Below are 144,179 nucleotides of genomic sequence, written 5' to 3' on the forward strand. Positions count from 1 at the left end.
GCAAACATAAGAGATAGGTATTTGAACCACAACTCATACACAAATGTGCAACTGCACAGTCCATCCCCCATGATTTTTTTAAAGATCACCCAAAACTGCAACATTGACTGAGAAGATTGTAATGATTTGATGTACTGGACAGGTTTCTTAGTTGAAACAGATAACTTTATCACAGAGCCCTTTCAGAAGCTACATGCTTGAAACATACTAGAAATAGGTCCATACTAGAAAGCTCCACGTCCCCCACCCCACCCCTTAGGGCTCATTTGTCAAAATAATCACGTGACCCCTAACAGGCAGTAGGAAAGGTTATACCTTCAATCACTATTTCGTCCCCCTTTAGACATCAAGTGCAACTGTTGAAAAGCTGGGCCAATGTTTTCATATACATGGTCTACTGGAAGTCATTGTTTTGGATAACGTTACAGTTTTTACTAGTACAGAATTTCAGGGATTCATGATTTTAAATGGAATTAAATGTATTAAAACAGCACCATCATCTCTCATCAAATAGGTTAACTGAAAAAGCAATGAAAACTTTCAAATCAGGAATGAAGAGGTTATCTGAAGATACTCTAGAAATGCGACTTACATTTACATTTACATATTTACATTTCCTGTTTACAAAGAATATTTTAATCCACAACATCTACAGATATACAGGTCAGGTGATTAAAGATTAGGTCTCTGAGGTGTTTTACTAATTCGGCTAGAGCTCGTAGCTCCAACACTTGAGGTTCTCCCACTGGATCGACATGATCAGGACCTGCAGTATCGGGTATATCTTTAGAAAGCAGCAGTTCAGGAGACAGCCATGGTACAGAAACATCAGGCAATCTAATCTAGGTCAATCTGTCACCTCGGGATTAAAGGTTTGACATCAATTACAGACGGAATAGATGGTTGTTGGGATGTCTCTGAACTCCTTAGATGATCCACATGTTTTTGAACAATCAGTCTTCCACTTCCACTTGGAATGACAAAAGTCCAGTTTCTGAGACAATTATACTAGGAACCCAACTAGGCCCATTTCTAAAATTCTGCACGAAACTGTATCTCCTATAGAAGATGCACAAGCTTTGTTATGAATATCGTGATTCAATTTTTAATTATTCTGATTCTTCTCTGCCTTTCCCTCTAAGTTTGGAAACACCAGACTTGACCTTGTACATAGGTGGCATTTCATCAAGGATTCAGATGGCATTGAAGCCGTGGTTGCATGAGCAATCGTACAATAATTGAGAAGAAAACATGAAAGTTGAGTTTCTAGAGTACCTTTGGATAACTTCTTCATTCCTGATTTGAAAGTTTTCATTGCTTTTTCAGTTAACCTTTTTGATGAGAGATTATATGGTGCTGTTTTAATATGTTTAATTCCATTTAAAATCATGAATCTCTGAAATTCTGTACTAGTAAAAACTGTACTGTTATCCAAAACAATGACTTCTGGTGGACCATGTGTACTAAAACGTTGGCCCAGCTTTTCAGTAGTTGCACTTGATGCCAGTGATCTAACTTCATACACATCCATTCACTTAGAATGCACATCGATGATCAATAAAAATATGGTACTTAAAAATGAACCTACATAATCAATATATAGTCTCACCCAGGGTCAACCCAGGCCACTCCCACGGATGCAGTGAAGCTGAAATAGGCAACTTTTGTTGTTGCTGACACTGGTGACAGTGCTTGACCATGCTTCCAATGTCACTGTCTATATCTGGCCACCAGACATAGCTTTGTGCAAGCATCTTCAACTTCGACATGCCTGGATGTGCACTGTGAAGCTCCATCAAGAGTGGTTCTCTTTCTTGCAAAGGGACGACAAATCTTGATCCTCACAACAAGATTCCATCTTGACAACTTAACTCTGTTTTACGGGCATGGACTGGTCACATCTCTTCAGACACTCGTGAATTCGACCACCTTTGCAATACAAGGTCTCAGACTTTGGACAAAATTGGATCCCTGTTTGTCCAATTCCTTATTTGCTTCACACATACAGGTGAAGAGTCCAAGGAATTCAGCACAAGCACAACTTCTTGTAGCAGTGGAACATGTACAATACTATCTGGCAATGGGAGATGACCGAGTGCGTCCACATTTGTGATATGCATGCCAGGACAGTGCATAAATGTACACTCATACACAGATAATATCAAAGCCCAAGGTTGAATTCTCGCTGAGGCTCTTGGTAGCATGGCTTTATACTCAATTAATAAACCCATTAGTGGTTTATTGTCTGACACAATGGTGTCAGTTAGATCGCTGACTCCAAATATTACTGGTAAACCTTCCTTTTCTAGTTGTGTATAATGCCTCTCGGCTGCAGAGAGGAGACATAGCCGATTGGTCTTTCAGAACCATTTCTATCGCATGTGATAACACAGCTCCCAGACCATAAGGAGATGCATCACAGGCTAATATTAATTTTTTGAGGGGTCATAATGTACTAGGAGACATAATGAATGTAGCTTCATGGCTTCTTCACTTTTACAAAGGCTTCTTCTTGTTCTGAATTCCATGACTAACAATGATTCTTTTTCAATAATAAGTGTAAAGGGGCTAACACTGTTGACAAGTTTGGCAAGAAGCACCTATAATAATTAATCATGCCCAAAAAAGAATTGAGTTGAGTGATGCTGGAAGGAAAGAGCGCCTCTTTGATTGCAGCCCCATGGCACCCACTCGGTGACCCAGGTAAGTGACCTCTGGCGCTTGGAATGTACATTTCCCTTTTTTAAAAATCATACACCATCTTCCAAAAATCTTCTTAAAACCTCCTCTAGGTTGGCCAAATGTTTGGCTTCCGTTGACCCTGTGATCAGGACACCATCTAGGTATATTATTACTCAGGGAAGTCTTTGCAATAGACTTTCCATGGCCCTTTGGATGATTGCACATGCAGATGATACTCCAAAGGGTAGGCACGAATATTGACATGGACCCGTGCGCGTGTTGATGGTTACATACCCTCTAGACACTCTATCCAGCTCTAGCTGTTGGTAAGCATGGCTCATGTCCAGTTTGGTGGAGGATTTGCTTCAAGCTAGCTTTGTGTACAAGTCTTCTACCCTCGGGATAGGATATTTATTTAGTTTAAAACAAAAACAGAATTACCTGGAAAAACTCAGCAGGTCTGGCAGCATCGGCGGAGAAGAAAAGAGTTGACGTTTTGAGTCCTCATGACCCTTCAACAGAACTGAGTAATATTAGGAGAGGGGTGAAATATAAGCTGATTTAAGGTTGGTAGGGGGTGCGTTGTAGGGACAAGCAAGCAGTGATAGGAGCAGATAATCAAAAGATGTCACAGACAAAAGAACAAAGAGGTGTTGAAGGTGGTGATATTATCTATTTATTTTGTTTAGCTGCCTTGTTCACGGTTAATTTGTTATCCCCACAAATGTGAATAGTTTGATCAGGTTTCATCACAGGGATTTTGGGCATTGCCCATTTCAAAAATTGGACTGGTTGGATGATACCCAGCTTTTCTAAGTGGCACAACTCTGCATGCACCTTCTCCTTTACGGCATAAGGCACAGGTTTGGCCTTAAAGAAACAGGGTGTCGCCTCTGAATCTACATATATTTTTTCTTGTGAGTCTTGTACCTTTCCCAATTCATCATGAAATACAGTTGTATTTCCGTAACAGCTCAGGCATTCCTCCTGTTCTCACATCAAATATTTCAGACCAGTTCAGCTTAATTTTTTTTGTAACCAGTCGCAGCCCAGAAGACTAGGTCCTTCACCTGAATCTATGATCACTGGAAGCTGGGCTGTCTGTTGCCTATAGGACACAGGTATTGTGGTGATGCCTTTTACCTGTATGGACACTCCAGTGTATGTCTTCAGTTGAGCCATAGTTTGCTCCAAATACAGTGGCTGAGTACCTTCATTTAGATATTTTAAATGTGTTTGAGGCTCCCCTATTTACCTCCATGACTAATTGCCTCCCATTCACTTGAATAGTAATGGTTACTGGTTCAACTTTTACTGCTTTGACATTGTACCGGGAATAGATTATCAGTATTGGCAGCTTCAGGTTCTGTTATTTTATTCACTTCATTCACCTTGCTCTGCTGTCTTAAAGGCTGTCTCAATTTCGCTCTGCACTGCCTTATTATGTGTCCTTTCTTGTGGCAGTGATGGCATTCTGCCTCCTTGAACCTGCAGGTTTCTGGTATATGTGGTTACCCGCCACATCTGTAACAGATTAACTTCGTTGACGCTACTGAAATGTTGCCATTAGACCTTTTTGTTTTTTGAGCAGCAGAGGCTGTCTCTCACTTCACTGCTGTCTCTTTGTTTCTCGCACCACGTCTAGCAGTAGGTTTCAACCCCAACTGAAGAATGGCGCCATGTTGCACCTTCTGTAAAGCCTGCGAGTCTTTTGCAGCACTTTCCATGGCTAACGCTATTTCCGTGGCATGCTCCAAATCAGTATTAACTTCGGCAAGTAAACGGCGCTGAATCACGTTGTCGTGAACACTTCAAACTAACCGGTCTTTCAACATGTCCGTGACTGTTGTTGGGGAAGGAAACAGTTATCTCACAAGGAGTTCAATTGCTAACCCGACTACACATTTGGGTGTATGAAAGGGAAAACAGGTGAGACAAGTTCTCTCTGTAGGGAGTTTTATGCACCAGAAATAATGCTATATCTGAAGGAGTCTGTCGTACCAAACAGCTATTGGAGCTTAACAAGTGTGTCTCTTAAGTTGCAGTGTTCAACTGCTTGAACTTTGCTACAAAAGTTGTGATGGACTTTGCTGGGGCCCTTACTCTGGAGTTAAACTTAAACCTCTGCATTATTACCGATAGCTTTGTCTGAAAATGCGTCTTCATGAGGTCTACCAGTTTGTTAAAAGATTTGGAATTGGGTGCATTCTGGCCATTAGGCTGCAGATGAGGTTATATGTTTTGCCATCACAAACACTCAAAAGAATTGCTTTCTGCTTCTCCCCTGCGGTTATTTTGTTTGCCACGAAATAAAAACCAGGGCGATCTACATACTGGGTCCAGTCTTCCATGGACACATCATAAGGGTTGATTCTGTCAAAGAGTGGCATGACTGGTGAGTACACTTTTCTTTCCTTTTTTAAGAACTGATGTACTCACATTCACAAGGTGAGATGCAGTGTCACAGCTACCCCATCCTCTTGCCAAATGTAATGACTTGATGTACCGGACAGGTTTCTTTTTTGAAACGGATAACTTTATTACAGAGTGCTTTTGGAAGCGACATGCACTCCACCCCCCCCTCAAATTATCCAAGCTTAGGGCTCATTCATTAGGACAATCACGTGACCTGTAATAGGTAGTAGGAAAGGATATACCTTCAGTCATTACAAAGGTGCAAAGCAATTCAGAACATACTTTCAAAACAAATTGGGATTTTGAAATTGTTTAATGCAACAAAAATTCAACAGATGGTTACCAACCTTTGCATTCAGAATGAAACTGGTCATAATTACAAGAGCAATTGATTATTGTAGGTTACCGTTAGACTACAAGGAAAAAGTATTTGCCTGGGTGATTGATGGCAAGAAGAATCCTTTGACAGTGATACAGAAGTTTTCTATCCATGAATCAGGCACAGTCCATAATCTTAACGAAAACATGTTTTATAATGCTTGGTGGCTGAGCACAAATATCACACTGACACACATGCTAACTGGACACAGTCACACTTTTTCTCCTAGTTTGAAAACATTTGTGAAATCATACATAGAGTAACATTGGAAAAGAGAACTACTGAAGGCAGAGATGTATGCTGACAATGAATTATGGATTGAGCCCCATAAAACATCATTATGGTGGTGTCAACCAAGTATAACTAACTGCAGAATTGGGGTGGGCATGGGAGGATAGCCAAAGCATTTACCAAAACAATGCACCTGAAAAGTGACGTGTTTGAAACAATGATCATCTGCTTTCAGTTTATCTGCTTTAAATTCAGTGTAGTTAGTACATCCCTATAAACCTCTACCATATGATTAGACCCGAAGTTCCTCTGAAAACTTGAAATATCTGCTGAAAAGTTCTGCCAAAAAAAAGTTGAATGCTTTAATTTTTGGCCTAAGACAACCTTATGCTTTTTGCAAAAAGCCATTTTTATTTTGTTTGGCAAAATGTAAATTCAAGATTTTCTTAAATAAAAGCAGTTGCACTGCCACAGCATGTGCATGATCACCAGCTTAGTAGATTGATTCCATAATGGCTATCTTTGCAAAGTTTTGAGGGATAGTATTTAAAAGATTTAGTGATTTTAATTAAGGTGCACATTCTCTTACAAATGCCACACTTACGAGCCTTATTCATTGTGTCCTAGTGTCCAATGTGCTTTATGCACTGGGCAGCATCTCCCGGTCGGCGAGTGGGGTCAGGGCCCGCTTGCTGACACGCAAAATGATGCAGGAATACGTCGGGTGTGCATCCTGAAGTCACCCCGCGTCATTTAATTTGCAGTTTGGCGGGCATGCAGAACTTTCAATGGCCTATTAGGGCCATTATAAACTAATTACAATGAATGGACCTGCCCGCCCAACCTTAAGGTTGGTGGGCAGGCTGGGAGCCCTGGGGGGCTTTGGAAAAAACATGAAACCTCATCCACGGGCGGGATGAGGTTTCATGAGGGTATTAAAATATTTATGAAATGTTTCAATAAAAGTTATGGGCATGTCCCAACTCATGTGACAATCATGTGCCATGAGGGAACATGGCAGGGAAATTTTTTTATTACCTTTATTTGAAGTTTTCAGTTGGAGCCGATCTCCGAGGCAGCACTTTGCCTCAGGGAGATCTGTGCGCCGCACTCCCGGCTGAGGGAATCCCCACCTCCCCCCCTGCCCGCACAGTGCTTCCTGGCGGACGCCACGCTGGGTGGGCCTTAACTGACCCGCCCACATTGGAAGACTGCCTACCCTCACCCACTCCAACATTCCCCTCCAACCCCGGACAGGGGGAAAATGTTGCCCTCTATTCCTAAATCATCAGGGTTATCAACCAAACATCAAGGCAGTGCTGTTCTTGAGCAAGAAGGCAAATGCAAAACTGCTTCTGGGGTGACATGCTGTCTGTCTTTTCAGTTCCATGCCTTTGCTGCACATTACCCTTCCACCAGAGGTGACTCCAAGAAGCATTAAATTTGAATGAGTTAAAGTCCAATTGATATAATACCCCTTTTTACTTGGCTCAAGCAACTAATTTTTAGTTTGTGGATAATATGTTACAGGATTTCAATGGGTGCTGTTACGATCTTCCAGAGATGCCTGCTTGACTTGTTGGGCTTGATGCATTCTCAGGAAGACAAGTTGCTAATGGTCACAGCCTGAGCTGTTGCAGATGAGTTATGGCACAAATGCCCTAAATTGCTGACGCATTTTAATAAGGGTCCAGGCAGTTGATGGGTCTGCCCAACCCATTAATGTTGCCGAAACTCTTTAACCATTGATTCCTAACCAGGTAGAATAGAAGCTACTGGGATTTCCCAATTAAATCTCACATATAAATAAAATAATGAGAAATATCAAAAAACTGGAAGGCTGCTCAGCTCCATTAAGTTATAAATTAAAATGAGGCATTGCTGTGTGTGGCCTTTTAGGTATCCGGCATATCAGAAACAGGCTGTGTGTGACTCACCAAAAACCTGCCATGAAAGTTAGCCTGCCGTGAATTTTGATGTTCACTAAGGGCAGGATTTTACGCGTTGAAAGTTAGCCTGTCGTGAATTTTGATGTTCATTAAGGGCAGGATTTTACGCGTTGAAAGTTAGCCTGCCGTGAATTTTGATGTTCACTAAGGGCAGGATTTTACGCGTTGAAAGTTAGCCTGCCGTGAATTTTGATGTTCACTAAGGGCAGGATTTTACGCGTTGGTGAACGGGGGCGGGGCCCACTCGCCGACGTATAAAATGACTCATGGTGATGTCGGGGGGGGGGAAGTCCTGATGTCATCTCGCCCTTTTTAAATTTTCAGGAAGACAAGTTGCTAATGGTCACAGCCTGAGCTGTTGCAGATGAGTTATGGCACAAATGCCCTAAATCAGCTGTGCGCCCGCCGACCTGTCAATGGCCAATTAAAGGTTGGCGGGCAGGCCAGAAGCCCCGGCAGGCTTTGGAAAAAGCATGAAACCTCATCCACCAGCGGGATTAGGTTTCATGTAGCTTTGTAAAAATTTTAATAAAGTTTTTCTGAAAATTATGGACATGTCCCAACTCATGTGACATTGTCACATGAGGGGACATGTTAGGGAAATTTTATTTTTCTATTTGTACCTTTTTGACATTCACAGCCGACCTTCCTGAGCCAGCACTTAGCCTCAAGGAGATGAGTGCGCTCTTTCGTGTGCACGTGTGAAAGAGCACACTCTCGATTTTGGGAACCTCCCACCTGCAGAGGGAGCGCATAGCGCCTGTGCGCGCCCACCATTCAACTCCCCCCCCCCCCCCCCCCCACCCCCCCCCACCCCCCAACAGGGGGAAAATTCAGCCCTAAAAGTGAAGTTATATGTGGCCAACTGACAACTTCTAAAATGAACATGCTTATTTTAATCACCGTTTCTTCAGGATTGCCCTACAGCACTTGGAAATTTGAGGGACACAATTTTATTTTTAAAACTGAATTTCCCTTCAGCTTAACTGTAAAATGTTATAAAAGTACCTGGCTGCTGTCTTGAATTGGCCCATTTCAAAAAGCAGGCAAACCCAAACCAGCTCCTTTGCTGCAGTTCTTAGTTCTATTCTTTTGGCATGACCTAAGTGCAAGGGAATTAATAACTATAAATCTTCAGGCCCATATAGTTTTATCTGCAAGAGGATAATCTGGCTCGGAATCACTGGCACCAAACAACACCTGGTCAAGCAAGAAATGAAAGAAATGTGCAATGGTCTAGACATGAAGGAAGCAAGCATCAGCAGTCTGCACACACTCTCACTGCCCAAATTCCAATATTTGCATGTTCAGATTTTATTGCTTCTTCTATATTTGAGATTTTGGTAATGATAGAATGGTAGGGCCACTGCCCATTACAACCTGCTTCACATTCCTGAGGTTGCCATTTCGAGTCCTGACATTCAAATCTATCAGCTCTGCACATGCAAAGCATGTTCAGATCTTAGCTGGGCATGTAAGTGCATCTCTGTTTGACTGTGTGGGTGTTAAAATACAGAAAAATAAATTTTATCCTGCATTCAAATGACTAACCTTGGCTAAATCAGTGATGATGGATCCTGTTTGCCTTGTCCTTTCTATAGGAGGACGGGTGAATTTTACTTTATCATGTTAAATGGGTATTAGCGAGTCGATTGCTCCTTTTTCCATTCCCCTGATTTTCATTTCATGGGCTTCAATGGGGAAAGAGATGCAATCTAGGCTGCCAATTCGCCATCACTGGTTTACACTATTGCCCAGTTAAAATGACCCCTCATTTCTCAAGTTTAAAGAGGAAAATGGGATTGCATTGCTCTATAAATAACCATTTAATTGGTACAAGTGCAGAGACTACATGGGTTAGTACTGTGGCCATACCCAGAACGTAATATAAAGATGCCAAATACTGGGCAATTTCAATACAAATGGAGCTCACTGATACAGTCTCTGCATTCAGTAATGCATTTCACAACAGTATTAAACCCTTACTGCGGAATTAAAATACTTTATTAGCAGACTTAAACTGCAAGTATCACAAATGAACCAGGCTATAAATACTCCAGCTTGCCAATCATTGGGAAAATCCATGGACATAACCCGAACCATACCCCGGTCTTATATGTGTCTAAGCCAAATTTTTAAGCCGATATTTTCATCTGTTCAGGCGTTTGATTTTGGCTGAAATCTGCAAGGAGTTGCTAAATGGTAGTTTGTGATTACTTGGTTGTACGCAAACCCCCAAACCCCCGACTCCTCCTTCCTAAGGAAAGTTTATTCAGACAATCTGTTTGCAGCCGGAAAGCTCATGAGCAGCAGGTCCCAGATGTTACAGATTCAAAATGCAGATGCTCACGTTTGATATAAAGTGTACGGTTTATCACCAACTCTGCCCACAGCAACAGAAAGCCTCCGTAAACATCCAGCAAAATGTAGTTCATAGGTTCAGTGTAGAAGAGGGGCAGAAACTACCAGCTCCCCATGGGAAGTTGTGAAGAGTAAATTCACAGAGAAATACAAGACGTTAAGGGAAAACGAGGAGAAATTACTCTCTCTGACTCTCTCTTCCTTTCTTTACTTTATCTTTCCAGTGCAAACAAACTTGCCACAAGAGCACACGTTAGTTAAAATAGAATCAAGTTTGGATCTCCCAGTTGATAGTGTGTCACTGTAACTTTTCACCAACTGGGCTGACTACCCTCCTGAGTTTATTTAACTGAGTTACACAATGTGCTGAGACATTTTGGAGCTATTTTCAGTTACAGACTATGCCTGAGCCTTAAAAAGAGATACAGAACAGTATGAAGACAAGGCCCTCCAATCAGTAAATTAAAAATGACTCTGGAGAAACAAACGAAACAATCCAAGGAATGCTTAGATGAAGTAAATGTTTGTCCAATCCATTGCGCAAGCACTGAAACAGCAGGCACGAATCATGATGAAAACCCAATTTAGGGACTGCAAAAGCTCTTTTCTAGATTCACTCCTTCTTCAAGAAATTGATCAATGTCCATTTCCAGAAAGGCAGCAGTAAAGATTTAGGAACTGCAATGACATAATTAAGGAATGCAGAGTCTGAATTCCATTTTCCGCAACAGCTGGATGGTCACAGCACACATCTGTGTTTCAGATTGTTCAACAGCGTTTTAGTGACAAACGTATACAGGGGACTTCACTACACCTCAGGAATGTAAAAACGGTTCAAATTTTAATACATTCCTTATCACCAGTGTATCACGGAGACCCATTGGCTGTGGTAGGTTGTGCTGGGCCTTCTGTTGTTTCGAGTTTCAGTTGCCAGACAAACAGAGCCCGGCTGTGCAGTTAACCTATCAGATCCAGTAGGAATGAAAAGTACTGATGGAAATGTAATGAGCAGCCAAAAACACAACCTTGCTGCTCTTCTTGAGCGTTCAATCTCCAACATAGCTTCCTGACTTTATGAAGTAATGAAGGTACAGCGAGGACGATGGCAAGCTAAGCTGTTTACAAGCAGGCACTTTCACCCAAAACAAAAATTAATCGAGTCACTAATCCCAGACAGAACAAACAATAGAAAAGGCAAGTTTACTGTCATTAAACATCCGTTGTTCGGATGCCATCATCATCTATGTTGTATTGGAATTTTTGCTCATTTCTGGGTGCTGGCTGTGACCTGTGTCTGCGGCGCTTCCCTTGACCAGTCACATCTTCCTTCATTGGCAGCTGCGTGTTCGGTACTTCAGATGGTGCTTTCAGGACACTCTCGTGCCTGCCCACCTCCTCTACCGGGGATAAAGGTGGCTCGTCAGCAGCTGGCACAGGAGTCCATGGCTGCCACGATGACACCACGGAGGTAGACTTGGAGAGAGGTCGTTTCTCTTCTCCTTGTGGCTTGGAGCTAGATTGAGGCCACACCAACGCCGAGGAGGAAGGGTTGGACGCGGTCAGGGAATCTTGCAGCTGTGAAGAAGAAGTTCTGCTGACGAAGGCGGATTGAACTGGAACTGCCTGTGAAATGGGGAAGAGGAAACATAATGTAACCGAGATTTAACTTCCAAATACCTAGCTACCTGTAATCCTACCGACAATGATGGATAGGAAAAGACCCTCTAATCCTTGCAGCTTGCCCCAGAAAATTCTGATACCTTGTATATATCACAGAACATACACTCTTCGCCCCACCCAAAGAACCATGCAATTATTCTGTACAGCCATGTTCACGTGAAACACGATGACACTGCAGAGAACTGTTGATGCTTTCATGGTATATAAGTGGCTTTCTATAAAATATCCACATACGTTTTGAATGTAGTGAGGTTTCACTGCAAAAACTTGCATTTAAGGAAGTGCCTGGCACAATGCTTTAAAGGTTACACAGCCCCCTGGAGCTGCCTTTCCAACGTTACCCTAGTTGTGAGCTTGCATCAGCTGTTTGAAAGTAATTGCTATGTGACCTTGTTTGATTACCTTTTGAGGTAGGAGAGAGTTAATCCTATTCCGTTGAGCTGCAAAGCCACAGCTTGAAATAATGAACAACCATCTGCATTCTGACTCATTTCCTTGGCACTTAAGTTAGTGGGTAACTCACTACTCAACAATTGCCGTTGCTTCTTTTCTCTTTCAACTTGATTCAATATGTAAGACTCTATCCAGTACTTGTCAAAATCAACTGACAACCAGCCCAAAGGTTAATGTACTATTAGCAGATAGTATAAATAAGAATAGAAAATGGCAAATGACTTTGTTGTTCTCATGATGTTCCTATTCATATGGGGGCATGGGCAACTTTGGGTTAAATTTACCCCCTTTCCTTTTTTCATTTATTTCTGTTCACTCCATTTGAATGCCCAGATTTTACACCAAGAATAAAGGTGAGGCTAATAGTGCTCATTGTTATTATGGAGAAAATTTTACAGCAGCTTCTGGGATCTGCGCATGTTCGATTAAATGCGGGAACCCACATGTTGTAGTCCCATTTGCCCTGCTCCTCCAGAGGCTACCCATACTTGTACCTGATAGGATCAGCATTGGAAACCTCAAAAAGGCATGAAGTTACGGTACTCACATTTAGCCCATGCCCCCATATGAACAGTAATACCATGAGAGCAAGAAAGTAATTTCCCATTTTCTATTCTTATTTGTGGTACTTACCAACTAAAGAAAAAGCTACTGCTGGGGCATTCAGGCGTAAGTGAATTTTTAATGGTGTGATAAGCCTTATTTACTACCGAGCAACATCGCTGGCACTAAAAATTTAATATTACATGAGTGGAGTCTCATTCCTTCAACATTTAATTATTGTTGGAGACACTTTAAAAACATGAAATTTTCCTTCACTTTTTGTACCTCTTTTATGTCTCTTATCCCGTCTTTCTTTCCCTCTCTTAATTTCATTTTTGTGCTATACATGATTTTGCAATGAACTAAATAATATAATTTATTAGATTTATCAGACTCTGCATGTGTCTTTAGTGATTCTTCAACCTGATTGTTTGAAGAGATATGCTGTTACATTGGAGCTGGGAGTAACTCAAGATGATTTGACCTCTAATTTCTCCCCCATGACTGGGAACTTGCAGTGCAAAGGATCAGAATCTGTAAGCAGACACTTGTACAAATTCTCTCTTAGAAAAATAGAGACTCAATGAACCCATGCAAAAATATTCAATTCGGAATGTAACAAATAGCAAATAGGAAGGAGCCATGAAATTTTTTTCTGCATTTGTTCATGGCATGTAAGCATCTCTTGTAAGGCCAGCATTTAATGCCCACCCCTAATTTCCCTTGAGATGGTGGTGGTGAGCCACTCTCTTGAACGGCTGCAGCCCGTGTGGTGTAGGTACATCCACAGCGCTGTTAAAAAGGAAGTTCCAGGATTTTAATCCAGCGACACTTAAAGTGTGGCGATTTCTTCCTAAGTCGGGGTGGTGTATTTTACTTGAAGCAGCAGAAATGTGATTTTTAATCACTTTTAAATGAAGTTAGAAAAAGTTGCTTTGGCTCAATTAATGGACAGAATTTTGCCCTCGTCAGGTGGGCTCGGCGAGGGCAAGCCGGAGCGGTCGGGAAGCTGCCAGCAATCGGGCCGTGGCCATGATGCAGCGCTGCCTGTGTTGGGGAAGGTGGGGAGGAGGGCAAGCGCGCAAGTTTGCGCATATGTGCGAGTGCATGCAATGAAAGCTCCCTGAGGCAGTGTTAAAACTTTCATTTAATTTTTAATTTCTGTTGGAAACCTCCTCCCGCCTGTGGATGGGGTTTCCTACGAAATCCAAAGACCGCTTGGCCTTTTGGGCCTGCTCGCCAACTGTAAGGTTGGATGGGCAGTGAAAAATGTCATTTAATTGGTACTTTAATGGAATTAATAGGCCTGTTAATTGTCAGTGGACGCGCTGCTGACTCCCACACTGACCAAAACATCGCACGTCATTTTACACTCGTTCAGGTCGGGTACACGTCCCCCTTGATGAGTGAAAAATTCTAGCCAATAAGTATCCAACGTTAGGGGGCACAAAATTGGAAGTTAATGCCTCAAATTTCCAATTCTTCTCTTTGTCTTTAAATCTTTCACAGCCTCACCTTTCTCTATCTCTGTAATCCTCTCCAGCCCAACAACCAATTCCAAACTCTGTTCCTCTGACTCAAACTTCATCTGCTCCCTTCACACCATCACTGACGCTTTCAGCAACCTATGTCCTCTGGGCTTCTCATGCTGAATTCCAGCATTTCAGTCTCCTCCTGTGACCCTCCTTCACACCTACTTCTTTGAGAAAAGCTTTTGGTCACCCCTGTTAATCTCTACTGCCTTGCTCAGCTTCCTTTCTCCTCTGGTCTCTGTGAGGTGCTTTGGGATATGTTTCTGCAATCAACATGCCAAATGAATGAAAATTGTATTTGCTTCTTACTACAACTCGGCAAACCCTGCCTGTGTGAACATCAGGTGATTGGGGTCAGCTTCAACATCTCCTCGTCCCATCACCACTTCTCCCCACCCAACCCGAACATATACCCAGTCAAACAGCTTGCTAGCCCTCACACATGAATAATGGCCAGTTAGTTAAGGTGCACAATGGCCAGCATTGCTCCTCAACTGCTCCCCAGTCACTGTGTCCAGGAAAGGAAAAAGCGGAGGATGAGTGATGAGAAAAATAATTTTAAAAAATAGATACTGCCATGGATTTGGTATTGCTTTTCTTAAAATCTTCATCCACAATTTCATCACTACATTTGAAAAACTGCATGGCTAATTTTCCTAGAAGATGCTGTTTTGAGTGTTGTTTATTTAGCAGTGTTCTCGCATGGTACCTACCAAAAATGACATAACCATTGGCTTTTCAACTTAGCCTTAGTGTGTTTTCAAGTCAAAATGCTATTTTAAACTGTGATTTTCATAAGCAGTGGACTCTAACAAATCAAATATTTAACGTGTAGGAGGGGACATACTGCATTATTGCTCGAACACTTCAGTGCCTTGATGGCTTGATTGATGGCTTTCATCCAGCTTTCCATCTCCGCAGGACTATCTGCCTGTTTACAGAAAACAAAATACAAAGACCAAATTATTTCATCTTCAATTGCACACTCAAAGAAAGAGCTCACAAACTGACTTAATTCAATAACCCTTTTGGTTCCGTGGATCAACACACTTTGCACAGTTACACTTAGTTTTCACCTTTGGTCAATTTCTGAGTTATGATGACCAATATTGCCTATAAAGCACTTCATGATGTCCTGAGATCATGAAAGGTGCTGTATAAATGCAAGTTCCTTCTTTTTCAGAGCTATCTTTGTGATAAACCTCTCTGTGACATACAATCACTTTCAATTCTGATGGATTTATAGGAACAGACATGGCCATTTAGTAGGCCTGTTCCACACAGTGAGTTTTAATATAAGTGAGGAACATCTATGTGCTATTTTTAGAGTGGGAAAAACTGAATAAGCCAGAAGTCTGAATTAATATATTTTCATAGAACATCACAATCGTCATTTTAGTTTATATGATTTCAAGTTTAACAAGAAAATACTAAATGAAATAATTTGAAATTAAGAGCAGTGAACAGTCTGACACATTATTTATTCTCAATGTTCCAATGTATTTAAGGGACCAAAAAGAAATCTGCATCAATAGCGTTCTGCTCTGTGAATTAATGTATTTTATCTCTTGTACAGTTACATTCATTTTACAGCATTAATTAACCTAATTTCACAGCCTCATCAAACTTCCAGTTGTCTCGACTAATATTTATCTCTCAATCAACATCACAACAACAGATTATCACAGGGTTTTGTAAATATTGGTTTGGTACTTCTGTGTATTTGGCATTTGTGCATTTTAGTTGAATTGCAGATCAGCTGGACACATCAGTGTTACCACTGGAACATTAAAAGTGTTAGATTCCTCAAGTGTGATCAAGAGAATAATATCTCGTATTGACAATGAAAAAATTCTTAATATTGAAAGACACAGAATGAGTTAATTGTAGTCATGCTGCTAGAAATTTCTGGCCATGTGGTGTTCTGTGCCTGCCAGGAAATGGCATTGCTGATCTTTGGAAATCAAGCTTTAAATAGAGTGACTGCTGCTGAATGTGGTCTCCCTCAGGAACTTTCATTTAGGATACACCCACCCACACTATTCCGGTCACTAGAATTGGCCTTTTTTTGCACTGAAATTCAACAGCCCTGTCCAAGGCTCTTGAAGATGCAGTTTCTGAAAAAAAAAAGTCATGAGGTTTTTAGAGTGAAGCACAGGTACAATGATACAATTATAGTGCAGAACTGCATCCTGAAGAGCTTCAGCAAACCCAGCTGCTTCTCCTGTGCTGCAGGACCAGCGCTATTTGCATGATGGTTTTGACTACAGCTGGACCCACTTGAAAATAATGTGCGAGCAGTGACTGTTCTGCTCGGGCTGGTGTCTTCCCCAGTGAAGAGCACAAGCATTTCAACTAACCGGCAGCTAAGTTCTGGGCCATCTCTACCTTCAACCACAGGCTACTTAGCATTTGTGGTGCAGTTGGAGGCAGAGCCGGCGATATAGATATGGACTGAAGCCATCCATCTGGATAGTGGGCATTACCTTTACTGGCAGGAATGCTGCTGACTTTTGATATATATGAACCATAAATAATTGGCTGGTATGTAGATTAAGGCCCAGAATTGAACCCGGAACACTGTTCAAAGCAAGCTCTACTAGCTCTTGTCTCCTAGATTCTGCTTCCTTGTGCAGCTTTGTTCCTGGCTGTTTTATATCTTGGCTGTTTAAATCTAGTTCGGTCAAACAATCGGGAATGGGAATGGGGCCACCAAAAACGTTGCTTTCCCTGCAGGCCCCACCAGAAGCAGCATCCAGTTGTTGGTGACTCCTATTCACAACAGAACATCCAACAGCTGTCACCCAAAAAAAGGTCCAAGAATGAAGCAAAAAGCAAAAGGAGTTAGGGAAAAGGAAGAGCGACAGAGACTAAGATGACTCATTTTTCAGTTACGAAGCATTTTGGAACATGCAGAAGCATAGAAACTAAAGGCAATCAGGTGCATGTGGTGGGAGAACACATGGGGCAGAATTTTCCTCCCTTGGGGGGGGAGGAGGGGGGGGGGGGAAGGAGTGGAGTTTAGGAGCGGGTGTCAAGGCGCGCCTCCAATGCCGCCATTTTACATGGGCGGGCCAATTAAAGCCCGCCCAGTGTGACATCCGCAAGGAAGCACTATGCGCTCCTTGTGCGGTGGGGGGTTGTGGTGGGGAAGGATCCCTAAGCGAAAGAGCGCACTCATCCCCCTGAGGCTAAGTGCTGCCTCAGGGAGATCAGCGCCAAATTTAAAAGTGTTAACAACAGAAAAAAAAAATCCCCAGACATGTCCCCTCATGTGATACTGTCATTAACACTTTTATTAAAAATTGAAGCACCTACATGAAACCTCATCCCGCCCGTGGGTGAAGTTTCATGCTTTTCTCAATGCCCACCAGAGCTCACTGACCTTGAGGTTGGACGGGCATGGTCCACTAAGTAGTGTAATTACTTTGTCAATGGCCTCAAGTGGCTGTTGACAGGTCGGCGGGTGCACAGCTGATTCTGCTGTGCCCCCCGCCTTCCTGAAAATTGAAATGAGGCGGGATGACGTTGGGAGTTCTGCCAGATGTCATCCCGCATCGGCAAGCGGGCCCCACCCCCTGCTCGCTGACCGGGAAATCCTGGCCATGGATTCTATGGTTAGCAAGATTGCCCTGTGCTGCTGCTGCCGCCCCCCCCCCCCCCACAATTTCAGTAACCATGGTAATCATCTACTTTGATATAGTTAAAAGGATTTTTTACATGAATTTTGCTTAAGGCATTTGGATTTATTTTATGAAATCATTAAGAGAAAAATGACAATACAGTTAAGGGAGAGACCATTTTTTTCTGATTTATGTCAAGGAAGATTAACTAGCAATTTACAAAAAAAAATGTGAAAAACACCCTTTATGACGTTCAACTTCCTCATTCTATTGTACAACAGTGCAACTTGGTGGTAGCAAAAGGATGTACAGCACAAGGAGAGATTTGTGGCATGTTCATGCAGTTCGCTTCTCTACCATCACATGGTGCTGTTGCACTTTGTGGACCAGATCTTCTGAGGACTAGTGTAATAGTTACAAAGCAGCATCTTTTAATATCAAACAAAGTGGGGGATTTACTTCTGGCTGTCAAATATCTGCTGAAAACACTTTCGGTTGCTTCATGCTTATAAAACACAAAGAAACGTAACAGTGGAGCAGTGAGTGAGTGTTGTTTTATTGGAGATACTAGAATTTGGATAAGATGTAATATTGGAGGAGGCCCTGTCTGCCCCTTCAGGTGGATTGTTCAAAGAACAGCCCAGAACTCTTGAGGGGGGTGACATGATAAAGGTCTTCAAGATTATAAAAGGGTAGATGTTTCCACTTGCGGGAGCAACCAGAACTTGGGCCATGAATAGAAGAGTCACTCATAAATCCACCAGGAATTTCAGGAGAAATTTCTTGACCCAGAGAGTGGCAAGGATGTGCCACTAGCTACCACAGGGAATACTTGAGGTGAATAGCATTGATGCATTTAAGGGGAAGCCAGATAAGCATATGAGGGAGAAAGGAATAAAAGGTTATATTGATGGGGTTTAATGAAAAAGGGCAGGTGGAGGCTAATGTGGAGCATAAACACTGGCATGGACCAGCTGGGCTGAACAGCCTGTTTGTGTGATATAAATACCATGTCGTGCTATGTAGCACTTAAGAGCAGGGGAGATTTCCCAGTGCTCCAGTCAGCACTCACCCCTTAATCAAGACCAAAAGAGAGATAAACTGATGTCTTGTTCATTTTCCCTTTGTGGAACTTAGCAAAAATTGGCTGTTTGAGTTTGCTTACATAACAACATATGGTCCTCCTTGACTGTAATTCCTTGGCATTTTGGGATTTGTTGAGGATGTAGAAAGTGCTATGTCACTGCTAACTTCTTTAACAGCTATATTGGAACTGCAGCTGGGTCATTCTGACATTTTTTCTGTTCAGGGCCATTGAACGTGAGAAGGGAACTCGGGCGCGCCTTCCTCAATTAAAGGATGAGATACTAGGAGTGAAGGCCTCAGAAGCTGACAGTATAAATGGGTTAAAAAGATGTACTTATGGAAAGGGAAGTGAGAGACAGGTAGGATTGTTTCCTCAAACAAGGATCAATTTATCATGGCTCTGAAAGAATTTCACTCAATACCATTATTTTGGCATATTGTATATTATCAAGCAGTGCGTTAAGTTACAATTCAATGCACATTATTTAACAACAATACAACTTATCTTTACACGAGTCCACAAATGGGACCATTTAGTGAAAGAGATAAAAACATTAGTTAAAGGACAGCCCCCCATTTACTTGGATATAGTAGAAGGAAATGTGTTTAATTTAACTAATTTTGCATAAGGTATTGGGAATAAATGTATAGACTTATTTCATCAACCCACTGAACTCTAGCAGACGGCACTTAGAAAGGAATACATGGGATAGTCTGTGCACACAGGAACAATGCAATGTGCAGGGGTAATTTGGCATTGGCTCCTGGGTCAAGGGATATCAAGAATCTTTTGACTATGGTGATGGGGGTTGTAGTTTTGGGGCACTGCATTTCATTGTGTCTAAGTGCAGGACTGGTCATATCCAGTTCCATGGGTGATGTCATACGGACTCGAAACGTTAACTGTGTTCTTCTCCGCAGAAGCTGTCAGACCTGCTGAGTTTTTCCAGGTATTTTTATTTTTGTTCTGAATCAGGCTGCTTAGGTTCCGTGGGCCTCCAGGAATTATCTCGAGACTACCCAGTACTTCCCAAGCTTCAGGGAATGTATTGGAGACAAAAGTCCAGCAATCACACTTTTAAATTGCCATATGCCAGAAATAGTCCACCCCAGTCTCTTTTAGGGAGGCTTCTGTCCATCACAGAGGGGTGGCTGGAACACCAGCACATTGCCACCAACGGTGCTGGTTGTACCAGCCTGCATACTATGGGGAAATATTGAAGCTGGACTTAGGTATCTAGTATATAGGGTTAGGTCACAGATCAGCCACAATCTCATGGAACGACAGAGGAGGGGCTAAAATCCCCTACTCCTGCTCTCTAATGTACTGCTAAATGGCTGATAGGAGCTCATCACATAGGACACGATATCATGTGCACAGCCTGCAGCCATTCTGCCTTTTGTCTCTCAGGGGGAGTGGTGTTTTTGGGCCAGATTGTAGTCTGTTTTATCTTGGACCTCACACACTCTGCCTAGTAGAGAGTCTGGGTGACGTTTTGTCTGATGGGTGTCGAAAGAGCAACACTGGTTCTCTGTTAAAGAGTTGAGCCAGATTGGTGTTGCCTTTGTTGTGCTTGGAATCCACCTATGATGAATACAACTGGAAACCCCCTGTTGTCAAAGTTTGCGGAATGGACCAGAAAGTTCTGAGGGAATTTTGAGGGGATACAGGACCTTGTGAGGTGGGTTGTATTACTCCTTATCATGTGATATTCTTGTGCACCTATCTGTCATTTCTGGGGGGCAGGGAATTGGCTGGGAAGCCCATTTGGGACAAGTCAGGTTCCAGCCTGTAATTTTATGGGTTTGGGCTGCTGATCAGATGGGTTTAAGATTGAGAATGGGTAGCCCTGGTTTTTTTTTGCTTGCTCTAAGCTGCAGGCACCGAGATCTCAGGATGGCTGCAAACAGCAAATTACTCTCAGAACATTTTAGTGTCTTGGTGTCATTTAGAAGCAGACTCAGAGATTCTGTCTTACGTCAGACCTCTCAACAGAAGCTAGCAACTGGAAATGAATTTGATCTGGCCGATTAAGTACATAACTGTGGAGTGCATATAAACTTACTTAAACGCATAAATTGACCAACCACTTCCCTTGAACTAGTGTTTTCGTTTTAAGCCACAAGACTACTGTTCAGCTGACAAAAAAATACATCATCAAAAGGCTTTGCATATAGACAGGAGTGACGGAGCATCTGGCGTTAGGTAACTGACCAGCTAAAATTATAAGAAGTTTTATGGTCCTTTCAATAACTTGCAACTGTGCAGCGAGAACAACTTTACATTTTCCAACTAAACAGATTCACGCTCTGATCACAGAGTGCAGCACAGGAACAGTGGGCCAAGTAACTTCCGTCTGTGCTGTGATATTTTCTGATTCTCTTAACTCAGATCACAGCAGGGTGCAGCTGTGAATTGTTGATGCTGTCAGTCAGAGCATGGGTTCTCTCACCTTATGGATTGGTGTTAGAAATGATCATGGAAGCTGACTCTAAACTTTGCTGAAAAAGCACTGATCTCATTAAGTTTGATCGCTCAATACTTTGAGTTCATTCCTGTCTCATTTTTGTTGTTTTCATACATGGATTGCCTTGTGTTTTCAGTTGGTCTCAGTCAGAGTTAAATGCACTCAGGTGTTAATTCCAATAGTTGCATGTTGAGGAAGAATGAGTCTGAAGCTAGCCTGTACATTAATGCGGGTTTATTTCCAAGATAGCAAAGTGAGGTCACAGACTCCCAGTTCCTCCCAGACACCCAGAATGATCTGGCTGAGAAACTCTTGCAATGATTCCCTAATCCTTTCCCAATTGGGGACAGCTGTGCTTCATTACCAACTTAAAGCATGAATTCAACTGCAGCACAAATTCAACAGAAACATCAGGTACCCAGGTAGAACAATATTTTTGAAAGATTTACCTGAATGTAGAAAGTTCGAGACGTTGTGACTATTTCAAACAAATTATCCCTCATCAGTGCTTGACTGTGGGGAAAAAAAAGACAAAATAAGTTAAGATGAAGAGTGAGAGAGTGTGTTTTACTTTCATCAAAGCAAAGCCAGAAAATGTTGAGTTCTGGAATAGTGTAATAATTGGATAAGATTAATTTATAGAACTTCTCCAACAAGGAATTTCATTTACCTGCAGCTACAGTTTTGGGCTTTTTGTATATCCTTAAGCGGTATTGCTCGAAGTGGTTCTTTTTCCTGAAAAGGCATTATTTAAATATCAGTTCTGAATGTAACAATAAGATGTCCTTTTTCAAATACATGCCTAAATCCTTTTTGTTTGCAGTAAATGCATGGCATTTTTAGGGGTAGGGTAATGTAATAGTTATGCTACTGGGCAAGTAAATCCAGAGGGGAGGACTGTTAGCCCAGAAATATGCACTGGAACATTATGTCTGGGACATAAAATAGGTTATGTGTCTAGCCCAAAACAAAAACAGAATTACCTGGAAAAACTCAGCAGGTCTGGCAGCATCGGCGGAGAAGAAAAGAGTTGACGTTTCGAGTCCTCATGACCCTTCGACAGAACTTGAGTTCGAGTCCATCAAAAGATGATCTGCTTCTATCACTGCTTGTTTGTCGCTACAACCACACCAACCCCCTCCACCTCTCTGTCTCTCTATCTCTCCGCCCCCCACACACACACCTTAAACCAGCTTATATTTCAGCTCTTTCCTGGACTCGAACTCAAGTTCTGTCGAAGGGTCATGAGGACTCGAAACGTCAACTCTTTTCTTCTCCGCCGATGCTGCCAGACCTGCTGAGTTTTTCCAGGTAATTCTGTTTTTGTTTTGGATTTCCAGCATCCGCAGTTTTTTTGTTTTTATCTATGTGTCTAGCCCACCACCCGAGCTGACCCCAATAGTAGCATGGCAAATCCCCCACCCAACCATGGCCTTCAAGCCAGGGGATCAACCCAGGTTCAACAAAAAGTGCAGGAGAGTTGCCTAGAGCAGCACCAGGCATACCTAAAAGGTGATGTCACCCTTGTGAAGCTACAGTGCAGGACTACTTGCATGGCAAAAGGTAGAAGTCACGCTCAATAGACAGAGCTAAACGATCCTATTACCAATGGATCAGACCTAAGCTCTGTAGTCCTGCCACATCCAGTTGTGAATGGCGATGGACAATTAAACAACTAAATGGAGGAGAAGGCACCACAAATATCCCTGTCCTCCATGATGGGTGAGCCAACATACCAGTGCAAAAGATAAGGCTGAAGCATTTGCCACAATCTTCAGCCAGAAGTGCCAGTCTTCAGCCAATTCAATTCACTCCACATGATATCAGGAAATGGCTGAAGGCACTGGATACTGCAAAGACTATGGGCCCTGACAATATTCCAGTAATAGTACTGAAGACATGCACTCCAGAACTAGCTGTGCTCTTAGCCAAGCTGTTCCAGTACAGCCACAACATTGGCATCTACCCGGCAATATGGAAAATTGCCCAGGTATGTCCTGTTCACAAAAAGCGGGACATATCCAACCCAGCCAATTATCACCCCATCAGTCTAATCTCAATCATCAGCAAAGTGATGGAAGGTGTGGTCGACAGTGCTATGAGGGGGCACTTACTCAACAACAATCTGCTCACTGACATTCAGATTGAATTCCACCAGGACCATTCAGCGCCAGACCTGATTACAACCTTGGTCCAAACATGATAAAAAGAGCTAAACTCAAGCGATGAGGTGAGCGTGACTGCCTCTGACATCAAGGTCACACTTGGCATCAACTTGGCAAAACTGAAGTCGATGGGCCTCAGGGGGGAAAACTCTCCACTGGTTGGAGTCAGACCTAACACAAAGGAAGATGGCTCTGGTGAAGATCAATCAGCTTAGCCCTAGGACATCATTGAAGGAGGTCCCCAGGGTAGCATCCTAGCCCAAACGTCTTCAGCTACCCTCCCCACTCCCTTTCTCCTTAGGCTCCAGGATCCCTCCACACTCTCAAACCTGGGACTTAGGTTCCTGGGCCAGCCATCCATCTTCTTAATGTTCCTTCTTGCAGTCCTGGCAGTGCCTGATGCTGAGCTCTGGCACTGCCATGATTGCTGGAGCTGCCTACCAATCAGATTGGTCAGCAGCTCTCCAGTGCAGGACTGCCTCCCACTCAGGGGTGGAAGTCCCAATCTTAACACACTTCGGACAGGCTAAAGTGGTTATGGCATCAGGGCAGGCTTCTCCCAGGTGTGTCAGCTTCCAGCCAACTTTCCTTTTGGGGGCAGGGAGGGAGGGGTGGTGGTGAGCAGTCCGTCCCCGCTCTTCTGCTCCCCCTTCCGTAAAATGCCCATGAGTTCAAATCCCAGCATGACAGCTGGGGAATTTAAATTCTGTTTATTAAATAAAGCTTGAATAAGAAGCTAGTATTAGTAATTTGACCATGCAACAATCAGATCACAGTAAAACTCAACCGGTTAACTAATGTCCTTGAAGGAAGGCACTCTGTCATATTTACCTGGTCTGGCCTATATATTACTCCAGACCCACAGCAGTGTGGTTGCCTCGTGACTGCTCTTGGAAACAGCTGAGCAAGCTCACTGCCACCTTCTAAAAGATAGTTAGGGATGGGCAATAAATGCCATGAACAAATTTTTTTAAAAATCCCCACCAAGTTAGCAGAGCGTCAACACTTCCAGCAGAACGAAAGATACAACGAGCATTCCTGCTTCTACCTGCTATCCAGTGATCCTATTGGAAAGTCGCCATGCTAGGAATTGGGTGGAGGGCAACTGGACTCAGCTTTAAAGTCTCGTCGTGAGGACATTCGCTCTCTAAGCTCACAATGGGCATTTGAGTATTGGGGTATTGTTTGCGCCCATGGAACCACACCCTGATTTAATTCGCTCCACTCGGACGGGCAAAAGGAGGAAAGGACAAAATCAAAATGACTAATGTCATATCTAGAATTCATCAAAAACAAAAACTAATGCTTAATTAATAGAAGTCTGTGACGAGCCATTCCACGGGCTCTATTTTTGAACACATGCTGTGAAACTATTTATATTTAGAAAGACATTTCAGTCAAGCACAGTACGAAGGCAAAAAGAATGCTTTCAGGAACTAGCTTCATCAGGTGGACATGACAAAGCCTTCCTCTTTCTCGTGGCACGATGTTGTCACTAAAACTAAAACTCCTGTCCTGAAGCAGGATTAACCGCAGCTTCGAAAATCCTTTTTTGAAATCATTTATGAGTGGTTTACAGAGGGGTGATTCATACAGGGATCGTCCTTTAACAATAAAAGAAAGAGTTTCAAGAATTAAAATAATTTTCCTTGTTGCTTTGTTTACTTCAGTTGATCTTCAATTGTTACAGATTTTTTGATTTAATCAGTGAGTCCTGAAGATATATAACAGGACAGGGGGTAATGACATTGAAGGGAAGCTGCAGTGGCCTTTCAGGAAGTTGAATTAATTGAGATGAAGGAGATGAGCCAAGCATCAACCATTTGGTTTTGTATTTCATTCCCTCACAGTAACACTCAGGAACTATTTGATACTACTGCTCTCAATCTTATCAATCATTCACTGTGTCTTCTTCTCTTCCAGCTTCATTGGAACGGAAAGAGACCATTTAGCTGCTGCACCACCCCCTCCACTTCTGAACCTGTTCTGCCACTCAGTGGGATTATGGCTAATCTGTGTGCTAACTCTTTCATTCCAGAAAAGGCAGTGGGCCCTGCTGGAGTGTTCCTTGGACACTGCCAGCCCTCCTGTAACTCTTCCAATTCACTGAGTGTCATTAGGTTATTTGACTTAAGGAGCAGTGCAGCAAACTCCAATCCTTTGAATAAATCTCCAAGTGTGCAGCTTGGAGCATTTTACAAATCACGGTCTAACAGCAATGCCAAAACTCTCAATGTGGTTTATTGTGATGTCCTAACATTTGCGGTTCACAGAGATGGAGAGCACAGGAAGATAAAAACTGGTCTTCGATGATTGTTTACAAAGTCAGGTGAGACCTCTGTGATGACACAACATAGTGATCAGTGCAGTGTCAGGGTTTGAGAGCTCAATGTACTCATATTTTACGTTATATCTGTATCCCACTCTGATGGCACAACTGAATGCAACTCGAGAAAACAGTCATTATTTAAAAATGATGAAACTCAAATAAAAATTAAATGTGCACTTAAGTAGACGCCGGTTCAAAAACACCAAACGGTTCTATGTTAAACATCACCCAATTTAAACTTACCAATTCACACTTGAAGTAACTGAAAAAACTTTCATCCAGTGTGAAGTATCTCCTCTTCCAGCTTTTTCTCTGCAACATTAATTATAAGCTCATCAGCTGACGGTGTGGTGTATAAGAATATTAGAAACAAAGGGTAACTGAGAACTCAAATCAACATGGCAATGAACTGAAAACTCGAGTCAGCTTGTCCATTCTATCATTCATAACTGAATTATGGGGCTCAGGCATCATTTCAATTAAGTCTAAGCCCATGTCAGTCAAATTCACACGCTACCGGCAATCCAAGTAGGCTCCACATTATAATAGGATTGAGGCTCATTTTCAGAAGCAAACAGTAAAATTTACCCTTGCAAAAGCACTCACCACAATGCCCTGTTTCACACAGAACCCACTCTTCAAAACCTGAGGTCCTAATGTTTGCTTGCTTCCAGACACCGGAATGTGACTTAAGGAACGTTTCAAAACGCTGTGTGTAGCAGATTCAGTAGCTTCTTGACTTTCGCCCCCATTCACCTTGAGACCAAAGCAAAGAAGAGACAGTGAGCTCCTTGTCATAAACTACCCCAGAATGCACTACGAATCACAAGATTATCTGGTCATTGTCACATTGCTGTTTGTGGACATTTGCTGAACGCATATCAGCTGCACTTCATTGGCTGTAAGGCATTTTGAGACATCCAATGCTCGTGAAAAGTGCTATATAAAGACAAGTCTTTCTTTCCTTCCACCTCTAAGACATTCATTGAAACCTAACTCTTTGACCAAGCTTTTGGTCATCTGTCCTAATAGCCACTTCTGTGGCTGAGTGTCAAAATTGCTTTTTGTAAAGCACCTTGGGACGGTTTACTATATTAAAGGCACTAAAGAAATCAAAATTGTTGTTAATAAAATGGGAAGGTGAAAAGCAGAGTGTGTTTAATTAGCACAGTTAATGAACAGTGGTAGATCTTTATGAAGTAAATTTATGCACATGAAGTACATTCACCATGTATTGTAGGTGTGTGTGTGTGCACAGCTTTTTCTATTAAAAATAGTGTGGGCAGCTGTCAGCATGGCCTCACCTGTTGTAAGTTAGCAATTTCTATTTGACGATAGTGCCATTATAAATCCATTGATGTGAATAATGGTGCTTGGGGGAGGGGAGACAAATAATGAGAACAAATTGGTACAAAGAATTGGGTGTCAGTCGTGTATATAAAAAACGAATTCCAAAATGCCTAAAGTGCACCTATCTTAATATACTGCATCCTCTCCATGATCGCCTGAATACTTACCGTCTCCTAGTATCTCTGAGCATCCATTTCACAAGGATGTGACTTCAAATGGATGCCTTACACAACCAAACATCAGGAAATAGCATGCAGGACCACCTATTCTCCAAATTCACATGCAAATGACTCTTCTAACCCATTTCAGCCAGAAACTTCTTCGACACAAAGTGGCCTGAGATTGGGGCCTGAATTTTTGCCAAGTCGGAAGGGCCCCGTGCCTCAGGCAAAATGGCATGAAAGCCCCGATTCCGAAAGTCCCGCCCCTTGCACCTTGCACCTACCATTTTCCTCAGGGGGACAGGGGTGAGAGCGGTTTCTCACACATCCTCAGGTTACAGAGGCAGCAGCACATTCAAAAGTACAGCTGCTTTGACTCAGAACCAATTTTCAGCACCCAGGCTTCTGAAATATGGCTCGTGGGCTTTGGATGTTGAGGAAAAGGTCTAATCCTCCCAGAGTTCTTTGGAGAGGTCAGGTACCCTTTTGGAAAGGTAGGGTACTTTTTTTGGAGAGATTCAGGTACCCATTTGGGTTTGTTAACAGTGGACATTAATGTGGGTTAAAGATGGATACACACTATGGAACTGTCAAACTGTCAAGTCATTTCAATCACCTACCCTATAAATTTTGAAATAAAATAGCCTGTTGTGACTCTCAGTTGAAAAATATTGAAGCTTGCAATTTCAGTAGATGTTTGTTGACGTAATCCATTATATGATTAGTGCTGCTTGATTGCTTCCATGACTCATCATAGAAGTGGGGGGGGGGGGGCTGCTAAAAGGATTAACTATCTTTGATCTGGGGCTTTGAACACAAATGCTTGTTTTCATAAGGGTTTAAGTACTTGAAGGAAATTGTTTTATGAGGGATTAAGTACTTGGAGGAATTTAAATTTATTGAATGGGCTTTTATCGATCAGAGTTCTTATAATAAAGTGAAGTCTGCAATAGATACTTAGAAGTTTACTTTCTTCCATCTCAACATGGCTCCTGAGATCTGCCCATTGTGGATACTGGGTGAGTTGGCATGGAGGGTCTAAGGGCAAAGAGTGTGGGGGCATGGGTGAGCATGACTTGACACTAGTGTAGGGGCTATAAAGGGCGAGTGGGAGATCATGGGGTGGCATGAGTTGGCACTGTTGGTGTGGAGGATATGAGGGGCCATGGAGGTGGGTCGAGGGGTATATGTTGGTAAGGGACTTGAGGGGCCATGGGGAAGTGGGGGCACAAGTTGGCATGGATGGGGCAAGGGGAATGTGTGGGGGGGATTAGGGCTAGAGGGCTGTTTCATTTGTTGTTGTTTTATTACAACTAGAATGAAGTTTCGCAGTCCCTGTAGCTGTCTCCACAATGTTTCCAGGGGCAGCCTGCTGATTTCAGTTAGCACCTGCTCCCCCAGAATCTTATAGGGAAGTTTCTCCGGAGCCAGGCTTGTGGAGTTGGAATATTTCCCCACTCTGCATACCTGACTTGGGAGCGAAAATTTTTCCCTGGGTTCAGCCATTTGCTTCCATAGTGTCAGCTGATCTCTAGCTTCAAGTGCCAATTCAGTACTTGAGCACAAAAAATCTAGCTGACACTCCAGTGCAGCACTGAGGGACTGCTGTACAGTTGGAAGTTGCTGTCTTTCAATTGCAATGTTAAACCGAGGCTCTTCTGCCTTCTCGGGTGGACATAAAAGTTCCCACAGTATTTCAAAGAGCAAGGGGATTATCCCTGGTGTCCCAGTCAATATTTAACCCTCAATCAACATCACTAAAACACATATTTCTCTCTCCACAGATGCTGCCAGACCTGCTGAGTTTTTCCAGCATTTTTTGCCTTTATTTCACCAATGTTTGCTTCATTACAACAGTGATTCTGCTTCAAAGGTACTTCATTGGCTGTAAAGCTCTTTGGTACATGTTGAAGTTGTGAAAGGTGCCATGGAAGTGTACTCATAAATGTAACTGTAGAACTCTGTAAGACATCACACCGTCCAACTCAAGCGCACAGTTCAAGGTTTCTCATCCCACCTATACAGGAAGGTAGTGCGGTTTTTACATTGCTGGGGCATACAGCTGTGCCTCCCCCAAACTGATGTCAACAGTTGTTTTGTTGGTGGTACCAGCTCTCTCAATCTGTCCCTGCAGCGTGAAGTCAGCACCTTCAGCCTCACCACAGTGCATAACCACACGAGGAACACACCACAACAGTCTCTCGACATCTGGCCTCTGCCCCAGTATACTTCCCTACCCTATGATGTGTTAGTAAGCTATGCAGGCCAGAGGGTCCCAGGTTTGATTTTCTAGTTTGTCTTTTATTTATTCATTCACAGGACATCAGTGTCGCTGGCTGGGCCAGCATTTATTGCCCATCCCTTATTGACCTTGAGAAGGTACTGGGTGAGCCGCCTTCTTGAACCGCTGCAGTCCATGTGGTGTAGGTACATCCACAGAGCTGTTGGGAAGGGAGTTCCTGGATTTTGACAGTGAAGCAATGGCATCATAGTTCCAAGTCAGGAAGCTGTGTGACTTGGAGAGGAACTTGCAGATGGTTTCTATGCACCTGCTGCCCTTGTCCTTCTAGGTGGCAGGGTTTGCGGCTTTGGGAAATACTGTTGAAGAAGCTTTGGATGAGTTGTGCAGTGCCTCTTGTAGGTGGTACACACTATCCCAAGCTGTATAGGTTTTAGACGTGGAGTCGATCAAGCAGGCTGCTTAACCCTGGATACTCCTTGTGGTCAGCTGAGCAGGGGCAATAACAGACCTGCTACTCTTAGTCTCAGCAGCCCTGGCCTGCAGGGGTTGTGGTGGTGGGGGGCTGGGGTCTGGTGGGTTAGAGAGAAACAGCCAGAGAGTTCCCATCTCTGATCCTTATCTCATGACTCCAGCATGTGTGGGGATGTCGAAATGCAGGATGAGCCTCAGTTACTGCTGCTCTTTTATGCGTTCTCCTATTCTCACTGGCCTGCGTGCACACATGAGAGAGGCAACAGTTGTCAGTAACCTCTGCTGGGAGTCGGGTGGGGTGGGAGGTGGGGGAAAGAGGCAGAAAGCGGGAGTGTGTGGAAAAAAGAACTTATTGTGCACTCTGTTTCATTTCTTCTGAAAATGTTTATGGGTTGATTTCGAATGCAGCTCTCCCACGGGGAAGTTGCTCTTATAGGAATCATACCTTCCATGGACAAAGCTGCACTCAAAACTTCCCATGGTCCAATCCCTAAGAACCACTCCTCACTGGGAGTGTCTAATCACAGAATGAGTCCTGCCAAATTATTCTAAAGGCAGGGCATCTAACAGTATCTGCACTTGCCCTTGCATGTTCAGATTTTTACAATGTGTGTGTGGCACATGGCTGAAAGTGCAAGCTAATAAGGTTGCAGTGAGAGAAACTGGGCATCTGAGACCTGAGTGAACAGGACAAGCAACTGTGCATCTACTTAACCAGTCAGATGGAAGGAGAGTGAAGTTAACAGATTGTGAAGAAGATGTAAATTAGAGTGCATAAATTTAATGTCAAATCAGGTACCAAAAGTGAAGTAAAGAGAGGGAGAGAAATATTGGATTAAGAAAGAGAAGGAGGCAGAAGGGAAAGGTAATTTATCAACAATTGTTTTAAACTTTAACATTTTAAAAATCTCCAATGATTAAAATCTACAGAAATGAGACTCTATACTGGTAACAGTCAATTTTCAGTGTCAGAGAGGTTGTCTGGTAGTAATTAACACATCACGTCGTTAAAAGAGCATTTAGACTGAAATGGACAAGAATTAACATTCTCTGGTGAGTTGCATCTGCATCTATCCAAGAATCGGGGATTCATGCCACTCAACATAAGCCAGATAATGAAATGCCATTTGAGAAGCTGCTGACAGATCATAGGATAGCAACTTCTGGATATTTACATTACATGCCCATCTGTGCATCAACTGAACTTGTGCACAATTAACAGCAGGTGCAATTAGCCTCGCCATTATTTTGACAGTAAGTTAGGGACCGGCATTTTTAAACCATTGCCAGGACCCTAGATCAGAGCACCAGTCCTCAAGGGACAAATTATTCTAACGGCAGGCCATCTAACAGTATCTGCACTTGCCCTTGCATGTTCAGATTTTTAAAATGTGTGTGTGGCACATGGCTGAAAGTGCAAGCTGATAATGTTGCAGTGAGAGAAACTGGGCATCTGAGACCTGAGTGAACAGGACAAGCAACTGTGCATCTACTTAACCAGTCAGATGGTAGGAGAGTGAAGTTAACAGATTGTGAAGAAGATGTAAATTAGAGTGCATAAATTCAATGTCAAATCAGGTACCAAAAGTGAAGTAAAGAGAGGGAGAGAAATATTGGATTAAGAAAGAGGAGGCAGAATCTCACGCTGCCAGTAAGGAAACTGAGTTTGAGGGGCATGTGAGTCAGAGGTCAGGCTGCAACTTTGCAGCACAAATTCCCTGACCTGTCCTCCCTGGAACCTGGTTTCCTGCTGTGATTGAACACTGACTTGATTATATGCAGAACATTACAACAGCATGAGTCCTACAACAAAGTGAAGAAACAAAACACCTGACACAACGTCTTTGTGCCTTCAAGTACAGTTCCCAGTGTTTGAAAGCTGAAGTGGTTTTTGTTCAGTTCAGATCGGAATTGAGCTAAGCAACTGCACCGATGTGATTGGCCAAATAAGGCAAAGATAATTCTCACGGTTGGTTAGAATGTGATTGATGAAGCAGTGAAGCAGAAGTTTTCCACTACATTCTGCACAGCGCTTGGCCTAAATAGCCAAGTAGTTATGGTACTGGGTTTGTAACCCTAAGATCAAGAGTTCAAATCTCACAATGGCAAACTATGAAACAATGTAACTTCATCTGAAACAGATGGAAACGTGTTTGTACTCGAAAGAGTTACATTCTGCACAGCAGCTCCTTGATTGAAACTACTCAATTTTTAAACAAGTTTAACTTTAAAAAGAAACATTTGTTGACTGATTTTAAATAAAACGGCACTATAAGTTTTAATTTTAAAAGTGATGGTGTTTGATAATCTTATATAGCTCACCCCTTGTACATGTGGGTGTCAAGAGAATTTTCTTAGCTTCATTCCTGAAAATAGGGACTCTCCCTGGTGTTCAATTACCGGAGAGGCAGTAGCCTTCTGAAACCACACCATCTTGCATTGGGGACCCTTGCTACTCGGTACTAGTCACTAATTCAATTATTGGCCCGGGCATCTTGCTTCAGGTACCATGCCCTAAGAAGGCACTGGCAACCATGGACTTCCACGTTATAGTCTGCAGGCTCTGGCTAACCAGGAGCCTCTCCCACCATTACCACCATCCATAGCTATATTGGAAGGATTTAATGCTTGATAATCAATTTGTTCAGCCACGTTATGAACTCACCTTCCGCGGCCAACAAATGCCAGAATGGGACTTGAACCTGGAGTTTCTGGCTTAGAGGTAAGGACGCTACCACTGCACCACAAGACACCCCTGTATAAACCATCAGGCCATAACTAGAGTACCGCATACAGTTCTGGTCACTGCAATACAGGAAGGATGTGATCACACTATAGAGAGTACAAAGGGATTTACAGGGCTGCTGCCAGAACTGGAGAATTTCAACTATGAGGAAAGAGCGGATAGACTGGGGTTGTGTTGTTTGGAACAGAGGAGGCCGAGGGGAGACCTGAGTGAAGTATATATAATTTTGAGGGGCCTAGATAGGAAAGGGTCCATTTCTGTTAGCAGAGAGGTCAATACTCAGGATCCAACAGATGTCAAGTAATTGGTGGAAAGGTTAGAAGGGAGTTGAGGAGAAACGTGTTCAACCAGAGGGTGGCAGAGGTCTGGATGTCACTGCCCGAAAGAGGCAGAAACTCTCCTCTCATTTAAAAAAATACTTGGATATGCACTTGAAGCGCTGTAGCCTGCAGGGGTATTTACGAAGTGCTGCAAGGTGGGATTGAGCTAGAAAGCTTGCATTCTGCTGGCAGAGACAAGAAGGGCCGAATCGCCTCCATCTCTGTCGCAAATATATTTCCATATTGGGATACCTCGGAGATGCCTACACACAAGCACTGTTCATCAGGAATAACTGATTAACAATTGGGAATCTGGCTGGAATTCCTCCGGATCCTCAGGCACTGAGGCCAATAGTGGTACTCCTCACTGCTGTCCCAGGAGTAATAGCCTCGCCTGTCACAGGTCAGCGATTCCCCTGGTTGGGAGAAGTTGAAATCATCACAGGAAGTTCAGAATACGTTTATTAATATGTATGCAGGAAGGTTAATTTAAAGTTTGTATGTTTTGAAGGATCAGGTGATACCTTATAACCTAAATCCTTTTGTGAAATGTTTGTTTGCAGATGCCTGTTCCTCAATGTATTGTCTCTTGTATATTCAGGTAACGTAACAATTCATGATGGCTTCCGTAGTTCTGTACATAACCCTAAGCCATCATTCGTCATTTAACTTTCAGCCCTGGCTCAACAATAGCGGTCATATGTGAATTCCAGGTCATGGGCTCAGATTCCAATCCTGAGACTTGGGGCAAAATTTTGCCCTGGCCAGATTTTATGGTGCTGCCGAAGTCACTGGACTTTTGAATAGCTCGCCGCATTTTGCCGGCCCACCCCCACCACAATGGGGTAAACTTCTCATCTTGAGCGTGAAACATAGACTGACACTTCCAGTGAAGTGCTGAGGGAATCCTGCACCGCTGAGGGTGCTGCCTTTTGCACAAGATGTTAAACCCATCCTGGCAGGTGAATGCAAAGATCCTGTGGGTCAGCGGTGAAGGTAGCCAAACGCCAGTGTGGGTCATGTATTTCAGGAAGGAGGCAGTGAAAACTCTTTCCCCTGGCACAACAGCGTCAGCGTACTCAAGGTCATCACTTACCCCACCCCCCAACCAACAGCAAAAACTGATTAACTGGTCACTTGCTACAATTCAGAATTCATTCACTGACTGGAGAATCCTTTGGGGATGTCCTGAAGATTTGAAAGATGCTACATAAATGCAGATTCCTTTCAACATCTCATCACAGAAAATCGGGAGGGAGTTTTCACTCTCCCAAGTCATGTCAGGGAATTGTACCCAATTATATTGATTATTCCATCTGTTAAATAGGGCCACAATTTCACATCATGTGCCCTTGGAATGCGCTATAAGTTCCAAAGTGCAAACAGTCCCACTTTATTGATTGCATTATTCTAAAGCATAACCTTTACTTGGACATGAATTTACTTTCTGTTTGTCAATCCCTACACTGGGTTCTGATTAGCTGAAAAACCAAACACTGGGACTGTTTTCAGTATGGTCACTAGCTCTTTTGGGCAATTGTGCTATCTCCAAAATGAACAACAGTAAAAAGAACATATAAATAATAAAACTTTTTAAAATGTTCTGAGGGGCCGGGAAATAGAGCAGAAAAAGATTATGGTCAAGTATAATAACTGGGAAAAGAACCAGAGTGGAGATAAGGAGATTCTTCCTTTGACACACCAGTTGTTCTGAGATAATTCAATAGTAATTTGATAGGTTTCAAAAGAGAATTGGATAAATACTTGAAAGTGGGAAAAACTGTAGCACTGTGCGGAAAGAGCAATGGACTGAGACTAATTAGACAAGTCTTTCAGGTATAGGTCTGATGGGTCAAATAGCCCCCTTTCCGTGCTGTATGATTGCATGAAAATAGCCTGATTTGTAACAAGGAGATAACCAGGCAGGATGGAGGAGGCAGGCAGAAACTGTTACATTTCAAAAACCTCTATTAAAATTACATTTTGAGTGCGTATGCCTGCAGCTTAGATTTATTGTTTCATTAATTAAACGATCCCTGGCATTTGGGGAGCTTTATATTGTTGCAGTCACAATGTGAGTGAGCTAACAACTTAAAAAACTAAATAAAGCCTCCCATGCCTTTGGATCTTTTGGCAGTGAAAGGGCCAGTAACTGCCAACAGTCTGCAAAATCACTGTGCATCAAATTAAATGTATGCGAGTATTCCAGTAATACTAAATAATTAGGAAATATTCTATAGGCGGGAGAAGTGTGCTAGTTTATTGCAGAATGCTACAGAAGGAGAGGTGTTCAGTAAGTTTTTGCAGACATCTTGTGGGAGATTAACGTTGACGTGTATTTCTAAAACTGTCAAATGTATTCTGATACTCAAACGGTTAAAGATTTTTTTTTAAAATGAGGAAGAGTAGCACAGATGTGGGTTTAATGTAAATGCAATTTCTAAATTAGTAATTTTAGTGCTGTGGTGGCCACAAGTGACTGACTTGGCTGATGAGATAACTGAACCAGAAGTTAACCAGCAACGGCCAACCACTTTATCAACTAACCCACGTCATATGATGGCAACCTGAGTTCAACCACATCAGTAGTTTGAGCACTGAATTAAAAGTTTGCAGATCCTCACTGAATGTCTGTCTGGTACAGAAGTTACATGTGAAATTTGCACTTCAGTTTTTATTTGACTTGGATGGTGTATTTTAGTATCTGTGGAAAACTTCTGATCACAATTTTTTTGGTCTTTATATGAACAAAAATGTTTCAGGAAATGGGTTGGGGGCAAGGGCTGGACTGGTTGACCCACCAAAGCCCCCACCGGCCCCTAACTCCCCAGAAGTGTGTAGGATTCTAAAGGAATGCTGGTGAATGACAATAAAATCATATGAAATCTCCCACTCAGTCCATAAAGGGGAGCAGAAACTCTCAGACCTTCCAACCGCAGTCAACCTCAGTGGGAGGAGGAAAAATATCATGTGGAGCCAAATTCAAGGAAAACTCAGGGGAATTCCTCCTGGGCTACTCAAAATCCAGAAGACTGAGGCTTCCCATGATTCATCAACGGACTAACTCAACTAACCACGTGCTCCTCCCACACTGAAACGTCCGTGTTCTGTCTGGCCTCTGTTTCTAGACTGAGCAACTCCCGATCTCAAACTTGCCTCTTCTCTGTTTCTCTCTCTACGGTGATTCCCCAGTTGTACCATATGGCTACTTCCCCAATCTCGTAAGCGCACGAGGGCAAGATCTCTATCTGCAGCAGAGCTCTCTCAAACCGCCGTTATTTCCTTCCTTATTAAACATGTCTTTGCTTTCACTTTTTGTCCTTGGAAGGAATTACCTCTCAACTCCATAGCGTTCTTTACAAATCCAACCTTCCCTTTCTCTGGCCTTCCACCTTTACAGATATTTAATCCTTTGCTGCCCTTGTGCATCCCTGCTTCAGCTCCACCCTTCGATGACGTTGTTACCACTAAATCTCAAGACAGCCCCCCCCCGCATTTTTGTCACTCCCCAGAAACAGTAGTTACCACTGAGGCCTCAAATCCATGCGTCAAAAGCTTGCATGCAACCTGTCTAGTCATTCACCTCCAGGTCTTCTGCAACAACTTAGATTTGTATACAGCCTTTTCTACATGGTGTATTCTGACAAAAATGGACTTACTGGAAGGGGTGATAAGTAGCTGGTGAAAGAGGGAGGTTTGAAAAGGGAAGGAAGGTAGAGAGGAGGAAGAGTTTTGGGATTTCATCTACTCCTAGTTATTTGCAGTTCCTCCCAGTTTCATACCATCTACAGATTTGGAACATTCATTTCTAAGCCTACTATCAAGTGATGATGCAGACAACAAAGTCCCACCATTGAGGTGCACCTTCCTTCTCCTGCCAAGCCAACCCATCTCTTCAGCCAATGTTTTATTCTTTTCAGAAGCACCTCAGCTGTGCTGTGGCTTCCAACTTTGTAGAACAGTCTCTTATTTGACTTTGTTATGAGGGAGTACAGCTGCATTCAGGTCAAACTAAGATAAAGTCAAAAAGTTACAAATCAGAGAGTAATACGCTCTGCCACTGGTTTGGGAAATGGGTGAGTTAAGGACCTCATCCTGCTTTTATGTTCATGGAGCGTAGATGGTGTCAAATACCTTACGTGTAAGTGATCCGAGCGACAGAAGGATTTTAAACCTGCAGGTGGATCAGGCCTCTGGTTGCAGGTCACTAAACCTGGGTCTTAGCATGGGAAATCGGCGACACCAATTATAAACAATAATTAAGCTGTTCCTGCAGATTTCCTGAAGAACGGAACAATCTGAATTACCATCCCACCATGCTCATCCCCATCCCCATGCCTGCTCAGCTGATCTGGCAGCCAAGTTGTGCTGACTTCTTTCTGGTGAGTTACCCAGCAGAGCAGGTTGAGTGCTGTAGAATTTGCCCTATCATGGGCTCATTACCATTTGAAGGTTTCCCCGATGGTCAAACAATCTGACAATCTCCATCACTGAACAGAGACGGATTGACAGTTCCATTTTCCCAGCATCTCTGAGACAAATAGTTTCCCATAGCTTACTGAAACATAGAATTATAGAGAGTCTATAGCAAGGAAATGGACCAATCAGCCCAACTAGTCTACGGTGGTGTTTATGCTCATTCCTCTCACCCTGACTCATCTAGTGCTTTCAACATAACCTTCTATTCCTTTCTCCCTCATGTCCTTGAATGCATTTATACTATTGACCTCAACTAATCCTGATGGTAGCAGCAAGTTCCGCATTCTCACCACTCTGTACAGCGCCTTGCTTAGGCCACATCTGAAGTACTGTGTACAGTTTTGGTCTCCTTACTTAAGAAAGGATTCAATTGCATCAGAAGCAGTTCTTGTTCACTCTCTGGCTAAATTAGTTTCTCCTGAGTTCCTACTGGATTTATTTTTAGGAGGTCTTGTGGCACAGTGGTAGCATCCCTACATCTGGACCAAAAGTTCCAGATTCAAGTTCCGTACCAGTTGTTGGCCATGGAAGTAGCATTCCTAACACCATTCAATGCGCTGATAATCAGCGTGGGAATCCTTCCACCACCTCCCCACTATTCCCTGAAAAGGGAGAAAAAGTGTGTGAAGAGATGCTAAAAAAAAAATCCTAATTTTTATGGACCCTAGTTTTGGCCTCCTTACTTTTTTCATGCCTATCCTATCAAACCTTGACATAATGTGAAAGACCTGGTAACCCATCAGTCTTCTCTTTTCTGGAGATAAGAACACCAGCCTGTTCAGGATTACAACAATAACAGGATTAGGTTGTTCAACCCCTCAAGCCTATTCTGCCGTACACTTGGACCTTGATTGACCTGCATCTTAACTCAATTTACCAGTATTGGTTCCGTAATATTCCTCCCTTTACCAAATAAAAAAAATTATCAATCCCAATTTTGAATTATTTCGTCATCTGTGGCACTGAAGGTTGTAAGGATAAGCATAGGCGATTAAAATGTTTGAATAAATATGATCTATTTGCTGTGGTTGTTCCACAAACTCATTGAATTGTGTGAAAAATACTAGAGTTGCCTTACTTTGTCCTATTTCAGCTTTTACATTAAAAAAGCAATCTTAATGTTGGCCAATGCACACTGCAAAAAATCTGCTCACACCTTTGGCTTTCTAAGTTTATCATCCTGAATAAATTACCCTCCCTCTGTCACTTTCTATCACTGTAGAAAAAAAATCCCTCACTTTCTGCCTTTCAATAAATGAGTTATTTTTCCTGTCTTGCTCTTTGTACTGCCAAATATTCCAATGTTTCTTCCTGTCATCTGATGCTGATGCAGTGTGAACTACTCTGTGAAACACTCTTTAAAAAGTCAAGTTCTAGCTCTCCACCTGTGAATAACACAATCCAAGCCAGATGTTGCTGCATTTCAACAACAACAATAGCTTGTATTTATATAGCATCTTTCATGTAATAAAGCATCCCTAAGATGCTTGACAGGAACATTATAAACCAAAAGATGAAAACAAGGCTACTGAGGAGATATGAGGGAAGATGAGCAAAAGCTTGGTTGGAGTAGTAAGTTGTAAGGAGCAACTTAAAGCAGAAAAGAGAGGTAGAGAGGAGGAGATTTGTAGAAGGGAATTCCAGATCTTGCAGTCCGGGAAACTGAAGGCACTGCTAACTATGGTGGACGATTAAAATCAGGGATGCTCAGGAGCCAGAATTAGAAGTGCGCAGATATCTCGGTGAGCAGTGAGGCTGGAGAATATTACAGAAATAAGGAGGTGAAACAGTGGAGGGATCTGAAAACGAGAATGAAAATTTTAAAATCAACACACTGCTTATCTGGGAGCCAGTTGAGGTCTACACGTAGAGGGGTAATATGCAATGGGACTTGGTGCAAGTATTTCAAAGTATGAACTGCCCATTCCATATTGCTAAACAGTTTTTTTTTAAGAAATGGACTTCACAAGCTAGTTAAAAGGATGCTTTGGTGAAAGGAACATTTTCTTCCACATTCCAGTGGCAAAATTGCCAACTTGCCCACTCAGTTAAACCTGAAGTCTTTAGAGACACAAAATTTGGAAGGGTTTTGTGGGAATACAGCAAAGCTGATAAATATTTGAGTAAGTTTTGCATAAACTTCAGTTACAGATCTCAGACACACATTTTACACTCTCTTATCACCATACACAGATTAGCTGAATCAGTGACCAGGTCCAAGACACTGATGAAGCACACAATTACCAGCTGTGAAGAGTGCATGCACTCTTAATGGTGGCTTAAGGAAAGTTTTCATTGCAGACTGATGAGCGAAAGGTCTCTTCACTAAAAGCACTGCAATTGTCCCCAAGTGTGGGTCAAAAAATAAAACCACTCAGTTTGGCAGTAAAATGACAATTCCATTCAGAGGTGCTATGGGAAATGGAAAAATCCTGCTCTAGTGCAGTGCGGTTTGTTCAGTTATTAGGCTAATGTTAAGTCAGAGTGGTGGAAGAGAATGGAAGGTGCACTGCAGAATGGGAGGCTATGCTGTACCTCCCTTTTGAAAATTTAAATCCCACCATGGCCTTGCTGTCTTTATAGCTTCTGCAAGTACTGCATCCCACTCCAAGAACTTTCCCTTTCACCAAATGGACCTCTTCTACTTAACCCCCTTCTCTTTGACCCACCTTGGATGCTTACCTTAAGCCCCACTTTGAGGGATTCGATCACCTCCCTCTCCTCCTTTAAGACCCTCCTTAAAACTCATCTCCGGCAAAGGCAGGGATTTCCCGGCCCCACCAGGGTGGGATCCACCCTGGGGGATGTGGTGGGCCAGCTTTCAGATTTTAGCTTGAGGTCTTCTTCAAGCAAGTGGCACAGTTCCATCATTGTCTTCCTCCTTAACCATCTCCTAAGTCACCTCTCCTCATTCAATCCTGGGTAATCACACCTGAAATAATTCCTATGAATGTTGGAAGAAGGGTCATACAGGCTTTCTGCCGTTGTCTTTTGGAGGGACCGGACAATCCTGGCAGCAGGCAGGGCCGGAGAATCCCGCCCAAAGCTTCTGGATACTATTTCTAACCTTTCCTCCTTTGGCTCACACTGTGCAATGCCTGGGAACATTTTTCTTGGTTAAAAGCTGTAAATGCCAAATGCTGAGAACAATGTTCAATTCCAGGAAAAGAATATGAAAATGAGTGCATTCTAAAATTTCAAAGCAGAAGTGGCAAATAAATGTTGTGGGGAGTCAGTTCTCACCTGAGTGATGGGTGTTTGCACTACAACTCCGCCAATGATTTCAGTCTTGTATGGAATCTGCTGCTTCTGGGCTTCTGTTGTAGGCCTTTTTAGTTCAGCACTGGGCTGTGGGTCATTCACATTGCCCTTTGGCACCTGTCAAAGTAAAAAAAAATGTTAAATGTCAAGAAAACAAAAGTACTGCCATATATACACCATCTAATGTCATATTTTGTCGGTAATTCTTTCTATTAGCTACAGAATAAGGAGTAGATTCATCACTCATTGATGCAATTTCAGAAATGTCAGCTTTGTAGTCTCAGGTGGTCTCAAGGAGCCTTTTCCTGTGCCACCATACATCTCAATTCTGAAGCAAATTAGTGCCCTTCCCTCCTCAAACATTTGAGGATGTCCCAGAGCTATCGTTGTTGCTTGCACAAACTATTATTTTGTTCACAGAATGATCACAAGAAGTGCAAGCCATTGGATTCTTGTCCCTGTGAAAGACATCCTGAAATTCCTATGACCTTGGAAAAATGTTCAGTTTAGCAGTTGCCAGAAAGGAAAAATGACAAGACCCCCATAAGATGTTACAGCATCATGTGACCACAGACCACCACCCTGCCCCCAAATCCTCCAAACTCCAGATAACAGCCACAAAACATGAAGCAGAGTGTGGTCCACCCAATCAGTCCTAATTATATTTAAAGCTTCAGAAATTCTCCGCTCTTTTTCCGGGGACAATGAAAATGTGTGTGGAACAAAAGAAAACATGGCAATGGTGCGATGTGTAACCAGCTTTGATTCAGTTGGGAGAAGGGCCTTATTTTTCACCAGTACCTCATGCTATCCTCTGATAGCGGAGCAATATATCCCTCTCAGTATGGTACTATATACTTAATTGTCCGCTGGTGGCTTATTCTCAAACCTAATCACCTATAAATGCTCAGTTAATTTTCGCAAAAATACAACAGCACCCCCACTCCACGCTGTCAAAGTGCAGGGCCACTCCTCAAGCATCCCAGAATCCCACCTCAATGCATCCAATCACCACACTCCATCCCCCGCAGGCTTGAAAATGGAAGGTGGCGGGGACACAAGTGGGGCTTGGTAATAAATAAAAGGGAGAAAAATAATTTTGAAATCAGAAGTAAAATCTGCAAGATCATGAGGTTACATTCAGATCAGCCACGATCTTATTGAACTGCGGAGCAGGCTCGAGGGGCTGCGTGGCTACTCCTGCTCCCAATTCACATGTTCGTATGTCTATAGCATGTCAAGAACCTACCCATATCTTGTTGCAAACTGCTATTGTGCTCAGTGTATCAATTATGCGATTGACCAATAATGTCTAACATCTGCTGCTCACTGTGGTGTTGCAATACTCAGACCACTATTCCCCAGAGTCTTGTGTACCTGTTTATATATTGCACCAATTTCTACTGATATGTGCAACTCCTCTCACCTGAGCATCTCTGGCTGAAGCTGATATGCTATCATTTAAAAAGGGGGATACTGTCATTTGGTACCTAACTGAAATAACGAGTCACATCATCGCATTCAGAAACTTCTCTGGCTTTCTCTGTGCGTTTATCAAATATATGTACTGTTCCCCTCCCATTTTTTTTTTGATTGTACTAATATACCCTTCTGCCTCCTCTGAAGACCAGTCTCTCCTAAAAATGCGAACTTGTCTGTTCTCTCCACAGACACTGACTGACCTGTTACAACTGTCCACCATATTCTGTTTTCAATCTCATCATTGAGGTATTTGTGGGAGCTTGTGTGCAATCTGGCTGTTGATGCTTTAACAATTGGGGCTTTCAAGACTAAGACAGAACCATAGAACAGTTAAGGTGCAGAAAGAGGCCAATTGAGCCCATCATGTCTGCGCTGGCCAAAAAGAGACAAAAGGAACTAGCCGCTCATTTCAATCCCGCTTTGCAGCATCTGGTCCATAGCCTTGCAGGTTACAGCATTTCAGATGCAGACCCAGGTACCTTTTTAAATGAGTTGAGCATTTCAGCCTCAACCACCAACTTAGACAGTGAATTCCAGATGCCCACCACCCTCTGGGTGAAAAGGTTTTTCTTCATATCTCCTGTAATCCTTCTACCAATCACCTTAAATCTATGCCCCCTGGTAATTGACCCATCAGCTAAGGGAAACAAGTCTTTACTGAATACCTTATCTAGGCCCCTCATAACTTTGTACACCTCAATTAGGTCACCCCTTAGCCTCCTCTGTTCGAAGGAAAACACTCCTAGCCTATCCAATCTCTCATCATAGCTGCAATTTTCAAGCCCTGGTAACATTCTTGTAAATCTCCTCTACTCTCTCTCCAGAGCAATTATGTCCTTCCTGTAATGTGGTGACCAGAACTGTACACAAAATTCCAGCTGTGGCCTAACCAGCATTTTATACAGTTCCATCATTACATCCATGCTTTTGTATTCAATACCTCGCCCAATAAAGGAAAGCATTCCTCCATATGCTTTCTTGACCACCCTGTCCACCTGTCCCGTCATCTTTAAGAATCTGTGGACAGGCACTCCAAGGTCTCACTTCCTCAACCCCTCTCAAAAACTTCCTATTTATTAAGTATTCCCTTACTTTGTTTGCCCTCCCCATATGCATTACCTCACACTTTTCAAGATTGAATTCCATTTGCCATTTCTCCGTCCACTCAATCAAACCATCGATATCATTCTGGACTCGACAGGCATCTTCTTCACTATCAACTACACAGCCAATTATCGTGTCATCTGCAAATTTCCCACTCATGTCTCCCACATTTAAGTCTAACTCATTAATATATACCACAAATAGCAAGGGCCCCAACACTGAGCCCTGTGGAACACCATTGGAAACTGTTATCCATTCGCAAAAACATCCACCGACCATTACCCTTGGTTTCCCTGTCACTGAACCAATTTTAGATCCAACCTGCCACCTTTCCCTGTATCCCATGAGATCTCACTTTCCTGTCTAGTCTGCCATGTGGAACCTTGTCAAATGCCTTATTGAAATCCATGTAGACAATATCCACCACACGACCCTCATCAATCCTCCTTGTTACTTCCTCAAAAAGTTCTATTAAGTTAGTACGACACAAGAGATTTTTAAAAATTCAATAATTGTACAAAGAGATATGGAGCTAAGGTGGGTAAATGGAGCTAAGAAACCGATCAACCATGATCTAACTGAATGGTAGAGCAGGCTCGTGGGGCTGAATGGCCTATTCCTGTTCCTCTAAAACATTCAGAAGTTGACTGCTGTATTAGAGTTTGAGCAGTAATTGTGTGGGCTGAAGCAAAGTGATACCTGTTGAAGTCTGAAAGAAGGAAGCACGCCCTCTCTACAACTCCAGCCATTGGGGCAGAGTGACAACAGCAAGTGGTCCAACACACTTAAAAGAGAAGGAACATCGGAAAGAATGAACTTACTGTAATTTTGCACGACTTGTTTAAGGCATCAACCCAGTCAAGTAAATCATTCTTATCGTTAGCTTGTAGAAAGTAGCGGCGTAGACCTGCATTTATAACTGCAATTCAAACAGATATGGTTTTACTACACTGTTTTCACCAAAATACTTTACAGTGCATTGAACAAGTAAACAGTTAGCAAGGTTCAAGACATTTCGCTACAATGGAGTTGGGTGGTGTGGAGCAGTAAGACTTGGATTCATGGCTATGATTGCCCAAACGAGGTGCAGGCAATTTAAGCTCTGCAGTCCTGGGATGCTACAAGTGGAGGAAATCACACCAGGACTTGTGCATCCATTCTGGATGAAGAAACAGTAAAATGGAGTGAGGCAAACGCAACACTGATGCAGAAAACAGGGTCTATGAGCAAGTGCCTTGTGGGCTAGCTGATAAGGTGAGGTGCAACTTCATGGGTGCAGGGATGTTTACCCAGTTTAGTACAACATGAAACTCTCCACAGAAGGTGGCAGTGCGTTACATTGGCCAGGAGACCACAGGAGATGGTTACACTGTTTACAATGCCCAAAAATAGTTGTGGGTGAAGGTGGCATGCTTTACGAAACACTCATGTGGAACCTCTGAAATACCATAAAACAAAGGTGCCATAAGCAAACAGAACATTCTGTACTTCCTTTTTTAAGGCTGTTACCACTGAGGAGGGATGTTGGCTCACATCTGACTTCTACACTTGGAGACAAACTGAAAGGTCACATGAAATGAACATGTGGAGATAGTTCCGTTGGCTTTAACAACCTGCCCACATACTCTTTCATCCGTTCCTAGCTTGTGGTTGATTTATAACACCTGCTTTATCTGCACATCAGCGTACGTCAATTCAGCTCACTAGCAGCTTGATGTGAAATCTGGCCAATTCATCTGCTCAGGAAGGCCTAGCCCCAAGCCTAAAGAATCAAACTAAACCATTTGTAAAAGTATTGAGTTGTCTTATGCATGACTTAATTGTCTATAAATCCTGCTTGCCTTATTCCCAAGTCTCAAGCCTTTGATATTAACCTCAATGTAATGGTGACTATTTCTTATGTCCAAATCATGGTTGATATTTCCAGGTTGCTTGACCTGTTTTTGCATTAGCAGTAACACAGGTGATATTTTGGGCTGAACTTTCCCACAGGATATGGAACCCAAATTCAGTCCCAGGACCAGGTCCCCACCTTGTGTCTTTCATAGTGATGCCGCTGGTCGAATTTTCACGAAGGAGCTCAATTATCAGGCCACCTCCATATCTTCTTGAGTTGTCTGCCTGAAAGCAGGTCCGACCCATAGCACCACAACCTCCACCATAGGCAGGGCAAGGAGGCAGATCCCAAATCCACCCCAGTCAGAAAGGGGATTACACCCCGTGTTGCTGGCAGCAATCTGATCTACACCAGCCGTCCAGCCAACTGGCTCCACAAGGACTCCGACTTGCTGTAGCAACATGCACTTTTACATGCATGTAGCAGCCTAGAGCAATAATTTATTTGTTTTGTGTATCTACGTACTCTTTTTCGCTTTGCAGAATGGTGGGCAGCACTGGAAGGATTTTGCAGGCTGGTCAACAACCTGCTTTCAGCCATGAGCGCTCCTTCCAAGTTTTGGAGGGGGATTTGAAGGGGCTTTCCAGCTCAGAGACAGGAGTACTACTAACTGAGCCACAAGCTCCCAATAGACTACCTCCAGTCAGATATTTTATTAACAGTTCTCAACCACCAAATCCATAATTGGTTCATCCTTGGCTTTTCAGGGTATCAGCCATATCCATGGCTGTAACTGTAAAAGCTTCCATAGGTATGTGAAAAAGAAAAGATCAGCAAAGCCAAATGTGGGTCCATTCTGGCAGAGACAGGAGAATTAATAATGGGGAATCGGGAAATGGCAGAGAGGCTCAACCATTACTTGTGTCCGTCTTCAAGGAAGAACCGCCCAGAAATAAAAGAGAACCAAAGGCGAGCTGGAATGACAAACTGAGGAAATTAGTATTCGCAAATAGGTAGTGCTGGAGAAATTAATGGGGCTGAAAGCTGATAATTCCCTGGACCCGATAATCTACATCCCAGAATCGTGAAAGAGAAGGCCATAGAGATAGTGGATGTATTTGTGGTGATCTTTCAAAGTGATATAAATTTGGGAACAGTGTCTGCAGGTTGGAAGGTGGCAAATGTAACCCCACTACTTAAGAAAGAAACTACAGACCTGTTAGCCTGACATCCGGAGTAAGGAAAATTGTAGAATCTATTGTGAAGGATGTGATGATTGGGCACTGAAGAGTCATTACCACTTGAAACGTTAACTCTGTTTTTCTCTCCACAGATACTGCTAGACCTGCTGAGTTTTTCCAGCATTTTCTGTTTTTGTTGTAATGTTTCCAAGTTTGCTGATGACACACACTTGGTGGGAATGTGTGTTGTGAGGGTGATTCAAAGAGGCTTCAAGGAGATTGGGGCTTAGTGAATGGGCAAGAACATGACAGGTGGAATATAATGTGTGGGGCTATCCTCACTTCCTACTTTGGTAGGAAGAATGGAGGTGCAGAGTATTTCTCAAATGGTGAGAGATTGGGAAGTGTTGATGTCAAAAGGGACCTGGATGTCCTTATTCATCAGTCACTGAAAGCTAAAATGCAAGTGCAACAAGCAATTAGGAAGGTAAATGGTATTTTGGTCTTTATCACAAGAGGATTTGAGTACAGCAGTAAAGATGTCTTACTTCAATTATACAGAACCTTGTGCACATTGTACAGTTTTGGTCCCCTTACCTTCGGAAGAATATCATTTCCATAGAAGGAGAGCAGCGGAGGTTCACCAGACTAATTCCTGGGATGGCGGGACTGTCCTACGAGGAGAGACTGAGGAGACTGGGCCTGTATTCTCTTGAATTTAGAAGAATGAGGGGTGATCTTAGTGAACTTACAAAATTCTCAAGGGGCGTGACAGGGAGATGTAGATAGGATGTTTCCCCTGGCTTGGACAGGGTGGTTGGTGAGTGGGGGTTGCAGAGTGTGGTCTAGCACCAGGGGATACCATCTCAGAATAAGGGGAAACCCATTTAGGACTGAGATAAGGAGTTTCTTCACTTGAGGGGAATGAATCTTTGGAATTATCAACCTCAGAAGACAATGGAACCTCAATCATGGAGAATGTTCAAGACAGATATTGATAGATTTCTAAATACTATTTACATCAAGGGATATGGAGATAGCGTGGGAAAATTGTGATCTAGTTGAATGGCAGAGCAGGCTTGAGGGGCTGAATGGCCTATTGCTGCTCCAATGTCCTATGTAACAGTCTTGCATTTAGTGTTTTTGGTGACAGAGTCCTGATAACATTTTCCAAGAAAACTTTCAGAATCCCATCGGTTTCCTCATAAATGAGGCTGGAGGTGCACTTAACAACCCCATGTTGAGCGAAGTGGCAAATGGCAACAGGCCACCTCCATGTTCACTGTCCACTTAGGGATGGTGGTCAGCTACCAGGAATGGGGGCTCATGACAGTGCCGGCCCCCACTGTGTAAGCACTGCAAGTTGCTGCTGAGGCCCAGGGAGCAATAAGTGGCAGGCAGCTGCCTTCAGCATCAAGGGAGTGGCTGAGAGAGACATCAGGAAGCATCCATCTCCACACTCAAATGGCAAGGCTGTGAGGTGGGAAGGCAGTAGCCTTGCCACTTTTTGCTGGTATAAATTCAAACTCAATCCAATGTAAAGCAGCATCAACCTCACTGAGCAGCCACCTCCTCTGACTTACTGGGCTGCAGAGATTGGTGGGCGTGGGGGGGGGGGGGGTGCGGTGGCGTGGTGGGGTGGAAGGTGGGATGTGCAAAGCCGGCTAGATTGTAGTCCGCTTACAAAATGCCCGTTAAGTATCTCACTAAATGGCTTCACTATCTGTCCACTGCTGGGAGGCACGTTACCATTGCCAGTGCTTTAGCCTCCGGAAAAAGCATGAGGGCCGGGAACAAGTCAAGGAGCCAGCCCAATGCTTTCACTTTGAAAGTTTCAAGCAGGGCTGGGAAATTCTGGCCTTCATTCCTCCGGAAGTGCACTCTGCTAACAATGTCCATCCATGGCTCTTATAAATTCTCTTCACCATAGCAACTGGGTTGGCAGTTTAAGGAGGGGGGATAATTTAAAGAACTCCAAGCCTGGCAAATTAGTTGTAAAACTGTGCGTATTAATACTTTTTTGTCCACTTCCATTTACCAGTATTTCAAAGCTATTAAATTCAGGATCCAGGCACAACAATTTCAGGTCACGATGTGGGCATTGAGAAATAGAGATAGATTAAGTAAATTAAATTGGTATTTATAGGTGTTAGGAATGAGTTTTAGCTTTAAAGTTTAAGTTTGATTTGTATTTCTGTATCTGTGTGTTAAGAAAGGTCAAATGGAGTTTTAGTTTCACTTTAAAAAGGTGCTTGCATTCCTCTTAAGTGTTCATGACTTAAGAAGTTAAGCAAATACAAGGGTAGAAGAATTGCCAAACAACAGGTGTCCAGAGAGGCGGGTCCAGAGAGGTGGGTCCAGAGTGGCAGGTCCCTCCAACAGACACACAAATAGAAAAACTAAAGAAACAGCAGTTTTAAGTTCAGTTTGAAGCCAAGACCCCAGAGAGACTGGACACTGGGAGACGGACCTGCAGATTTCCCAAAAGAACCAAAAGGTCCTAAGGCCAAAAGAGTGAGACAAAAACTGGAGAAAGTCCAAAGAAGATCGTCTAGTCAGAGGAAGGACAGGAACCTGGACAAGGTCCTGTTAAGTGAAATTAAGAGTGAGGGGCAGAGAGAAAAGCTCTAAGCTTCAGATTTAAAGAGACAAAAGCTGCAGAAAGCAGATTTAAAGCAAGAACTGTTTGCAAAGAGGCAAGAAGGTCCAAAGAGACAATTGTAGGTCTGTAACTCTTTGCTATGGGCATGTGAAATGGTGGTGAAACAAACTGTTGACAGCTAAGTCAGTGAGAGAGAGAGAGAGAGAGAGAGAGAGAGAGAGAGAGAGTCTGTGGAAGACAGCGTGAATGCATGTGGTGACCTGGGGAGAGGATCATCAGAAGGAGAGTTCAAAATCCTGGAGGTGAACCCATGTGGAAGGCGGCTGAGAGAAAGGCTTGGGAGAAGATTCCAAGGCAAGGTCTTGGAGCTCTTGGGCAAGGCCAAGGCAAGCTCTGAAGAAGAGTCATATAGATTCAAAACGTTAACTCTGTCTTTCTCTCCACAGATGCTGTCAGACCTACTGAGTTTTTCCAGCATTTTTTGATTTTGTGTCTTAGAGAATGGAGATTGGAAACCACGTGTGAAAGACGGAGTGCAACGAAACCGGTTAGCTCACGGTATGACAAGTGTCTGGGGGGAGTTGAGGAGAGATTCATAGCATCTGATTGAAGTGGCATCCATCACTTGGTTTTAGAGTGTGGTGTGTCTGACCACAGGTCACCATAGGTGTATATAGACTGTCCTCATTGTGGACATTAGAGTATAAGATAGCTTTTGTAACTTGTGTTATCTTTACAAATCTGTATATATCTGTAAAGGTATAGTTGTGGGTGAAGGAGTATTGTAATATAGTTCATCTTTTCTTGTTGATTAAATGTTTTATTCTTTTGTTAAAAGTTTGTCAGTTGACCCCTGTGACTCTGTTCAGTAGCTACTCTCCACGTATCTAACCAAACAAATAAAAGTTAGGATCTATCAAGCTGGGTTCCACTTTGGGATCAGGCTTGTCCAGAAGTAACCTCAGCTAGGGATCGTAACAGTGGCACCAGTGAGGGTTTCATTTCCCCCCAAAAAAATCGGGTGGTGGCAAAGAGGCATTAACCAGAGAAAAATATTGATGAAATTGGGAATGGCATGCATTGAATGAGAACGAAAATATAGCTCGATGAACTGAGATTTCAACCTATTCACCACTTGCAGTATGTCTGAAAGAATCAAAATTTCATGAATTTTTTTTCCAAAACATTCTGGTGAAATGTAATAACTCTTAGAGCTGTGACAAATATGATTCCCAACATTTGCTTGAGAGATAAGCACCAGTCATACCACAACAATTGGTTACATTTACATACAAATATTACAAGCATTGCAGCTCAGAAATGGTAAATTGAAGCAGATGGATTCAAACACTTGTGGTTATAAGGTGATAGCTGAACACATTTGAAGTCTGTGCAACACACACAACAGCAAATATGAAATGGCCAAAGTTGCTCGAAATATTTTTCTGTTTAAATGGGACCTTCAGAAGGTTATTGCATCAGACAGTAGCACAAGGACTGTCCTGCATATTTGTACAACAATGGAGGCAGAAGCAGCAACAGGATCACTGGGTTTATAAACTACTGACACGGCCACAGATCAAATCCATTCTGAGGAGGTGTCCTCTACACCATAGTTCCTGACAGGAACAGAATCACAGAGCAAGGGTGTGAGAAGTGATGACTTCTCTAGAACAACTGAATTTCACAGCAGGGAGAAAAGGTGTTCCTCCAAACTTGTCCATCACAATAGCAGGACCACTGTACCACATCGGGCATGTTCGCTGTTTGAAAACTTGTGCATCAACTTTGAGGAGCTTAAATTATCCAATTGTTTTACACTGAACATAGACAGTGCCCAATGAGACTTAAGAAATTCCAAGGATGGTTAAAGGTACACATTGTTAATATTTTAAGTGTCTATATCAAACTTAAACACCTACCAAAGCAAAATTCAACTTTTGGTTTCTGCTTTGCAGTAGCTTCACTGACCTAAAAACCAAAGAAAAGTTAGATTAGAAAGATTCTGACTGAGCGCCCACTTTACCAATAGCAGATGATGTGTTTAGCCAGGAGCGCTGAGGTTCTATAACATTGATGGGCAATCTAGGCTAGCGAGTGAGCCGCAGGAGAGGCCCTCCTTCATCTCAGTGGGCCGTAAGATTGAAGTCGGGCATGTGCACTAACCATGACCCATGAATAAGACTAAATACCTTTAACACACACTGAATATTTTATAACAAGTCATAGAAAATGTTTCCTTCAGATTTGGAAGCGTCGAGCACATTGGGCAGAACCTACCAGAGATTTTGTTCTGTGAGAGGAATGGCGTGTTTCATAGGGCAGAATTTTGCCCTTGACAGGTGGGCGGGCTCGACCGACTCGGCGGCAAAATGGGCCCCACCGCCATTTTAAGGGGGTGGGCCAATTAAGGCCCACCCAGTGTGTCGCCCGACGGGAAGCGCTATGCGGGGGGGGGGGGGGGGATTCGCCAACTGCCAGAGTGCGCTCTTTCCGCGCATGCGCACGATAGAGCACACATCTCGCTGAGGCAAAATGCTGCCTCAGGGTGATCGCTGAAACTCTAGCGCAACTCTAAAAACAGAAAAATGTAAAAATCATTAACATGTCCCCCTCATGTGAAAATGTCACATGAGATGGGACGTGTTGGTGAAGAACACAAACACTTTAATAAAAGTTTTTTTTTTTAAAAATCACCTACCTGCCTGCCCATTGGGCCCATGCACCGAGCCTAGGTTCACACAGGCCCCTCAAAATCCTGGACAATTGGAGAGTTAATGGCCTTAACGAGGCCTTTAATTAATGGCGGGCGCGCATCCCGCTGCATAGTGCGCCCGCCAACCGAGATATCACGATGCCGCCTGCTGATGTCGGGACGCTGGTGTGCAGGCTCTGCCACCCACACGCCAGCCAGAAAATTCTGCCCATAATGTCTCTTAACGTTGTATTTTTATTTTGGAACTGCTATCACCTTGTTGCAAATTAAGCAAAATGGCCTCTCTTTCTGTTCAATAACAAAACAATCCAGCTTCCAACTCTCTTTTACCATTCTGCTCTCATCACTGGTTTTCCTCTTTTTGGCTACTACTTCTTCCTCTGTACTTTTTGATTTTGCACTCAGTTTCCCTTCTTTATCATGCCGCTTCAACACAAAGCGAGTCATTATATAATTAGGGGCAAATTAAATTACCGGCAAAACTAACGTTAAAAAAAGTGCAACCTCCCACGTCCACTGGCGTTGTAACTACGACAGTCTCCTGGGCTAGGGTAATTTTCCTAACTGTGCTTGCGTCCTTAGAATTTGCGGGGCGTGCCGATTGAACCATAGCAGCACAGTGGTTGGACACAGAGGGAGCGCACGGCTCTCACAGTCAATGTCATGTGCAATCAGCATGCACCTCACTTTACATGCCCTTTCTTTGTGTTGCTCATCACTTTAGAAATACTGGTAGGAAAAAGCTATGTGGATGGAAACCAGTGGAATCTGACAACCCTGTGCATGGGAAACGGTCAACAAAACGTCTCGTGGACCGCACTCAGAACACTGATGGGCCACCCGCAGCCCGTGGGTCGCTGGTTGTCCACCACTGCTGTATAACAATTGAGCTGATTCCCCTTATCCAGTGTGGAGCGGTACTCGGACGGAGCTCTAGCCAAGAATTCATGGGCCCACAGAATGGACCAGAAAATGAGAGGCTACAAGCCATTGATTTTCCCATCAGCACTCCCTGCTGTTGCCACTGTACGCAACTGGGGAATCAGTTCTCACCTCCATTGACTCGAAGAGAACTCTCCTTGAGGTTGGCAAGGGTTCAAAATCCCAATGTTGAGAGTCAGTCCTGCTTACAAATATTGCAGAAAACTCAATACCCATACAATGGAAGCATACAGAATTGTGATAGTCTTATTTTCAAATGAAAAATTCTCAGTCTGATAGCTCTACACCTAGAGAACATTGTTCCATGTTTTTCTTCTTTCAGATGCTGATGGGCCTGTTGTGTATCCCCAGAACTCACAGCACTCGCTACTTTTCTTTTGTTCTCCAACACAAGAGGTTTACATTTTTAACTGAGGCACTGTAGCAGGAATCAGCAATGGTTCAGTAAGCACTCGTGAAGTTTCCTGTGACTGGGTCTTCAGCAGATTTTCAAGGTACCATTATTCTTAACACTTAACCATGTGAAGAATCCCTTTATTATTCGAGTAGTGTGATGGAGGTGGTTTACTCCAATAGCCACAAACTGTGACTCAGAGGCTCGATACTTACATTTGCTTTATTTATGCTGCATGCTCCTGTTGGCACAAAGCCATTTCAACTGCGCATTGACTGTGAAACTACCCAACAAAAGTGACCTGAATTCTGAATGCACTGAAGCCATGGGATGCACGATTAGCGCATGACATGAAACCGAGCTTAAAAAGGTATGTGAGTGCTTGTGGTGGTTCTCCTGCAATCTGCAGACAGTTGCTGCGGACTCATGAAGCGTTAAGACAAAATCGTCAGAAAGTAAAGGTCTGAATCAAAGTAAACATTTTGTGCACAGAACTCATTCCCTGGAGGGGGTGATTTACAGCAGTCCGTATAGAACCAAGGCTTGCCTGATGCATTTCACAAGTTGCAGCTATTGCCTCACATCAGTTACACTGCATAATTCATGCCTCATATCAATCTTAGGTTTTAATCTTCTCCTTGCCTCAAACCCTTTTTTCTCTCCTCCTCTTGTGTGAGCACTAACTCTTGCGGGGCTACAGTCATATGGTCATAAGCAGCCCATTTGGACCTTGTTCATTAAGTGTGAACTGATACAAAATTGAGAACCCTGATCAATAATGTCTCTCCTGAAGCCACAGGAACTGAGCCCAGTGGTGTTGCCTTAATGCTGTTCTGGCTAACTTTGCACAGGCTAACAGCCAACCTATGACTTGCTGCTGTGCTTTACTAGAGCCAGGCTATTCTTTTACCTGCTGTGCCATCTTGGAAGCCAGCCTTAGGTTTCAGCCATGGAAAATATATGTTTGCAAAAGACTAATCAGACCCCTGATTGCATCATCACATGTTCCTCCACTTATGACCAAGGATGATAGTCTTGCTAGTGCATGCTGCATGTCAAGAATATAATGAGTGTTTTACTAATGTCATCTTAACCCCCCAGGTTTTTGTGGCCTAGAAATAATCTCATGGCTGTGTTCCTCTTTGTAATTTGTACATGTTTTTAAAAATTCATTCATTGGATGAGGCATCGCTGGCAAAACCAGCGATTATTATTGCCTAATCCTAATTGCCATTGAGAATATGGTGATGAGCCGCCTTTGTGAATACAACTGAGTGACCTCTTCGGCCATTTCAGAGGGCAGTTAAGAATGAACCCTATTGCTGTGACCTGGAGTCATTTATAGGCCAGACTGGGTAAGGATGGCACATTTCCTTCCCTATGGGACATTAATGAACCAGGTGAGTTTAGATCACAATGTGGTGGCCACACTTACTGATACCAGCTTTTTACCACAAATTTCTCAAATTAATTCAATTTAAGCTCCTCTGCTGGGATTTGAACTAATTTCTCTGGATCATTAGTTTGACATATTGGACTAAACCTGGAAGTGTTTCCCTACAACAGGGATGACTGGAGACATGTAATAATTATTTAGATAACTGCAGGCTGAAAGCTGACTTGCGAGTACCAAACTGATAAGAGACAAAAACTTTGAGAGGTAGACTCAGATTAAGGAAAAGTTTTCCTTCAATGTCTGGGAGACATATTATAGATGAGACAGATGCTGAAAAGAGACTTTTCTAGGCAGCCTTTCTTCTCATTTTGAAATAGGCTTTTTGTTGAGGGCTTCATTTAAATTCAGCCATGAGACTCTGAGTCTTTACAGTACTTTCCATCTCCACATAACGAACTGGAACTTACATTTTTGAGTGTTAATGATATAAGTGTTTTCACCATTAAAGATGCCAACAGACCTGGAGTTTCCCCACAAGAGGGGTTGGTTATGGGCTGTGCAATAGCATTGTATAGTTGTTCAACCATTTTCTTGACTGAAGAAGTTGCATTGTGATAGGATGTGGGCTAATTCCAAAACAAGACCAAAATAAGAAATTCCATGTTCTCATACATACAGGAAAATGCTAGTGCACTTCAGAAATAAACAAGTGAACTTTCCACTTCTGTGTGGATGCAACTGGTTCCAATGCTATCTGTTCAATCTTCGTAGCCCAAACATGACAAATATGTATTGACTAACATAAGCTGTAAGTGCCTCCTAATCCAGATTGCTGAAACCTTCCTCTTATGAAACAGTGACCTACACTTGCACCATGTGTGAAGTTAAGCCACAGCCACAAAACTTAGACACTGCAATTAGAAAAAAGAAAGCTCTGTAAAACCTCTCCCGAGTACCTGTGTAAATGACTTTAAAACACTCTGGTTCAAAATGACACACACCCAGACTAGTTACAGCTTTTAGGGGAGTACCTTTTGGAGGAAGGGAAAATGAGAGGGAACGTCAATTGTTACGATGTACACACACGCTCAAAGAAACTATTTCACAAATATCGTAGAGATTTGAAACAGAGGGCGGAATCGTCCCAGGTTTGCTCTAAGTGTGATAGCAGGTGGGTAAAACGACGTTTAACCCACCGGCCATGATGGTGGGTTTTCACGCTGTATCACTCCAAACCCACCACATTACTTATGCATTCCCAAGAAACAAGCCGTTTCCATGGCGGGCAGGCTCTCATTCACCCACCACGTCATCACCTCACCGCTTCATCATGCCAGGCACCAATTTAAAGTACAGCCACGCTCAGTGCTTCCAGCCCAGGGCTGCAGCAGAGAAGACATGGCCCTGGAAGGCAAGAAGACTGCAGCCCTCAAGCACCTTTTGGACACCGTGGAGGCCCTGTTATGATGTCTTCTACTCCTGATCTGGCTGCAGAAGAGGCAGCCACATTACCACTCCGGCTTGGTAGGCAATGGCAGTGATGGTCAGTGCCAATGTTGCACAGACAAGATTGGCCATCCAATGCAGATGGAGGATGAATAATCTCATCCGTGCAGCTGGGGTATGGCAACCATCTCGTCACTCTAAACTCATACACCCAAGCCCATCACACATTCACTGGCATCTCACTCACTGCCAGCTCAATGGGCATCACCACCCATTATCACACGCATACCCTCATATGTCCATCTGGCCTTATCTCCTCTGAAGACTGCCTCCTAAGCCCTCACCATCTTGAGGCCACTTGCAAAGATCAACGTATGCCCCCACACACACCCTGGGATACCCTCCTTCTCCAGTACAGCTCTTCCCTTGCCTGAGGCCACTTCTCCCCCTTCCCTTAGCAAAGCCTTGCCCTGCATCCATTGAGAAGTCTCCCACATATGGCTGATCTCGTAGGTAGAGACCTACCCGTGAGCCCCCTAAAAGTGATGTGATGCTGTCTGTGAAGCCTGGCGCTGATGACTGTGAGTGCTGACTGAAGCAAGGTATGCAAACAAACCTTGAAGTCCCAAGCAAAGTGCAGCCTACCAAGTACACGCCCTATATATGCTGCTGTGAAACACGTCAGAGTGTTTTCCCCTCTGATGCGGGCGGATGATCCCATGCGGGCAGGGGTGGGGGTGAGTCCGGCAGGCTGGCCTCAATGATACGCTGATGTATGACAATGAGGTTCCCGATGTCCGATGGCGGGCTGCGTTTTCCACCATCGGCAGAGCGGACGATCGCAAGCTGGTTTCACAACATCGTGAAACCGATTTTTGGCCTTCTCACCATATTGTCCGCTCAGGCCACCAAACACGCCCGACGCCTGTGGGCACGGAAAATCCCGCCCAATGACATTTCATGAACCACTGAAACACAGGGGTGGACACATTAATAATTAAAGGACAAAGTGAGAGGTTTGGAGTTAATGAGTTAGTCACAAGAAACAAGTAAACAAGCTGCGATAATGTTGGAAACTGCTGGAGCGTTATCAACTGAACCTCTTCATTTTATGATTGTTCTGAATCTATTGATTTATTTGTATACTGGTTGCAATGGTCTGCTGCTGTTCATCAAATTAAATAATGAAAGGACTGGATTGCATGCTTCTGGATCAGAATTGCAGAAACTTGCAGCACAGGAGGCGACCCATTCTTTCTGTGCTGGTTCTTTCAAAGGTCTGTCCAATTCAGTCCCACATTCCATTTCTCTCCATGATCCTGCAAATTAGATCTTTTCAAGTAAGTCCAATTGCCTTTTGAAAGTTTCAATGGAAGTTAACTCCAGGTAGTGTGTTCAGATCTTCACAACCCTGTGTGAAGAAATTTCTCCTCTCTTCCCCTTTAGTTCTTTCACAAATTATTTTATATCTGTGACCTTTGCTTACCAATCCACTCACTGGAGGAAACGGTTTCACTTCCCTTTCTTTATCCAAATCCTTCATATTTTTGAATATCTCTATTGGATCTACCTTTCACCTTCTGTGCTCTCAGGAGAATAATCCCAGCTTCTCCAACCTCTCCAAATAACTGAAGTTTTTCATCCCATCTTGGTAAATCTTCTCTCTACACTCTCCAGGGACTTGTTGATAGATTATTGGGAAGGATCAGAGGACATGCATTTAAAATTACACAAGGGTTGGAATCGACAAATGTTAGCTGATCCTTCGTTCCCGAGAGAGCCTTAAGCCCCTGGAATGCAGACAGCGAGTGTGTGCTGATGCTGGCTCTCTGCAAGCCTTCAAGAGAAAGTTCATTCTTGGCTGGCGCAGAGATTTCACCATGAAGGAGTTGAATGGATTAACAGTTAGCATACGCTGTTCGGTTTGATCGCCCACATGGACTGCAGTTGCCTGAGGGGACTGGAGAGGAACTTTCTAGAGATGTATTCCCTCTATTGGACCTGTGTATTTTTCCTGTTTTCTGTGCTCTCCCACAGAGATTATTTGGTTTTTGGGCGGGGGAGGGGCAGTGGTGGTGGTGGGGGTGGAAGTTAGCATCTAGTCACAGTGCTCCAGGCACAATGGACCACTTTTGCCTGCCTGGCATTTTTTGTAGGTCGGTATTTGACTCTTTGCCATGGTTGCAATTTACAGCACACCCTATCCATGTAGGATACATGGCAGACCACTCTCAGGGGTGGTTAAGCACTGGAAATGTGAGGTAATAAGCATGCCAAGAACCTGCTTGTTGATCTTCCTGCTTCTCAAATGATGGGGAGGTAGAGAATTTTGATAGTGGGGACAAGAGGCACATTTTGAGTGGCAAACTATTCTCTCCAAAGAACTAATCGTGCCTCAATCTTCATGCTGTACTAAGTGGGAGGCAAATCCATTAGGAAATGACATTACAGGCCAAGCTTCTTTCCCCCCCAAGATCTTTCTTATTCTCACAACTAGGCTACAGTTTCCGCAAGCAGACCGAGTGCCTTCAGGGTTGCAAACTGTCTATTAATTTTCTCATACATGGCTTCGAGTAACCCAGGTTAACAATTAACTCTGAAGCCCGGTCAGTCACTTACTGGTGAATGTCTGGGATCTCCACCACATTCTTTTGTTGGCAGAATGGAAAAAACCACATCAGGCAGGACTTTCCCCTCATCGGGCAGGCACAGTGGGGCAGGCCCAAGATCGGCCACGGAACAGTCCGCTGGCATCGATCGGGCCCCGGCCACAATTTCACGCTAATGGCCAGCCAGCGTCTAATACGTGCCAACAGCCTCAGTGCTGCTGGGATTGCGGCGGGAGGATTGTAAGCGCTGAAGTCTGCGCATGCACGGGGGTGAGCTCAGTGAAAACTCCCTGAAGGCACCGAGCTGCCTCAGGGAGCTGAAGATTTTTATAATGAAAAACGAAGATTTTACAAACAATATAAACATGTCCCCATATGTGACTCAGTCACATGAAAAGGGACATGCTAAAAATTAATTCACTACTGCTCAGAAAATTAGATGGACCCAACCATTTGAACACCATGCCAACCAGAGCAGGCCAGGCTACACTGCAATGAATGTCCCACCTCTGCAAAGCCTTGCCACTATCTACGAGACACAAGTCAAGAATATGAAGGAATGCTCATCCCTCACCCTGATGGGTGCAGTCAGCATATTCAAGTCCCAGCAGTGTTCTGGGCAGAGCAGCCTGCTTGATCAGTGGGCCCGTCACTGCTTACATTATTCCACTTTCGACCACCAACATTGTATTTTATATAATCTACAGAAACATATCCAGTTCAATCGAATGCACTCCATCGCCCAGTCACCAAGAAGCACAAAGGCAGTGATAACATTGGCACACGATCAGTTCCAGATTCCCCGCCAAGCCACGCACTATCCTTATGAGGAGAGACTTTCATTGTCACTGGGTCAAAATCCTGGAAGTCCCATCATGGGAGCAATATCCCCAGAAGGACTGCAAACTTTACAATGTACCAACCCAATTTTTAACTGTGTTTATTAGAGCTCTGCTCAGCAATGCTGATATTCTCTAACACTGAATAGATAACATGTGTCTTAGCCAGTTCTCATTGTCCCTTGCGTACAAAAAAAAACAGCAAGAAATCTGATGACCACAGGAAAGAAAAGAAAGACTTGCATTTATACAGTGCCTTTCACAACCTTAGGATGTGCCAAAGCACTTTAAAGCCAATGAAGTACTTTTGAAGTATAGTCACTGTTGCGAAACAGGAAATGTAGCAGTCAGTTTGCTCACAGCAAACTCCCACTAACAGCAATGTGATAATGATCAGATAATCTGTTTTCAGTTGAGGGATAAATACTGGCCAGGACACCAGGTAGAACTCCCCTGCTTTTCTTCAAATTAGTGCTATGAGTTCTTTTATGTCTGCCAGAGAGAGCAAACCAGGCCTCAGTTTAAGGTCTCATCTGAAAGATGGCATCTGCTATCATACTACCCTGAGTGCCAGCTCAGATTTTTGTGCTCAAGTCTCTGCAGTCGGACAAACTTTTGACTCAGATAGACGAGTGCTGCCAACTGAGCCACAATTGACACAGTCTGTCCAGGACAAACGGATGTTTCTTTCCTTTTGAAGCTCTGACATATTTCTTCAAGGTGGTATAACCCATCAGTTTGAGTTTCAGTCAGCATCAAAGCAGTAATGGTGTTTTGTCCTGCACCAGTAATTCAATCCCACTATAGCTGGCTCTCTAATAGTTTAGCGGTCTGCATCTCTTTTTTCTTTCATGGGATGTGGGCATTGCTGGCAAGGCCAGCATTTGTTACCCATCCCTAATTGCCCTTGAACTTGCTCAGTGATTTCAGAGGACAGTGTAAAGGAAACCACATCACTGTGAACCTGGAGTCACATGTAGGCCAGGCCGGGTAAGGTTGGCAGATTTCCTTTCCTAAAGGACGTTAATGAATCTGATGGGTCTTTATAACAATCTAGTCATGGTTACCATTACTGAGACTAGCTTTATATCCCAGGATCATTAATACAATTTAAATTCCACTAGCTGCCATTGGGATTTGAACCCATGTTCCCTGAGCATTAGCCTTGACCTCTGGATTACTGATCCAGTGACATTACCACCACACACTATCTCCCCTCCCCTCTGACAGTCAATTCACAACAGTTGAACACCATATCTGTCTGTGTCTTTCTATTAAAACATATTTAAAACTGGTCACAAAGCACATCATCTATCTTTACTTTAATTGGTATCTTTGACTGGGTGTCAATTTTTGTCTGAATTTTACATTCCTGTGAAGCACCTTTGGACTTTTGACTCTGTTTAAGACATTATATAAATCCTAGTTGTTTTAGCTGCATAAAGGCATTTGTCTCTTTTGGAGGATGACTGTCTGCTGCCTTCCATTTTGAAACAGTGAAGGAAGCACAACCTCCATCATAGTAAGACTTCACAAAGTGCTTCACAGGAGTGATTATCAAAGCAAATTTGACACTGAGCCATGTTAAGAGATATCAGGACAGATGACCTAAAGCTTAATCAAAGAGGCAGATTTTGAAGAGTGTCTTAAAGGAGAAGAGATAGAGATAGAGAAAGATATTTTGGGAGAGAATTCCAGAGTTTAGGGCCCAGGCAGCTGAAGGACTCAGCAGAATAGATCTATGACTAATTTAGTGGGCTCCTACCACTAAGATGAATGTAATTCTGTTGCTGGCAGTAGACAGTGGTGCTAACTTTTTTTTAATATTCATGCATTGGATGTGGGTGTTGCTGGCTAAGCCAGCATTTATTACCCATCATTAAATGCCCTTGAGAAGGTGGTGGTGAGCTGCCTCCTTGAACTGCTGCAGTTCATGTGTTGTAGGAACACCCACAGTGCTGTTAGGAAGGGAATTCCAATGTTCTGATCCCCTGCTAGCTTTTCAGGGGATCCTTTTCAGGCCTCTCCCCACTCATCTGCCCTCCTTCCCTTTCATTTCCAACACAGTGTTGCAACATGCACTCAAACATTTAATTCACCTTTGCATTCCATGCCGTTCTCTGGAGACATGCTCCTCTACCTCACCTCCACTCTTGCTGTGGGCAAGCACCTGCAAATCTGCACATTAGTTTGAATTAGGACTTAACAAAGCCATTAATATTCAGGCCTGTACATTAAGTCCCGGTAGATTAACTACACCTTGATGTACTGGCATGCAGAATGACTGATGGTGCCGCTAATAGCAGAAGTGAAGCATGTTCCACTCTTCATTCATTCCTTTTCTAAGTGATGCTAAGGTAACCTTTGGCTGTTAGTCATGGCTCAACGGGCAACACTTTTGCTCCCAAGTCAGGAAGTTGAGAGTTCCAGTCCTACTCCAGAGATTTGAGCACAACTAGGCTGTCACTCCAATGTAGCACTGAGGGAGTGCAGCACTGTCGGATGTGGAGCCTTTTGGATGAGACATTAAACCAAGGCTCCACCTGCCTTCTCAAAGGGATGTAAAGGATCTCATGACACCATTTCAAAGAACAGCAGAGGAGTCATTCCAGGTGTCCTGGCTAATATTTATCCCTTAAATAACATCTTTCAAAAAGATGAGCTGACCATTATCACATTGTTGCTTGTTGGAGCTGGCTTTGCACAAAATGGCTGCCTCATTTCCTACATTACAACAGTGGCCACACGACAAAAAGAAATCACTGTCTATAAAGCACTTAGGAATATACAGAGGCAATGAAAAGTGCTATGTAAATGCAAGCCCTTTCATTCGTTCTCAGACAGACTGCTGACTATCTGGAGTGCCACAGGCAGAACAGGCAACTGCAGGAGGTAGCCACGGGCTGTTGAACCTCCATCCAATGTGAGTTACTCCCTTCATGAGAAAAGAGTAGAGATTGGTTGGAGTGGGAGCTCAAAACTTAACACATAGTAAGTCCCAGCAACTTCCCCCAAACTCAGTTTATGATTTCAGGAGATGAAATAATTAAATTCACTCACTCAATTTAGAATCACATAATCCTTAAATAGACTTATACAGGTGCTGAATCCTCTGCTAAATTCAGTTGAGTTAGGAATTTCACTCTCGGAGTTAGTTGACTGTTATTCATTAACATGATGCAAAGTTGACTGTTATTCATTAACATGATGCAATAGCTTTACAGACTTGGCAACATTATTATCAGTTATATTTTCACACTGCATCGCAGGCTAAATTGCACAAATGTCTTCTCAGCTGTACACGTAATGTTACAATGGGGTGGTTGTCATTATGAGGCCAGGTGACACAATAGGCACATCTTACATGTGCCAGTGTGTTGCTCTCTGCAAATGTCGCAGTAATAAACTAGGAGTACAATGTTGGCTTACCCTGTAAATAGAGGGATAGTTTTCCCAATGTGAGCTCCTGACTTGACACTTTTCCAAACCATTGGCAGCAACCGAAATTTCCAATAGCCACTCATGGCAGGAATTTGTAATCCATTCAGAAAAACACTTTTGCCCTAAGCACTGTGACTGCCTGTTTAATGCCACTGCTGTTAATGGCTGGTGAAAAAACACTTGCTGGCACAAGAACTAGGCAGAAAAGACAATTTGTTGATGAAAATAGCCTCTGTAAAGATAACAGAGTCCATTGTTCAGTCTGACACACCCGAGGAGGAGTGTCGCTCACAGGGCTGTTATTTTTCATCGAATAATTTAAACGGTTGGACAGCTGAGCCCATGATTTTGCCGCTGCCAGTGCTCTGTGCGAGTGCCACTCCTCATCAGTGGCATCTGACTGGAAAAACCAGCCCGAATAATATTTAAGTTTTCTTTCCCTTTAGTGCTGGCTCTCATTGTTACTTTATACTGAGTGTAATATGGAAATTTCCCTGCAAAGAGAAGGCTGGCAAAATACCTTAGAAATGTAGGGTAACTGCAGACTGCCGACATATTGGGTTCCAGGTGGTAGATTCTGAAAGGAAACAAAAAAGACATTATTAGTTATTCTTGTCTGTTTACACATGTCGCTTGTATAAAGGGCTGTATTTAGACTCAAGCTAAGAGGAAGGATCTGCAGTAAATAGATGATAAATTGAAACATCTAACAACATGCAACATTCTCTCACTCTGTGTGTTTCATTAGACCTCAGCCTGGGGTATTCTACCAGGGCCAAGTACAATGCAAAGCCTACACTTCTCAGCATCCTTGAGAACTGCCGAGTTCTGCTTAGGTATCAGTAAAGAAAGCATTGTGTTTTAATTCAGCATAACTGAGCAACAGTACTTTTTTTTTATTCATTCATGGGATGTAGGGATGCTGGCTAGGCCAGTATTTATTACCCATCCCCAATCACCCTTGTTCAGAGGGTACTTAAGAGTCAACCACAATACTGTGGGTCTGGAGTCACATGTAGGCCAGACCAGGTAAGGAAGGCAGATTTCCTTCCCTAAAGGAAGGACAATCGTGAACGAGATGGGTTTTTCTGATAATCAGCAATGGTTTCGTGACCAGATTTTTAGTGAATTCAAATTTCACCATTTGCCGTGGTGGGATTCGAACCCACGTCCCCAGAGCATTACCCTGGAATACTAATCCAGTGACAATACCACTACATCACCGCCTCCTCTAAATGTAATGGTTACAGTTTTCTGCATAGCAGTGTGACCAACTAGCACATGGGGAATCTCACAAAGTGCTAAAAGGAGGGAAGGATGAAAGAATTGTATTTAGATAGTGCCTTTTATGACTTCAGGACATCCTTTTTATGGTCAGTTCAGTACTTTTTGATATGTACTAACAATGGTCAGTTGGGAAACACAGCAGCCAATTTCCGCAAAGCAAACTCCCGAATACAGCAAGGTGATAAGAATCAGATAATGTGTGTGCTGTTGATTGAGAGATAAATATTGAACCAGAACATGGGGGATGACTCCCCTGCTCGTCTTCAAAACAGTGCCATGGAATCTTTTGCATCCACTTGAGAGGGAAGACAGAGCCATGAATTTAACAGCTCATCCAGGAGAAGTAGGTCCGACAGTAGTGCAGGATTGAGGGAGTGCTGCAAAGTATCAGATGTCAGGAATGGGTCTTGAATCCACAACCTTCTGCCTTAAAAGCAAAAATGCTACCAACTGTAGTAAACAGAAAAAGAACAGCTTTTATCCAGCCACCATTTTGGGTCATTAATAAATGATTCACTGCTGCAAGTAACCCATTTTACTACTGCATTGGTGTGTTATATTCAAAAGCAGTTTCTTAGCCTTGCAGTGTACATAACTATTCAATCATGTTGTGCTAGATTTGTTGTGATTAACACAGTGCAATTCACTGACAGCTTTCCCTAGTCTAACATTTACTCATTGTAACAGTGTGCACACTTCAAAAGTACTTAACTGGCTGTGAAGTACTTTGGGATGCCCGAAGGATATGAAAGGCACTGTAAAAAATACAAATCTTTATTTACACTTTTACAATCTGTGTGAGCCAAATCAACTGCACACTTGCAGTTTTTGCCCTGTATGGGTTAGTGTTTATCAGTGGAACCGGTGACCTTGTGTTAGCAAGTCAGTGTTGAAATGATGTTTTTTTTTCTAATTTGCAATTTTTTTTAGAAAACAAAGGGCACATATATATGTCCTCAATTAAAACAAAATCAAGATAAGCTGTTGGTTGAAGGAGAAGGAAGATCTGTGGGGAGTATTTCCTGTACAAACTACCCCACCCAGTACTGGCTTAAAGAAACCTGCGCAGCCACAGTCAACTTCGGCACTGTAACTTTCTAGTTTTGTTTGAAAATGTCACTTGCTTACAATCATAGCATCTTGCAGCACAGAAAGAGGCCATTCAGCCTCTTGTGTCTCTTTGAAACAGCTGTCCAATTTAGTCCCACATCCCAGCATTTTCCCCATATCCCAACAAATTAGTCCTTTGAAAGTAGTATGTCCAATTGCCTTTTGAAGGTTCCTCTGGAATCTGATTCCATCAGCCTTTCACGATGTGTGTTCCAGATCAAAACAACCTTCCGTGTGAAGGAATTTCTCCTCATTTCCCCACTATTTATTTGAACATTTACTTCAGATCCCTGACCTCTATACCTAACCCACATGCTGGAGGAAACAGTTTGTCCCTGCTTGTTCTATCAAAACCCTTTGTAATTTGGAAGACCTCTATTTGGTCATCCTTTAATCTTCTCTGCTCAAAGGATACGATCCCAACTTCTTCAATCTCTCCACATAAGTGAACTCTCTCATCCCCGCCATCATTCAGGTAAACCTCCTCTGTACCCTCTCAAGGCCTTTATTGTGGTGCCCTGAATTATGCACAATGCTCCAACTCAGGTAACTTAGAAAGGCTTAGTATAATTTTGTTGTTTTTTTTATCGTTCGACATTTCTTTCTGTAAAACTATCACATTAAGTTTGTCCCATGCGTAACGACTTAAATTGAAACACGTGCTTTAGACTGGAGCTGCCAGACTCTGAAGAGGTCCTTAATGGCTGAGGCTACAGGAGTAACTGCCAATGTAATCCCTTCTGACTTGTTACCTTTTGCTCAGCCCCGACAACAACCCATCCAGATGTTATAACTCCAGATGGGTAGAATTAAAAAAGCAGGAAAGTTACGTTAAACTTTTACTGAAGCTTGGTTAGGCCACACTTGAAATACTGTGAACAGTTCCAGACTCCATATTATAAACTGATACACGAGGCACTGGGGAAGGTGCAAAAAAGAAGATTGACTTGAATGACACCAGAACTGAGAGGTTATCGATCAGGAGAGATTAAACAAGCTGTGGTTCTTTTCACTAGGAAATAGAAGTTTAATGGATTACCTGTTCAGGTCTTATTAAGATTATGAAAAGGGTTAACACATTAGTCAGAGAGAGGATATTTCCACTTGCAGGGGAGACCAGAACAAAGGCCTATATATACATATATATTTATTTATAAGCCAGTCACTAATAAATCCCGTAGGGAATTCAGGAGAAACTCTTCACCCAGAGAGTGATGACAATGTGGAACTTGCTACCACAGGGAGTAACTGAGGTGACTGCTACTGATGCATCAAGGAGAAGTTAGATGAGCACATGAAGGAGAAAAGAATGGAAGGATACATGATGTAATAAGATGAAGAAGGATGAGGGGGCGTTCATGTGTAGTAGAAGGACTAGCATGAATCTGATGGGTTGAATGGTCTGTTTCTGTGCTGTAAATATTTGACCAATACAGGGGCTCCAGGTTGACTCAGAAGTCGAGTCTCCTGCTTATCTAGCAGAAACCAACAGGACCTCTTTTGCTGGCTAAAAGAGATGGCGAGACTTGTTGCCTGTCGATGAGAGAGCAGTCATGGAGCAGACGTCAGGTAATTCTGAGCTGGGGGAAGTACATTTCTACAAGGGGGGGCGGTGGGGGTGGGGGGAATGAGAGAGAGGAAGGAAGGGAACAGTTCAGATGGACAGGCAGGGGAATGGGAAATGTATCAAATGGGGAGGGGGAAGGAAATGGGAGAGCCAGACAGGTGTCACGTGGGGAGGGGGAAGGAAATGGGAGAGACAGACAGACACCACATGGGGTGGGGGAACGGAACAGCATAGATGCACAGACATTATTATAGACAGCAGAGATAGGATGGACATTGTTCATGGTGTGGAGGGATGTGGAATGAATGTCGAATGAGGTAAGGCTCGATGATCACATGGAGGTAAGCTAGTTGGACCTGGCGCAGAAGAACTCCAGCTCCTCCTGTTCCAAAAGCAGTGCTGTAAAGGTTATTACCCCATGGATCTGGGCCTTCTGACCTCCTTTCACCTGCCAGGATTCCTGAGCTCCAGGAAACACAGCTTCCATGGGCTAAAAACAAAATAGTGGCACGTAGCCTCCTTAAAGGATCTTACTGCCCGAACTACCCTTTAAGAATAGATGATTCACCTGCCCTCTTGACCCAGGATGTTAATACTGAATTTGTGCTGCAATAGAATATATACTTTTAAGTTGTAACGCAGCTCAGTTGTCCCCAGTTGGGAAAGGATTAATGAAACATTGAAAGAGTATATGAACCAGTTTTCTCCGGGTGTCTGAAAGGAACTGGGAGAGTCTGTGACTTTACTTTGCTTTCTTGGAAATAAACCTGTTTTAAGGTACAGGCTAAGTTCAGACTCATTCTTCCTCAATGTACGATTATTGGAATTAACACAGGATAGGTTCAAAAATTTTAAAATTTCACTTTCCTACCTGTCCCAAGCTCACCAGTCCCTGAGGGTTAAAATCATCCCTAAGGTGTTATCTCACATCACTGGTAAAGTAAAGTGTCACAGGCCCCCTTCAAGTGCCTGGCCTTTATGTAATGAGTCCAGGCCATGTGTGTGAGCAGCTTTTAAATGTAGAGATGCAGTGAGCCTTACCCAATCTTACACACATCCACTTGCCAGCAGAGCTCACAAAGGTTCGGGTCAATGTCAAAAGGCAAATCAATCTAATGCTCATTTGTTTATATTCAAAGGGTATAATTTTGATTAAGCAATGGCAGCAAAAGTGCTCCCATCTGCTGAAAGCATATAATTATCTTATTCATAAACAGGTCAAGCTAGTGTGGTACTCTCGGCGTGATGGGGGAGGGGGAGAAATTCCTGGGAGTTGCTCAGCTGATTAGAAACCACAATAAAAAGGGCAAGGCTTGCAGCTGTAACCAGAACAATTACTCATCACCCACAACCTTACTGTAACTACCCCTGTGTAATATGGAAGTTAATTCCCTCTCTATCTTCACAATGTAAAAAGGGCATAAAGATGGTCAGCTAGGTAGAGGTCAGCTAGGTAGAGCTACACATTTACATCCCATTGGGGAGTGGGGTACACTGGGCCAACAGATTACCTTTTTAAAGAGATCAGCTGCTGGGCTAAAGGACAATAAAGCCATGGGGTGACATCTGCTAATCAGCTCTTGAGCACAATAGAGTGTTGGAGCTGATGGTGTGAGAATCTATTCAGAAACTGCTGCCGAAGCCGTTGAAACAAAGGTTCAAGTGAGCTGAAATGTAAAATTAAGCCCATTAAAGTTTCTTCCACAGACACATTAAACCACTGATAGGGAAAGGTTGAGATTGGGATAAGAGTGGGTTCAGTTTTGTAAGTTAGGTACACTGATCAAGATGTTCTGACATCCCTTGCCCTTGCCCCTGCCCCCTGTCGCCTACTCATTCTGTGCCAAGTGCGCTAATCTCAGTCAAGGTGGTAGCAGAGGGCAGTAAAATATACCCTGAGTACCCTGGACAGGTGATGCAACTGCCTCCAACCCACACCGCACTCTATGCTGAATACTGTGTCAACAATGAGCCCAGACAGAAGCATGATCCTATCAGTGAACTACTGAAGGGGGAAAGCGTGTATGCAATTATCACACAACTTCAGAAGCAGAGTAGAGAGAAACGGGAATAGAATTTGGGGTATCTAAAACACCACTGAACATGAGCAGAACCATCAACTTCCTCACTTCTGTCTTCTTTCAAAGTATTTACTGTATCAAACAAAATCTAAGTTCTCTTCTCATACTTCTTCCCTTAGGTCTCACAAATAAGGCGGCCAAATTTGAGCTGTGCAATGTTCACTGAGATTGCTAAGGCGTGGGTAGGAGCTTCATAATTGGCCACAAACACTATGAATTAGCAAAGGGAAGCTTGGCCACTGACTCAACTTGGCTGCTTTGCCTCCTATATTAGCCAACTGACACCTTCTTGAGGGGCGCACCAAGAAGTTATGGTCACTTGCCCAAGCTCCCAGAAGGCAACTCGAATCCAAGAACCATTCCCAATGAAGGAAGCCGATGCACTCAGGAGGGCCAGAAAGAATGGAAGGAGCTTGAAACTGAATAAGATCATTCAGCAGAGTACAGACCCAATAAAGTTACTTCAGCTCTATGGTTATCAGAGTTCTGGGGAGAATAATCTTTCCTGGATATCTCTCACTCTACTTTTAATCCATTTCAATGTCTCAATTAAACTAAAACTTGTCATTATTTGTAGACATCTAGTACTTAACGTATGAAATAAATCCCACAATAGTCTTCATTGTGATCATCCAGTTGCTACCCTTTTATTCTAGAACTACTAGCCCTCATTCCAACACTGCTCTGAACCCCTTGCAGTGGGCACCTTGACTGCCCATCATATCTTTCCAGGGAGAGGTGGCACCAGATTACTGTTCAATGTCACCCCATTGACATTCAAACCACAACCAGGAACTATTCTGGTAATGAGCTGTGTCCATAAGCCCACATCTGATGCCACTGTGGTACTCCTAAGGAACTTCAGCAACATACAGAAACTATAACCATGTGTCCCTCTAGGCTTCCCCCAACTCCCCCCTTACATTCTTCAGAAATTTCTCGTCACCACATTATCTTGGTATGGTAATATAGTGGTTATGTTACAAATACTGGAAGAGTAATCCAGAAGTGTAGGTTATAAAGTACAGAAGAAAATCAAGAATCTCACCACATTAGTTTGAGAATTTGAATAAGTTACTAAAAAAAAAAACTGGAAATAAAAAACTTGTAAATGTACTAGTGAAAAAGTGACCATAAAGTTATTTAAAATGTAACTGGTTCACCAATGCCCTTTAGAGATAGGAGCCTTCCAACATATGAATCCAATCCCTCATCCGCATTCCTGACACTTAGCTGTTCTCTGAAGTGGCTTAGCAAGGTATCAAACTGCTAAAATAGCAGTGGTTTAAGAAGACAGCCCATCACCACCTTCCCAGGGCAATGAGGGATAGACAATAAAAGCCAGCCTTGTAGTGATGCCCACATCCCAAGAGTCAATAAAACTTAAAAAGTCAGCTCACTCCAATATATAGTTTGCAAGCAAAGTGGAGTCTCGACAGGAGCTGTGTGTCAGAAGGCATTAGAGTGACTCCTCCTTCAGCATCTCCCCCCTCTACAGGCCACGACCATCAAAGAACTGAGCAGATAAGTTTCTCTCAGAGTCAAAGGATTCAAGTAACTGTTGGGATGTGAACCCATTGCCATCTGAATGGGAGGCAGGTCAGGGCCAGGTAAAGGCACAGTCAGGCCCCTCCCCCAGAGCAAGTGAAGTAAAGCTCTCCTTTCAGTCTGAATGCTGTAACGTGGCAACACTTGGACTTGAGCCAAAGTTTAGGGAGTTTATCGCAAGTGCTTATTTGTTTAGTTTCACCTGTCAAGAATGCTGTCAGTCACAAAAATCAATCCCATGCACCGCCTCCTATACCTCAACATTTTACATTCAAATGAGTCATCGCTGAAGAAATGCTTTCTGTCACCTGACACTTATTCATTTTTTTTTTGACCTTGGTTTTTGTGAAGGCATGGGGAAACAACCCCCTTTACTGTTAGGAACGCCAGTGAGAAATTTAGCTGTTCAGAGTCCATTTATGATGGGTATGCAGAGAATGTGCGTGCCAACAATCACTTGCTTTTAAAGTGTTGTTCTTGTTAAAACAGACACAAACTGCAGATACAGGATAGGTAAAGTTCTGAGCACCAAGCATGTCACAGAACAGGAAAGAACATTGGACAGGAGGCTGGACCAAGACACCATTGTAACTTGCTCGTGCTACATAACCCAAAATTTTGTGTAAAAATACCCCCTCGAAAGCTCCTAAAACAGATTGTGCTAACTGCTTGGTAAAGACAGTGAATTACATTTACTAATGCCTCCCCTTCTTGTGCTGGAATTTACTCCTATTTCTTTGAGGGTACCAATTTGTGCTAGCCTGTTATCTGTAGGCATCAAAATCCTTATGACACCTAGTCCTTGGATTTCAAAAACTGAAAGTGAGCAAGCTATTTGAACAAAAGAGGCGTTACCACCAACCTTAGTTTCTGGCCTCATTCCAAAGTTACACAGATCAGGACTGCAACCTTATCTTATTTCATTCCTACTGATATGGCCCCAGAGGAGCTCAGCTAACACAGGTCACACCCGGAATCAAAAGATCATATTGTACTTAGGCAGTAATACCCAAAGCTGCTGCATTTTAACTCAGCTATTTTTCTTCTAATTTCAGTCATAAAAATGTGGTGGGCTCTTCACGATCAGCATTCCAATGCTGGAATCCTGAACAGTAAGCAGATTAAAGTGAGGATACAGCAGAGATCTTTGATCACATGAGATTCCATTTTCCTACATAGGATGTGCTGGTAAGTTCATTCTGATTGTTAGTGGAATAACAGTGCTTTAATTATCTATTGTGGTAATTGAGTTTATAGTTGGAGAGGAGGTGTTTTCAATCACTCACACAAAATGTGTTTTATTGAGCTAGCATATGTTACAGACCAGATGATTTCCTACAGTCTCTCCAATTCTGTGCAAGTCAGAAACAATTGGTGCTTTCATGGAAAATATATTATGAAACGTGTAATAAAAGGGCAAGAGAAAATTTATCCTCCAACATAACATTATTTTAGAGAAGTTAGATGGTCTCTAAAACTATAGATCAATATTGGAAGCTCAAAATAGGCAATAGCCAATCACCTAAACATCTATTATTGGCAGGTAAAGAAAACTGGGAGCAGTAAACAGGCTACCAAGATAGATTTCACTCTCCACTCATGCCTGGTGACATACACATACTGACACACTTGAACGATCACACACACACTGACATGGTCACAAACATTGGGCAGGATCTTGCCCGTAATGGGGTGCTTGCAGGGGTGGTCAGGAAGCCAACCACTGCAAACGATCGGATCTAAAACCATGAAACCAGCAGGCCCACCATACTCCGAGCTTTTAGAAATCCTTATTAGATTTAAAATATCCAAGCTCAGAACCGAAGAGATGATAATCTGGTCTTGATAACCAGTGTCAGGCAAACTATAACACTGCAATACCAGTCACTGTCATAACATTAGAAACATGGCAGCTGGTTTGTACACAGCAAGCTCCCATAAGCAGCAGTAAGATTAATAACCAGATAATCTTTTCATTTCGTGAAGTTGGCTGAAGGATAAATGTTCGCCAGGAAACCAAGGAGACCTCCCCCGCTCTTCTTTGAAATGCTGCCATGGAATCACCTGAGAGGGAGACAGAAATTTAGTTTAATGTCTTATCTGGAATACAGCAGCTTTGGCTGTGCAGCATTGCACAATACTGCATTCGAGTGTTTACCTAGATTAATGTGTTTGCGTCTCGGAAGCTGGAGTTGAAATCTGACTCAGAGGCAAGAGTGCTACCCACTGCTAACACTTAATATATAGTGGTAAATGAATGGAGAGCAATTATTTTGCCACAAGGCTCACCTTGGCATTCGTAAGCAGATCTCAGTTTGTGCCACCAGAACACAGCTTGACTGAATTACTGCCTGTAACTCAGGCCAGGAATCATCACAGGCGGGATGGAAAATTTGACAGACCAGCTGAAGGCCCGTTGACTTCGGGTGGGACCAGAAAATCCCAGCCTCACGAGTCCATTCTCAATGGGTAAGTGGATCATCTGGAGTGCTAATGAGTCATAAGGATCAACTACATCACTGTCCTGTGATGGAGTTAGCTGGGGATTCTACAATGCCCTGTGCATTCATGAGGTGCGCAAGCTGAAATCAGCCGGGGTTTGTCAATCACTAGACAGTAACACTTTCTGGAAAGTGTATACATTCAAGTGTGTGTGTCCTTACCTGTGCTTATCAGTGTATCAATGGGCAGAAAATCACGCTTGGCCGCAGCGTGAAATAAAGAACAGTGCTGTCGACTGAGCATGCTGAGGTCAACGTGCACTCTCACGATAGTTAGGTCAGCGGGAGCTGGTAACGCGCCCATCAACAATTAAAAGGCCTATTTAGGCCATTAAGTTAACAATTGTACTGACTTTTTCACTGCCCTAACGGTTGACGAGCAGGCGAAAGGGCCAAGCAGCCTTTACATTTTTTAGGAAACCTCATCCAGGGCCGCGATGAGGTTTCCAAAATCAAATACAAATAAAATTAAAATTTAACACTTGAATTAAAAACATGTCGCTGCTCATGTGACAGTCACATAAGGGGACATGTTTTATGATATTTTTATTTTCTTTCCTTTTTTTTTTCTTGAACAGCGCTTCACCTCCTTGAGGTAGCTCCGTGCCTCAGGGAGATTGAGGCATTCTTTCTCACGCATGCACACAAATTGCGCACTAGGCCCACTCTCCCTCCCTCCCTCCCCCACCCCACCGCCCGCACAGGCAGCACTCAGCTCTGCCGCTCGCGATCCATTCTGGGCAGGCCTTAATTGGCCCGTCCGCGTAAAATCGCGGTGCGGAGCCGATCGTCTGCGGTGGTCGGCTTCCTGACCGCCCCCGCAAGCACCCCCCCCCACCACCCCCACGGGCAAGATCCTGCCCAATGTATGTGACCATGTCAATGCGTGTGTGATCGTTCAAGTGTGTCAGTATGTGTATGTCACCAGGCACGAGTGGAGAGTGAAATCTATCTTGGTAGCCTGTTTACTGCTCCCAGTTTTCTTTACCTGCCAATAATAGATGTTTAGGTGATTGGCTATTGCCTCTTTTGAGCTTCCAATATTGATCAAATGGTGAGCAGACATGGACTTTGCTGTGATGTTTTATTGAGCCAAAAGCTGTATCCAAACTCACTGGACTTAAATTAGGAATGATTAGTTGGGCAAGTTACTGAGCAGTTGTGGAAATGTTCAGTGCATTCAGGAGAGGGCAGCATGAGGGCTATAACAAGGTGGGGAAACACGTTAAAAACTCCATACAAGCTGCCATTACCACAGAATCAGATCCATTTGGAAGCAGGTTTTACAAAGCTACACCCAAAATACAAATTACTACAGCTCAACATATTGGGTAAAATGGAAGGATACAGTTTTAATACTAATTCACAAGTCTCATCAAATTGGCACAGTGCTGAAGATTGGCCTATCACTGAACAACATACCTAGGTGTTGGTTTAATGAATTAATGTACTCAGCTCATAGCCTCGCAGAAAGGGAACTCTAATCAGAAGTGGAGTCAACACGACCCTAGCGAGGGTCAAATTTGTACACAGCAAACTCCCAAAAACAGCAATGTGATGATGACCAAATCGCCTGTTTCTGTGATATCTCATTGAGATATTGACCATGATACTGGGGATAACTCCCCTGTTGTCAAAAAAGTGCCATGGAATCTTTTATATCCACTTTAAGAAAGCAGACAAGGTTTCGGCTTGATGTCTCATCCAAAAGACCTCTGACAGTGCAGCACTCTCCCCTCAATGTTAGCCTAGGTTTTTGTGCTCAGGTCTCTGCAATGGGATTTGAGTCCACAGACTTCTGATTCGAATGCAACAGTGCTACCAACTGAGCTACAGCTGACACATGGAGGACAAAAAGCTGATTTTGAATTTCATATGAACTCCCACCATGGAAAATAAAAGTTTTCAATATCACACTGGTCAACAACCTTTTTGAGCATTTAAAAATAAAAAGGTTTATTTTTAAAATTTCTCTCTCTGTTCCTTTCTCACCCCTTCATCAGATGAGAGTAGGGATCAGTGTGATTCTGAAACTAGCTACAACACCTATAAATGATAAAAACAAAAAAACTGCAGATGCTGGAAATCCAAAACAAAAACAGAATTACCTGGAAAAACTCAGCAGGTCTGGCAGCATCGGCGGAGAAGAAAAGAGTTGACGTTTCGAGTCCTCATGACCCTTCGACAGAACTGTCGAAGGGTCATGAGGACTCGAAACGTCAACACCTATAAATGATGTTCAGTGAATTCCCATTCCCACAAATGCAGAACTGCACCAAGAGCTCTGATTTGTAAACAAAAGGTTATGCTCCTTAAATCAATAGTGTTACCTACAAAGGCTATTTTATATAGAATATGAGAGCTTACACTGATATAGCACACACTCAGGCTGTCCCCAAAGTGTTTCACAGCCAATGAATTACTTTGTATCTTGCTAAGTAGACATAGCCAGCACCGAATTTGCGCAGAGCAACTTCCCACAGACAGAAAATGAAATAAATGAATGGCATTAGGATATCTTTTTGTTCATGAGGGATATTTGGAGGTTCATGGAGACATATAAAGGAAATGCATTGAAAACAATGTAGCCACAGTCACGAACAAAATTCACACCAGTTCTCCAGAAGCTATATTCTCAGTAGGGAGGTGTCAAGTAACCAACTAATCACGACCTTCTAGAAGCAACAGGGAGAGAGACTGTCTGAGACCAGTCACCTCTATCACTTGCTTGTGGCTGGGGAAGGTGACTGGTGTGGGGAGGATCATCAAATGAAGAGGTTTTTGTGAAACTATAAAGTGTAACTAGAATATTAAGATTAAAACTCATCAAGCTCATTTTGGCAGCATGCCCCAGCCGCATCATTTCTGCCACTGAAGAGAAGAATAGCAATATTATGGGAACATTATTATCTCCAAGTGCCGCAGCACCCTGACTTGGACACATATCATCATTCCTTAATTGTTGCCGGGCTAAAATCTTATAACCTCTACCCAACAAGATTGAGCAATCTGCTGCCTGTCTTCTAACTCGCACAAAGTCCTGTTTGCCCATTAGCACCATAATCACTCCCAGTCCAGCAACACCTCGATTTTAAAATGCTCAACCTTGTTTTCAAATCTCACCATGGCCTCACCTCACCCTTCCTCTGTGATCTCCTCTTGCCTTTCAACCTGCAATAGCTGCATTCTTCCAGTTCATGGATGATGAAAGGATGTTTCCCCTTGTGGGAGAGACTAGAACTAGCTATGGGACACAGTTTAAAAATAAAGGGTCTCCCATTTAAAATGAAGAGGAAGGGGATTTTTTTTCTTTTGGTGGGTCATGAGTCTTTGGAACTCTCTACCCCAGAGAGTGGTGGAGGCAGGGTCATCGAATATTTTTAAGGCAGAGGTAGATAAATTCTTGACTAACAAGGGAGTCAAAGATTTCCAGGGGTAGATGAGAATGTGGAGTTGAGGGCACAATCAGATCAGTCATGATCTTATTGAATGGTGGAGCAGCCTCAAGGGGCTAAATGGCCTACTCGTGCTCCTAATTCATATGTCCATATGTTTTTGTGTTACGAAAGTATAATAAGTTTCATAATATAATTCTGGTTTATTGTAAAGTAGGCCTATGGGTGTGAGTGTAGATGGTTCTGTCTGTGAGACTTAATTACATTTGGAGTCAGGTAGACTGCAAGCTTGAAATTATCAAAAGAAGTTAGATGTAGAAATGTACTTGAAATGCTAATGAGTGAACATGATTGTGGTCTTAGTATGAAAGGTGTATGAAAGGAATTTGCATTTTTAGATAAGTGAAGGGATTGTTTGGACTTCCAAGGGATGTTTGTCTGTTTACAACTAGCCAGATAAGCAAGGCTAAGCAATGTGTTTATTTTCCCCAAAGGTTACTAACAATATTGGCAACATGAAATTTTTATATTATGGGAAAGGTACAGTTCCATGGAACAATGGAATCTACATATTAAAGAGAGAGAAACATATATAAGGGAGAATGAAAGGCTATGTTGTGCAAAGGCCATGTAAGATCTAACAGGAGTGTAGAAACAGCCTTGAAGAAGCCTCTAGCCATTTGTGTATAAGTCTGTTGTGTCCAGTAACTAAAGTTGGAGAAAGCCATTTGGAATTCCACTGTCAAGTGGGTACTGTGTTAACTTGCTGTTTTTTTTTTAAACCTAAAATCTATTTTGGACTGTCGCCTTAAAGAGGGTGTGTAATTGGGAGTCAGGTTAATTAGGAATTTTAGGATTTGATATAGTATTAAGTAATTGTAGTCTTATGTATGTGCTTGAAATCTTTTCTTCTGTTAATGAATATTTTAATTTAATTTTTGAAATCTCTAAAGGTCTTAGTGGATTCATTGCTTCTGAGTTCAGTGCACACATCTTCTCATAATAAATACAAATTGCAAAACCGTTGTGATAGTGTGACTAAGTTTGCAGATTTGGTCCACCTGGCACAGATCATCTGCCACATCATAACATTGGCCTGAGCATCCCTGATATCAATTATTCTGCATTGGCACCGGCGTCTTCGGCTGCTGAGGCCAGAAGCTCTGGAATTCCCTCCCAAAGTCTCTCCACCTCCTCCAAGACGCTCTTTAAAACTTACCTCTTTGACCAAACTCCCCAAGTATCTCCTTTACGTGGCTTGGTGTCAAAGTATGTGTGAAATGCCTAGGACGTTTCACTACATTAAAGTTCTTGTTGTAGACTTATGAGAACATTGCAACTGTTCAAGTAAAAGTTCCACCACAACTTTTCAGGTCAATGAGGGATGAACAATAAATTGGGTTTTGCCATCAGCATCCATATTCTGAGAACAAATAAAATATCTAATATGTTTTCCAAGGGTGTGCACATTTGATACCCAAGATCAAGTTGTTGCCTAATAACTCAGTGCTTTTGAACAGAAATTGCTGACCAGCTATAGCTATGTCACGGTTTCATGGTTTCTTTGGGAGGGAATTCCAAAGCTTCTGGCCTCAGCAGCCAAAGGCGTGGGTGCCAATGCAGAATAATTGATATCAGGGATGCTCAGGCCGATGTTATGATGTGGCAGATGATGTCTGCCAGGTGGACCAAATCCACAAGGGAAACTTAGTCACACTGTCACAATGGTTTTGCAATTTGTATTATAAGATGATGTGTGCACTGAACTCAGAAGTAATGAATCCACTAAGACCTTTAGAGATTTTAAAAATTAAATGAAAATATTGATTAACAAAAGAGAAGATTTCAAGCACATACATAAGACTACAATTATTTAATACTATAACAAATTCTAATATGTATTAATTTTACTGCAAAACACTTTTCATTCACTCACACAACACATACGGGAGAAACCTTCTGGTCCAGTCAGCCTGGCTCACACAATTGAGGCACCTTGTGCATTAGCACTGTAGAAGACCTACTCCATCCTTTCCCAAACTACCTGATCCCCTAGCAGAGACAATAAACCAGATTAAAATCCAACTTGAGGGAGTCAAAGCCTAGGAAATTCCTCTTTACCTCCAAAGTGATTGAAACTAATGCAGAGGAGACCACTTGGCTCCAATAATTCTATGTAGTCTGAAACATTGGGACAAGGTGATCCCTGTTACAGCAGAAACAGGTCCAACTCTCTCATATTGGCAAGATGATATGAATTTGCTTCACCTTTTTTTAAAAACTCATTCATAGGATGTGGGCTTGTTGGCAAGGCCAGCATTCATTACCTATCCCTAATTGCCCATTAGATGGTAGTGGTGAACTGTCCTCTTGAATACAGGTGAGTGGCTTGTTAGGCTGTTTCAGAGGGCATTTAAGAATCAACCAGATTGCTATGGGTCGAGTATATAGCCAGAATGTTTAAGCACAGGTTTGTTCCCTAAAGGACATAAGTAATCAGATGGATTTTTCAAACAATTCGATAGTTTCATTACTGATAGTTTTTATCTCAGATTCCTTTAGTTGAATTTAAACTCCCTAGCTGCGTAGATGGTCGAATTTTTACTCATGTCTTTAGATTATTCATCTAGGCCTCTGAATTATTAGATGAAACACTCAAATTCACTATCATCAGCACACTTCAATTTTCATCTTACCAACCAATGCACAAAAGGTTAATGTTCATATGCCTACGCCATATGAGATCACATGTTCAATGACTATCTATTTCTCAATGTTTATCTACCAAAGATGCAACTGGCTACATCCGGATTCTCAATTAACCAGATATGCCATGTGACTAACATTGGACAACGCTGGAACTAACTTTCAGTTATGATTTTAGTACCGAAACAATGCATGCTCAATGTTGGCTTGGGGGCTTATTAATGGACTATGTCATAATTTGGCTTGTAACGCTGTTCTACAATTTTATTTGTTAATCCAAAAGAAAGGTGGAAGTGATTTGTTCCCTCCTTGTTTTGCTGAGTTTCCTGCCTTTACTTCAGCTTTTCTGTCTGCAAGCTGCTCTGCTAAGGTCTGGCTGAATGAGATTTCCTCAAACTTTTGCTGATTTGAAATCTTGCTCATGCATGGGATGGGACCTGGAATCAAACCACCTGAGCATGATTTGCTTTTAACAAATCAATGCTGGTTTTCATTTATTAACCCCTATTTTTCCAAGTGCCAAATCATTTTGTCCCCGGATTGTCGTCTCTACAAGTTTTCACACTTTGAACGTTGGGCTGACTGGCCTATAATTGATGTGTTTATTCCTCTCGCAGTGGTGTAACCTTTGCAATCCTCCAGTCCACTATCACCACTCTAATGTCCAAGGAGCATTGAAATATTGTGACCAGAGCCTCCACAATTAGCACCCTTACTTTCCTTAATAACCTAGAATCCCATCTGGACTGGATGGCTTTTTTTCCCCCCCCACTGAGTGCAGCCAATCTTTGAGGTATCTCCTCTTGACATATTTTTATTCTATCTCATTTATCTACTAACATCTTCTTTCACAGTTATTAGCATCATCCACTTTACTGAAGACAGATGCAAATACTCATTTAATAATTAAGCCATGCCCTCTGCCTCCATAAAATGATCTTTTTGATACCAATTCAACCCTATCTTTCCTTTAACAGCCTTTTTACTACTTATATCTTTATAAAAGGACTTTTGGGTCCCCTTTTATATTACCCACTAATTTATTCTCATACACCACCTTTGTCCCTCTTATTTCCTTATTCAGTTCTCCTCAGTACTTTCTTGTTTTCTCCCGGATTACAAACCTACCATTTATCATTCTCCTTTCTGTGTTTCATTTTAATCAGTATATCCTTAGGCATCCAGGGAACTTTGCTCGGTTGCCCTTCCTTTCCCTCTTGTGGCAATGTGTCTAGTCTGTACCTGAAGGCCTCCCATTTTTATTTTACCACCCAATCTCTAATTCCAAGCCACTGGGCCAGATGCCTTCGCCACTCACTGAAATTAACCCTCGTCCAGTTGAGTATTTTCCTTGTCCTTCTCCATAACTGCTCTAAACTTCCTGGTACTGTGATCTGTTTCCTAATGCTATCCCATTGAAACACATTTCACTTGTCCTACTTCATTTCTTGGAATGCTCCTTCCTTTTTGGGCTGGAGACACACTGATCAAGAAAGCTCTTGTCCACATTTCAGGAATTCCTCCCCCTCTTTGTATTGTTATTTTTCCACTCATATCAGGATGATCAAAGTCCCTGAAATCAATCAAGTTCTTGTATCTTTCTGCAATCTGCCTGCAAATTTGCCCGTCCATCCCCTACCCACTATTTGGTGACCTATATTATACACCTAAGATGTTATAGCTCCTCTGTTGTTTCTTAATTGTAACCAAATAGATTCTGTCTTGGAACCCTTTATCATCCCTTTCTAAAGCTATATGGTATATTTTAATCAATACTAACTCCTTTTGCACTTTCCTATTTTTCCTGAATACATTGTAGCTAGGAATATTACTTGCTCATTCATCCTCTAGTTTCAGCCAGGTCTCGAATACTGCTATTATCCCATGTGGCTACTTGTGCCTGCAGTTCACCAACCTTATTTACCATGCTCTGTATATTTACCACATGCACTCTCTTCCCATCTTAGTCTGCCTTGCATTGTTGTTGCTTGCCAGAGATTCCCCTCTCTCCTATTATCTCTTTCTTGGGTTGACATCCATTAAAAAAAGAAATTGGGCCTCTGTAATGTTTTTTATTTACATTAAAGGCAAGTTCTTGTTGAGGGAGAATATCACCTTCAGGACACTGGAGAAGGGAGGTAAATTGAAGTGATCAAAAAAGACAAGACATATTATATCATTGCTACTGATGTTATCTTGAGATAACGATGACCTTAATAAAAGTCATATTAGCACCGAGTGTATGTATATGTCACCAGACAACTGAAAAAAGTGTCAGACAAGGTTCTGACCACAGAAGCTTGGCTTCTCTCACATTTTGATGCTTTTTGCAAGGCTTTATTTGAATGAGAAAGGCCTAGATGTCTCTGCTGGTTTTCCAGAACCTGGGTTAAAAATAGAAATGGGTCAATTTTTTTTTTAACCCACACTGTACTTGTCTGGGCCACTTATGACTAACTTTGAGCCTTTTTTCCCCCTAGAAAACTTAAAAATTCTTGCGACTTTCTGCCAGCATCTCTCTATTATTGCTCAGTGAAAAGCATACACTGTAAATATAGACACAAAGTGAAAATATGACAAATGAAGCTGCACCAGAGAAGATAACAAGCTTGAAAGAACAAAACGGAGGCTTTGTTTGCACTATTTAAAATGTTTCATCCCACTTGGTGCTTACCAAGATGAGGGATATCAGAGTTAAGGTTTCAGGCTGATGACCTTTCATCAGAATGGTTCTCGTGAAAGGTCATCACCCTTTATTTCTCTTCACCGATGCTGCCTGAACTGCTGGGTATTTCCAGCGATTTCGTTTTGCTTTTATTTCAGATATCCAGAATCCACAGTATTTTGATTTTGTATGAGGGCTATCAGTTATGGACAAAAGATGAGATTCTCTTTCTTTGAACCTCTTCTGAGTTCAAGTGCAGGGTAAAAAGGTGCTTTCATTCTGTCCAACATTCTGCTCGAAGCCAGTGCAAGAAGATCACACCCGTATAACATTGATATTTCTGCACTGGTTTGAGGCCGGGAGGTGGCAACAAAGTAGGGTGTTACCAATTTGTGTTGTGTCTTGACCAGTCTTGTGGGGTTTTTTTTCAACCTGCAAGGAAATACGTTGAAACCACCCAACCTCATTCCAATTCCAGCTTCTTTATCCAATCTGCATGGGGAATGTGTCTCAACACATTCTGAATTAGTCCTGACAATGAAACTATTTATATTATGGATGGTTTCACCAAAGGAGGGAGAGAAAAGCTGGGGTTGTTCTCCTTAAAGCAGAACAACTGCTTACATTTACATAGCACATTTAATGTAGCAAAACATACTAAGGTGTTTAACAAGAGTGACATAAGTTAAAAAAGATCATTTTTGACAAGTTTCTGATACCAAGCCATATAAGAAATCAGAACACGTGACCAAAAGCTTGGTCAGAGTGTCAGGTTTTAAGGGCAATCTTAGTAGAGGAGAGAGAGAGGCACAGAGGATTAGGGAGGAAATTTTTAAGTTTTGACTCAAGGCAAGTGAAGGTGTAGCAATAATGGCAGAGCGATTAAAATCTGGAATGCTGACAAAGGCAGAATTGGAGGAAGGAAGCGATCATGAAGGCTGGAGGAGATTACAGAGATAGGGCAGGACAAGACCAAGGATGGATTTGAAGACAAGGGTGAGAATTTTAAAACTGAGGTGTTGACGAACCAGGAGAGCCATTGTATATAACTTGGCGTGGTTTAGGATACGGATAGCAGAGTTTTGGATGAGCTAAAGTTTATGTAGGGCGAAAGATGGGAGATTGGCCAGCACAGCACGAGAATAGTCAAGTCTAGAGGTAGCAAATCTATGGAGGAGGGTTTCGGCAGCAGATGAGCTGAGGCAGGAGCAGAGTGGGATTATGTTATGGAGATGGAAGTAGGCAATCCTGATGGTAGAGTGGATTTGGGGTCAGAAGCTCATCCCTGGGTCAAATATGGCACCAAGATTGCAAACAACTTGGTTCAGCCTCAGTCAGTTATCAGATTGATCTTGTTTGATATTATTCCTGTGAAATCTCAAAGGTACTATATAAATGTAAGTAATTGTTGTTTTCTTTCAATTAGACAAGTCATTTGGACAATTGCCAGAAATCAAAAGGCAGGTTGAAACTGTGTGGTCACATCATAACCTGTAACATCACTTGTTGGGCTGTGGAGAAATAACGAATCTATAATTGTTTTGGTAATTGAAAACATAGGTTGTTACTCCTTTGACCCTAACAGCATCCAGAAGAGATGATGTTACACATCTGCATTAATCAACTGCATTTTATTTGTGTTAAATCACTTTGATTGTGACACATCAAAACATCAGGCATTGTTGGGAATAACTGCTGGATTTGCAGCAGCCGTAAGGGATAATGCTTTGCAGATGCTGTGAAATCAAATATTTATAATTTCTGGAGCAAATTAATTTATTGTGAGAAGAAAATAAAGACTGAATTTCAATCCCTACTATTGTCTGGTAATTACTTTCTTATTTGGCAGATTATATCAAAGTGCCCCAATGATACTTGGCTTCTCAGAATGGAAATATAGGGATATAAAAAACATCGGCAGATTTTATGAAGTGAAAATCGTCACCGGCTTTGAAAGGCCCTGCAAGAATATGTACTTGTCACTTGCCAACATTTAACCTTTTGGTCACTCCAACAACTACTATTCATAATTTTGCCTCAATTGAACACTTTTAAGATGTAGGTTAAAGGCCTCAACTATTGGTAGTACAGAGGGTAAGGGTCCAGAAGGCAAACAAGATAAATTCAGTGCAGCATTGTTATTTCTGGAAAAGCAAGCATTGGCCAAGACAGGTTCAGTCAGCCAAAATTATACGAAGGACAGGTTTCACAAAGTCTCAGTTATTTCAGCAAAATCATTTGCAAAAGTTACTGAACCTCAGCTGCATTGACTTTATAAACTTATAGCGCAGGATAAGACCATTTGTTACATTACATAGAGGAATCCCAAACTAATGCCATTGCCCTGCTCTCTCCACAGAATAATCTGCTTCAAGATTTATTATCTTTCCCTTTCATAAAATTCAGGCTCGTGTTCCCTAGCATGTAGAAGGTTAAAGCTTGATTTGACTAAGGTTTTTAGGATTTTAAAAGGGTTTAGTAGGGTAGAGAGAAACTTTCTCTGCTGCTGGCAGAGTCTAAGCAGAGAGCTTAACCTTAATATCAGTCTTAACCTTAATATCAGTCTTAACCTTCCACATCATTCAGGAGAGAAATTAGGAAATAATTCTTCATGCAAAGTGGTACAAGGGTGAAAATCTCTCCCACAAAACGCAGTTGGTGTGAGTCCAATTAATAATTTAAAATCTCAAATCAGTAGCTTTTCACAGCCAAAGAAATTGAAGCCAGAGTGTGTGGATAGAGTTAAGATACAGGTCAGCCATGATAAGAACATAAGAGCATAAAAAAATAGGAAGAGTAGACCACATGGCCCATCGAGCTTGCCCCGCCATTCAATACAACCATGGTGGATCTTGGGCTTCAGCTCCATTTTCCTGCCTGCTCCCCATATCCCTTCCTGCTCCCCATATCCCTTAATTCCCTAAGAGACCAAAGGTCCGTCTATCCCAGTTTTAAATATATTCAAAGGTGAAGCATCCACAATCCTATGACGTAGAGAATTCCAAAGATTCACAACACTTTGAGTGAAGCAATTTCTCCTCATCTCATTCCTAAATGATCATGCCCTTATCCTAAGACTGTGCCCCATGTTTTAGATTCCCCAACTAACGGAAACAATCTCTCAGTACCCACCCTGTCCAGCCTCTTCAGAATTCTCAAAGTTTCAATAAGATAGTCTCTCATTCTTCTAAACGCCAGAGGATGAGAGTCCAATTTACACAGCCTCTCGTAACAGGACAACTCTCCCATCCCAGGATCCAATCTAGTGAACCTTCGCTGGATCGCCTCCAATGCAAATAAATCCGTTCTTAAATGTGGAGACCAAAACTGCACACAATTTCCCAGATGTGGTCTCACCAAAACCCTGTAACAGCCGTATCTCATTGAATGGTGGAAATGGCTTTTGGAGGAGCTGAAGGGCCTACTCTGATCCCTATCATTAAAAGGTGCCATGGTCTTTGCCTCAACCATTTCCTGCAGCAGAACTCCAATACCTTTGCATGTTGGACACTTATACTGATCTTTTCCCTCACTGTGTGAGAGAATTTTAAATGAGTATTATTAAGAATGCAGGCGCTCGGAGCTTTTGGTTGCTGCCCTGTCTAAGGTGCACTAATGGGCAGTAAGCTGGAGACGACTGGAAGGTAAAGAGGTCGAGGCCGATGTAAACAAAGCATCCAAAATTCTGACACCTGGAGTTATCAAAACATGACTGTAACCCTATATATAAAAGAACACACCACAAACAGTAATGTCACGGAAAACAAACCTGTGGGTTGTCCATGTACCACAAGAGCGCATTGTCTGACGTGTCCAAAATAAAGTATCGTCTCAGGAATTTCCCGCTGCCTTCAATCTCCTCAATGTCCAGAAACCCACAAACACGGCTGTATCGATCCACATATGGCATTTCTATTCTCATTGATCATCACACTGAGGAAGAAATGACATCAAATGTTAAATGTCTATCACAGGCTTTCAGATGGATACATGGAAAAAATTAATATGAATAACCAACGCTTTTAAAACAAAGTAGACCTTACCACTTCACAAACAATTCTTTGCAATAGTGCATTTTATATGATTTTTATATGTCTCCTAGGCAGAAAGCTAATATGAAGTGGAAGTAGTTGAAATTATTCAGAGAGTGGATGCTTGCTTTGTTGTAGCCCTTTCTGTTAACAAATAGCTACCCTGTAATCAGTTCTATCCTTTCAATTCCCCACCCTTTTTAACTCTCAGGTACCCTGTGACTATGGCCGATAATTCCTTTCTCATTATGTTTCCAGTTGTCATTGCGCTTTGTTTTACCGAGCTGAATTTTACAGGCCACCTATGGGTAGGAATGCAGGTAGGTGGACCCATAAATTAGGGTGCCATGCCATTGGCAGCTGGTCAACCATCAGCCAGCCCACACCTGCCCTTACCATGATTTCACAACTGGCACAGGAGGCTTCGTGTGGGTCGCTCACCAGTGGCCCAATTGAGGCTCTTAAGTGGGCAATTAATGCCCACTTATGGTGCTCATACCACTGCCGCTCTGATTTAATGGGCGGTGGGAGAGGCCGGTGTTCAGCATGTAGCCCAGCACATTTAACCCTATGAGCTAGTGGCCAGTTTAAGGAGGTGCCTCTAGGTGGGCTCTTGGTGCCATCAGAGGCCCCTGCCCACAGTTTTGCCTCCCCACATCCATCCTCTTACCCCTCCCACCCCCCACCGACCCTACCCTGCCCTGCCCTGTCGAACTTGCCCCCACCCCACCTCGCTGGGTCCTGTCAGACTGATCCCAGTGAGATCCAATTGCTGAACGGCACCTCCTTGGCCAACGCTCTTGCCGGCACTGCCTGTGTGCAGAACTGCCTGCCTCCAATTGGTTGGCAGCTCTATGAGGCAGGACCTCCTCCTGGAGATGGACAGAAGACCCGCCTGATACAAATTAAAGGGCAGTCGCCCAAACTAATTAAAGTGGGGCGAGCCAGCTAAGCAGAGGCCGGCTCACCCCCAGCATTTACACTGGGATGCAGGGAGCCTGCCCTCAGGCGTCTAATCCAGCCGATTGTTCCTCTGCAAGTGGTACTGCATTGGAACAGGGGTAGGCCATTGAGCTCCTCAAGCCTGTTCTGCCATTCATTGAGGAGAGCACGGATGATTTGTATCTCAATTCCACTCTGCTTCTCTAGCCCTTATCTAACAAAAATCTTTGAAGCATTGGGTCAAAGTCTCAACACAATCTGTCTCAAAGAGTAATACAGTAACAGTAACTATTCCGACAGGGCTCATGATCCCTGGCTGAGAGGAATTGATACTGTTAAGGAGGAGATCTTCATAAAACACTTCAGTTTGATCTTCGATATACAACTTTAGACATGAACTTCACGGAATAAGTTTTTATAGCCTGACCTTTGGAAATATATTAAATGCCGATTAAGAGATAAGCATATCTGAAGTCAGAAATGATGACAGGTCCTTGTAAAGTTAAAAACAAATGCAGGAGGGAGAGTATTTCATTTATCTTGTCAGTGAAAATCAAAAACTCACTGAGGATACTGTCTTAAAAGAAGTAGTCCAAACCCATACTCTGCAAGAGGATGATTGAAAATCTCGTCCAGTGAGCCAAAGTCTCATATCACAATCTGTATCCTCTGTCGTCTGCAATGTAGCCACACTGACGTAGCATTTACAACAGCTGGCTGACTAACCACTTCTACCTGACATTTTTAGCAGTTTGGGTGTCAAATTCAGGTCAGTGAGAGTTTGCTCCCGAATCGCAGCGAATGAATAGAAAGGTAACAATCAATAATTGTACCTGCTACATGTGTGAAATGATGGTTGGTTGGGTGAAAGCTGTAAAGTTTAATATATAAGCTTACAATTTAACCTTGGGCACTGATGTCACCATTCCACTGTGTTGACAATGCTTACAAGACCGCAGTTGAAGCCAATGCAATTGAAATGCAGCCCTTCACTCCCTCTGTAACATCTATTCTTTCACAATCATAGAATCTCACAGCAGGAGGCCATTACACGGTTGTGCCTGTGCTTGCCTGCTCTAAAGAGTTATCCAATTTACTCCCTTTGCCCAGCTCCTTCCTCATAATTAAGTCTCTGCAAACAGCTATCCAACCGTCTTCTGAACGTTCCTATGGAATCTGTTCCATCACTTTTTCAGTAGTGAGTTCCGGGTCATTAAAACCCTCTGTATGGATCATTTCCCTGGCTATAGTTTTGATACTCAATTTGTATTTTATACTAGCATTTTTAAATCCGTGCACTTTACCATTCCCAACTCCTCCCATTGCAACTGTTGGTAAAATGCGTCCATCAATACTAAGCTGGACCAGCAGGCCAGGGATGTCTGAGTCTTTATTCTCAGCCTGTATGGAGTAGCTGAACTGGAACAGGAGAAAGATTATTACAATTCACCTTGAAAGACTTCGACTTTGGGAGCGGGGTGAAGTTGGAAAAGGAACTTAGCCAGGGTTCCCACTCTTGAATGAGCCTATTTGAAGTGTAGATGTTGGGTAAGGACAGGATCAGGCTCAAGTGTGTAGGCATGTAAGTGAAGAGGAGCTGCTTGAATGAGGTACCTGTTGATTAAGGAGTGCACACTTGCACGATTCTGGTCTTTCCTCAGAGGAGGGAATGAAACTGACAAAGATCATGCAACACAAAAGGAGGCCATTCAGTCCATCATGTCTGTACCAGCTCTTTGAAAGATCTATCAAATTAATCCCACTTACTTGCTCTTTCCCATAGTCTTACAAACCTTTAACTTTTCAAGTAAATGTAGAAATGTTGCTGCTTTGACTGTTGCATTGTTCAGCCTGCGAGGCAGCACCAATTGGATGCACTGTTTCCACTCCGTATTTGGGCCAGAGCAATCATTCTTACTGTTTAAACCACAGCAGTTGAGCTGACTTCACCCAATCACTATAGAAAGTGCTTGCTGCACAACAAATGTTCCCCTAGTAACCACCATACCATCAAAGAACAGGACACTCAGACAAACGAATTTGAAAAGGCCCTACATTCCCAGCCACAGTAATGGCACACAATCAACTTTCATCTATAATTTTGCTTCCTTGTAATGAGGCTAGCCTAGATTGTCTGATTTGTGTTATTGTAACTCCAGTATTAACCTATTTATTTTAAACAGGTGAAATATTGCTGATGGGGAAATTTGTACTATTATCTTTACGCTGATGAAAGTTCACATAAACTATTTCATATTACTTTGTGGGGTGTCCTGCTAATTTCTATGAAATTTTCTTGTACTTTTCTAGTCCAATTTTCATTTTATTGTTTTGTATTACATGTATTCTGCCCAATTCAGTCCATTTGGACAAAAATGATATCCACTGTATCCCACCAGTGTGTGTCCTTTACTTGTTAATTGTAGATTAGTTGGAAGGAGAAGGCATTAACTTGATAGCTTATTACATCCTCAGAACATCTCGACAGCTTCACAACTAGTACATTACTTTTGAAGTTGAGTCACTGGTGTAAGTAAGCAGTGAAGCCAATGCATGCACAGCAGAAGCAGCAAATTAGATAAATGAGCAGTTAATTTGTTTTTCATAATGTTGGTTGAGGGGCAAATATTAGCAAAGATATTAGGGGAATTCCCTGCTCTTCTCAAATTAACGTCATAGATCATTTAAGTGCAGACGAGGCCTCAGTTTAAAGTCTCATCTGAAAGATGGCACTCCTGAGCAGTACTGCACTGAAGTGTCAGCTGAGATCACATGTGCAAGTCTTTAGTGGAGTTTCAGCCTACAATCTAACAGAAGCGAGCATGCCACATACTGACCAAGGTTGAATCGATAAAATGAGATGTTTAATGCATGTCTATGACAAGGGTATATTGGATATGTGACTTTGTCATGACCCATAAGAAATTCTGTTTTTTGTGTTCACAACATTTACACAGATTGTCAGAAAGAAGTGCTGCAAGGAAAAAACTTTCAGAGATTTCAATTTGTTGCAAGGGGCTGCTTCAAAGGAACAAAAAAGGACCCTGCAGCTAAAAACATTACTTATTAAATTATGACAAAAATGCACAGAGATTACATTAGGAATGACAAGGCAAAAATAAGATAGTAGACAGTCAGTAGACAGTCAGTTTCCTCTTTAATGGGTGCACAGCTATTAAACAAGGCGCATTGCAGATTGGGTTTTCTAAATTTTCATGAAGTAAATTTCATCACCCTTGAAAACTCAATGTAACAAGACTAAAGATTGGGTCGACACTTTGAAATTCTATTCACTCCTTCCTCTCATCGAGACTCTTGAAGGTTTTATTAGATTCACAGTTCAAACTCCTTACATTTCTATGTAAAACTCACTCATCCCCAAAGATAGTCAAGTGAAACTGCAGAATACCTGTCTGTTCCCACACTTCCATGATCTAACATTAATGCCCTCAATGGTGCTCCTTCACAGCACAGGAAAGCCATGTGGGCTGTGGAGTATTCCCAACCTTACAAGCTTCAGTCCAGTTGTGCAACCTCATATTTATCCAGCTGTTTTCGAAAGAGTTAATGGCCATAGATCAGCTGTTTTTATTGTAAATCTGTCGCACACATTCACAATGCTCTGTCCAGTCTATTGCTCAGCTGGCTGTGATCATTTGAGAGCTGACAAAACAGTGAAGTCAGTCAAAAATTTAAAAAAGCTTGCTGAGTGCTGCAACTTTCCCTATCTTCCCTTACTGTCACATGGAGACTCATAAAGAAGGCACAATGTATTGTTGTATCAGTGGCTAATTGCAATGGCAGTTGGAAAGTCAGCTAACAGCCAGAAGACCAGAATGTTGAGACTTTAAGGATTAGTGAGAAAGGGTTGTGTACGTTATGGACTATGACACAATCTTGAGGTCTTGATAAGTGCATCCCTTGACTGGGTCACAGTGTTGCCAATTTGTCCTCTCTTTCACTCATCCTCTCCTCTACATAAAAGAAATGAATACATGATGAAGTACATACAGCACCTAATCTCTCAGTTGACCTGATAACGTACAAGGAGAACCATATCTCTCTTCATTACATGCACCCTCCTATCTCAGGGGAACATGTGAAATCAAAAGAACAGTAATGTTAAATATGAGCTAAACCTTGAGATGGTCTGCGTGCTATCACGGTAGATTGTTCCCCCTTGGTATTTCCATTATAATCATCAAATGTCTTATCTAAGTAATCAACTGTTGTGGCAATACTGTATCATACCAGTCGCTTTATTCATGCTTCATTTAGTATATTTTTTATTGCTTTCTCTGGGCATCCTTTTATTTTACATTTATTTCCCCTCCACTCACTTAATTTCCCTTTCAAAAGTGGCTGCAGATGCTCTGTTCCTAGATAGCCCTGGGTTACTTGTCCTATCTCTCCACTGAAATAAGCTTCTTCCTTACACAAGTACATTTTTTAAAATATACACACACACAAAAAAAATATATAGAATGATATGTTGACAAGATAGGAGATCAGACATGAAAGGTTAAAGTTAAGAAATTGGCCCTCCCAGTGCAAAACTTTGGCCAAGGTGTTGCTGGAGTAGACCAAATTGTGTCATGCCCAGTTTATTAGATCTTTGTCTCAGATCAAAAATATTTTGGAAATTAGACCTTTTCAAATCTGAGCTGTAAAGCCTATGAAGAAAATGTATTGAGTTTTTTTTCAGTCTTTAAAGGGGAATTGGACAACACACTTGAAGAGGAAAAAAAAGAGGTGTGGGGCTAATTGGACAACTCTAACAAAGAACCAGCTTAGCTATGATGGGTGGTTTCTTTCTAGTATGATTCATTGAATCTAAGTCAATTAATTCTATTACCTAAGTCATTATAATGTCAGAAACATGGCAGCTAATTTGTGCACAGCAAGCTCCCACAAACAGCAACTTTATAATGACCAGATAATCTGATTTAGGTGTTAGTTGAGGGATAAATATTTGCAAGTACATTAGCAGAACCCCCTGCTCCTCTTCGAATTAATGTCATGGGATCATTAACATCTCACCTGAAAGACAGCACCTCCGACAGGTGTAGCATTCCCCTAGAACTGCCCAGGAATGTCAGCCTAGATTTTTGTGCTCAACTCTCTGGAGTGGGACTTGAACTCACAATCTTCTGACTTTAGGGGGCAAGACTACTACCAAATGAGACATAGCAATAACAATGTATGAAGGGCACTCTGTCACTGGCTGGATAAGAATTTTTTTAGGCAGCGAAATTCTGCAAATCTCAGCTGCAGAATTCCAGAGGTCTTCCCCACATTGATTGAAGTTTTTGTTCTGCAAAATGCTTCAAACAAAAACTAATATCAACAATTGGAACAAAGAGAAGTTCCTCTACTGTCTTTAAAGAGTGGTTTTCATCCTTGAATTATCCCTTCACTTGTACACACCCAATGATACTTTTACAGATTAATTTCTTTAATTTAAAACATGTACAAATATATCACAATTCAGTTTGTCTAATCCAACTGCCAAATGGTTAAAAAATACTCAACAAGTGACCACATTCATATGTTTAAATGTAATCCCTTAAAATACAATGCAGATATAGTCCACACTAAATAAAATGACCCAAACAGATGTGGAAATGCTGTACACTGAAGTTGAAGCAGAGTTTAATGTGGTTCAAATTCAACATGAACTCACTGGCACTTCAAATGCTGCGGTCTCAATAAAATGAAATTTTCTGTTTGTGTAACAAGGAAACAGAAAAAAGATGAATTTCTGTTCACTACAAGTTCTACCTTCTATTGAACATACTAATAATGACAGATGTTTACAATCTCAGCAGAAGCTAAATGGTTGCCTCACTCTTCTGTTATGTTGTAAATGGCGCACTTTACAATTTGTACCCATTTTTGTGCCCAGTCTCTTGTTTGAGAGTGAGTGAGATCATGATTACCAGTCTACTTTCCAATGTTAACAGGCCAATACCTATTTATGGGTCTTTTTTTTGTTTCCATCAAGGTAGCAGTAATACAAAGTGGGACGTTGAGATCATCCATATACTCAGCGTGCAAGCCCCCAGACTCACTCCCCACTCGGTGCTGGGTTGGCTGATCTTGGCAGGGTGTGAGCTACTTTTAGCCACAATGAAAGATGAAGGAGCAAAGAGATCCCACTCCCTTTTTCTGATAAATATTAAGCATTGACTGTATTACACAGAATTTACAGAGCAGAAAGAGGCCATTCAGCCCAACAGCTTTGTGCTAAGTTTACATTTCATGTGAACTTCTTCCAAACCAAGTTCAATTCAGCCTATTCTTCAATTCATTTCTCCCTCACATAACATATAGATGTTCAATGAGGACAAAGTCATGGTTTGTTTAAGATAAATGAGAGCACACAGAACTGGGGACAGCCTTTTGGTTTGGATAAGGAATTGATTAAGAGGTTGGAGACAGACAGTAGGTGCAAAGGGGAGGATGTAATTAGTGGAATCTTCCAGGAATTAGTACTGTGGCCTCATCTTTTCACTATATTTATCAATGATTTGGATAAAGGAAGAGAACTGTATATCTAACATTGTTGATGAGGTGTAGGTGGCACAGTCACAGTCAATAATAAGGATGGGAACAGAAAGTTGCAAAGGGGTATTGATTGGGCAAAACTGGCAGACAGATCCATGTGGGCAAAGCTTGAGGCCATCCACTTTGAACAAAAAAAAGAGACTATTTTCTCAATGTCGTAAAGCTAAGATCTGTGGAAACCACTAAAAGCTGGTGCACAGGTACAAAAATAATTAAAAAGGCTAATGGAATGTTGGCTTTTATCTCAAGAGGGTTGGAACAAAAAAGGAGTGGAAAATCTGTTTCAGTGTACAGAGCTCTGGTCAGACCCTGATCACATTCAATGCTGAGCACTGCATCTCCGGAAGGGGTTTTGATCTTGAACTGGGTGCAGCACAGATTCACTAGAATGACAGCAGAGTTAAAAAGGGTTAAATTATTGAATAGACCAGGCCTGTATTCCCTTGCGTACAGAAGATTAAAGGATAATCTGATTGAATTGTTTGAAATGGCTAAAGGAGTTGATAGGGTAGATAGAGAGAAACCATGTTCCCGAACAAGGGGGTTAACCTTAAAATTAAAACTAGGCCATTCAAGTGTGATGCTAGGAGGCACTTATTCAAATCTGGAACTATGTTGAGACTTAGCCAGTTAGAAATTGATTGTGGTTGATAGTAGACAAGAGCATGAAGGGTTACAGAACCATGGTGGGCAGAAGTAGTTAAGATACTGATCAGCCACGATCTAATTGAAGGGCTGAACACGCCTGCGGGGCTGAATGGCCTCCTTCTGGTGCTATGACAAAAATGGAACATGGTTATTGTGCTGGTACACTTGACACTGCAAATCAAGTTCTTCAGGGAAAGAACTGGGGAGAAGATAGGAACGTAAAAAGAAACTGAAACATTTCACACCTGCTTGCATCAGGAAGCATTCCTGGGTCAGGTACCTGCAGATAAAAGTGCAATGCACTCCTGCCTCAATGGCATATGTCACTGCCACTATTTGGAAACCACCCAGCTGCCTCTGTTTGGACTATTCCATTAATTTCTCCAAATTTGTGGTGTTTTCCAATCAACGTCAGTTTAGTGTCAATTTGTGCAGACTTTTGGGCAGTTTGATGCTGTGGCTTCTTTGCATGACATGAGACTAGGCTGTCTAAATGTATTTCACTTTGGATCCTTACACGCAGTTTGTAACCAAGGCATAAAAGGGAAAATGGAAACCCCATTTCTCCCCCATCCAGCAACAGAAAGGATGTCAGAGCATCAGTTTCAAAAGGGCGCTTGCATTCAGAACTTCAGTTCAATGCACTAGAACACAAACCATTTTACTAAGAAAACAACACTGACTCTTCAAGAAGGCAGAATATGAATTAGTTAGAAAAACAAACCTTTAATTTCCTCCCAGGTCTTTGGTCTCTGCCAGAGCAGGGTTTATGAGTGTGTGTGGTGCACTGCCCTTTGATTTTTTGCCTTCGAGAAAATCTTGCCTTTGACCTACGCCTTTTGATCAGCAAATACAGATTAAAGAATGAACTAACTTAGATGCTTCACATTTTTGAAGTGTACTCACTGCAGGAACATAGTGAAACATAGCAGCAAATTTGTACATAGCAAGGTCCTGCAAGCTACATCGAAATGAATGACCAGACAATCCTTTTTATGGTGATGTTGGATGAAGGATAACTATTGGCCAGGACACCAGTAGAACTCCCTACTCTTCTTCTCCATTCTGCCATGGGATATTTTATGTCCAGTTTAGAAGGAAGACAAGGTTTCAGCTGAATGCCTCATCTTATGTACTCAAATCCCTGAAGTGGATCTTGGCATGCGTTGACACAATCTGTCTGTCAGCATGAAACATTGATAGATTTCCACTAATGAGCTACAGGGTCACCTCAAGCATATCAATGTAATGATTAATTTCCTTTCTTGTGATGTTCTTGAAGACTTCCAGCAGCCACCCGCCTCATTTAGTCCCTTCAGTGGGAAGTGCCCAGGAGGAAGACGAGAACATGATCTAGAAGGAGCTCATCATTAACGTTAACCAAAGAGATAAGAAGAGAGAGAGTAAACAAAACTCACAATAGGATAGTGTTGGGATGGTGTTTGTTCAAAGGTTATAGCCTATTAGCAAAATGAGTGGGTCAAGTCCTTTAATAAATATCTCCTCTCTAACAGCCTTCATAATTATAAATCTATTTCAGTGATGATACTGTTATTTGTTATTGTTGTCTTTTAGTATAGGCTACAGGTGGGCTTCTCCCTCTAAGACAATATCAATCTGCCCGGGAATCTGAAGTTCTGATTCAGGATGCTAATTTTTTGTTCTATGATCACTCTGGGTCAAGGCTACCTAAGCCAAGGTGCAAGACAGCAACCTTTTGCTTCTAGGAGCGATCATTAAAGTCTGACTCTCCTTCACATACAGAGGTCATTCTTAAAGTATTGAGACTTCTGTGTCGACAGCAGTCATTCTTCTGCAGGGTTTGTACTTCAGGGCAATAATCAGAGGAGGTCCTTGCAGCTCTTGAAGGCCATTGTTTGGGTGGTCAGAAATAGTAGGCAATATCCAGGAGAGAGGGGAATCCTGCAGTGCCAGGAAGTTGGACTGCTTTGTCCTTCCATGGGAAAACCAAACAAAACATCAGTGACAAAAAGAAAGACTTGCATTTATATAGCACCTTCATGACCACCAGACCTCCCAGAGTTTTCAAGGCACAGAAATACTTTTGAAGTGTACTCACTGTTATTGTGGGAAACATGGTAGGCAATATACGCACAGAGAGCTGCCACAAACAGTAATGTGATAATAGCCAGATTACCTGTTTTTTAGTGATGCTGTTTGAGGAATAAAGGCACTGAAGACAATTCCCTTGCCATTCTTCAAAATAGTGACAAGGAATCTTTTACTTCCTCATGAGGGGACAGACAGGACCCTTGCTTTGCTCATTCAAAAGACATCACCTACAACAGTGCAGCACTCCCTACTACACTGGGTGATGGAGATATAAGCGCCTTGAAAGGCCTGGAGACGTTGAGGACCATTGTGACCTTGATACTCTGGATTGTCTGTAGGCCAGCTTGCTATGGGAGGAGGTAGGATACACCTTATAGATTTGAACCTGTGCAGTATCCCTTCATTCAGCCTCCCTCCAGCCTTCAAAAAGAGGGTGATATCGGAGCACTGACCGAGACACCTACTTGTACAATTCCTGCTTGCAGTGATCAAGCAATTGTGTGCTGCATCAGACCAGTAGGGAGCTGGTAATATGGTACTTATCCATATCCCCCCAACACATGTCCCAATCCATATGATGGGAATGATCTGGTTGTTCTTATGGAAAGTATAAACAAGGACTCTGGTGGTGTCTTTACACATTGGTATGTGATTATGATCTAGCACATCATTTAGAACTAAGAAACTGAAATTCTATGATTGATTCAGCCCATTCTGTTGGAGAAGCATTTGCAAGTGGTTCTGAGGCAATCACAGAATCACACAGTGCAGAAGAGGCCCTTCGGCCCATCGAGTCTGCACTGACACGTGAGAAACACCTGACCTACCTGCCTAATCCCATTTACCAGCACTTGTCCCATAGTCTTGAATGTTATGACGTCCCAAGTGCTCATCCAGGTACTTTTTAAAGGATGTGAGGCAACCCGCCTCCACCACCCTCCTAGGCAGCATATTCCAGACTGTCACCACCCTCTGGGTAAAAAAGTTTTTCCTCACATCCCCCCTAAACCTCCTGCCCCTCACCTTGAACTTATGTCCCCTCGTGACTGACCTTTCAACTAAGGGGAACAGCTGCTCCCTTTCCACCCTGTCCATGCCCCTCATAATCTTGTACACCTCGATCAGGTCGCCCCTCAGTCTTCTCTGCTCCAACGAAAACAACCCATCTATCCAACCTCTCTTCATAACTTAAATGGTTCATCCCAGGCAACATCCTGGTGATTCTCCTCTTCACCCCCTCCAGTGCAAGCACATCCTTCCTATAATGTGGCAACCAGAACTGCACACAGTACACCAAGGTTCTATACAACTCCAACATGACCTCCCTACTTTTGTAATCTATGCCTCGATTGATAAAGGCAAGTGTCCCATATGCCTTTTTCACAACCCCACTAACATGCCCCTCCACTTTCAGAGATCTATGGATACACACACCAAGGTCCCTTTGTTCCTCAGAACTTCCTAGTGTCATGCCATTCATTGAATACTTCCTTGTCGAATTACTCCTTCCAAAGTGTATCACCTCACACTTTTCTGGGTTAAATCCCATCTGCCACTTATCTGCCCATTTGACCATCCCGTCTATATCTTCCTGTAGCCCAAGACATTCAACCTCACTGTTAACCACCCGTCCAATCTTTGTGTCATCTGCAAACTTACTAATCCTACCCCCCACATAGTCATCTATGTCATTTATATAAATGACAAATAGCAGGGGACCGAGCAGAGATCCCTGATTATTACACAGAATGACATAGAATATATAGTGCAGAATCAGGACATACAGCTCAACCAGTCCTCGCCAGTGTTTATGCTCCACTTGAACCTCTTCCCATGCTTCCTCATCTAACTCGAGATTCCTTTATTCCTTTCTCTCTCATGCACTTAGCCAACTTCCCCTTAAGTGCTTCCATATTATGTACTTCAACTATTCGCTGTTAAGGTAAATTCCACAATTGCGACACTCTCCGGGGAAAGAAATTTCTTCTGAATTCCCTATTTAATTTCTTGGTGACCATCTTGTATTGCTCTTTCTCACCCCCTGAAACATGTTCCCTGTGTCGATTCTATCAAAATCTTGCATCTTTTGAAGACCTCTAGTGGGTCACTCATTGGTCTTCTGTTTTCAAGAGCAAAGATGGAAATGGTAAAGATGAAACTGCAGAGCTCACGATATGAGTCTCACTTTCTCGGACTGTATTCAACACTTGCAAAGTTTATATTCACAGCAGATGTGACACCCCATGAGTGCTGCTCATTATTTAACAGGGGAGTTTCAGGGCCTATTTCATGCTCCCAGCAGGGATTCAGGCTTACAAACAGTGCATCAGAGGGCTGCAGCCTGTGCTTCTCATACCCATTCAAATTAATGGCTGGAAAAATCATTGGCTTCTCACTGGTGATGTCTACGAGTGTGCTCCCCTTCCTGGGTCTGCAGGATCAACTTGATCATTCATAAAGCCCTTTCAAAATAGAAAAAACAACATCTTTGTGCAAAGACTGATATTCTTCTGGCACAATCTGTCAGGCACAGAGTATGGAAACAGATGGTGGGAATGTTCAGGTTACACTCAGATACCACGCTGTGGTAGTGGGCACGTTTCAGGGCTGATTGGTGGGTGGAGTGACCTTTTCTCATTCTTTGACAAAAAGATCAACACTTAGATAGCAGCTTTCATAACCTCGGGATGCCATAAAGCACTATACAGGCAGACAATTTGTGCACAGCAAGCTCTCACAAACCAGAGCATCTGTTTATTGTTAGTGATGTTAATTTTAGGGATATATATTGGACAGGACATTTAGGCTATTTCTCATTTCCCTGTGGGCTATATCTTCATCTTTATTACTCGCGTTACAGAGTTCTGGATTAGGATTTTGATGTGGTCCTGAATGATCTTCCACTCTATGAAATATATAAATGGAAAATTGTGAGGCCAGCGTGTATAATTTGCAGTACATGTTCCTGGTGCATGCAGCTATGAGACAGGCACGCCAAAGGTGCAGATTTGCGTTTTTGTTTTGAATGTTCGAAGCAAGCACATTCTACTGCTTTTGGGCTTTTCACATCCTAGCAGCATGTGTTAGGCTGCCAAACACCCTGGGTAAAGTGATGGGTTTTCCCCTCTCCTGCTTGGCGTCATTTTCAGAGCCTCCAAAAACTTAAATCCTGCCTTGTAAAGCAACTTTCCATGGTTGAAAAACAGAACGAGACGACGGGTGAAACATTTTGAAAGGTCAAACCAATCATAAAATTCACTCTGATAACATGAGGGTTAAGAAACAACTGTCTGTCTGCAACAGGCCATTCTCCAGACTACTGTGGCTTGGTGAAGGTTCTCAAGGCCACCTTAGCTGGCGCAGACTATCTGACAGATCCAGCCTGAAATAGAAGCAGCTTCGATTTTGTGGCCAGAATTAACAGAGACCTAAAAAGAAACTGGTTTCAGTGTGCCTAGCACAAGTCCCCAAAGGAGAGCAGATAAATCTCCAAAAATGCCAAATGAGATCACCTCTCCCCATCTCGTTAGCTTTCCAAAGTTCCTTTTCCACCATCAGTTCAGCTCATTCCGTCTTAAACACTTGAGCCAGATGTATTGGATTGAGGGGTCTTGTCTTTTCAAAGTTCCCGGTGACCAGGAGCTGGGTATACATCAGAAATCTGCTGTTTTTTCAAAACAGAGATTCTGAAATGTGCGGTGTCTAAAAGGTATCACAATGCTAGCCACTGTTCATAAATGCCAAAAGTTAATCAGCCGCCTTCATTAGAATTCACAAACTTCCAGCTCATTGCTGCCAAACATGTGATGCCACAGTGTGACAATTCAATTCACTTATAGAACATACTTGCAAACTTTCCATGTCTATTGCTTTTCCATTTGACTTCATTACATTCCAAATATTTTTATCAAATGCAGCCTTTTTGACCAGCATTGTCCCCTCTCTCTGTGCAAACTCTGGTTGGGAGTAACTCAGGCACCAACAGCGCCCATCCAGTAACTTGTCCCGGTGACTGGCAGCAGCTTATTAACAAGACATCCCCCAACTCGGCTGCACACAGCATCAATAGATTCCATCGGAAGCAGGAAGCCTGGCTGAGTTTTCCCCTCCTGAACCTAAGGTATATGGGGGGGATTTCTTTGACAGGACCTGGTACCTCGGAGTCATTGCCAGCCCCACACTTTATTTTTAAAGTGGGAAAGGTTCACTGGTGTCCCACAGTGTCCTCAGCTCTCATTTATGTCTCCAAGCAACTGGTAATGCACACCAGTGGGCAGATCCTGGTACCTCACCTCAGCTGATGAGCTAAACTAAGTAGGGGTTTCATCAGCTTCATCTTATGTAGATAGAGAACGTCACCCCTTTAAATGCATGAAGTCTGAAACAGTGGGAGAGGCAGATGATCTAAGCAAGAGGACAATGGCTGTGAATGCAGATACCAGCAAGAAGTGTGACACATCCAGGGCACTCTCCTGACAAAGATTAGGACCTGACCATACCATAGTTAACAATGAAACCTCATCGCTAAAATGCTGCTGCTTAAAATAGAAACCACTGCAACAGCATTACATCCAACCCAGGGCAAGAGGAAGGATCCTGAAGACGAAGAACCTGGTGTTGTAGAAACTGACTATAATGCCTAGAGAAGTGCAGTGTTCCCAAGTGAGATGAGCTAGAGGTAGGTTAGCCCTATGTGGGCGGGGCAACAGTGGGAACCAAACCTTGGGCCTCTAGCCTATAGCTTCACATCTCTAAACCATCAGCCAAGTTGAGTCCTTCTGAGCACTGGCTTCCTGAGATTTGCATCATTTCGAGACTGAGTAAAATCTAGACACAATTTCATAGACTCATTTAGATTCCAATTGCTTTTATTTTCTCATCATCACACGTTTAATGGTGGGAGTAGTTAAAGCATGGTTGTATGATAAAAGGATTCTGAAGCTGGAGGAAGGTATCAGTGTTTTATAATTGTCATTTCAACCTGCTTTGTCTTTACACTGTCTCCCACCATATTTTACAGCACCTCTGCAACTGTCAGGACCAGACCTGACACAAGATAGAAATGAAGGCAGTCTCCTCCCCTCACTTTATGATTTCAGTTCACACCCTCACTCTTGGCTTAAACTCATAATTTAGCGGTTACACAACAACGCCAAACTTATGGTACTTGAACACATCGATAAAAAGAGCAGAGATCTCCTGCAATCAGGTCCGAGGGTCAGGGTTCACGCGGAGTCAGGTCCGAGGGACAGGGTTCACGCGGAGTCAGGTCCGAGGGACAGGGTTCACGCGGAGTCAGCTCCGAGGGTCAGGGTTCACGCGGAGTCAGCTCCGAGGGACAGGGTTCACCTGGAGTCAGCTCCGAGGGACAGGGTTCACCTGGAGTTAGGCCTTTCTGCTAAGGAAATTAGGTCCTAAGATCCTGTACCGTGATGCAAACCTAAACACTGGGGTATACCAATTTCTACTTTCATGTCTTGTCACAACTGTATCTAAACAGCTTGCTCTATCTTGTATTTTTGATTTCATTGACTTGCAGAAAAGCAAATGGCTATTATTTCTGCTGCCTATGAATGTTGCAGAGGAAGGGACTTGCTCAGCAGTGTAACGTGTTGCTAAGTCTGTGATAATACTTGCAGGACCCAGACAAACAGTTCCAAATGCAAACTGTCAGCCATTAGTGCATCCAGAGCATTGGTGCTGCTCTCAAGCATGTGTTAGAACTCACTTCCACTTTGCCAATTTAATTCAAGTTGGACTCCATTAAACACTGTGGATCATTGACTTAAAATGCAATCTCATAGTTTGTGAGGTTTGAAAGACTTTTTTCCTAATTTTAGCTCTATTAGTTTGTGTGCTAGTGTGTGGTTTAACCACAAATTTTAAGCACAGAGCTGCTGTTTATGGGTTCACAGTGATTCCTGAAGAGAATTTCTGCTGTCATCCTCCATCCACCCCACAATACTGCTATGTTTAGTCTCATAAGAAGTCTCATACCCATACTGCACAGTGTAGGCATTGGAACTAATTATGCACTGAAATGGCTCAGGCAGGCCATTTAAGCCCCTACCTCTACAGGGGAGAGCAGGCTGAGGATGTTCTCCACCATCCTGTAGAAGTTACCAAGAAGTGAGAATGACAATGGGCTGGGGGTTTGATACTGAAACAGGAGGACTGACCTCCATGGCACAGATGATGATCTACAACAAAACAAAGACCAGTTCAGCAAGCTGGAGGGCAGATCAATAGCATTGCAAATTCTATTGCAGGATCTAAAGAACCAGATTACATGACAGCAGAAAGGTGGCTGAACTCCATTAAGGCTTTGGTACAGCTTGCAGTGCATGATACTTGACCTAAGTTAGGCACAAACAAACACTCACCTCAGTGAGGCCAGCCAGAACAATGATGGCTATCATTGTTACCATCAAGGAAGGTGAGGGAGAGTGAAACCTTTCTCAAGCTGGGGTTCGTACTATTCTGATCTCATTGGGTTTTGTCCATCTTTTCAGCCAGCAATGCAAAAGTAAGACTAAACCACAAAATCTTCATGTGCAGAGTGTCCTTGGCCCAACCATCTTCAGCTGCTTCATCAATGACCTTCCTTTCATCATCAGATCAGAAGTGGAGATGTTTGCTGATGGTCGCATAATGTTCAGCACCATTCACGACTCCTCAGATACTGAAACAGTCAATGTTCAAATGCAGCAAGACCTGGAAAATATCCAGGCTTGGGCTGACAAGTGGCAAGTACTATTCACGCCACACAAGGACCTGGTAATAACCATCTCCAACAAGAGAGAATCTAACCATTGCCCCTTAACATTCAATGACACTACCATCACTGAATCCCCCACTATCAATATTCTTGGGGTTACCATTGACCAGAAACTGAACTGGGCTAACCTGTGACTACAAGAGCAGGTTAGAGGCTAGGAACTTGCGATGAGTAACTCACCTCCTGACTCCCCAAAGCCTGACCACCGTCTACAAGGCACAAGTCACGTGAGTGATGGAATACTCCCTGCTTGCTTGGACAAGTGCAGCTCCCACAACACTCAAGAAGCTCGACACCATCCAGGACAAAGCAGCCGCTTGATTGGCACCACATCCACAAACAGTCAATCCCTACACCACTGATACAGAGTAGCAACAGTATGTACCATCTACAAGATACACTGCAGGAATTTAACAAGGCTCCTTAAACAGCATCTTCCAAACCCACGACCATCCAGAAGGACAAGGGCAGCAGATAGATGGGAACACCATCACCTGGAAATTCCCCTCCAAGTCACCCACCATCCTGACTTGGGAATATATTGCCGTTCCTTCACTGTTGCTGGGTCGAAGTCCTGGAACTCCCTCCCTAACAGCACTGTGGGTGTACCTACACCACATGGACTGCAGCAGTTCAAGAAGGCAGCTCACCACCACCTTCTCAAGGGCAATTAGGGATGGGCAATAAATGCTGGCCCAGCCAGTGAAACCCACATCCCATGAATGAATAACAAAAAAATATTGCAGTGCAGAAACTGTCTGAGGGGACTCTTCTGTCTCTCTAGACCTGGGTTTGACAGATTTCAGCACAGCCAGAAACCCCAAAGCGAATCAACATCTCACTGCACTTGCTTCACTCCTCACAACACCATTTCCCAACACCAACACAGTTACACACATCCCAGATCATCACAAGTGAAGAGCACCAAGTGGTGACAGATTAGAAGTGGGCACTATCATCTCAGCATTCTGGCTTCAAGAAGGAGGTTATTGGCCAAGTGTAATCATTTACAGGAGCCCCTGCAAAATAGACTCTAAGACATATCTAATAGTATGGAGTGAATGCACCAGATGGATCTGTGCAGTGACACATATACAGTTGTCCACATTGAAGCCTCCCACGGAGTGCATAGGGCATCTGAAGCATGGTCCTCAGAGGCATGGAGCTCTCAGAACAGTTGCAATATCCCAGGAATACCCAGATTGCTGCGACATACACCTTTGATGTCCATCTGCAATGGTGTCTCTTGTCCGGTTTCAGAGTACTGGGTGATCAGATTGAGGAAAGACAGAGGCAGGGACTCATGGCTCACCCAATGGTCACCTCCCCACAATGGGAGCATGCCTTGAGATGGGTGCAGGGAGAAGAAATTGGGGGTAAAATCATTTCAGTGTTGGGGCCATATGTTGCCTTCACCTTGCTAAATGGTTGGGACAAGGCCTGGGACTAGAGTTATCAAGGTATCTTCTTTACTAAATGATGCAGTCACAACAAGGGAGGGAATATGAACAGAGGTGTAAACAAACTCACTGTCAGTGAATACATGCCAATTTAATGACTGTATCAATCTAATGTTATTGATATTAATTGGGCATAATTAAACTCCTGTCTACCACAACAGTAAGTTGCATTTATATAGCACCTTTAACAGTCAAATATGACAGGAATATAACCAAACAAAACTGGATGCTAAGCCACATACAGATATATAAAGACAGGTGACCCAAGAGGTAAAACTAGGTACTGAACATACCTTTGCAATTACGAGGAATTTCCTTGCTACTGAATCTCTTTCCATATCCAAAAAGCAAATCAGCAGAAGTCTATCAAGCTGACTGATAAGCTGAATGTAAATTTACGTGATTGCACAGGAAGTGTGTTGAAAAGAAGCACCACCGTTACAAGATCTGTGATAAGACAACTTCCCTGACAAATTTGCCCCAACATATATAGCCCAGATGAAACAGCCTGTTTCATCATAAGTGAAAGCAGCAGCAACAGGATTTTGTGATAAGCCACAGAGAAACCAGAGCAACCCAATGAAAAGGCTGTAAAGCCAGCTTGTAAAAGCCACAAAGGCTGGCAGGGAGAAGATCAGCTTTCAAATCAGGATACTGCAGCGTGGGTTCCACACCTCCCATGTCGTCTGTGAAAAAAGAACTCTCTGCTGCAGCAAGGTTGAATGTGTACAGTCATTTTCCTAAAGTGCCATGTCACTGCAGCTGTCATTGGCCATAGTATTCTTGCTTTCTGCAGCAAGGCCCAAAAAAATAACCACAGTGAAACGCCTCTCATTGCAGACATGAAAGGACCCGCTATAGAAGAACATAAAAGAACTGATTGCTTGAATACCCTGCTCCTCACGTGTGTGTGTGTGTGTGTGTATATGTGTGTATATGTGTGTGTGTCCTGGGAGTGTGTGTGTGTGCGTGAGGGAGGGAGAAAGTGAAATGGGGTCAGAGTCCTGTATGGTCACAGCCTGACAATTTCATCAAACTTAAAATGTCATGGCCTCATCCAGGAAACAAGCGAATGGAGACAATGGATTGAAGTCTTGTATATGTACACTCTCTCCACAAAAAGTATGTTTTCTGTTTTGAGGTTGAAAGGTAATGTGTCACTTAGATCATGCCAACATCACATGGGAATAATTCAACAACCAGCTCAAATATCATAAAATAAAAGCAAAATACTGCGGATGCTGGAAATCTGAAATAAAAACAGAAAATGCTGGAAAGAACCCAGCAGATCTGTGGAGAGAGAGTCTGTATGACTCTGAAAAAGATGCTGCCAGACCCACTGAGTATTTTTCCTGCATTTTCTGTTTTTAGCTCAAACATCATCCCATCTGATAATCTGTAAATGCTTGAGTCTCCAAAGACTGAGCCGGTGCCTCATCAAGGTGGCTGTTGTTGAACGTTGTCAAGAGGCCCAAGGCACCTGATGACTCAGGAGAAATTCCAGACATGATATAAAGCATGGTTCAGATATACAAAGCTCTGGTTAGACCATACTTGGAGTATTGCAATCAGTTCTGGGCACCAAGACTTAGGAAGGATAGACAGTACTAACCTGAGAGAGAGCACAGCATTGAGTTAATAGAATAATAGTTGTACTCCAAAGGTTAAACTATGGAGGAGAGATTAAACAAACTATTCCATGGAATTTAGAAGGTTACGGGGTGATTTAATCAAAGGTTTCCATGATATTTATGGGAACAGGTATGGTAGATAGAGAGAACTATTTATGCTGGTTGGAGAGTCTAGAACTAGGGGATAGAGCGTAAACATTTGAACCAGACCTTTCAGGAGTGAAATTAGGTAACATTTTTATACACAAAGGGTAATATAAGTTCGTAACTCTCCCCCGCAAACTACAATTAACACTGGATCAATTGTTAATTTTAAAACTGAGATTGATAGATTTCTGTTAAGCAAAGGTATTAAGGAATATGGGCTAAAACAGGTCTAAGGAGTTCGGCTAAAGATTTGCCACGATCTCACTAAATGGCAGAACAGGTTTGTCGTTCCTATTTAAGCAGAAAGTTGGCCCCTTTGGCCCAACCAGTCCATGTTGGTGTTGATCATTCACATGAGCAGTAGTTCAATCACGTGAGCCCATTCCAGTTCCCATATCTGTTTTGTCTTGCGTTCGGGGTCTCTTTAGGGTTTGCCTGTTACCCCAAGACTGTTATTCATAAAAAACATTCTTGTTTATTCACAGATCTATATACATCTCAGAATCTCTACATGAAGTTGTACTTCTGCTTCCCTCCAGATCTCAGTTACTGAATCACGTGACATTGCATCATACTTACATCAGTATCAGGCTCTCCTGACGTTAACCCTTTACTCTACAACACCTTTTCTTAAATGTTGACATGATCTCTGCTACAATCACTAACTCTGGTAGTGGAAGTCCAGCCCCCAAACCCTCTGTAAAAACAAATCTCTGACTCTCCGTCCTAAATCTATTTAATTGACCATCTGTGTCTCCTCATTTGTAGACCTCTCAAACATGGGAAACAGTCCATTGCTATCTAACACTGTCCCATCCCTTCATCAATTTGAAACAAAGCTGTCAAATAAACCTACGTCATGTTCTCACTAAAACAGACCCAATATCTTTCTTTGTCTGATCCCTAATCAGACCAAGGGTGTGGAGACAGTAATAACTGTGATAGCACAAACATGGGAAGAAAAGAAACACCAAAATCTGATAGTGTTTCTCTCACACAAACAAATTGTGCAGTGACACCCAGGGGGTGCAACACTTGGTTGGTTTTATTAACGTGTTTCTGATAGAATACACTTTGTACCACTTTAGCACTTTGGCAAACTTGTGGTCGGAATTACAGCAACTGTACTAATGCTTTCAGCAGTCCTGGTCCCAATCCTTACAGCCTCAGTTACACTCACACTAGGGCTTTCTCTTGATTTTGGGGGGTGGGGGCTAAGGGATCTGTAGTCCAACCACATGAAAGGCAGACACTCTTCAAACTCTCAGGACATCACAAAGTGCTGCACAATCAGTTCAATACGTCTGGATCTCAGTTACTGTTGTGGTGTAGAAAAATAATTATATATTTGGAACGTCATGGACTTACTGCATCTTAGATTTTTCTCAGTTGAAGGGGCAGGTTAAAGAAGGTAAGGTGTCTTGTCTGAAGCTGCTTTTATGGGGGGGGTGAAGGGGCTCTCCTACATAATATTGGTTCTCAGGAGGTGGGCATCACTGGCATTTGTTTCCAGTCTGAGGTCAAGCAGAGAAGGTGGGAGCAATTTAATGCAACTGAGCTGTTGGCTCTTTTCAGCACACTTAAATGTCAAAAGCCTTGGTGAAGAACTGGAGTTGCATATTGGTATAGACAGCAGGCTTCCTTCACTAATTAGTCAATCAGTTGGGTTTTACCACAATCTGACAGCTTTAACGACACTTTTACTGATGCCACTTCTTTTAATTTCCAAACTGGATTCAGTTTTTTTTTGGTTTCCAGATTTAAACTGAATTCAGATTCTGAAACTGCCAAGGTGAGATTTAACATAGGTTCACTAGTATTAGTGCAAACCTCAAGTTTACTGCTCCAATAGCATAACAACTACACACCCTTCTTCTTTCCCCACTTCTCCTGCACCTTAGCTGAATGAGAGACTGTAAGCAGAGATGATAAAACTCAGTACAGCGGTGAAGGGGCAGGATGGGTAAAGAGCCAGTGCTCCAGAGTCAGCTGAGCTGGGGCCTGTTGCTCAGATCTGTTGTACTTTAACATTTCTGCTTTAAAGGATGAGTTGTTCTTGTATTAACAACTAAGCCTGTCAAAAGGCGATTCTCTAAAAACGTGCAAATGGACTTCGGATTTGGGTGCAATGCTTCCAATGTTGAATCGTTACTCAATACAGGCTGTTGAGGCCCATAGTTGAATAATAACCACGTGGACAAAGTGCCAGAGAGTGACTAGGGCCTATGGAATTATGCCCTTGCAACAGTATGGAAGAGAAAACGAGCACAAATGACATTCAGGTCGTTGTGAACTTAGGAACATGAGTCGGCCATTCAGCCCTTCAAAATTGTTTCATGCTTTTCGTTGTCTCAGGACTCCCATGTTCACCACATGAAATATAAAAGGGAGGTAGAATGACATTCTAGTGAAAAGCAGTCAAAAACTGTTTTGACTTCAAACAATTCACATCACTCACACTTTGCCTTTAAGATTTGTAGATGCCCTATGCAGTTCATTCAGGCATGTTCTTAAAAACTTATTTTTAAATTATATATAAGCACAACCCTTGGCCAAAGCACTTAGCATTGTAAGTATTGCAAATAAAAAGATATTCCACTAAGTTGTTTAGTGTTATCATCTGTCAGCTTGCCAAAGCAAAACAGCCACGCCAAGTTCAGAAGTTAGTTATTCCAAGAACCTTCAGGATACCACAGAATACAATGGCATAGTTACGAAAGGAAAACTTGCTTGAGCAAGCGCTGTAACTTCGTGATGTTCACCCAGATAAGTCAGCACATTCAAATCCCTGTCTCTTTATGGAGCAGTTTACACTGTCCCTGTCAAAACACCTGACTTCCGAGTTAGAGTTTCAGGTGACATTTAGATCTTAGCTTCCCTTCAGAGACATGATTTTGTTCATCTGATCTCACTTCACGGGAGAGTAGAATGAAGATGGGAGGGGGAGGGGAAGATGAGATTGTAATGTAATGTTCTACAGGGTAACAGTGGCTACACTTCAAAAAGTACTTGATTGGCTGTAAAGTACTCTGGGATGTCCGGAAGTCCTGAAGGGCACCATACCAATGCAAGTTCTTTCTTTTTGAAGGTAGCAGCAAGAGCTTTTCCAAGGAAAATCTTTTTGGGGCAAAACCAGCCAGTATTTGTAAGATTGGGGGTGGGGGGAGGTGGGTGAAGCTGCTCTGCGATAATTGCCAAACCAAGGGGGAAAGTGCATGTGGGATAGGGGAAGTGGAATAGGAAGCAACAAGGGGTTTTCATCTTCACTCCAGACAATACACAAGAAATGTCATTGTAAAGTAGCATTGGGAATCTAGGCAAGAAATTTACTAAAACCATTCAACCATGATATCGGTTTCTTTCTAATCAATCTAACCACCACAGCTGATTAGATCATTATTCTTTACAATCTTAAAGCTCTTGGTTCTAAATGCAGCCACATTTCACTTGGTAATTTCAAAATTGATGGCATAAACACTGCTGATCCCACAGCTTGTTGCATTTTTCAGGCAGCATTTTGCTTATTTTAAATGCCTTCCCAAACTGACTCAGCACATTTCTCCAGAAAATCACTGAGTCACATTTACAAGGATGGTCTGAGCTTTATTCCCCACTCTACTTCTCACCCCAAGGAGGGATTGGATATTCTTACTTAGAGACGGGGTTGAAAAATCAGCCAGAATTCCTGCCCCTAACTACTAGTCAGTGAATGTAGCAAGAGGAACAAACAGAAAAACGTATTTAAAATAAATGAAATGGGTCAAATAACTGTAAATATTCAGAGAGAACACTGCTTGCTTTTCAATCACAGCCTTTGAAAAAAGGTAGAATTTCAACTCCGAGGAAAAAGCTGAAAACAGAACTCTTGTCACGTGCTTGCAACAGTGTTTAACAGTCTACTCGACACAATGAAACTCTTCAAAGTACTGCATGATACAATCATTTCTTTTTGGCAATAGACTTCTCTCCATACACACCCTCCCAGCTCCAAACATGCCACTGCGTCACTGCAAGAACTGCCTTGCTTTGTCTAGTCACCATTTTAACACCAGATTGTTTCATCTTTTTGTGCATGAGGTTATGGGTTTGAGTACATCAAAACAGAGCTGCCCTGCAGAACAATAACACCCTTTAGTGCTGTGTACACACAGAGGCATCTTGATAAAAAGGAGTTTGTGGTTGCCAGACTGACAACACTGGCTTCACCCTTTCTGACAGCAATGTATTGTGAGATTGTATAGAAGCAACTGATCAAACTGGTTCACCTCTATTAGTTGGGCATAAGAAGGCTCTAAAATCTTCACTTCAGTGGAGCACTGAGGGACTATTGCATTATTAGCAGTTCCACCTTGTAGAACTATCTGTCAGGTTATTCCAAGGCACCATTTGTGCCAAGAAGAGAGTTCTTACCCCATCCTTGCCAAATATATGTCCCTGAAGCAAAACATCAAAACTAGATTAACAGGTGATTTATTGCATTGCTACCTGTGAGACCTTGCTGTGTGCAATGTTGGTTGCTGCGTTTTCAGGCATAATGTCCAAAGTCATTGCTGTGAAGCAATTTAGGACAGCTGCAAGAGATACAAATGCAAGATGTCTTACATACGAACATATGAATTAGGAGCAGGAGTAGGCCACTTGGCCCTTGAGCCTGCTTCGCCACTCAATATCACGGCTGATCTGAATTTAACCTCAACTCCACATTCCTACCTCACCCCGATAAACTTTCAACCCCTTGCTTATCAAGAATCTATCTAGTTCTGCCTTAAAAATACTCCAAGGCTCTGTTTTTACTGCCTTTTGAGGAAAAGAGCTGCAAAGGCTCACGACCCTCTAGGAGAAAATCCATGCCAAGAAATTTCTACACATTTCAAAATGTGCACTTACATACATATCTGCTTGTGCTTTTTCTGTGAGGGATATGTATTGGGATCACTCGAAAGCAGATACCTTGAATTATTTGAAGTCTTGCTATTTTTCCTCCTTGAGCTGCCTCGAAGCAGAAATATAAAGGTAACTGTGCAGTAACTAATGGATTCAGTGATGCTGTTAATGATCTAAGAAATCTATGTAGCTAGAGACCTCACCCATTACACACACACACCCACGTGTCTGAGTGTATTCAACGACTATGTCACTGGGCATAGCTTTAATCTTGATCAGCATTTTATTTTTGATTAGTACCTTTTCAAACCAACACTCGTATATGGTCTGTATGTCCTGCACAACAAGTCAAGAGTATAATGACGTAGTCATAATAAAAGTGTAAATATACATCCAGTAATATGCTGTGCAACCACTGCAAGTATGAATTTGGCCCCATTTTTAATAATCTGTTAAATTTCCATTGCATTCTTGCTTGTGAAGAGTGCATTATACTTTGTAACCTGAAAGCATTGCAAATAGATTCAAGCAGCCTCCATAAAGGTCATTTAAAGCTCTCACTTGTACCAAGTTCCATTCGTTCATCACCCTTGTGCTTCGTGACTTAGACTGGTTCCTGGTCAAGCAACACCTTGACTTTAAAACTCTCAACCTTGTTTTCAAATCCCTCCATGGCCTCACTCCCTCCCTACCTCCGTAATCTCCAGCCACTCAAACTCCAGGATCTCGGTGCTCCTCCACTTCTGAGCTCCTGAACATGCTCGATTTTCTTGCTGCACCATGGACAGATGCACCTTCTACTGCCTGACTTTTAAGCTCTGTAATTTCTACCATAAACCACTCTGACTCTGACCTCTCTATCTCCTTTTAAGATGCTCCTTAAAACCTGTCTCTTTGACCAAATTTTTGTTCATCTGTCCTAATATCTCCTTATGTGGATCAGCATCAACTCTTCTTTGACAATGCATCTTGAGACATTTTACTACGTTAATGGTACTATATAAATATAAGTTATTGCTGTTGTTGAACTGTAATAACCATTACTAACTTTGATCGATCATCAGTGAAAATGTTCACCTTTCTCTTGCATTCTTTTTATCTTTCCTTAAGTCTTCACAGTAACTAAGTGGGTAGGTGGCCAGCTCCTAAGCCTCCACCACGACCAGCCCTTAATAGGTGATCAGGAAGGTTGTGAAAAGGGACAACCAACTCCTCCAAATTTTTCCCTCTCCATTTTAATGCCTCTTCGTTTTAACTTTCTGCCAGTGCTTCTCCCTAAGTCTGTCATGGCAGCACGAGCACCTCAAGGACTGCAGTGCTTCAGAGACGGACCATTACCCCAAGCTTAGGTTCACAAAGAACGGCACCTTGTCAGCAACTGCCAGTTGCCAATTGTCACAACCTGATTTAAAATCACAAAATCAGACAAAATAAGGTTCTTTCACATAAAGAAATGCCGCATCGATCTCAACAGTACAACCAATATACCCACTGACTTATATAATTTGTAGAATTTGCATTGATTTAACAGGAGACAATGCCTCATTTGGGTGATACAATTGCCTCATGAAAGTTATGTGGTGTCACAAGTCCGTTGCCGTGGGTGGGGTATTACTAGCAGTTCCCCAGATTACAGTTGAAGCACAGTCAAAAACTAGGAACAGGAAGAGGCCATCTAGCCCTTAAACCTGTTCAAACATTCAATGAGATCATTAATAATCTGCGATCTAACTCCGTATATCACTTTATCTCATATCCCTTGGACTCTGTGGTTACCAAAAATCTATCAATCTCAGATTTCAAATTCATAATTGACCCTGTTACCAATTGCTGTTGGTGGAAGAGGGTTCCAAACTTCTACCACCATCTGTGTTCCCTAATTTCACTCCTGACTGGTCTGGCTTTATTTTTTTAAGACTATGGCCCTTCATCCGCAACTTCCCAATCAGTAAAAATATTTTCTCTCCATCTAACCCAGCCAGTACTCTTAATACTTTGAAAATTTTCATCTAATCACCCTCCTTGAACCTTCTAAATTCCCGGGGACACAATCATAGTCTGTGCGATCTCTCACTGTACTTCAATCATGTATCATTCTGCTAAACTTATGCTGCACTCCCTTCGAAACCAATATAGCCTTCTGAAGGTGTGGTGCCCAGAACTGTCGACAACCCTCTAGGTGTGGTCTAACCAGGGCTTTGTATAGTGCAAGGATGACTTCTGCCCTACTTGTGTTCTAGCTACCTAGATATAAAGGCCAGCATCCCATTGGCCTTCTTCATTATTTTATATAATTTTTTTAAAAAAATGACATTTTAATGCTCTGTTGCCCCTGGACCCCACCACCCCCACCCCGTCTCCCCCCCCCCCCCCCAACACACACACACACACACACACACACCGAGTCTCTTGACACGGACTTGACAGTGCAGAAATATTTTCTACAGTTAGGCAAAAAAAAAAGCTGGTCCCTGTCACCAACTTGGAGCTTTGCAGCGCTGCATGCTTGTCACGTTACCACACTGTCAAAAAGACTAATGTCACAAGCCTCTAAAGTCGCAACCCATGAGTTTTTGTTAACCCAACAGGCATTGCTTGATCTTCACAACCCTGGTACGGAATCTCTTGCGTCAAGTTGCAATGTTAACAACTGGTCAACTGGTTTCCGCACTGAAATTTCAATGCTTAATTATAAGAGTAAAAATGGGGTCGATTAAATGGTGCAACAAGGGCAGCACCCAGTAAAACGTAAGTTCTTTGCAATGTTTGCAATGAAAATGAACCCCCCCCCCGCCCGCCTTGAGCTTGCAACCTAAACCGTCTCCTCTCTACTGGCTTCGGCTTAATACGATCGGAGGAACCTGGGCGCAGCGCCTTGAAAAATACAAATGTTCACACACTGCACAGGAGTAAAAGGATCGTTAATCATGAACTTACCCAGATGAGAAACGGGAATCTGTTGCTTGCAGCCTCTCAGCAGCTCGGCAACACTGAGCGTGTCTGATCAGAATGTGGAGCTGAAACTCTTTTTTTGCAGAAAAAAAATTCTACCCTTTTTGCAAGGTGGGGGGATTAAATTGGAGATTAAAATATATATTTCTCTCTCTCTCTCTCGCTTTTTCCGGGTGAAACTTACATGAAGACAACAGTCACCAAAACTAACCAACCAACCAACCCAGCCCGGATGTAAACGTTAACTACAAATGGAAACTGGTAACTGTAAGATCAACGCTGTTTTTTTTTCTCTGAAAAGTGGGGCCAGTGATCAGATTATTTGAGCTACAGATGTTAAAAGACGAAAGGGGGAAGAAAGCGTCTCAAAAGAGTTCTACCTAGTTTCTATGCAACTTAGGTCGACAGAGAGGAGCGTCATTGAATGCAAATAAGTAGTAGAGTTTAAAGGGGTTGGACTTAACTGGTGGGTGCGGCTTAGTTAAAGATAAAGACTTCTTTTCTGACTTCCCCATTTTTGAGAGCCTTTACAAAACTTTTGCAAAAAGCTGCGGCCAGCGATATTTCTTGGTTCCCCAGAAGTTTTTAGTAAATTTCCTAAGACACAACGATTAACCGAGGCATTCCGGACTAGAGTGTGCTATTCTCTGCAGTCTGCAGCCGTGGATCCCTGAATCTTATTTGCATCACCCCTTCTCTCTTCGGCAGTCGAGAAGGCACAATTGTTTGGGGGCGGGGGCGGGGGCGGGGGGAAGAATACAAACTGGAATCGCGTTGGAGAAAGGCCCAGAGGGGGGAAATAAATTACCGCAGGTGCTGTTGTGATCCGAAATACACGGCCTGTAAGGGCAGTGAAAGCAGATGCAATAGTAACTTTCAAAACTCAATGGGGCAAACCCGTGAAGAGAAGACAAATGCAGGGCAGTGGGGCTAATTGGATGGCTCCTGCAAAGAGCCAGCACAGGCAGGATGGGCCGAATGGTCTCCTTTGCTGTACCTATGACTCCAAGATAAACTTGCACCAATTTCTAACCAAATGCAACGAATCAGCCAACCCGGCCACGCAGCTGGTGGTGCAAAATTAGTTTTTGTTTTAATCTCCGTAATAAAACCCACCATTGGTGCAGTCACACAATGCAGGGAAAATGAGAAAACATTTCAGAAGATACAACTTTTTATTTTATCTGCTCACATTCTCTCACTCTCCAAGTTAAATGGTTTCCTAGGCAAAAAGCGTTGTAAATATATATCTGGCAAGGTTTGGGGAATTAATCATTGGCAGAATTTTGCAGTTTTGATGCATCCACAGCTTAAAAAGCACCATCGCACATGAAGTGCGGCCAACTTTCAAATGGCAAGCAAGGGTCCGGCTCAAAATGATACCTGAGGCTTTTTGGAGGCCCCTCTCATTCTCCCCATCCCCAACCTGTATCTGCCTTGTGTCTTTGCAATCAGAGCAGTTCATCAGAAGAACCGACGGTAGAAAGCGTCCGTGCTGGGCAGAAACGTGGACGCCAATGCACAGATCCATGGTCTGCATAACGGATGTGTGAATTGAATATATGTGTCGACGGGTGCACTGTTCGGGTGTGTGACTGTGATGGATGGGTGTATTTGCTACTTGTATTCCATGTCAGTGTGTTGAGATTATTGAGTTTGGGCAGTTTCGACTATTTGATTTTATTTTAGTTTCGACTATGAAAGCTTTCTGCAGCTGAAGTGGCCAAAATCGTCCATTTTTGAGCAAGTTGAAGGTGGACCTCCGACTGTAACGGGAAACATCACTGGGTTGACAACTGGAAAGATGCGTGTGTGTTAAATTGTGTGTGCTCCCATGTGTAGCATAACTGTAAATATCTGTGCTAATACCAGGTTTCTAATAAATTCTACTATGGGAGTTTTTAATGCAATGACTCCTTGAAGTGTTGTGAACACCCAGCAATTCAGTTTCAGGTTTTGTCTTCCTAACATTGGTTATTGAATGTCTGGAGACAGCTCCTTGAGGTGTGTAGCACTAGAATGTTGCACTTGTCGTTACAGATCTGTCACTGGTATGAATAAGATGAAGTTCTGAATAAGGATCAAAAACAAAAACAGAATTACCTGGAAAAACTCAGCAGGTCTGGCAGCATCGGCGGAGAAGAAAAGAGTTGACGTTTCGAGTCCTCATGACCCTTCGACAGAACTTGAGTTCGAGTCCAGGAAAGAGCTGAAATATAAGCTGGTTTAAGGTGTGTGTGTGGGGGGCGGAGAGATAGAGAGACAGAGAGGTGGAGGGGGTTGGTGTGGTTGTAGCGACAAACAAGCAGTGATAGAAGCAGATCATCAAAAGATGTCAACAACAATAGTACAATAGAACACATAGGTGTTAAAGTTAAAGTTGGTGATATTATCTAAACGAATGTGCTAATTAAGAATGGATGGTAGGGCACTCAAGGTATAGCTCTAGTGGGTTTTTTTTTTATATTTTATATAATGGTAATAGGTGGGAAAAGGAAAATCTTTATAATTTATTGGGAAAAAAAAAGAAGGGGGTAACAGAAAGGGGGTGGGGATGGGGGAGGGGACTCACGACCTAAAGTTGTTGAATTCAATATTCAGTCCGGAAGGCTGTAAAGTCCCTAGTCGGAAGATGAGGTGTTGTTCCTCCAGTTTGCGTTGGGCTTCACTGGAACAATGCAGCAAGCCAAGGACAGACATGTGGGCAAGAGAGCAGGGTGGAGTGTTAAAATGGCAAGCGACAGGGAGGTTTGGGTCATTCTTGCGGACAGACCGCAGGTGTTCTGCAAAGCGGTCGCCCAGTTTACGTTTGGTCTCTCCAATGTAGAGGAGACCACATTGGGAGCAACGAATGCAGTAGACTAAGTTGGGGGAAATGCAAGTGAAATGCTGCTTCACTTGAAAGGAGTGTTTGGGTCCTTGGACGGTGAGGAGAGAGGAAGTGAAGGGGCAGGTGTTGCATCTTTTGCGTGGGCAAGGGGTTGTGCCATAGGAGGGGGTTGAGGAGTAGGGGGTGATGGAGGAGTGGGCCAGGGTGTCCCGGAGGGAGCGATCCCTACGGAATGCCGATAAGGGGGGTGAAGGGAAGATGTGTTTGGTAGTGGCATCATGCTGGAGTTGGCGGAAATGGCGGAGGATGATCCTTTGAATGCGGAGGCTGGTGGGGTGATAAGTGAGGACAAGGGGGACCCTATCATGTTTCTGGGAGGGAGGAGAAGGAGTGAGGGCGGATGCGCGGGAGATGGGCCGGACACGGTTGAGGGCCCTGTCAACGACCGTGGGTGGAAAACCTCGGTTAAGGAAGAAGGAGGACATGTCAGAGGAACTGTTTTTGAATGTAGCATCATCGGAACAGATGCGACGGAGGCGAAGGAACTGAGAGAATGGGATGGAGTCCTTACAGGAAGTGGGGTGTGAGGAGCTGTAGTCGAGATAGCTGTGGGTGTCGGTGGGTTTGTAATGGATATTGGTGGACAGTCTATCACCAGAGATTGAGACAGAGAGGTCAAGGAAGGGAAGGGAAGTGTCAGAGATGGACCACGTGAAAATGATGGAGGGGTGGAGATTGGAAGCAAAATTAATAAATTTTTCCAAGTCCTGACGAGAGCATGAAGCAGCACCGAAATAATCATCGATGTACCGGAGAAAGAGTTGTGGAAGGGGGCCGGAGTAGGACTGCAACAAGGAATGTTCCACATACCCCATAAAGAGACAGGCATAGCTGGGGCCCATGCGGGTACCCATAGCCACACCTTTTATTTGGAGGAAGTGAGAGGAGTTGAAGGAGAAATTGTTCAGCGTGAGAACAAGTTCAGCCAGACGGAGGAGAGTAGTGGTGGATGGGGATTGTTCTGGCCTCTGTTCGAGGAAGAAGCTAATGAATAAGGATGTTACACAAAAGGCTTATTTCACAACATCAAAGTGTGGTGGAGTGTAATTTTTCCACAACAGTTTGGTTCCAATCTTCAAAATTACCTGAGTGACAACACTGCATTGATGTAAATGCATAACGTATACATGTATCTACCATGGATGCATTATTTATGTTTACATGGTTGTGCTTTTGTGTATTGTCAAAATATGTGCATTTATATATCTGCAGTGCCATTTGTAATTATATGTTTCCAACAAAAGAAAACTGAGCTGTCCCACAAATTTCCTTTTTTATAAATGTTTTTTCTCTCTGTTGAAACAGATTCAAGCAGCACAGATGACTTCAGATTGCTATGGTTACAGTAAAGGTAGGCATTGTGCCCTACATAAACACTGGTGCGATCATATGCACTGTAATCATTCTGTTCAAAAGGCATACCTGCTGAAAATCAGAAGGCCTTTAAATATGCTACGTGCTTGTAAGCTGTGATAAAACTATTGAAGGGCGTGAGGTTTGTAATCTGAATTTAATACATCTGGTCAATAATTCATCAGTAAGAATTTCATGAAATGAACTCTTCCATCATTCAGCACTAAATAGGATGCTTGTTAACTTGGATTATTCTGTGTCCACTAGCCCTTAGGTTTTTTTAGATGTCAGCACACCGTTAGTTCTGTGGAAAGCCTCAAGACTTAATCTTAAGATGCTGGTGCCTTCTTTTTTGTCTCGAGGAGTGCACAGTGTCTAGACTGTTGCCTGTTCCTGGACGAAATCAGCTGTACTTTCAGCAAACCCAACCACCGACTCTAGTCCCCCAAGACCCAAACAACTGAGCTACTTGTGGTTAGACATGGCAAAGCGTTATCTCAGACAGAAGCATATGAGTTCATGTGAGAAAGCCAGGGCTTTGGTCTCCACTGTGTTTGACGTCAATGCATTTTCAAGATCAGACCCAAAAGGTGTCGTTCAGCAAGGCAATCCAATTCTATTCCCATGAGAGCCAACACACGGAGTTACTTATGCTTAGAAGTGGCAAAGCATACCCAGAAGCAGTTGCAACTCAGCTCACGTAACTGACACTCTTTCTGGTTAGATGCAACCTTCAACTTCCTGTTCAGTTCACTCAGAATTTGCATTTGGCTGACCAGGTGCCTGAACACTCCTCATTTAAACTTTTATGAATATGAGTGAATCTGAATTCATCCCTGAATATTGCTATATCCAATTGGTATACAGTTACAAAGGCAACCTTGTGAGGTATACAATTATTACTCCTTTCACAATGTCCCTCCAAGGCTGATGGAAACTTAGCCCAATTCAACATGAAAGCAATTTCTGTAACATTTGCAAATTGCACGTGATAAGCAGTTATGTGAGTGATACAGCACTATCTTGTATTGTATTATTATTTTGTTACCTTAAAATTTGACTACTCCAAAGCTCTCCTTGCAGGCTTCCCATTTTCTACCCTCGAGAAACTACAGCACATCCAAAACTCTGCTGCTACATATATTAACTTGCAGAAAGTCCCATTCATCACCCCAGCCCTCTGACTTATTATGGTTCCTGGTTTAGCAATGTCTTGAATTAAAAATTCCCATTCTTCTGGTCAAATCCTTCCAGGGCCTTGCCTCTCCCTGTCTCTGTAACATCCTCCAGGCTTACAACCCTCCGAAATCTCTGCACTCCTCCAATTCAGGCCTCATGTATCCCTGATTTCCTTCTCCCCAACATTGGCGGCCATGCCTTCAACTGCTGAGGTCCTAAGACCTAAGGAATTCCAAGCCTAAAACTGTCTACCTCTCTCTTGTCCTTTTGGATGGTCCTTAAAGCATATTTCTTTGACCAAATTTTTGACCACCTGTCCAAATATCTCCTTACCTAACTCGATGTCAGATTTTGTTTGATAATGCTCCTGTGAAGTACCTTGGAGTGTTTTGCTATGTTTAAGGTGCTATGCAAATGTAAATTGTTGTTGTTGCTGGTTATGTTTGCCTCTCTGTTCTCCTCTACAGACTGTACCAACATGCAGAGGTACTGAACAGAGGATGTGTCCTTCCCTATGAGGGAGGAAAGGGGAAGGAAGGTTAGAGAGAGAACTACAATGAGATCACACACAGCCTGGGAAGAGTCTGTAAGGATCATCTCCTCAAGAGGCACTCAAATATGATGTGGAAAGAAGGGGGTAGAAGTAAGAAAAAGGTTTTTGAAAAAGTCATGTGTTCCCATAAAAATTGGACTGGGAAGTTGAGGATTGGCTGCCTTGCTACCTAGCGAGTCAGCATTTCTTGCGCTTCAATCAGCTGCTTACCTGTTTCTGGTACAGTTCCATGTTCACACACTCTTCTTGCCCTCAGGGATAACTGATTTGAAGTTGAAACAAAAACAGAGAATGCTGGAAGTATTCAGTAGGTCAGACCAGCACGTGTGGAGAGAGTAACAGAGTTAAACTTTCATGTCGATGACCTTTCGTCAGAACTGGTGAGAGGTCTGAAATGTTAACTCTGTTTTTCTCTCTCTAAAGATGCTGCCAGACCTGTTGAGTTTTTCCAGCATTTTCTATTTTATTTTCAGATTTCCAGCCTCTGCTGGAATTTTGTAATTTTGAGATTGCCCATTTTTGATGCAGAGTTCAAAGCAGTGGAAGCATTTTTCTTGGTTAGTGGAGGGTGCAAAGGAGTGTGCTGGAGTTGGGCCTGTGTGTGCAGCTCATGAATAATCATTACAGCAGCTCACCACTTAGTTACATATGTTTAGTACTTTATCATAAATGTTTTCTCTCCTGTGGAGATTAATATCCCACCTCCTGTCTTTTATTTCTGTGAATAGAGGCTGTGATTTGGCACAGGATGATCCCATTTCACCGTGGCTCCACTGATGTATAGCTCGTTGTGTGGGGTGGTGGGGGGGAGGTGGGGGTGTGGGTAGGGGGTAGCTAACTGAGATGTTCTCCTTTATTTGTAGTTGATCTTGTAAAATGTGGTAAATCCTCCTTGAGAGAGGTAGGGGAAAGGACAACATGAAATACAGCAAGTTCATGTATTATTATCCCATAATTGGTTGCACACTCGGCTTCGTTAGATCTGACTTTCCAAGAGCCTCAGTTTTATTTCCTTCCCTATTATTTTTTTCAGACTGCAACCCGTGCCTGCTGATGATTCAGCTTCCCAGAAACTGCCATTTTTACAGCTTTTTCCAGCAGAATTCAGCACAGTGTGTTTGACTCAAGCAGCAATGGTTGTCGTAGTAACTGCTGTCAGGTCACGTAGCAGTATTTCAGCTAGCTGCAGTGTTATCTTCAAAGTTTACCCTAGCTGTCAGCCTGTAGCCCTGTATTTTGCCTTGATTTTTTTCCAATTGCCTGAGAATAAGTGAGCAGCTTTTATGCAACTTTGACTTTATACTAACAACACTTTATGCGTACAGATTATGTAATGTATTAAGTTTACCAATAGAAAAAACTGATGCAGCTATAGCTCCCCTGGTGGCTCAGTTAGATGTGGTAGAGAGATGAGGTATATTCGAAGTTCAATCGCCAGTCTGACCTCATTTGGATACCAGTCGTCATTGACTTTGTTTTCATATTTATTCTTGGAATGTGAGCAACACTAGCAAGGCAATCAATACTTATTGCCTGTCTCTGTAGAGAGTTACATAGAATTAACAGCACAGAAACAGGCCATTCGATACAGCTGGTCTATGCTGGCATTTATTTTTCACACTTGCTGTCTTTCACGCATTTCTTCTCAGTATCAACACATCCTTCACACCTTTCTTCCTCATGTGTTTATCTAGCTTCCCCTTACATGTATCTATGCTATTCGTCTCAACTATACCTTGTGGTAGTGAGTTCCTCATTCTGACCACTCTTTGGGTAAAGAAGTTTCTCCTGAATTCCATATTGGATTGATTTTTTTTTTATGGATGGCCCCTAATTCTGGTCTTCTCTGCGTTTATCCTATCAAATATCTTCGTAGTTCGAAAGGCGTCTGTCATATTATCACATTGCTGTTTGCACACAAATTGGCTGCCACATTTCTTACCGTACACAGTTATTACACTTCAAAAGCATTTCATTGGCTGCAAAGCACTTTAAGATGTCTGGAGGACATGAAAGGCTCTATATAAAGGCAAGTTTTTGTTTTATCTGTCAGATCACCCCCCGGAATTTTCTGTTTTCTCGAAAACATAGCCACAGCCTGCTCAGCCTTTCCTGATAAATATCTCCTCTCAGGTCTGGTACCATTCTTGGGAATCTTTTTTGCTTCTTATATAAACTCTTAATAATCTTTAAATAGTATGGAGACCAGAACTGTGTACTATTGTCCCTGAGAACATGAGGGATCAACTACATAGTCTGGTACTGAAGACATGTATAGGCTAAACTGGGCCAAGGTGGCAGCTTCTCTTTTATGCAGGATATCATTAAATCACTGGAGTACATATAGAGATTAGGCAGCTATGCTGGTCATTATTTTCTGGTATCAGCCAATCAAATGACGTGGTATTATTCAATTCTAACTTTCCTGTCTCAGCCAACCTGGATTATGAAGGAGCAAAATCAAGCCAGCTTCCTCTTCGCAATTGGGCAACCGTTGATGTAAAGTGCGTGTGTGTGGATATTAGCTGAGTAAGGAGTTTGGTGCCATCTGGGATGCTTTCCACAATCAAAAGGCTCCTGTCACTCACAAAGGGGTAGTTTCGATCACATGATAATTATGGATAAAGAAGGCCATTCAGCCCATTTTAGTTCAACCTTTCCAGAAAGACACTAAACTTATTGTAGTGTCCACAGTAACACTCCCAGAGTCAGTCCCCACTATTCTTTCAAGAAGAACATTCTAGAGGCTAATCATTCCTCGTGTCAGTTGCAGCGTTCAAGAACTTGGAGGAGGAGAAACTCTTGTGACTTTCTGTTCGTTCATTTCATTGGCCATGAAAACAGCAGGCACCTTATGCCAGATTTTGTGATGAGGGCTTCTGCCCTACCAAGCTCTTATACCCTGGGCACTGAGGAGGAAAGCCTGCCCTTTAGTGCTCGGGCCTACACATTATGAACAGTCACTTGAGTTAAGTATGGAAGACTGCATCCAATGCTGAAACTGTGTGCCAGTAATAGTCTTCAGGGTGGGAGGGGAGGGGGAAAAGCTTTTAAAAGGGCAAACAACAGAAAATATATTTCATGTTCCTGCCATGGAAAACATATTTCTTCCTTTTTGGATTCAGTTTACATCTATTGCTGATCTGTGAGCAGTTAGGTAGCGTGTAATATTCACAGTGCTCTGAAGTGCATGCCAAATTCCTGTCATTCAAGTGTTCATATTACACCCAGGTAGAATTGAAGACATCAATCAGAACTGAGGAGCTAATTGAGGTGAAATAAGATATATAAGCGATGGACCTCGTGCAACTTATTGGAACACACAAAATACTAGCAAGAGGGAATATAATGCAGGCAGGAAAGGTGAGAATAGACTCATGATTAAGCTATGTATTGATGAGAAGGTGCAGTTATTGTTTGTTTGGGCACAGTTTGAAATGCTGTCTCAAGCATTCCCTGAAAGTCACAGGACATAGGTGAAAAATAACCTGGGAAATAGTCATATAGATAAAGGATAATTTATCTTGTTGCAGGGTTAGATAGTGCAGTTAATGGCTCGAAGAGCAATGTCACCAGATTATCTGAAGGTGATACTTTGCACCAGCAATTTCATCTTCTCTAATCTTTTGTGTTTCTTCACAGGTTAATTTGGGTTTTCCTATGCTTGCGTTGTGTGACTTTCAGAAATTTGAGAACACAGATGATTGAAGTTTATACATAAAGCGAATAGCACACTAAATATGTGAATAAGACAATTTATATCAATTGAAAGATGCAAAGACATTAAGATCCCATGCGAGTTAACTTTGTTCTACCTCTGCTAATGAGACTGAACTGAGATTATTACAGACTTTGACCAGGGAATATTTGCTGTCATGAGGAAGTTACTGGTGTTTACCAACATTGCAAAATAGTCCCACATGAGAAAGTGGTTCCACCAAAATACATCGTTAATGTGTTTTGTCTAACTGGGACAAAGCGTGTACTTTTCAACCAATGTTTCATGCAGTTATTGATTGGTGTTGGTTATCTTCAAGTCTTTGCTATCTGAAATTGGAAAATCTGCATTCACAGCTGGACAATGACAGCTTTTGAACCAAAATAACTCTTTAGTGGAGCAGATAGAAATAAGGTTCGTCTCCACCTGAGACTAGTCATACTGTCAGCCATGGCTCAGTTGGTAGCACTCTTGCCTCTAAGTCCAGGAAGTTGTGGATTTAAGTCCAACTCCAGAACTTGAGCATGGAAATCAAGGCAGTATTGAGGGCGTGCTGTGCTGTTGGAGGTGTCATTTTCTGGATGAGATGTTAAACTGTGCTCCTGTCTGCCCTCTCAGGTGGACATAAAAGGTACCAGGTCACTTTTTGAAGAAGGTTTTGAGATTGCTGTGACACAGTTTAAGTCTGGCAACAAGAGAGGTGATCACCAGGTGTCCAGCAGTAGTGATGTCAGCAAGTGAGTAAGTAACTAATCACATTGAAGTATTCTCACAGACAGCAAACCAGGAAGTTAAAAGCACTATTATCACTTATAATTGAAGTTTTCAGATGGAAGAATAAATGATTATGATTAGATTAAGATAGAAGCTAAAACAAAAATAAACTTTTTAAAAAATTATTTGAAAATATATGGATTTTTAAAATCATTATAGAGAAATTTGACATTTCACAAATATACCATTAATTGTTCAGGGCCAGTGAGGGTATTTAACAGTATTTATGAAATTAGTATACTGTTAGCCAGCTGAACTTCATTCAACAAGGTATGACTTTTCAATGGTTCTTACAGCAAGGCTAACAGCATAAAGGTGGAAGTTTTTATCAATTTTCTGATTGCTTCGAGATTGCAGCCTGGAATGGTGGGGTGGGGAGAACCTCAGCCACGCATTCTCTGCAGAATTATTAACAACAATTTTTGGATTTCTGTGTTATTCTGAACATGTGCGGTGTCAGTGAAGTAATGGCAGTTTCGCTGTCATGAACACTTGCAAAGCCCAAGCTGATTTGTTTAAGGCACCATAGCAAGTGACCACAGCTCATCAAGTAGCTCTGATGTACATCCGCTCGAGTCCTCCGCTCTTCCCAATAGATGAATCTTCACCAGCTGGTACTGACTGGAAGCTGCAGGGGAAATGTTGGATAACATCACCTTTCTCTGGCTGAAGAAAGTTTTGTGAAAACAGCTTTCCAAAAAATGAGCAGAGCACGTTTCTTTAAAAAAAAAACAGATCTTCAGGAATGTAAGATTTGAAATGCTCTTGTCATGTGGTTTCAATGGATAGCCAAAAGTATTCATAGAATCCAGACATTTATAAAATGAGTGCACGCACTCAGACATGATGGATTATGTTTCATCTGCTCAAAAGATGTTTGTGAAATTACACAGTTGCTGTTAGGGTTTAACAGGTTTTTCAGTCTCACAGCAAAATCTTGAAGTAAGGACTTTGATGAGAATAGTTCTTCAGTCAAATATATAGAATCGTAGACATTTCAGAAGGAGGCCATTTAGCCCATTGTGTCGATGTTGGTCTTAGGCCATATTAGGAGCTGTCAACTTTAATCCCATTAGCCTACTCTTCCTGTGTCATTTACATTTTTGTCTTTTACTGTTATTCCTATTTGCAATTCTGCACCTCTGGATCCCTAGTCCTCCACTCCATTGGGAAGCTTCCTATTTACACAATATGTTCATCCTCTTCCATTTCCCCAAATCTACTGCTTCACATTTGTCAGCATTGAGTTGTTTTAGCCTCAAGTGCACAAGGCTGAGCAACAAAGTTGTTTGTGTAAAACATTTGATGCATTCCAGGAAAGGGAACCCCATTTCTATGGTGCATGAATGGCAATCTACAAACTCCACTGCTTTTTACAGCAACTTGGAGATGAAATGGTTGCCTCACCACCAATGTTAAGTCCGGAAGGCTGTAAAATGCCTAATCAGAAGATGAGCTGCTGTTCCTCCAGTTTGCGTTGGGCTTCACTAAAACATTTCAGCAGGCCAAGGACAGACATGTGGGCGTGAGAGCAGGGTGGAGTGTTGAAATGGCAAGTGACAGGAAGGTCTGGGTCATGCTTGCGGACTGAGGGAAGATGTTCCACAAAGCGGTCACCCACATTGGAAGTAGTGAATATAGTAGATCAAATTGAAGGAGGTACAAGTGAAGTGCTGCTTCATCTGAAAGGACTTTTTGGGGCCTTGGACAGTGAGGAGGGTGGAGGTAAAGGAGCAGTTGTTGCACCTTCTGCAATTGCAGGTGAACGTGCCGTGGGAGGGGGATGAGGAGTTGGGGATGATGGACGAGTGGACCAGGGTGTCATGGAGGGAACAGTCCCTATGGAATATTGACGGTGGTTGGTGGGGGGGTGGGGATTGGAGTTGAGGGGATGATGTGTTTGGTGGTGACATCGTGCTGGAGTTGGTAAAAATGGCAGAAGATGATCCTTTGAATGCAGACGTTGGTGGGGTGAAAAGTGAGGACAATGGGGACCCCATGATGTTTCTGGGAGGGAGGGGAAAGAGTGAGGGCAGAGGTGCAGGAGATGGGTTGGACAGGGTTGAGGGCCCTGTCAACCACAGCTGGGGGGATCTCTTGATTAAGAAAAAATAAGACATGTGAAAAGCCCCACTTTGGAAGATAGCATCTTCGGAACAGATGCGACAGAGACGGAGTAATTGGGAAAATGGGATAGAGTCCTTATAGGAAGCAGGGTGTGAGGAGCTGTAGTCGAGGTAGCTGTGGGAGTCAGTGGGCTTGTGATGAATATTGGTAAACAATCTATCACCAGAAATGGAGACAGAGAGGTCAAGGAAGGGAAGGGAAGTGTCGGAGATGGACCATGTGAAGGTGAGAGAGGGGTGGAAATTGGAGGCAAAAATCGATAAATCTTTCCAGGTCCAGGTGAGAGCATGAAACGATACCAATAGTCATTGCTGTACCGAGAAAAGAGATGTGGGAGGGGGCCTGAGTAGGACTAGAACAACGACTGTTCCACATACCCCACAAAAAGACAGGCATAACTGGGGCCAATGCCACACCTTTTATTTTGAGGAAGTGAAACAAGTTAAAGGAGAAATTGTTCAGTGAGAGAACAAGTTCAGCCAGGTGGAGGAGAGTGGTGGTGGATGGGGATTGTTCAGGCCTCTGTTCCCCAACACCACACCCCCCTGCCCCCTCAAAGGCACCTGTCACTTTTTTTGTTGAGCTTTCACAGAGCACTGACCCTTGTCCTGCTATAATACATTCTGCCGCTAACATCACCACCTTTAGTCTTTAACACTACCATTAACACTCTCTTTGTCCTGTGCCCATGACATCTTTGTCAAAGTTCTCCTTTGCTCCCACCTATCCCTGACCTGTTTTGCTCCACTTGCTCCACCACCACTTAAACAGTATAAAGTCCATCACATTTCCATTTCTCTTTAGCTCTGAAGATGTGTCATACAGACTCAAAATGTTAACTCTGTTTCTCTATCTACAGGTGCTGCCAGACCTGCTGAGTTTTTCCTGCATTTTCTGTTTTTATTTCAGATTTCCAGCATCCACAGTATTTTGCTTTTATCTTAGTTTACTCAGAGATGGACACAATCAGCCAAAAAGCAGACATAAAATATTCTTACCTTTTCAGTTTGGTCCCTATGAATTCAGATGCGTCATGTTCTGCAAGATTCCTCTGCTCCAAGTGCCTGGAAGTTTCTGATGAGGACCAGGTGATCTTTCTGCAGAAGCTGGGAAATGAGCAGAATCACCAGTGACAATGAACACAACTGAAACCAGTTGTGGATCTGGCTGTATTCTGGGTGGGAGGAGTATTTTCAGTTGTTCAAAGCCAGTGAGGAAATTCAGTCTGTTTTATTTTGGTGCTTCCAAATCAACCTTCCACTTGTTCTGTATGGTCAGCTATGGGAGACAGGCTGAAATCTACTATAATACCTACAGAGGTCGGACAGACGTCAGAACTATCATAAAAATGAGAACAGCTGTTGCTCTCTCTGCCATTCAGGAGCCTATACTTGCTGCAAGACTTGTTCTAAATTAGTTTGCAGGTCCAGACAGAGGTCAGGAATGGTTTGCTTGGAAAGCCAAATCTCTGGAGACACATGGGCGAGACAGATGTACCCACGCATGAAGATATCCTCCCTCCTTGCCTTGTTCCTCTGCTGTGAATTTGCATTGCTTCAGAATTCTAAAACCCTATTTTTTCAATGTGTCCACAGTCAAGGTGTGGCCATTTGTTCTTCTGGACAGTTCAGATCTCCAAGTATTTTGGAGTAAATAGTTTTGTGAGGTGGGTTAAGTACCTTCTAATGCACCTAATCAGTTTGTATTATATTAAATTAATTTTTTAAAATTTTTTCATGGATGTGAGCCATCATTGGCTAGGCCAATGCTCCAAACACTCCTCCCACCCAGAATACAGCCAGATCCACAACTGGTTTCAGTTGTGTTCATTGTCACTGGTGACTCTGCTCATTTCCCAGCTTCTGCAGAAAGATCACCTGTTCCTCATCAGAAGCATTGATTGCCCATCCCTAATTGCCCTTGTTAAGAGGTCATCTTTAAGAGCCGATGCTGCCAGACCTGCTGAGTTTTTCCAGGTAATTCTGTTTTTGTTTTGGATTTCCAGCATCCGCAGTTTTTATGTTTTTATCTCTGGAGTCACACATGTGGGCCAGACCAGGTAAGGATGGCAGATTTCCTTGCCTACAGGACATTAGTGAACCAGATGCAGCAATAGTTTCATGGTCATCATCAGACTTTAAATTCCAGATTTTTTTTAATTGAATTTAAATTTCACCATCTGCCGTGGTGGGATTTGAACTTGGTTCCCAGAGCATTACCCTAGGTCTCTGGATTACAAGTCCAGTGACAATACCACTGTGCCACCTTGAGTGGTTTTTTTTATTCTTTCATGGAATGCGAGCGCCACAAGCAAAACCAGTATTTGTTACCCATCCCCAATTTCCCTTGAACTGAGTGGCTTGCTAGGTCATTTCAGGAGGCAATCAAGAGTCAACCATGTTACTGTGGATCTGGAGTCACATGTAGGCCAGACCAAGTAAGGGACAAAAGATTTCCTTCCTTAAAGGGCCATTAGTGAGCATGACAATCAATAGTTTCACGGCCACCATTATTGAGATAAGCTTTCAATTCAGATTCTTTTCAATTTAATTGGAGTTCCATGAGCTGCAGTGGTGGGATTTGAAACCATATTCCTTGCGAATTAGACTGGGCCTTTGGATTGTTAGTCTGTTAACATTACCACTGCACCACCATCGCTCCTTATTCTCACCAGATGTGTAGTGTGCTGACTGTAAACAAGTTTCCTTGGCGATTTGCACAATTATTCATGCCTCCCAATACATCTTTTTCACTAATGAAGCTAATAGGGCAGAAAGAAATTAGTGTATGAGTGAAGCTTAATGTGACTGTTTAGGGTAAGTGAGGTATTACAGGCAAGAGTGAAGTGAGCTTCGGAGCCACTGTATTCCACTGTACTGGCAGTGCTGTGCCTGTGGTGGAGTACAGCTGCTGATCTTGGGACATTCTTTCAGATTGTACCAAAGCAGCTTCAGGTAGCATTGCACTCAAAAAGTACTGAGACTAGAAGAACATCAGTTGTAGTTGGCAAAGTAAAGTTTCATAAGCATAACCTGTGATTAATCATGGCCTTCTCAAGGATTAGTAGAGGTCAGGTATTAATTCTAGCCCTTTCATTGACTGGTATTCTACAATTCGCCATGACCCCATGAGTTACTTTGGGTGAAATAATAAAATGTTTCCTCATCCACAACCTTAATTTTGTCTGTAAACTTAAAACTGTTTTTATTTGCCATTATGCTTGGGCATAATGTAAGTTCAGACCACAAGTCCAAACAGCAACCCAAGTGCCTTCCAAACAGCGAAAGGTAAATTCAGCTGGTCTTCCTGAGGCTGATCCCTATCCAGTAAACCTTGTTGAAAAGTCCATTGGTGCAGAGACGGATCCATGAATGGGGCCAACTGTTGACTGACAAGTTCTCTGTTCATTGGCAGTAGTGGACCAACAAAAGGGTGGATCATAATTTATTGTCTGCTGAATTAATTTGATTGGATTAGCTTTAGTTCGATCCAATGAAAGGGTGGGTCACGGTTTGTGACAACAGTTTGACTTTTATCACATTAGCTTCAGTTTGAACCAATGAAAGGATAGAGTTGGTGGTGGGGGGGTGAGCACAGCCAATGGAGTGGCTGAGTTAGCAGGAGGAGGTGTGATGCTGGTGTTGTTAGTGTGAGCCATGGCCCAGGGCCAGGTAACACTGAGGCTGTGTTAATGGACAAAGTGAAAAGGTTTCAGTGTCTGCCACTGTAAAACGGCAGAATGGTCTCGGTAACTCAGTCTTACCCAATCCTATGAGAAGAGTGCCAGTCTGAGGCGAAATGTGATTCTGTGTGAGTGTCTATTGAGGATGCCCCAGAATCGGTTCAGAAAATACAATCACCTGATCAAATGAGGACAGGACTCATCTGCTCTGAAAGCCAGTATCAGGTTGGACTGTGTGGTAATACTCTTTGTTTGAAGGTGGTGTGTTCAAGTCCCACTCTAGAAACCTGAGCACAGAATCCACACTGATATTTCACTTCAGCACTGAGAAGATGATACACTTTGAGGTGCCATCTCTCAGATGAGACATTAAACTGAGGCCATGTTCGCTTTCTCAAATGGAAATACAAGATCTCATGACACTAATCAAAGTAGCAGTGTTTTCCTGGTATCCTGGCCAATGTTCCAATGTTTAACCAACAAGATTATCTGCTTGTTTATCTCAATGCTGTTTGAGGGGCCTTGTTGTGCACAACTTGGCAGCCATGTTTGACCACATTACAATCTCATTGGCTGTGAAACATTTTGAGATGTAATGAGGTCATGAAAGGTGGATATATAAATATAAGCTCTTTCTTAATCCCTGTTAATCACTGTCTGGGAGTATATGGCACCTGGCCATATAGGTGAGTTATCAGGAATCTCTTGGCAATCATAGAATCATACTCCATGACTCCTCATGGAGAATGGAGCAACCTAGAAAAAAAAATCAAATAAATGTTTTCTAATCAAAGCGGGACTTTGTTGTGGAAACATTTTGTTACCAACTGGCCCAGATTGAATTCATGTGACCAGCTGAAAAAGAGTGAAAAGGAATGCAATGGCTTGCAGTCAAATCAGTGTGATGCTGCTATCAAGTGCACATCAATATAAAGTTCCTTCCGTGCTCGGTGGGCACCGCGGGGACTGGGGTGTTTTGTTGACCCCTTTAATCACATTTTGATTTAAAGTTTGTAAGTTTCCTTTAAAACTTTGTTCTTGGTTTTACAGCTGACCTGAATTAGGGGCTGTGCCTGATTTATCCCAATTTTGTTGATTTGGTTTTCATTTAAAAGATTATCAATATAAAGTTAAAGTAAACACTAATTGCACTATCAAAAGCAAAATGGTAGAAATAGGTCATTTGACCTAGTAATATACACCTCAAACCTTTACACAGATAACAAGTGCCTGAGGACTGTCAGAGTTAAGCGTCCTTCTTTTCCCTCAATGCAATAGGCTACAAACCATGTTACATGCTCCAATTTAAAACTCTTATCCCTGTCTTTAAATCCCTCTATTCCCTCACCTTCCCTTGTCCCTGTACCCTCCCTCAACCTGACATGTTCTTCAGCTTGAACTCACTCTTTGTTCGGCATCAAGCTCTTGTGTATCACCTCCAACCATTGCCCCACCACCCATGACTGTGCCTTTAGCTGTGTGGGTCCCTTCTCTGGAATTCGCCACTAAACCCTTCCACCTCTCCATCCCATTCTCTTCCTTTAATCCCTCCTGAAAACGTCCCCCCAGTTTGCCATCTTCTTCTCCTGTCTCTGTAAAGTGCCTTGGGTAATTTTTCTATATTAAAAGCACAATGTCAGTCTGTGTGTGTGTGTGAGGGAGAGAGAGAGAGAGACAGCCCCATGTTGTGAGCTCTGCTGCATATAGGAGCTTCAGTGTGCCTAGTTAGTGAAGACAGCATTGGACTGACTCTTAGGCCGGGATTTTCCATGCCCGCCCGCTGGAGTTGGGTGTGTTCGGAGGCATGAGCTGACAATATGTCAAGAAGGCCAAAAATTGGTTTCATGACATCGTGAAACCAGTTTGCGATCACCCGCTCAGCCCATTGATGGTGGGCTGCATTCTCCGCCAACAGATGCCAGGAACATCATTGTAATACATCAACATATCATTATAAGTCTGCCCACTGATCCCTCAACATGTCAGGTTGAGGGAGGGTACAGGGACACTCATCGCTCCCCCGCCATGCTGGATCGTCCTCCCACATCTGCAGGAAAACACGTCAGTGCAAAACATGTCTTGACAGCTGTGATGTGCAAAAGTCGGGACTTACCGCCAGGGCCTTTCTCACATTGCGGACATCCGAGGAGTAGAAGATGCTGGAGCCCGATAGCAGAGGGATCCTGGGGGAACGACCATGGCTTGCTGGGTGGATTCTCATGGGCATGGATCTGCTGCAAAGCAGCTCACAGAAGTTGGAAAGTCACAGTTGATGCTCACACTGGATGATGGTCAAGGTGATGGGAGAGGAAGGTCAAGGATTGACTGGGAGAGGAAGAGGTGTTGGTGGGTTGAGGTTGGGAGATGGGGTATAAAGGTGCCAGGGGCATGAAATTGGGAGGGTGGAGTGAAGATGTTGGGGGGGTGTGGTTGGGAGGGGGGAATGAAGGTGTCGGGGAGGTGAGGTGGGGAATGAAGGTGTCAGGGGGTGAGATTGGGAAGGGGGGAATGAAGATGTTGAGGAGGGGGTGAGGTTGGGAGGCGGGGAATGAAGGTATCGGGGGTGAGATTGTGGAGGGATCTGAAGTGTGTGATTGCGAGGGGAGAATGGAGGTGTTGGGGGTTGAGGTTGTGGGGGGAACGAAGATGTCAGGAGGGGTAATGTTCAGGGGGAAGAATGAAGATTTCAGGGGGGTGAGGTTGGCAGGGGGAATGAAAGTGCCAGGGGATAGATTTGGGAAGGGGTTAATGAAGGTGTCGGGGTGAGATTGGGAGGGCGGAGGGAGGATGGGGGGAAGAGGGGGTTTTGGGGGAGGAGTTGGCAATTGGGGAGATAGTTGTAAGGGGAGGATGGAAGGTATGAGGGAAGGAGTTTGGAGGGGAAGGAGTATGGGGAGGGGAAGAAGTCCAGGAGGAAGAAGGAGTAGGGAGAGAGGAGGGCATCCACAGGGAGGAAGGAGTGCAGAGAGGGGAAGGAGCCCAGAATGAGGAAAGATTGTGGAGAAGGGAGGGAGTCCGGGGGAGGAAGGATTGCGGAGAGGGGAGGGAGTCCAGGGGGAGGAAGGATTGCGGAGAGGGGAGAGAGTCCAGGGGGAGGAAGGATTGCGGAGAGGGGAGGGAGTCCAGGGGGAGGAAGGAATGTGGAGAGGGGAGGGAGTCCAGGGGGAGGAAGGAATGTGGAGAGGGGAGGGAGTCCAGGGGGAGGAAAGATTGTGGAGAGGGGAGGGAGTCCAGGGGGAGGAAAGATTGCGGGGAAGGGATGGAGTCCAGGGGGAGGAAGGAATGTGGAGAGGGGAGGGAGTCCGGGGGAGGAAAGATTGCGGAGAGGGGCGAGAGTCCAGGGGGAGGAAAGATTGTGGAGAGGGGAGGGAGTCCAGGGGGAGAAAGATTGCGGGGAAGAGAGGGAGTCCAGGGGGAGGAAGGAATGTGGAGAGGGGAGGGAATAAGAGTGGAGGAAGAGGTAAGGCTGGAAGAAAGAGTCGGGGGGAAGGACTGAGGGTGGTAGAAGCAGTAAGGGTAGCTGAGGGAGCCAGGCATGGGGAGGGACTAAGCAGGGGGGGAGTCCAGGGATTGGGAGGACTTAGTGGGGGAGGAGTTCCCAGAGGGAAGGAGTTCCAGGGGGAAAGGGGTCTGGAGGGCGTAGGGATTCTGGCTGGGAGGTGCTTGGCAGGGCAAGAGGTCCGGAGGGGGGAAGGGCTTCCGGGGTGGAGGGTGGGCAGAGGGGGGGATGTTCAGGCGAATGTGCAAAAGGGGCCTGATGGATCCATGCCTGCCTCCTGGGGAGTGAACTGAGGGTGGGTGTGGTGTGAGGGAACGGTGAGAATGACCAAGGGCAGAGTGGGGCGGGAGGGTGACGTCTTGACAGTAGTGGTAGAAGGGACGGCGAGGGTGGTTGGGGGGACTCAGAGGCAGATACGGACCCTGGGGTGGGAAAGAGGAGGTTGGAGAGGTGAATATGGATGGGGGGGATGAGATCTTCGGAAAGGAAGGGAAGGTGCATGTTCACCTAGACATCCCTGAAGGAAAAGGGTCATGGATGGTAGGTCACGGAGGGGAGGTGGAGGGTGATGCCAGGGGGGTCAACTGTGATGGGGGACAGGAAAGGGGGGCTGGGAGAGGAGAAAAGACGGGGGAGCACACAAGAAACTGAATCCAGACCGTGCTGTCCAAATGGAAAGTGAAATGACAGTCATGGAGGGTGAGATCAGGTGGAGTGTGCTCATTGGCTAGGCAGAGATGCAGGTCAGCTCAGATGGACAACTGAAAGCAAATCCCAGCAGGCAGCATTCCAAATGCTCAGGACATTGAGGTGAGTATGAAACGTGAAAGATGCACGTGCATGGGAGAGTGCTTGCAAGAGTGCTTGCATGAGGCTCCAAAAGGCCCTGCCACCCCCCGCCCCCCCCCACCCCACAAACACACACACACACACACACATGCACACTTCCCTCTCCTGAATCACTCGTGGGCCAGCTGTTCCATCTCCGGTGCCGGGGATTTCGCATGAACCTGCCTCCTCCTGCTGCGGACCTGCGCCCGTGCGGTGACCACCAGATTGTGGACCGGATCCTGCTCTAGATCTAGGTTCCACCGAGGTGTGTGTCTCTGTGCTGGTGGAAACTGTGTATAAACACTGTGATGAGTCTTCCAGGCTGCTTATTTCCAGCTCTTCAATAGAGGAGGTGTCTTCTTGGCTGGAGGTGAAGATGCAGATGGAGCTGAGGGAATGGCTGGCTGAGGGTGTCGGTTGCTTGGCAGAGGTCCTTGTGAACCAAAGTAGAGATAAGTAGTGCATGGCAGCAGAGTCAAAAGCAGGAGAGAGAGAGAGAGAGAGAGAGAGCACTCACATTTGTGTTGAGAGAGGGATGATGTGGTGCAGGATCCTTGCGACGGTATTCACTGTCGACCTCACTGTCACCACAGACACAGTCCATGTCCTCACCAGTCAGAGCATTGTCACTCTCCTCAAAGTGAGTGAGGGGCCAAATGTGGACTGCAACCTCTTCCTGCTGTTGTGAGCAGGATTCTCCAGCATGAAAACAGGAGAGAGTGTGAACGGGGCACATGGCACTGCATGGAATGTTTGTATGGTGAGCAGAGCCATGGGCAGGATGAGGATGGGAGCTCAAGAGAGTATGAGCCTGATGGAGATATGAGGGTGTGTGAGAGTTAGAGGTGTAGTCCCCTGAGGTGTGAGATCCCTGTGGATGTGTGATGGGTTTGTGAGTGTATGAGTTGAGGGTGATGAGAGTGAATTACTTTGGCAGAACGGATGAGACCATTCATCCTGCAGCGGCACTGGGTGGCTGTCCTCTTTTGCAGGGCATTGGTACTGACCACAACTACACCGCTCCCAAGCTGGATTAGTGAGGTGGCTGCCCAATCTTGTGGCCAGAGCGGGGGTAGAGGAGCCTCTACTGCGTCCAAAAGGTGCTTGAGCGATGTGTCATTGGACCTGGGGGCTGCAGTCTTTTTGCCTTTCCGCACCATATCTTCTTTGCAGCAGTGGTGGGCTGGAAGCACTGAGAGGTGTGCGCACGGCTGGACTTTAAATCTGGTGCCCACCCTGCTGGAGCAGCGAGGTGATGGGGTGCCGGGTGAATGAGAGCCTGCCTGCCATGGAAACGGCGTGTTTCCCGGGAATACATAATTAATACAGTGGGTTTGGAACGATACGGCATGAAGAGCCGCCATTGTGGCTGGCGGGTAACACGTCATTTTACCCACCCACTGCCGCACTCAGTGCCAATCTGGGACGATTCCACCTTCGAGTGCTGCACAGCATGGTGTTTGACCTAATGAGTTGGAGAGCAGCAACATGTCTTGTGGCAGATTTTACTGCAGAACCATGAAACCCCAAGGTGATTGTGGATTCGTGAGAGGTGATGGTAGTGTGAGCATGGGTTTTTAAATGTGGACAGAGCTAATTGAAGTTGTGTGTTGGAGCTGTTCATCAATGACAGCTGGCAGCAAGAGCTTAAGTCTGTGAATGTACGTGTAAAGATTGTTGCTCAGAAACAGCTGTGGAGGAAGAGTTTTATTGGTGAAGCTGTTCAGGCTTTATTTGGAATGGCATGGCGAGGACATTGTACAGGAGAAATGTTTTACTCTTTTACTTTGTCCTATTATTAGAAAGACTGGTATTGGACTGGGCACTAAACAAACCCCAAATCATGCTCTCACGCAGAACATTTAAACACACACATGTGCACACTAGACTTGATTCTCAGCAACTTTGAATGGTAAGTAGAGCAGAGGGAGCAGCACCTCTCACCCTCCCTGCGAAGATCCAGCTATTAAACCCCCCTCCAGCTATAAAGTTCTGAGTAGAACATGCTGGAAAAACTCAGCAGGCCTGACAGCATCTGTGGAGAGAGAAACAGAGTTAACGTTTTGAGCCTGTATGACTCTTCTTCAGAAGTTCTGAGTAGTGCTGTGGAGCATCACACCTGAGAAAGACGCTACGGTGCCATGAATTGGTCGAGAGCAACATTCTGCCCCTGCTACATCCTAAGCTGTTGATTTCTTAAGCACAGCTGCGCTGGCGTGGGCAAGGATGACATGGAATCTAAGCGCTTTTCTGGAGAGACAATTAGAAACTTTGGAAGTTTACAAGCATCTGATTTCAGCAGCTCCAGGCTCCTGTCCCACCTTTCTTGTCACAGATGGTGGCGATGCAGGGTGACTCAGAATACAGGGAAAGGAGAAATAGGAGCAGGAGTGGACAGTGTGGCTTGGCGTGCATGCTCTGCTGTTCAGTATGATCATGGTGATCTTGGGCTTCCACTCCATTTTCCCCATCTGCTCCCCTATCCCTTCATAGGCGGGAGAAATAAAATGTATTCAGGAGGAGAAATTCAACTACATTTCGCCCATTTTTTTGGGTGTAAGATGAACAATAGGGTGACGAATTTCAGGCAGCGGCCTCCCACACCCAGTCTGGCCTACAAGCACAGCATTCGTCATATTGGAAGACAGTGCCTTTTAGGTGTCCAGGGCACCACCTGAGATGAGCATTGGCACCTTGCACATGCAAATCAGGACCTTAACTCCAGGTATGTAAAAAAAAAAAAGTGTGTAAATATTTGACTTGAGAGAGTGATTTGCTTTTGTTTATTGTCTAAAACAAATCTTCCTATTTTAGGACAAGTAGAGACTATTGAATGAGATCAGTCCCCAGTGTAAAATCTGAATGAAAATAGGCTGAATTTATGCTGTGCAAGCACTGCCTATTTCCAGCAGGTGAGCAAACCAATAGCAGTTAAAGGCTGCATACAAAATGACCACAAAACAACCATTAAAGGTTCTATTTCTGTGGAGCCAGAAGGAGCAGGAGTTCTCTTTCCAGCTTATCATAGAAAATCAAATCATTAAATGAGATTTTTGTGTAAATCCTCATTTATTCTCACTGTGCCTTGACCAGTAACCTTTCTGTGGATTGAATATTTTGGTTCAGAAAGTTTGCACTTAAGGAACTACAGATGTCCTTCACAATTTGGCGAGTATAGCGAGATTATGCAGTATTAAGATACACCATCGAAACTTTTCATCTTGCACTCATTTGGACAGATGCAAGAATGCCAAATTTCAACGAGAACAATAATTTATACTGCATCAGAAGAGCGGTGCTGATTGGTTGGCAAGTCAACTCTGCTTGCTGGAGATGTTGCCATGGCGAATGCACTTGAGAGCTATTGTCCCCCTTGTGTTTTTAATTCAAAAAAGATGCAATGTCAGGACAGTTTGCTGCGTATGAATATATGGAGCTTCTAGCAAGCATAAATGAGCTACATTGCGAGCCTGACTAAAAATTGGTTGTTAGTGTAATGGATTGTTCAGGAAGTGCTGCCCAATCACGTAATCACATCTAATGTTAGACATTATGCTCTGAGTTTTGCAAGCACAGGTTGGTTTCATGCAGTCAGTACTCTGCCTGTTGCGGATAGCCGAAGGGACTGAGACTAATCTCTGGCATTCAGCAACGCGGCAGGTAGTACAGCAATCAGAATGAAGAATTCTCACATACAGCAATACAGGAAAAAAAATTATGGAATATAATTTATATTTTAATCATTGTACCGTCAATTAAATACAAATTGGGGAATTAAGGGAGAAGCTGAAACACGACAAACAAAAAGAATCTTTATTATTTAAAATCATGCAATTTGTTGAGGGAATAAGACTCCACATTTGTAAAATTAGCTTTTCAGCACCAGAAATGTTGTTCAATAGTAACTATGATTTAGTACGCCATTAGAAACTCCTGATTGAACATAACAACTCTTTGGTTTTACAGTGAGAATAGTGCCTAAAAAGTTCAAGTTCACCAGTCAGTGAACCTGTATCGATTGTGAGAACTCTGTGAGGACTCCAACAGCACACACACTGCTGGAGCAGGATTTCCATACTTAACTGTGCATGGTGCAAATGTCTGAAGTTACTGTTAATTTTTACCCGTAAAAACAGCTAATGCTGGCAGTTTCACCATCTTTATAAACACAAATTCCAGGGCCAATGATTTTTCTAACTGTTTTGCAAGAAACAACATATTCTTGTTGTTTCCTCATTAAGCCCTCATGAAGGCCAAGAGGAAATGATACTGCAATTGTAAATATTTAGATAATTTTAATGGAACCCTTTATATGGCATGAGAAGTGAGAGAATGTGGCCATATTTTATAATGAAATGGTTTAAAGGTTATTGCTTGGAATTTCTCTCTGTTCTTCCATCCCAAATCAAATAAACAGTCAATATAAAAATATTGTCATGGACATGAAGACTTGACATTCAACAGCAATATCTGCTTGCTGAACTATAAAGTACAGATGCAGATGCAACAGACAGAGGTTTCCTGTTTACGTAGGAAATCAAATGAAATTTTCCTAAATCTTTGTTTCTAATTTGAATATTGTTCTTTGGGTAGACAGGCATGCAATATATGGAACCCCTGGGGATTAGATGTGCCTTCAGTTAACTCTTTTGTGCGTTGCAAGCACAAATCGAACCAAATTGAATTAAACAAAACTCAAGTGAAATTTGATTGATGTTTATTCCCTTCATTCTTCTCACTGCCACTCTGCACTTCAATGTGAGATGCGTCCAACAAAATCCCAATATGTTTTCTGCTTTGGAGTGCTATGCCGGTTTTTCTCCTTCTAATGTGGTGTTCTCCCCAGTTTTAATTACTCTTGGTAGCCATGCCTTCTGCTTTCTGAATGATGGCAGCAGCTCCTCCGCCCCTCTGCCAGTGACCGTGGCATCTGACGAGACTGCAATGACTGGGGAGATGCCAGCTGTGGAACTGGCCGACACCCACCTGAAGATTGCCCACGTGCCTGATGCCTTCTTGTGCTATTTTACGCCCAATTGTGTTGGGTGCATGCCCTCGCCCACGAGGCATAAAATTCTACCCTTAATAATTTTAAATCTGAGATTGAAAGAATTTTCCCATCCAAGGATGTTAAGAGTTACAGGGCTTGGCGGGTGGATGGAGCTAGGAAACAGATTAGAGCCATGATCTCACTGAATTGTGAAACAGACTCGAAGGGCTGAATGGCCTAATCCTGCTATATGCTGTCAGAATTCAGTCCACTGAAGCCATTGACTTTGAACTCTAAATCAGGAGATCTGGAGATATAAAGACTCAGCTCACATTTGCAGCCTTTGATGATTTTTGCCAGTACTGATTGGCTCATTTTTTTGGAATGAAGCAAAGACACACTGTATTACCTACATATTTGCCTAGTTGGTAAAGGATAGATAAGATACTCGAGAGGGCCAGACTGAAAAAGATAAATATCAAACCATCAAACGTAACTTAGCTAGAGAAATAATGAATATTCGGCGAAGTCAGAATTAATGAGTTTGCAGCTGTTTTTACAGAAAGAGCTCAAGAAACAGTCTTTCACAATTAAAGTGAGTGATTTTCCTCTGGTAACTGAAGCAGACAGCTGACCTGTCAGCAGGCCCTTATACCCTTTGAATCCTGACCCCCTATCATAGCTATCAAAATACACATTTACTCAGTGGTTTTTGGGCATGGCAGATTCATACTCAGTTTGTTCTATACACAGCTGACTTTGTGCTTCAAGACATATTGTACGTTTCCCAGAACTTCTTTGACGCTGGGCTGCAGATTTTGTAACATTGGACAGAATTGTAGTTAGACAGACATGCCCTTTAAGAGCAAACCATGTGCTTCAGGGTTAGCATCGTAAAATGAGATGGAAACTGAAGTATGCACTCAGGGTCTGGAGTGTGTTTCAGCTCTCAGGTATCAGCTGTTCTCTGTTTTGGTTGCATTTTTTTACATATCATTAGGTTAATCATTGGTGTTTGTAGCTTCCTTTTCCCCTGTGTGTCACAATGTGGCTCTGACCTTTTTCTATCTGAGCTGCCATTGTGTGTCCAGGCCAGATCAGGAAACACTTCTCCATCCAAAGGATGGTAGAAGCGTGAAACTCTCTCCCACAAAAGGTGATGCTCGGTCAGCTGATCATTTAATCAATAGATTTTTGTGAGCCAATAGCATGAAGGGATATGGAGCCAAGGCAAGTAAATAGAGTTGGATAAAGATCAGCAAAGATCTCACTGAATAGCAGAACAGGAATGGCCTACTCCACTTTCAATGAAGTGTTGTTCAACAATATTGAACGTTGAGGACTCTTGAGTCTATACTCGATGGAGTTTAGAAGGATGAGGGGGGATCTGATTGAAACTTACAGAATACTGAAAGGCCTGGATAGAGTGGACGTGGGGAAGATGTTTCCATTAGTAGGAAAGCCTAGGACCCGAGGGCACATCCTCAGAGTAAAGGGAAGACCTTTTAGAACAGAGGTGAGGAGAAACTTCTTTAGCCAGAGAGTGGTGAATCTATGGAATTCATTGCCACAGAAGGCTGTGGAGGCCAGGTCATTGAGTGCATTTAAGACCGAGTTAGATAGGTTCTTGATTGGTAAGGGGATCAAAGGTTACGGGGAGAAGGCGGGAGGATGGGGTTGAGAAACTTATCAGCCATGATTGAATGGCAGAGCAGACTCGATGGGCCGAATGGCCTAATTTCTGCTCCTATGTCTTATGGTCTATTATTACAGTGGTTTCTACAATGGGTTTCTATACAGTGGTTTTTTTATATAATGGGGGGTTACTGATAGGAAGTAAATTTTAAAGACAGTATCATTGCACATAGGCGCAATGTCCCTGTGTACAATGAATTACAGGAACACATTAGTGCATTCACATGGCTTGGTAAAATCATATTTCATATCATAAGCCTCATCACTATATCGCATAGCTTGAAAGACAGAATAATCTGTTACATCTGTATAACCATTGTGATGTCCATTCCCTGTTGGGGGACAACACATGATTTTAACAGAGAACAGTATGATTTGGTGCGCAATTCTTGAACCATGAAATAGTACGGCACAAAGGAGGCCATTCAATTCATCCAGTCTGCTCCAGCTCTTTCAAAGAGCAATTCAGTTAGTCCCCCCTCCTCTGCTCTTTCCCCTCCTTCAGGGCTTTATCTTTGAAAGCTACCATTGAATGTGTATTCACCACCCTATTAGGCAATGCATTCCAAATCCACACCACTTGTTGCGTAGAAAAGTTTTTCCTCATGTCGCCTCTGGTTCTTTTCCCAATCGTTTTAAAATTAATTATTGTCATAAGGCAAGAGCAATTCAATGGCCCAGCCAAGAGACAAACTGCCTGCAGCACAAATCAAATATTTGAGCTTAGTACCCTCTGTGTACATGAGGTGTTATAACTGGAGAGCCTTCTGACATTGCAACAGTGACTACACTCCAAACATCCTTCATTGGTGTAAAGCACATTGGGATGTCCTGAAGCTGTCAAAGGTACTATATAAATGCAAGTCTTTTTTTGGATCAGTCTTTTGTAAGATGTGCCCATCCCTATTTTGTATGGCAGATGTCCATTTTAACTTATGTTTGGTGAGAGATGTTTATTGAATCTTTCCATGGGAAATAAAAACAGAAAATGTTGGGAATACTCAGCTGGTCTGACAGCATCAATGGAGAGGGAAAGAGAGTTGACATTCCAGGTCAGTGACCTTACATCAGAATTGGGAACAGTTAGAAATTTATTGGTTAATGGTAATGAATAAACACGAAATATGGCATTTCACACCAAAATGAAACATACAAACTGGGCTTGGCACTGCTGTCAGCTGTATCCTGACAGAACCTCCATGTGTCTCTGGAAATACAGAACAGATGAAATCTTCCATTGCTTAGAATCAGCCTGGATTGAACAACTTAAAAGAGGGGGAAAAAGTTGCCCAAGGACGCTGTTGGAACAAGTTTCAGGTTGTGTGAACATTGCATGCATGACTTACTCAAGTGATTTCTATCACTGAACTCCTGACTCGCCAGAGCTTGTCCACCATCTACAAGGGGCAAGTCAGGAGTGTGATGGAATACGCTTCACTTGCCTGGATGAGTGCAGCTCCAATGATACTCAAGAAGCTGCACGCCATCCAGGACAAAGCAGTCTGCTTGATCCACCACCTTCAGCTTTCACTCCCTCAACCACTGAAGCACAGTAGCAGCAGTGCGTACCATCTACGAGATGCACTACAGCAACTTATCAAGGCTCCTTCGACAGCACCTTCCAAACCTGTGACTTCTACCACCAAGGAGGACAAGGGCAGCAGATACATGGGAACACCACCACCTGGAAGTTCTCCTCCAAGCGGCTCACCATCCTGACTTGGAAATATATTGCCGTTCCTTCACTGTTGCTGGGTCACAATCCTGAAACTCCCTTCCTAACAGCGCTGTGGCTGTACCTACAGCACAATGATTGCAGCGGTTCAAGAAGGCAGCTCACCACCACCTTCTCAAGGTCAATTAGAGGTCAGTAATAGCCAGTGACACCCACATCCTATGAAATAATCTTTAAGATTTATAAAGTAAGACTAGCATATGAGCAATAAACTAAAAATATTTTGAGTATCAAGGTTTTGTGTGTATTGGAAAAATAGTGGTCACCCTGTAGCTTTGCAGTCAACTCTGCATTTCTGCATAAGTCCAACTTCTGTGCAGACACTGTGGTTCAGACTCTGCTGCCTGTTTTTAGTCTATTATTTTCCACCTTCAAAATTTTCACATAGCTCATGTGAAATAAACTCACTGATTTTTACAATCTAAATAAAACTGGCTGAGTGCAGTTCACTGCACCTACCCTAAAGCTAGCAATACCACAGGCATGTCATGGAACTTGCTGCAGTAACATCAACATAGTGATCCCGGCGATATATTCTCAGCTTTCTCCTTTTACCAAATAAAACCAGAAAGTGCTGGAACTACTCAGCAGGCCAGGCAGCATCTGTGGGTTGAGAAACAGAGGGAACATTTCAAGTTCATCAAATTTACCAATTCAGTGACGTCCATTGTCACAATGGACTTGGCAGGATCCTGTCGAATTCTGATCACTTTTTTGTTAAACATTGATCCAGAACGGAATCGTAGAGAGGAATTTTACGGCCCTCCTGTCAGCAGGATCTACCAGTCCTGCCAAAGTCAATAGAGATTGTCACATTTTCCAGCCCCATCTCACCATGATGGGGCTGTAAAATTAAATCATAGAATGATACAGCATAGAAAGAAGGCATTCGGCCCATTGAGCCCCTGCCAGCTCTTGGAAAGAGCTATCCAATTATTCCCACGCCACTGCTCTTTCTTCACGGTCCAGGAGTTGCTCCCCTTCAAATATTTATCCAATACTCTTTGAATCTGCTTCAGCCATCTATTCAGGCAGCGTATTCCAGATTTTTGCCACGTATATTTTTCTCCTCATGTTGCTTCTGGTTCTTTTGATAATTACCTTGAATCTGTTTCACTGGTTACCGAACCCTTCTGACACTGGAAAGTTTCTTATTGTTTACTCTTGACAAACCCTTCATGATTCTGAATGCCTTTATCAAATCTCCTCTTGACCTTCTCTGCTCTAAGAAGAAGAACCCCAGTTTGCCTCTCCTTTCTACATAA

At 43.0% G+C, this 144,179-nt stretch overlaps 1 protein-coding gene across 1 annotated transcript; it reads right to left on the minus strand.

Annotated features, from left to right (window-relative positions):
• Positions 1–8,946: 8,946 nt before the first annotated feature.
• Positions 8,947–114,316, minus strand: LOC121290111 (pleckstrin homology domain-containing family A member 2-like). Its single transcript, XM_041210295.1, has 12 exons — positions 113,874–114,316; positions 85,545–85,708; positions 63,436–63,492; positions 51,055–51,103; positions 44,334–44,431; positions 40,909–41,043; positions 26,503–26,652; positions 26,140–26,208; positions 22,073–22,137; positions 21,852–21,915; positions 15,073–15,156; positions 8,947–11,640 (listed from the first exon to the last, which is right to left on the minus strand). The coding sequence occupies exons 2-12, from the start codon at positions 85,695–85,697 to the stop codon at positions 11,227–11,229; spliced, it is 1,338 nt and encodes a 445-aa protein (XP_041066229.1). The 5' UTR covers positions 85,698–85,708; positions 113,874–114,316; the 3' UTR covers positions 8,947–11,226.
• Between the last annotated feature and the right edge of the window lie 29,863 nt (positions 114,317–144,179).

Source organism: Carcharodon carcharias, chromosome 17, assembly GCF_017639515.1.
Source record: "Carcharodon carcharias isolate sCarCar2 chromosome 17, sCarCar2.pri, whole genome shotgun sequence".
In the NCBI taxonomy this organism is placed as follows: Eukaryota; Metazoa; Chordata; class Chondrichthyes; order Lamniformes; family Lamnidae; genus Carcharodon; species Carcharodon carcharias.

What these genes read in the sequence shown, in the direction of transcription:
- LOC121290111 (XM_041210295.1), bottom strand. Translation starts at nt 85,697, where the DNA reads ATGAGAATAGAAATGCCATATGTGGATCGATACAGCCGTGTTTGTGGG. An exon ending in GGTACATGGACAACCCACAG is followed by an intron (nt 63,493 to 85,544) that starts GTTTGTTTTCCG and finishes GTTTCCTTTCAG; the next exon opens with AATCTACCACCTGGAACCCA. An exon ending in AAAAGTTGAATTTTGCTTTG is followed by an intron (nt 44,432 to 51,054) that starts GTAGGTGTTTAA and finishes TTTGAATTGCAG; the next exon opens with TTATAAATGCAGGTCTACGC.